This window comes from Emys orbicularis, chromosome 1 (assembly GCF_028017835.1).
Source record: "Emys orbicularis isolate rEmyOrb1 chromosome 1, rEmyOrb1.hap1, whole genome shotgun sequence".
In the NCBI taxonomy this organism is placed as follows: Eukaryota; Metazoa; Chordata; order Testudines; family Emydidae; genus Emys; species Emys orbicularis.
Window position 1 is genome coordinate 161361188 of NC_088683.1, and position 144179 is coordinate 161505366.

The window sequence follows — 144179 nt, forward strand, 5'->3', positions numbered from 1 at the left end:
AACCCTTTGAAACTTGATCCAGTTGTTTAGAAAAGTAGGCTACGGGACGTTTCCAGGCACCTAATAGCTGAGTAAGCACTCCCTTTCCTTTCATGCACATACAGTTGGAATGGCTTAGAGAGATCTGGCAGACCCAGGGCTGGGGCTTCCATCAGCTTCCTTTTCAAGATTTTAAATGCCCTGTCCGCTTCTGGGGACCAGTGAAAGGGGTCATGATCTGCTCCCTTAACACATTCATACAGAGGTTTAGCCCACAGTCCAAACTCTGGGATCCATATTCTACAAAAGCCTGCCATACCCAAAAATGCTCTAAGCCGTTTACGGTTGCTAGGGATAGGAACTTGGCAGCTAGCCTCCTTTCTGTCATTTGAGAGTCTTCTTTCTCCCTGCCTGATGTGAAATCCCAGAAACTGTACTTCAGAGAGTGCAATTTGAGCTTTGCTTCGAGCTACCCTGTATCCTCGGAGTCCAATAAAGTTCAGGAGACTCACAGTGGCTTTGAGACAAGGGACTAGACCCACAGCAGCAATTAGCAAATCATCTACATATTGCAGGAGCAGTACTCTGTCTTCATTGTCCCACTCCTCCAAGTCTCTGGCCAGAACCTGGCCGAACAGAGTGGGGGAATTTTTAAATCCCTGGGCCAATACTGTCCAGCAAAGCTGCTTTTTAACCCTTCTGTTGTCCTCATTATGTCTGGCAGTATTTTGCAGATCTCACAGTTGCTTGGGCACATTCAGGCCCCCCTTTCTCTTGGTTGTCAGCCAAGTCTTAGCTGTGAACAATGTCCTTGGATAGGGCCAGCATGACTGAGCTGCTAGCTATATTTTCCTGTTAACTCATTCTGTTCTTTTTCCTTCTCCCTTTCTTGGCTTCTTCTAACTTACAAAGGAACCTTCCACTCTTCACTCATACACCTTTTCCCCAACAATGAACACATACACATTGCCATTATACACCCTTTCAGTAACATAACTTCTATACAGAGCTTTGAAGCAACAAACCAGGACGAGCACACTCACTTTTGAGGATTCCACTCTGTACAACCTCTGGTGTCCAATAGCTTTCCTTTTTAAACCTTAAATGCCTTCTCTGTCTCCTCCCTAGCCTTAGCTATAACCTGATTCCGCTCCACCTCAGACAACAAGGTTCTCATAAGTATATTGCAATCATCCCAGTCAGGCTTATGACTTGCTAGACACCCCTCAAAGATTGAAATGAACTTGCTTGGATTCGTTGAGAATTCCCCTGCCTCTGCCTTAACAGCAGCTAGGTGCACTGGGTTAAAAGGAACATGAGAATACACTCGCACAATCTGGGCTGCACGTTCCTGTGTTCCTGGATGGGCTACCACATTCTCAGTAATCAACGGATACAATCCCACTAAGGGGGTACTCTCTGGAGCCTGTGGGGGTGCTGGAGCCGAAGGGGATACCGATTCTGCCATTACAACAGTGGGAGGGTTCTGGGGTTTAGCAGCAGGTACTACCGAGTCTGTCGGAGTCAAATGACACTTGTGCAAAATATCAGTCCTATTTCTTAACACCATAAACATATACGCATAGAGATGTTCATTCCATTTACCTGTTCTCTGACAAAACAAAAGTAACTGAAGGATCGTATTGTAATTAAGTGATCCTTCCGGTGGCCACCTTTCCTGGCACTCTAGCTGGTACTGAGGCCAGTCTACTGTACAGAATCTTTTTAATTTACTCCTAATCAACGGATCCGATCCAAACACTTTCCAGTTCACCAGAATGCATTCTAAGGGCGTACACCTTGCCCTGCCTAGAGTACTCTGTCCCTGCCCCATATTCTAGGGAGACACTGGGCATCCCCAGGTCAAAACAGGTAAAGTCCCCACTGGACTGTTCCTACCTTATCCAAGGGTCTGATTCTGCACCATCGCCCACAACTGCTTCTCCACTACTCGAGTGCGTTGCACCGTTGTGCCGTCCGGGGTCGAGCAAACCACGTCTCCGCCGAGGCCCCCGATGAAGTCACCGGTGAGCTCTGGGCGTCGGTCATCGTCGTAATCCGTCGGCCACCAGGAGGGATCCGGGCAAGGCTAAATTTCAGCCTCGAGCCCACCCAGGGACGCCAAAACTGTTGCCAGCCCAAAAGGGCCCGAGGAGGCAGCAGCGGGGTTCGTTGCCCGGTGTGCGCCGCATTAATAGACACACCAGGTGTGGAGAAGTAAACCAACTTTATTTGAGATCTCAAAGTGGTGCAGGGAGACAGGCACGTCTCAAATCAAGCACAGCACATACAAGCAAGTTTTCTCTTTTATATCCCAAGCTGTGTTCAGTAAGCCTTTTGTTCTGGTTTCTCCCTCATACCCCTCCCTACCCAATAGCAGTTACAGCAGGTACACATTGTGCATGTTAGAAACTTTCCCTTCACCTGCTTATCTTTTGGCCTTGCAAGGCCTGTGCAGCAGTCTTCCCCCGTCTTATCACTACGTTTCTGTTAGTGCGAGCAAAACAGCAGCTGTCTGCTAGAAAAAAGATGACCCTTACATTTCTGCTTCAGCCTGCTTCAGCATGTAAGCAGTTAGCATAGAAGTAGGTGAAAGTTCACAAGATGGAGTCACTGTGGTTCACTTAGACCCAGAGCGCAGGAGTTTCATCGGCACTTATGGCCTTCCACTCCCCCGAGTTACCTGGTAGCTATGCCTAGTGACACCAACAATCCTGCCTCAGATTTCAGAGGATCAAGGTACAACAGGCAAGAGGGCTGTGATACCATGAAATGCCAGAAGCAGTAGCAGTAAATCTTTTACCAGGTGCTCTTTCTTTCTAAGGAGGTGTGACCGAGAAGCATCTTCCCTAGACTTCCTGAGCTTTTCAAAACAATTCCCAAACTAAGTTCATATGGCACAGGATCAGTAAAGACCAGAAGAACTTATAATGACGTGCCTGCAGGGGCAGATATACTGTAGACCAGGGGTCGGCAACCTCTCAGAAGTGGTGTGCCGAGTCTTCATTTATTCACTCTAATTTAAGGTTTCGCGTGCCAGTAATACATTTTAACGTTTTTAGAAGGTCTCTTTCTCTAAGTCTATAATATACAACTAAACTATTGTTGTATGTAAAGTAAATAAGGTTTTTAAAATGTTTAAGAAACTTCATTTAAAATTAAATTAAAATGCAGAGCCCCCCGGACCGGTGGCCAGAACCAGGGCAGTGTGAGTGCCACTGAAAATCAGCTCGTGTGCCGCCTTTGGCACACGTGCCATAGGTTGCCTACCCCTGCTGTAGACACTAGAGACTGGCTTAAACAGCAGTTTGAAGCAGACCTTAATCAAAGGGGGGAGGTCTTAGATCTGAGGTTTTGTCTCAGGCTATTCTGTAGCAGACACCACGATCATGAGTCAGCCAAACATTTGCGGTGTCAAGAACAAAACTTGTATCCTTTTTCTCTCCAAATACACAAGCTACAGAGCAACTCCACTGGCTTAGTCAGTGCAGGCCTATAACTACATGACCAGGTCTGAGAACTATTAAGTAGAAGGCTGTACTGGATATGACAGTGACTGAGACTTCAAATACCTAAGATAGATCACAAGCATACTCTGAGCAATCAAGCCCAACACATCATCCTGTGTTTCTTCACTGAAACTCACCTCTCCACACTATTTACCAAATCTTGCTTGTGGCTTTACTTTCCCCATCCCCCATAGTTTTTACTTTTCCAAAGATGCATTATTCCCACTCTTGAATTGGTGTGTGCTCATTGACCATGTGACTCAGTATGGTCAGGAACCAGAATTTCAGTTCCACAGAAAATTCAATATTTCAGAAAATCATTCTGGATTGGAACAAACCCTCCAAATTTTGAAATTTCCCATAAAACAACAATTAAAAAAATGGATTCAGGACTGTTGAAACATTTTGTTTTGACTCTCATTCGGATTCATTTTGTTTAAACTTTTACATTATATTTAAATATTAAATATGATTTTGCACATAGATATTAACTATAATATGCATAAATATAATATCAACATTAATGTTTTAATATAAAAATGAATTGAAACAAAACGTTTCCACATTATCAAAACAAAACGTTTAGGCTTCTTTCCATTTAAAATGTCATTGAAATCAACTTGTTCCCGCACAGCATTACAATTCAAAGAAAAAGCTTTCATCTAAAATTTTCCAAGCAGGTCTACTGCCTGCAGTTGTGCCAGCTCTTCTGCTGAGCAGCACTGTGACCTCTGACCATGGGGAGGGATAGCTCACTGACCTGAGAGACAGCATGCTCTAATGGGAGCAAGGAGCAAGAGACTCCTGTATTTTAATCTAGGCTCTGGTGCTGCCTCTCTTTGCGGTCTTAGTCAACTTATTTAACCTTTCTCTGTGAGTCTCGCTGTCCGTAGACTGGAGATGGAAATTATGGCCTGTCTCACAAGAGGGGCTGTGAGGATCAATTAGATCATGTTTGCACAATGCTACATCTCTGCTAAAGTTCACCAGAATGTAGCATACAAATCCTTCCTGTGGCTGGGGTTTTCAGTGTTGGCAAATATGCATGGGCCACAGCACAGGCCGCTGGGTTCCATTGCGCCTGTCGCAGGAAGCTGATGCAGAGGAGGAAGAACTGATCCACTCTTTACCCACACAAACCCTCTTTATGCAAAGTGAGTGATTTCTCTTGGGGTACCATCCCTCAAACTCTCCGGCAGGCCCTGTGCACGCCAGTATGAACACAGTGGGAAATAGTTTGTCACATGTAGGGAAGGGGGCAAAAATAATTATGTATGGTCTTGGAAATAGACTGAAACTGGCTCTGATTAAGACCTTGCCGGGTTTTTTTTAGTAACACTTTATCCTAGTGTATTAATTCCATGCTGCCACAGATCTGCAGGACATAGCAGTTGATAGCATCACACCACTCTAGGCTGTAATTCTTTCTGTCAGATTCTCACAAGCTTGTGCCAGGCCAATACTTGCAGAGGAGACAGCCAAGCAACAGCCAAGTTGTTGCAAAAAGCGATGGTGGACTAGAGTAGTGGCTGCCCTTGCCTTTGAGTCGGAATTGAACCAAAGCCCTAGTGGGACCGCTCATGGGGTTGCTGTGCTGCTAATGGTGCAGGTGAGATCTAAAACAGATGGGAAATGAACTAGCAGTTATTACAAACCTGATAGGAATGTGCTTAATGTGTATACCTGAAAAATCTCTTCTCATCTACACTAGCAAAAAGGTGTTTTTAAAATGGGATAGCTAATGTGTGTTCAAGCCCAAGTGTATAGAGAACAAGATGTATTTTAACACATTTACTGGTTGAGAGTTAAGTCTCACCTGGGCCAGCTCGCGTGTAAAACTACAACTTGCCCTATCTGCACTAGGATGTTAACCATTGATACTGTACTAACAACCCCTTTTCCATTAGTGTGGACAAGCCCTGTGAGGAAGGCCTCTCAAAGACCCCTCAAAGCAGTTGTAAGTCGTCCTAGGCTCATAGCAATGCTAGAGTTTGAACCCCTTTTCTGAACAACTTTTCTGCAATCTAAATTCTCCAAATAATTGAACCCCTGTGATGCTTTCTGTGCTTTGTTCTTTCCTCTTACTGCTAAAGGGTGGAGCAGGAGAAGCTCTAGAATGTATTTATTGCCTAAGCCCAAATGCCATCTAGCCCTGCTTCATACAACACCAGCTATATGCAAAAGTAATCAGGGTCATTCTGGCTGGGGCTGACGTGAGTTACTGGGACAGGGGAAAGGGAGGCTGAGATGCTCTCTTTACTCGTACACTGGGATAAAAATGGAGTAACTCTATCTGCTAACTTCAATGGAGTAAATCTGGACCCCAATGATTTCTATGGAATTACTCTGGATTTATGCTGGCAAAAGAGGATTTTGGCCCCAGAAATGTAACCTGAGACAGTCACGTCTCCATTAAGAAATTATGCATTGTGCAGAATTAATGCATTACTAAAATTCCAAACTGCTCTTAGAAAAACTGAATTATTGAGGTTTGCCATTTAAGCTGTCGCCTGGCCAGACGTAACAGCTGGCCTTTTACATTGCATGATAAACCGCACGTTCTTAATAATCACTTGGAATTGAGTTCATGTAAATAACTAGTGCAGCTACAGTAATGAACTCGTGCGATGGTGCTGCTGGGTTGCCATGAGTTTCCCGGTAGCTGCGTTCTTCACCCTGAAGTTAAAGTGAAACAGCCTGCGTGATTCCACAGCACCTCAATTAATACCTTGTTTCACCTCCAAAGAGCTCTCTTTAGATATAACAAGGCAGTTATTATAGGTTAAATGTGTACCAATTGAATTTTATTATGCCATTATTATTATTGATGGAGTTTTCTCAACTCTGCAATGAGAGATGTATAAATTACATAGTGGTTAAACCTTAATAAATATGATTTTAGTAGTAAAGCAATTGGTATTTGATATCCCATTACAGGGGCCGGTCCAGTGATCTAGCAATTGTTAGTGCAATGTGTGATATGCTATTTTGTGAGGAGCTGAGTCCAAGCCTTAAGTGGCTAGGTGGGGTCTTTAAAGGAGTCTCCAAGGGAGTTAGGCACCCACTGGGATTTGGGCATCTAACGCCTTTAAGCTCTTTTGAAAATCCCAGCTGTAAGCGTGTCAGCCTATTCTCCCTATGAACAGCAGGTTTCTCCCACTCTACAAGGGATTCCTACTAGCCTTGAACCTGAGTCTTTTTCCCAGGAGAGGGTTTGTCTCTGTCCTTGGCCCACAGGAGCATAACAACGTTGCATGACTATGGTGGGGTCCCATGATATTTTTTCAGCTCCCCGGCTGGATGGACAAATGGTTAAAATCAGAATGTCAAACTGGGTAGTCCATGGAAGCTGCTGGATGCACAGCGCTTTTGACTATCTGGCGACTTATTTAGGTGCCTGAATATGGACTTGGGTTTCACTTTAGGCCCCCATTTATTAAAATGGGGGCCTTTTGACTCAGTTTTCTCTCCCTCTGAGTCCTGAACATTTGGTCTCATGGTAATTGAGGCTCCTGGCTTTACAGGTGGAAGGATACGAAAAAAAGAGCTCTAATGAAATAAAATCCACTTTCCAGAACATTTTTACCATAGTGTTTCTTTAACATGTGTGGCAAATCCAGAACACATGCTGGTGTAGAAGTGAGGGAAGAGGATTTGGTCTGACTTGCATAACTCGCTCATAGCTTTGCCACTCACAAGTAGTGGGGACATCCCAAATTCATGACAGCAAAAGCTTTGGAGCATGCTACATCTTCCTTAGTCTCTGTATTTACATACATTATAGAGATTTCACATGGCTAGCCAGGGCTTTTTCTGTAGCCTCTCTTTATGCCCCATTTTCAACTGAATAAGAATTGCTACCAACTCATGACATTGGCAGGGACAACCGGGGTCTCGGTGTAGCCCATAAAGGGTTAAAGAAATGTGAAATATAGTCTTGCTGTGGAAATCTGTGCCCCTCTGCTGTTGCTGAGTCCTATCCCCTTGTGTGGCTTGGCTGTGCTCAAGTGCCTTCTGGAGCTCACAGGTGTGGCTGTCTGGATACCCATTTGTCTGCCGTGTGACTATAATTATTATTTCCTTTCCAGCTCAGATAATTGCATTTGCTGCCCCCTCCCCCTTCTTCTCCTCCTCCTCTTCCTTGCCGGGGTGAAAATTCCCTCAAATGTTGTTCAACAAGAATGCACGTAACGAGAAACAAATTGTTTCTGGGGAGTGCTATTTACCTTTTTTATTTTCTGCTTTGTTAGCGACGCAGAGGTTTCATTAGCCGCGAACAAATGAATTCCAGGGACAGCAAATAGTACACGCACACATTAAAACAAATCTGGAATAAAAACAACAAAAGCATCTGCTAATGAGGGAGAGGACAAGAATGAGAACTGCCTCCAAGATGACAGGCACAAGGTGGAATTGCCCATTAAAACCTTGGGGATTGGTGGTGCTGCTACTGAAAACAATCTTAATGTTGTTAGACATGTGGAGACCTGAGTCCAAATGGGAGGCAGGTCAAAAGGGCAATAAACGTATCCCCCCTTGGGTATTTGTAGCCACCACAACAGCTATTACTCAGTTTGGCACAGCAGGTACATCTGCTCAAGACTGCACTAGATGGAGGTGCAGCATGTCAGGAGTGAAGGGTATTGCGAGAGTTGCAGGGGATCTTAGGACAGGAATACCGGGGGGGGGGGGTGGGTCTACAGGGCAGAAGTAAGGTGCCTTGGCAGAGCTGTGAGTGAAGCTCAGGATTGGAATAGCAAAGGGTGTTGTGGGTCAAGACTGAGAGGTGCATTGACAGAGCTGTGGGTGGGAGGGTTTCTAGGACCAAAATAGCAGCGGGTTAGGTTTGAGCTGCATTGGCAGAGTGTAGTGAGGTGGAGTAGCCTCCACCGGACCCGAAGGGGGAGGAACCCCTCACTGAGCCCTGGTGGGTGGAGCCAGGCCATGCTCACCCCTCCCGCCGGAAGTCAGTGGGTGGGACAGGAAGTATAAAATCGGGGCTGGAAGCTCAGTTGGGCTGCAGCCGCCAGAGGAGCCAGACGCCTCCTGCTTGCTCCTGAGCTGGGAGATTGCTGCCGGCCCCTGAGGAGCTGAGGACTGGCCAGAGCCGCCAGAGCCATATGCCGACCCGACCATGGAGGAGTTGCCCTCTACCGACCCAGGTACAACCCGAGGTGGAGTTAGGAAGTGGCTCGGCACAGTCTTCCCCTCTCGAGGCCAAGGAGCCAGTGTTTGTCGGCCATCTGCCGGAACCAGGATGTCTGAACCCCTTGCTGCTCGGCCCTGAACACAGGCCTAAGCCATAGACTCCTATTGCCCTGCCCTGACTGAGGGCCTGGGCTACCTCACTGCCTTTGTTGCTTGGCCCCGACCTCAGGCCCAAGTTATAGACTCTTGTTGCACTGCTAATTACCCTCGACAGGCGACGCCCAGAGACGTAGTGAGGTGGAGTGGCCTCGCACGGACCCGGAGGGGGAGGAACCCCGCTGCCAAACCACTACACAGAGCAATTGGGAAATCTTGCACAATGTCTCTACAGGGGCATAGACAGCTTTATTATTTGAGGGGGTTAGAGCTGAATAATAAAATACTAGCTGTTGAATATCACTTTAATGAGTAGTTTTATACCATGACTAAATTTGTTCACTTTTAATAAAGTGAGATAAATGAACTTCTGTTCCCCAAGCTCAGGGTTTAGTAAAGCAATCCCTAAATTTTTGAGGGGCTGAATCCCCTCCCACCGCCCCAGTTGTTTACCCATTGCTGCTAGTGTAACACCAACAGACCCCGGTCAGCGGTGGGCAGAATTGAACCTGGGACCTCTGGAGTTTAGTGCATGAGCCTCTACTGCATGAGCTAAAATCCAACTGGCTGTTAGCTGAGGCTGTAGAGCAGGGATCGGCAATCTTTGGCATGCGGCCCATCAGGGAAATCCACTGGTAGGCCAGGACGGTTTGTTTACCTGCCGCGTCCACAGGTTTGGCCGATTGTGGCTCCCACTGACCGCAGTTCGCTGTTCCACGCCAATGGGGGCTGCGGGAAGCAGCATGGGCCGAGGGATGTGCTGGCCACTGCTTCCCGCAGCCCCCATTGACCTGGAACGGCGAACCGCGGCCAGTGGGAGCTGCGATCGGCTGAACCTGCGGACGCTGCCGGTAAACAAACGGTCCGGCCCGCCAGCGGATTTCCCTGATGGGCCGCGTGCCAAAGGTTGCCAATCCCTGCTGCAGAGCAAACTCATTCTCTCTCTCTGTCTCTCTGTCTCTGTCTGTCTCTCTCTGTCTTGATGCCACTAGATGGGACAGAACACCACACCCAGAAGGTGTGTGGGTTACACTAGTCTCTCAATTTTTATCCCAGGTTTAAAACACAAAGTGTCGGCAGCTGCTGGAGAGCTGTGGAGTTTCTCCACCCGCCAGTGCATGATAGTGCCACACCGCTAGCTCTGCCTCCTTCCACAAAACGAGGGGCAAATGTGTGTGTGTGTGTCAATACTTGCAGCTCCACAGCTTGGCTGAACTGATTGGCTGCTGGTCTAAATGGGAGCTGAACTAAATCCAGCAGTCTGTTGCTGGGACAAACTCCCTGTTTGCAAGAGGCTCTTGTGGACAAGCTTTGAGTCTGTGCTGGGAAGAGGAGTAAATCAGCCACCCCCAGCCTGAGGGAATGGAGCATGTTAGAGCAGATAACTCGGTTACTGTTATGAAATGGATCAAGCCACCTCACCCTAGGGGAGGAGGTGTATGGTGTTGATAAGACTGTACCACACAGAGGGTATTTGGCAATTAGCACTATCTCTAATGTAATCACCCACTAAGAGGTTTAGCTGGGATGTGATTTACCCAAGGAGATGCACTAGAGGAAAGTACAGGTGAGGAGAGCAAGATGTGCCTAGTCCTTGCCCTGCTATAGCGTCTTCTGTCCAACGATTTCCAATAGTTTACACACATTAAAAACATCACCTTGTAACGTTTCTGTGAGCTAGATATTATCATCATCATCCCAGTTTTATGTAGGAGGAAACCAACATACAGAGAAGATAGCTGGCTTTCTCCAGACTGAGCTGGGAATCGAATCCAGGAGTCCTGACCACTTGTCTTTGACAATTACCAGCTTACCCTTCCTCCCTACCCTGGGTAAGTTATCAATGACACACCTTGCAATACACTGTAGGGCTTCTCTTGTCTTGACATGCGGTTTAACTTGAAGCCAGCTTAGCACATTTTGAAGTCTACACTGCCTTGTCTACACTAGACTTTACAACATGTTAGTTAGCACATGTTAGCTAGCAATTGTAACAACACCCTTTATAGCCTAGTCTAGAGAAACCCCGGGAGAAGGACTGACAGGCCAGTGCTTAAATATTTTATTAATCACTGAAATGTTCAATGATAAACATAACCAATGGCATAACAAAACACTTACATAAAGTTAATTCTGTCAATATTTAAGCATCTTTTAGGTGCCCATTGTAAATGGAACAGTATAAGCTGCTTTATAATGAACAAGATCAGAGATGCTCTTTTTCATTTCTGACTGTATCTCTGTGGTTCCTGGGTTCAGATGGAAGCACCAAAATACCACCAAAAACAGTGTTTCATGGTATTTCTGGCCTGCTCAGAAGCAGGAAGTGCTAGAAAGCCTGATCTTCAGAGAGTTTTAGCTTCATTTTGCAGACTGAAGAGTAGAGCTGCTCAAAAACATTTAGACAGAACAGTTCATTGCACAAATTTCAAAATGACAAAATTTCCCATGGAACAGCAATTCCATTTTCCAGCCAGCTCTCCTGAAGATCCTGAGATAAACATCCTAGGCCAAGTTCATCCCTGGTGTCACTCCACTGACTTCAGTGAAGTGAACACCACATGTCAATATGACCAATGATTTTAATGGAGTGACATCAGGGCTGAATTTGGCCCCAAAACTTGTGTGTGTGTGCTGCTTGTGTGTCTGACTCTGCACAAAATTAATAGAAGCTTTGACACTAAATGTATTTGGTTCTGGGCCAGTATGACTTGAACACTTGAAGTTTTTCCATCTTTAGTTATTACCCCCATGTAAGTGATCCCCATCAAGGAACCTTGGTTATCATTTCCTAACCTGGAAACTTCTCCATGCTCCAGTCCAGACTACCCATCCTCCAGCTCCAGTCCTGAGCTTTAAACCCCTTTATTATTCCTTCAATCTCATGCCCAGCATTCTCTTCAGGCATACATCTAGGCCTTCTGTTTACACATGATTACTGCAAAGGTAATTGTGGTTATTTGCCTTTGGTATCCATCTCTCTCTTGTCCCCCTGCCTTCAGCAGCACCTCCCCTTTCCAGACAAATAAATGCCTTAAGGAGAACGGACATCTCTGTTGTACTCTCGTTTGCATGGGAAGTTGTCAGGCCTGATCTGACCTGCTTTTCCATCAGGATTATAAAGGTGACGGATAGTCAATTTCGGGGATTCATGATCCATTTTAGCACAGCGCTTCACCTTGCAGCTAAGTAATACGGCTGTGATAAAATCAGCCATAATCACTGCATCTTACTCAGCACTGCCTCAGCTGTAAATATTGCCTTCATAAAAAAAAAAAAAAGAGCAAATGGAAGCAGAGACAGGGAGGCAAGTGAAAATATTGTTCACTATGACTGATGAGAGTGCTGTTGTCTTAACCCTGTATATTTTCTGGGGAGGGGAGGTGGTGATTGAGGCATCACTTCCTGGAGTTCACATGAAGTGGGCTGAAGGATGACAACTTCATGTCTGAGATGTTTCATTTTTGGGGTGAGTCCTGGCAGCTTCTGGACAGATTTAGGTTTTGCGAGGCACACAGCCATTGGACTGAGGAGCCCTGCTCCTGCATCAGTCTCACCAGTGTTCTTGATCTTGGAGCTACGCTTTTTTTGTTAGCCACAATCTTTGATTTCCTGAAGGAAATTTAGTGGGGATGTCTTTACTTCTCACTAGCTTCAGAGGGACCAAAATGGAAACTCTCCTGGCTCCCCAAATTCTTTCATTTTTCTTCCTTGACTTGGTGTTTCCCCCAGTAGCAGCTAATTTACTGTTGTCCAAATGTGGCTGATTTTTGAAGATCTTTATAGTCAGATGACACCTCTGCCTGTCATGATTCACTTCACCACATGACCAGCCTGTGTCTGGTGAGTCGCTACTAGAAAATAAATCCAAAATCTTCACCCATTGTAACCCTTTCCTTGCTATAATGGACACAACTGTGAAAAGATTAAGAGGGAAAAAAGCAAAATCAGGTGGTATTTGTTACTACCCTCTGCAATAACCCTGTCTAGTCTGAAGGCAAATATGGTCTTGTCGCTAAAGTACATTGGAGTCAGAACTCTTTGGCTGCATCCCCAGATCTGTCACTGACTAGATGTAACATTTGGCAAGTCATTTGAACTGATCTGTGCCTTAGTTTAAACATCTGCAAAATGAGGAGAGAGTTGAAAAGGAATATTCTGAGGCTAAATTATGCTTGTAAAGTACTTTGAGAGCATCACTGGAAGATGCTATGGAAGTGCTACATATTATTATATTGTAATTCTTTGCTATGCTCCTTTCCATCTCACCATTCCATTCAGTCAAGTTGCACCTCCCTCTGCTGTATTCCGTTTGTCATTTTCCCTCTTTTTTTATATGCTTCCTTTTTTTCAAAAAAGGGGGAGGGGCAGGGCAACTTTAGTCTTTGTGGGGTGCAGCACAGAAGGATAGTAATCATGAATCCACATAATATGAGGAAATTATCTGGACACTGAACTCCCAGACTGCTCCTTTGTTTTCTCATGGGCAGAATGTATTGTGGTGTTTTTTTAATTTAATATAGTTTAGTTTCTTGCATCGAACTGCCTCTGTATTGAACTTGAGCTGAACTGCATTGATCAACCGGGTTCACTCTATCTGGTTTAGATATTAGCAGAGAGAAAAGGAAAGCAAAGTCTAGCTTGAAGTGATCATGTCTCCAATAAGAATTTAATTTAGACTTTACATCATTATAGCATGTTGGATAAATCTCACACCATTATTGGGTGGGGGCGGGGGGAAGGACGGATTCAGGTTTAGTATTTATGTAACCTGTGGACAAACCTAACTGCCTGTTCAGTAGCTGCATTTCTACTGTGTCATGCCTCTAATAGCAAAATGGGCCAGTTCATCTGCTGAAGAGATAAAAAACAGGTTCTGTTGGATGCCCACATCCACTCTGAAGTGCCTGCACAGGCAGCAAGCACAACACAGGCTTACTACAATGTCCTATCAGGGTCTGTTTCATGCAGGTCATATTGCTGTATCCAATGAGCCAAACCCTCTGCCCTGCTCCATTCCATTTTTGCTGATGGAAAACTGGCTTAAACAGCCAACTGCATATTCCCTTTGCCTCGGGGAATCCTCAAGAGGTGCAAAGCCCATTCTGCACCATCCCTCCTGGTCCCACCAGTGGGAGGCAGGAGGGGGCAAGAGTGGGCATGACTAGATCGCTTTGTGTTCCAGCAATCCTGGACCAGCAGAACTGCTCTAAGGGCCATAACAATGCCATAGGGTAGAGCAGCCATGAGACTGTTCTAATGCTCCCCAAGAGTGGGGAAGCACAGTGGTAGTGTAATGCCACCTTTATCCCCCATCCCTCATCACACCTTGTCCCAAGCATGCCACGAACAGATCTGGGACCTGATCCACTGCCCACTGAAATAATTGGGAGTCTTTCTTTTGACTACTGTGGGTTTTGGATCAGGCCCTGGGCTCACCATGTATTAATAAGGAACCTAACAAGATGTGGGGGGGGGGGGGAAATAAGTTCCTAAGTAAGATGGAATGAAGCATATTTCCAATGAGATGTGAAGCACATAAGGGAATACGCCTGAAGCTGATGTCACTGTGTATACTGTTGGTTACTCTGAACAGAGTTGGACAACATCGTGGTTAAAATGCCAGCATCTTGTGTATGCTGCTGCACAGTGTTGCCAGCCTACTGGGTGCTGAAACATTAGTAAAAAATTAATAGTTTTGTGGGAATGGGTCGCTATGGGGTTTGATTTGAGGAGATAGAGCATTTAACCTTGACATCCTGGCTTCATATTGCTAGGTCGGTAGTCACCATACATCATCAGCCATTTGAAAATTCCTTTAGTGGCCTCTGTGAAATGAGTGTGCTGGATCTCAGTCCAGTTCCTAGTGGATAGGTGTCCACATCACTAAAATCATCACCACAACTGGCACCAAATTGCACCTTGATTGGGTACCCCCAGCAGTATGGCCAGGGATTGAAAGGACCAGGGAGGCTGAACTCCCATCCTGCCACTAGAAGTACCACTTCCAGTTCAGGGAGGTGCCACATAGGGAGAAGTTTGCCCTGTGATTGCCCATACCTGTAAGAGGAATTCTATCTTTAAGGCTATTGAGCTGAAAACCTTGCCTACTATTAAAATCATTTTCCCTTTTGCCCCAGAAACCCTAAATACAAATTTGTGAGTTATAAATCGATATGGGCAAAATAAGGGGTGGGGGGAAGGGAGTAACTGAGGTGCTCCAGCACTGTGTAGGTTAATTTGTATTAACTTGTTAGAGCCCGCCGGTGGTCATATAGATATCTACTAAGCATGCAGGCTGGAGAACACAAGAATTGTAGGGTGCTGGTAACCGTAGTCTCCCCTGCCCCCCCCAATATTTGCATTACCGTGGTTAGGACACTAGCCTAAGACTGAGGAGATCTGGGTTCAATTCCCTGCTTTACCATAGACTTTCTGTGTAATCCTGGGCAAGTCATTTAGTCTTAATTTGTTTCTCGGTTCCCTATCTGTAAAATGAGCAAAATAGGACTGTCCTACCTCACTGGGGTGTTGTGCGGGTAAATACATTAAAGATTGTGCAGTGCTCAAGATACAGTGGTGATGGGGGCCATACAGTGATGAGCTGCCAACATCTTAACAACCGGTTCCCTCCTCACCCCACAGGGGGGTCGTGGCCCGCCCCCCGGGACTCCTGCCCCATCCAACCCCCCACGTTCCTTGACGCCCCCCCCGGGACCCCTGCCCCATCCACCCCCCTTCCCTGTCCCCTGACTGCCCCCTGCCGCCCCATCCAACCCCTCCTTTCATTCCTGATGGCCCCCCGGACCCCTGTCCCATCCAACCACCCCTTCTCTCTGTCCCCTGACCGCCCCTGGAACCCCTGCCCCTGACTGCCTCCCACTGCCCCATCCAACCCCCCCTCCTTCCTGACTGCTTCCCCGGGACCCCTGTCCCCATTCAACTGCCCCTGTTCCCCGCCCTCTGATCACCCCGACCCCTATCCACCCCCTACCCCCCCAAACTCCCCTGCCCTCTATCCAACCTCCCCCCCGCTCCTTGCCCCCTTACCGCGCTGCCTGGAGGTGGCTGGTGGCGCTACAGCTGCGCCGCTTGGCTGGAGCCGGGCCACGCTGCTGCCACGCAGCGCCTGGAGCACCGGGTCAGGCCGAGCTCGCAGGCCCCCCGCTTCCCGCGAATCAGCTGTTCACGCGGGAAGCCTGGGAGGGCTGAGAAGCGGTGTGGCGGCTTTGCGCTCAGGCCCAGGGAGGCGGAGCGGAGATGAGCCGGGGCGGGGAGCGGTTCCCCTGCGCCCCCTACCCCCAGGTTACCTGCTGCAGCGCAGGCAGCCCCCCCGCCCCAGCTCACCTCCGCTCTGTCTCCGCCTCCCTGGGCCTGAGCGCCAAGCCACAGCACTGCTTGTCCGCCCTCCCAGGCTTCCCGCGCGAACAGCTGATTCATGGGAAGCGGGGGCGAGGGGGAGAAACGGGACGGAGCATTCAGGGGAGGAGGCAGAGCAGAGGTGAGCTGGGGGGCGGGGAGCTGGAGCACCCACGGGGTCGGTGCCTAAGGCGCCACTTTTAATTAATGTGCTCAGGGGGAGCGGCCGCTCCCCTGCTCTCCCCCTAGCTGTGCTCCTGGGTCACTTCAACTTACCGTCTGTTAAATTTAGAAGCCCTTTTAGAACCGGTTGTCCCGTGCAGGACAGCCGGTTCTAAAAGGGCTTCTAAATTTAACAACCGGTTCCTGTGAACTGGTGCGAACCGGCTCCAGCTCACCACTGGGGCCATATAATGAACAAAGACTGAGGGTTAAATGTAACTCAGTGTAACAGCTGCATTTCCATTGGCTTCAATGAAGCTGTGTCCACTTACACCACGTCTGATTTCCTTATTCATCTGATGGGAGGAAGTGGTCTCTGTAAGGTAAGGTTCAAGTCTATTGCTGCGGTAGTGAGGAGCTGCCCAGGTGAACACAGAGAAAGTGATTCCCCTCTCACAATTCTGACTCTGAGGAATGGGATGGGGGCCCCATGAAGGGAACATTACCAATATTAAATACTCTTAGATACAACCAAATTGGGGTGAGGCGATTGATGTTGCTTGAGGACCAAAGCTCTGTTCAACTTGGGTGGGAAATTATTCCCCATTGTTGCCTGCACATAGCAGGTTTAGATTTACAGTAGAAAGACCATGCCATGCTTAGGAGAACTGTCTCTCTGAGGGGACATTTTACAACCAGAAGATTTGTGCAGGAATGAGTCATTGTGTCAACACATTGCTTCAGCCATGATCTCACCATCTGTAGAACAGTATGTGTAGCTAAGGAATTGTGGGTAATAAATCTATGGAGCTGATAGCGCCATGCAACTCAAATGGCAGAATAGTCAGTGAGAGAGGCTGCCGATGTGGGTTCTTATCTCATTTCAGAGACTTCTCCCTGGAAATAAAGTGGTTAATGGTTGTATCTCACCCTCTCCCTTCTTTAAGTGGGTCATGTTACAGCGTTTCTGTGCTGTGCTGGCTCTACTGAAATAGAAACTCTGACTTGCTTCTTTATAATGTCTCCCTTCGGATTCTTCTCCCTTAGAAAGAAATCTCCTTCCTCACATCAGCAGTAACACATTGAAAATGAGGTCTGGATACTATACAATACAGCCACAATAGTTAACCTTGGACCTTCCTTCCCCCCTCCGTATCTAGATTAAGCCCCAGTTCATAAGACCCTCCCTATAACACTGTGGCTTGCTCATCTCCCTGTGCGTTGCTGCTTTTATTGTAGCTGGTGCTCCCACATAAGCTCCCAGAGCCACAGCATGTGGGTCTCGCTGTTCTGATGCTCTTGCTTTAGTAACTCCATAATCTTTATTATCCCAAGCCACTCAGAATCAAATCCAGCCATGGAGCAATGAGTAGGACCCTACCAAATTCACGGCCGTGAAAGACGCCTCACGAACTGTGAAATCTGGTCTCCTAACGTGAAATCTGGTCTTTGTGTGCTTTTACCCTATACTATACAGATTTCACGGGGGAGACCAGTATTTCTCAAATTGGGAGTCCTGATTGGAAAGGGGGTTGGAAGTTTTTTAGGGGGTCACAGTCTTGCCACCCTTACTTCTGCGCTGCCTTCAATTGGATACAGAGCCATTTATCTCTAGGGAACAGGCTCAGATACATCACAGATTAGGTGTGAGTGGAAGTCTTTCCCTGCTGATGGCTGCTGGGTGTGCCGTGGGCATTGAGTGAGTGGTCTCACCCCACGCCTGGTGAACTAATGTCAGCATTTCACAGAGCGTGTGATTAGCAGTTTCACTGTAGAGGCCAAGCACTGAATCTATCTGGAGATTGACCCCTTAGGGCTAGAAGTGCTCTGTCCAGCTCAGGGATGAAGAACATTGATTACCTAGTATGGCATGCTCACTTCCCAAAAGATGATACATTAGCAGTGGTTGTGGGTGCTGCTGTTATTAAAAGAGGGTTTGCACAAATGCGCCTCAAAACTGTGGCTATTCAGCGCCACCCCCTGAGCAATATAGCTGCTGGCTGGGAAGGAGTGGTTGCTCAAGTAGCAGTGGGTGGTGGTCTCTCATGCTAATTCCAGGATGTGGTCACCATGAATTTGCTCGCCAGTGACACGGTTTTTTAGCTGTTTGGCAAACCACGGAAGGGGGAAAGATGGTCCAGCAATTAGGGCATTAGCATAAGACTTGAGAGATGTGGGGTCAATTCCCTGTATTGCCACAAACTTTCTGCATGACCTGGGGCAAGTCACTTAGCTTTTCTGTGCCCCAGTTCCCCATCCGTGAAATGGCATAATAGTACTTCCCTACCTCACAGGGGTAGTTGTGAGTACAAATGTGCTGAAGGTTGGGAGGCGCTGTGAGACCTGCTGATGAAAAGCACTGTATGAGTCAGGTATTATTATTATTTCTGTTCCATTCAGCTGTGGGTGGGTACATTCAGGATGCCAAGGAGGAAGTTATTATTTAGCCTCCACTGCTGACCGCCAACGATATGAACATAAGTGGCACCTCCATGAGCACACAGAAGACAGTGATCACGGAGCCCTTTGATGACAGGCATGTCATGCAGCCTTGGGTCTTCAGGCAGGTGTTCCCAGTGAGCTGGCACTGATACCCTTTTTCATAATGGCATTCAATGCCCGCTCTGAAATAAAAAGTTGAACATACCTACTGCTTCCAGGAGCAAGAGAATCCAGTGACATTAGTTTGGGTTCTGCTGCTGATGCTTATCTTCAACAGTCCGGCAGAATGTGTACCCATGTCTGCCCTGCGCACGCCCTGCTTGTGCTCCAGGGCTCTTCTGCTTTGATAGTATCCCACTCCTGCTGCCGGAGCTCTGGGATTGGGCTCCTTGAGTGCACCGCTCTTCTGGGTCTGCCACTGCACATTGCAGCTGGTGGTTCAAAGTGCAGTGACATGATGGGGAGAGGGAAAAACCACTGGCATGGAGATTGACCATATATCTGGTCAATTGAGTTTTCAGAGTTTGCCAAAGGCTTGTCTTTATGGGGTAAGATTTCATGTGACCCATTAGGCCGGCCCCCTTATCAAGTATCCTGTATATCAAGGCTTCTCAAAGCATTTTACATGTGAACTGCTGCTGCTTTTCATTATTAGTTGAATACTGACTGTGCAAAGGACTGTACAACTCATGGAGGGGACCTGGCCTCTGCTCATTCTAGGAAGTCAGCAATTAGAGATGAAGAAATGAAATAATACACGTGTTTCTGTGTTGGGGGGTTTGTGTTAAAGGCCAGGTGTGCAACTCACGAGATCTTAGCTGCATCTTGAACTTTGCCACAGACTCACTGTGTGACATCGGGGTAATCCTGTTCACCTCTTTGTCCCTCAGTTTTCCCTTTTGTAAGAATCAGGGTGTGGACCGGGAGACTTATTTCACTGTAGGAACATAGATAATTGCCAATCCAGTAGTCCCTCTAGGTCTAGTTTAGTGATTCTATCTCTGACTGCAACTAGGACCAGATGCTTCAGAGGAAGGTGAGCCACCAGAGATAGGGAGAGAAGTATATCATGCCACCTTGAGTTGTGATCCGGTTGGATGGATTTATAAGATAAGCAGAGTCAGAACAGTTTGCTAAGTGGATGTGACACTTCTGGGAGATACTGTGCATCAACAAATGGTGTTGGGGATTCACTAGATGATATCTTCATAAGAACGTTAGAGCTTGCCATCTTGCCTACTATCCTGTCTCCAGCAGTGGCCCATACCAGAGCTTCAGGTGGAGTGTGCAGAACAGGGCAATTATAGAGTGAGCCATTCCTATCTTCAACTCCCGGCTTCTGGCAGTCAGAGGTTTAGGGTCACCCTGAGCATGGGGTTGTGTCCCTGACCATGTCGGGTAATAGCCATTGATGAACTTATTCATTTCTTTTTTGAACCCAGTTATACTTTTGACCATCACAACATCCCATCACAGTGAGTTCCACAGGTTAGTTGTGCACTGTTTGAAAAAGTACTTCCTCGTTTTTGTATTAAACCTGTTGCCTGCTAATTTCATCAGGTGACCACTGGTTTTAATATTGTGTGAAAGGGTAAATAACACTTCTATATTCACTTTTTCCGTGCCATTAATGGTTTTATAGACCTCTATCATATCCCCACTTTATTGTCTCTTTTCTAAGCTGAACAGTCCTAATCTTTCTAGTCTCTCCTCGTATGGAAGCCATTCCATACCATTGATCATATTTGTTGCCCTTCTCTGAACCTTTTCCAATTCCACTTTATCTTTTTGATATGGGGCGACCAGAACTGGACACAGTATTCAAGATTTGGGTACGCCATGGATTTATATAGAAGCATTGTGAAATTTTCTGGTTTATTTTCTGTCCCCTTCCTAATAGTTCCTAACACTCTGTTAGCCTGTTGGACCCCTGCGCACTGAGCAGAAGTTTTCAGAGAAATATCCATAGTGGCTCCAAGATCTCTTTCTTGGGGGATAACCTCTAACTTAGAGCCCATCACTGTATATGTCTAGTTGGGATTATTTTTCCAGTGTGCATTACTTTGCAGTTACCAACATTGAATGTCATCGGCCATTTTGTTGCCCTTTCATGCAATTTAGTGAGATCCCTTTGTAACTCTTTTCAGTCAGCTTTGGACTTTATCATCGCGAGTAATTTTGTATCACATCACTGTTCATCCCCTTTTCCATAGCATTTATGAATCTGTTGAACTGTACTCCCAATGCAGATCCTCGAGGGACCCTGCCATTTACCTCTCTCTATTATGAGAACTGACCATTTATTCCTACCTTTCGTTTCCTAACTTTCAACCCGGTACTGATCCATGACAGGACCTTCCCTCTCATCACTTGGCTACTTAGTTTCCTTAAGAGGCTTTGGTAAGGGAACTTCTCAAAGGATTTTCAAAAAACCTTTGACTACTGACTCCAGTATCACATCCCTAAGCTTGGAGTGGAGTGCAGCAATTATTTAAATGGGTTTGTGCTCACTTGCATTCTTTTTGTGTATAAAGGAGGCTGGGAGGCTGGTGTGCTTGTTAGTTTTTGTTTATGATGGCTTTTCTCATGCTTATTTTTTAGCTTAGCCATACCAGGAATATCAAGCCTGGTGTTCCCTAGTTTTACTGGGAACTTCTAAGGCTTTGTCTACACCACACAGCTTTTAGTGACACGGCTGTGCCGCTACAGCCGTGCCACTAACAGCCGCACAGTGTAGCTGCTGTTTGTCAGCAGGAGAAAGCTCTCCTGACCACAAAAAACGTCCACACACCCCCCCCACTAGTGGCAGCAGCTTTGTTGCAAGGAGAGTGCTCCTGCTGACAGAGCACTGCTCACACCAGCGCTTTTCATCGGTAACACTTCTGTCGTTCGGGGGGGGGGGGGGAGGAGGAGGAGGTATCACCCCTGAATGACAAAAGTTTTGTCAATGAAGTACCAGTGTATACAAAGCCTAAGAGGTGCTTCGAGGTGGATTCCAAACCATCTCACTGCTCAAGTGAAGGGGGTGGTGGTGAAGTTTTAACAAAGAACTCTTTTCTTCCAAGTGTTTCTCACATATTTGGGTTAAATAAAGTTTAAAAAACCCAAACAAAATAACTGCTTGCAAATCCCTTCCCCTCTCAATTGATCTGTGTTTAGGGGCAGATCCTAAATTGTCACGGCACTCTGACTGTTTATACCAGCAGAAGATGTGCCCCTCAGTCTCTTGAGATGCTGTAGTTTCACTAATTCTCCACTCATCCCAGGATAAACAAAACCTGAGTTTCAAATGTAAAAAAACAAGCAGGAAATTGACTGGCAGAATTACAGCAGTATAGTTATACCTCTCAATCTATGCTGGTATACGAAGTGGAGTGTTTGTACCAGAATAAAGTTACTTCTATTCCTAAATAGAGTGTTCACATGGGGAGTTATCCCTGAATAGCTGTAGCAGTATAATTATACTGCTTAAGTCCTGCCAGTCAATTTCCATGTGTGGACAAGCCTTTTGACAGTCATCAGGTCTTCATTCCTCATAAAAAGGCAAAAAAGGGCACAAACCCAATTACTTTTCCTTTGCAGGTCACCTTTAAAACACATGACTTAGGGTTAAGGTTGCCAGTTTTGGCTGGACGTATTCCTGGAGGTTTCATCACATGACATAAACTTTAATTAAAGATTAATCTTTAAGTCCTGGAGACTCCAGGACAATCCTAGAGGGTTGGCAACACTACTTAGGATATGCCTACACAGAAATGTAAGTCTAAGGTTAATGGGACTTGAGTCAGCTGACCCATGCCAGGGAACCCTGGGCTTGAGCATCTACACTGCATTTTAACCCTAAATTAAGGATTTTCTGACCCATGCTCAATCCTAGGGCTCTGGCTCCACACTGAAGTCAAAATAACCCTATCCCTGAGTGTCTAGTGCCAGCCCACCCAGTGTTGACACACTAGCCCTACAAATGTGTTGCACTGTGGGAAAACTCTACTGCCCACCCTGTTTCCTAACTGTGGTCAGCAGCTCTTCAGCGGCTCCCCCCAATCAGCTGTTGAGCCGGGCTGCGCTGCCCATCAGCTGTTCAGTGGGACTGCCCCACCCTTGATCTGTTGAGGTGGGAGCGGGGGCGGGGAGCAGTAGGTGCTCAGAGGAGGGGGTTTGGGGGCAGGGAGAGGAGCAGGGGTGGAAAGGAGTGGAGTGGGGGGGTGGGGCCTCAGGTGAGGGGGCAGAGCCAGTGTGGGGAACCCACTGGCAAAATGAAAAGTCAGTGCCTATGCTGAGCATGCTCAGTAACATCTACTGAAGTCGCTGCCCTCACTCTGCCCCCCCCCCCCACCATTACCGGCAAGTATGGGCCCTCTCTGACTGTGGCAGTGCTATTGATGGGACTTAGGTGCCCATAAGGAGCACACGAGTACATAACCTGCGTGTTCAGCTCCCTTGGTGGCTCTCAGTAGAACGACAGCAGTTTGAGAGGGCCTTATACTGAACTACCATCTAATCTTAGAATTGGGCTCCCCACCTCTAGGCTGAGTCCCATGGCACGACAATGCCCATGGGCACCTGCTCTGCGGATAATTAGCACATCAGTCTCCAGGGCTGTCAAAAAATTAGAAGGAAACTTTGCAATTCTTAATTTTTTAAACTGGACTGATGCAGGTGTTTTTGTTTGGTTGTTTTTTTATTTATCTTTGTCTGTTGAAGTTTGACATAAAATGTAAATTGGCAGAGGGTTAGACTAGATGACCCTTGTAGTCCCTTCTAACCCTATGATTCTATGAAAACAAACACACACATGAAGGCTGGCTGGTGCCGGCTGCAGAGCGGTGAAATGCATCACCCAGGGCTTGGGGTGCAGTGTGTTTCAGCACCCCCAGGGATCCCTTATTCCTGCCCCTGCTGCACCTCGGGAGGCAGGGACAAGAGATCCCTGGGAAGTTGTGGGGAAGTTTTGGGGTTGGCTCACACTCACCACGCTGCAGTACACACTGCCTGAGTGCCCCTGCAAACACAGCCCCAGGGAGTCCGGGGGCAGGAACCCTGAGTGGAGTGGGATCAAGTGGCTGCCCTATAGGGAGGGGGAGCGGCTGGGCTGTCGGGGGGTTAACCTCCCTGGCTGCGCTGAGCTGGGAGCTCTGCTGCTCCCCCTCCCTGCAGGGTATCTGCATAGTTCCTGCTCTGCTATCTGGCCCTTGCTCCTGGACTCCCCAGCCCACCCTGGGGTGGTGTGTGCACAGGCACCCGTGCAGCATGCACCAAAATCTGGCTGTGCTTTTGTGACCAGGAAGCAACTCTCTTTGCAAAAAGCTTCTTCTGATCAGTCTCCACTGAAAACCCTGCAGGGCTCTCTGATAGTGTGCTCACATACCGGTGTTCAGCAGACAATGGGCTAATGCGGAGCCCAGCGGCAGCTCTTTGCAAAGAGGTGTGGCTTCCGGTTGCAATAGAGTGCAATAGACTGCACCACAGATTGTCAGCATACAGAGGACTAAGGAAGTTGTCCCAAGGAACTCTGGGATACATCTGGAAGACTTCCAGGACCTAAGTCAAGCTGGGGCCATGTGCACAGAAGAAAGCAATAAGGGTCGGACCCTCCAGCCCTGCATGGTCCTGGGACCCTAGGTTCAAAACCTGGGTTAACACAATTGGTGTGTGGATGCAAGGGGGTTAGGCTTGAACCCATGCTCAATCCTGGATTTACATTGCTGCATAGGCATACCCTAAGAATCTAGATCAGTGGTTTTCTATCTTCTTTTATTTGTGGACCCCTAAAAAATTTCAAATGGATGTGCAGACTCCTTTGGAAATCTTAGACGTAGTCTGCAGACCCTGAGGGTTGAAAACCACTGGTTTAGAGAGATGGGTTCTATTGTCATACTATTCCCATTCCCCTGAGTTCATACTTACTGTGTGACCTTAGGCAAGTCACTTCGTCTCTCTGTGCAAAAATAATATCACTAACCATGCAGGGGTATCAGGAGGCTTGACTGTTTCTAAAAGCTTGTAAAGCACTTTGAGATCTTAAAGTGGAAGGAGACAGGGAAGTATAAAGTACAACTATTATATTATTAATCATATTTATCATATGGGTTGGATACAAACACTCCAGTGATCTGATATCAGTCTTATCCATTTTTAAACGTGAAAGCCAAACTGGGATGTAAATTCTGTAGGCTTTATTGATTGCTTTGAGACTACAGATGATATTGTACATTTCCCATCCTCCCTTTAAAACAAATGTATGGCCCATCTCTATTCTACTTCCCTAGTGGCCAGTCACCAGTAGAGGAAACGAGAGGAAGGCTGATGTGACAGAAACCGACAAGATCAAGCATTGTTAGGTCACTGATGCCTGCACTGAGGGTTTTAATTAGTATTATCTCCTTGATCCCTCTGTGGCCCAATTGTGGCTGTGGATCATGGATGTTCTTGAAACGTTTGGTTGTGATCTTTGCAGGGTAACACTTATGATGTCTTATCTTAGCCACCAAAGAGAACTGATCCTTTGGTACAAAGATCAGACTGGTACAAAGAGTGACTCTGTACTGGGAATCTTTCTAGTACCTGTAACCTTTGTCTGGTTTCTATCTTTCATACCATTAATTGTTTGATGGTTTTTTTTGTTTCCCCAAGCAAACACGATCAAGATATATTTCTCTACCAGCAGAGTTTGTGTCAGGTGACAGTCTCATGCTGCTAGCATGTCTGAAACAGGAAAATAAAGACTATAAGGCTGAGAAGACACTAAAGAAATCCCTGCAGTGCTTTCACCCCAGGCTGTGATTTTGTCAGGTCTTGGAAGCCAAGCATTGCCAACCCTGGACAGTACTTGAATGGGAGACACCAAAAAAATCCCAGGGTCTGGCAAGAAGTAGTGCTGGTGATTCAGTAAATCAGCTGTGCTGCAGTGAGGTGTAAAAGGGAGCTGTCTTCTGAATGAGGTGTAAAACCAAATAGTTGAGACCACTTGTAATGTGCTCATTAAAGATCCCATGGCAGGATTCACAAGGGACAGGGTAACTGCTGTATCCTGGTCAAATTCCAGGTTAGGTAATTGCAGTCTGCCTCCCTAAACTCCCCCTGCAGTTTTAATTAGATATGGATCACCCAGATAGTTATGTTGCACGGCGGAGCCCTGTTTCTATCCCTGTGCAGCAAATACATCAGATGGCATCTCCTAGGCAGTGAAGGTCACTTCAGGGCATGAAGCTCAAACTCTGTTCTGTCGTTACTATCCAAACTGCACAGGGGATGCAGTCATCTCCTCTCCCCTGCCCCAGGGCAAGAGGTGTTTGGGTCCCCTTGCCTGCCTGTGTCTTACTTTATTCTGGTCTGTATTCCTGCCTAAGTACAGTACTTCTTGCATTGTGATCAATGGAAGGGTGGCTGTTCAATGTTGGGGGATGTCGTCTGTGTTGTTTGGCTCTCCCACGTTGAAGATGAGAGTAACTTTATTATAAAGAGAAGGAAAAGGGAGGAGTTGAATGGTTGTGTTATGATATTGAGTAAGGTTTATAACAGCAATAATCCCCCATGAAAACAGTTGTTATCATAGTTAATGTTCGCTTTGTCAGTACGTTAACCTTCCTTGGCTTCGCCTCAGGCCATTAAATGGCCAACCATTCGTTAAACACCTGGGAGCAACCAATTTCAGGGGGAATATTACTGATCTCATTTGCTAAGGGAAGTGCTTGGAATAACTGGAGCCAGCTACACCCGCATGCCCGAGCCCACACATATGGACACTGTTGCTCATGTGTTCTCAGGTGCATGTGCACACCTGTGCTCCAACTGAAACTCTCACATTCACATTGATTCATGCACTCTCACGTATGGGGCCAAACTTCTGATCACAGGAATGGGGTTGTAAGTTTAGGTAATGCACGGGAGTGTAAATTGATGTAACTCACACACCTTAGGGCTATCTGGCAGGAATAGCAACTAGCAGGCGAGTAATGTAAAATATCCCCCCACACCCTGCTTTCTTTTACCTTCACATAGCCTCTTGTTAGTAGCTTTTTAGTAAGCAGTGGACATTGCCACCCTGCTCTTAACTCAGCACAATCTGCATAATCCCCATTTAAATTAATGGGTGTCGTTTGGCTAAATCCCCTAGGTCATCTTTGAAAATCTCACCCATAGGCTGCTTCAGGTCTAAACTTACTACCTTTGCTGGGGTTTGTCTTCACTGGAAACTTAAACAACAGTCAAACTAAACCTATAAGAGCTTGGCCGTTGCTAGGGTTTGCACCTACAGGGCGCCTCTGACTCTGTCCATCATTCCCTCTACCTTGGAGGGAGACTTATACTCTTTTATGTGCTTGTGCTAGGGTCAATGGGAGCCACCTAGTCTGGCTGCCAGGGTGAGGAACAGAAAGAACTAGAGCTGGTTGAAAAAACTTTTCCCACTGACCTATTCAAATTTTTGCCAGAACTTGAAAACGGGAGTTGTAGTGCTGCTTGGGAGTGGTGGGTGACTTCTCATGTCCTCATTCTCCTCTCTGGTTGAGGATCTCCAACTGGACTACATTACAGACCAGTCAGCTTAGCGTCAGTACCCCGAAAAATAATGGAACAAATAATTAAGCAATCAGTTTGCAAACACCTAAAATAATATGATGATAAGTAACAGCATAGATCTGTCAGGAACAAATCGTGTCAAACCAACCGGATAGCTTTCTTTGACAGGGTAACAAGCCTTGTGGATGGGGAGAAGTGGTAGATGTGGAATATCTTGACTTTAGTAAGGCTTTTGATACTGTCTAGCATGGCCTTCTCATAAATAAATGAGGGAAATACAGCTTGGATGGAGCTACAATAAGGTGGGTGTAAAACTGGTTGGAAAATCATTCCCAGAGAGTAGTTATCAGCAGTTCACAGTCAAGCTGGAAGGGTATATTGAGTGGGGTCCCACAGGGATCAGTCCTCGGTCCAGTTCTGTTCAAAATCTTCATTAATGATTTAGATAATGGCATAGAGAGTACACTTATCAAGTTTGCGGATGATACCAAGCTGGGGGAGGCGGGGTTGCAAGTGCTTTAGAGGATAGGATTAAAATTCAAAATGATCTGGACAAACTGGAGAAATAGTTTGAAGTAAATAGGATGAAATTCAATAAGGATAAATGCAAAGTCCTCCATTTAGGAAGGAACAATCAGTTGCACACATACAAAATGGAAAATGACTGCCTAGGAAGGAGTACTGTGGAAAGGGATCACGGGGGCCCCGCGAGCCTGCACGATTGACCAGCGCAGTTGGTCCTGGAAGTGATGGATTCATCACTTCCGCCCCGGGCCCCGCATCTCCCTAGGGACAGCCCTGGCCCTGGGGCCCAGAATTGCTGTTGGCGGGCCTGCCCATGATGCATCACAGCCAGGGACTCCATGTTGCACAGCTTCCCCTCCCAAGGAGGGGAAGGCTGATGCATTGTGGGAGATTTCGTTCAACTGGGGAGCCCAGCCCATAGAGGAGACTAAATAAATAATTAGACTGTCTTTTTTCATTTTTGCCTGTCAAATGCCATGCACAGATAGGGTAACCAGGTGTCCGTATTTTGACCGGAACTGCGGTTAATGGGAGCTGGGTGGGGCGGTGCCTGAGCCCCCTGCCCTTCCCGAGCCTAGGAGCTGGACCTGCTGACCGCTTGCAGGGCGGTGTTAACCCTGTTCCCCAAGCCCCAGCCCTCAGTCCCGCCCAAATCTGGAGCCCCCTCCTGCACCCCAAAGCCCTCATCCCCAGTCTCAGACCAGAGCCCTCATCCCCCCTGCACCCCAACCCCCTGTCTCAACCTGCAGCCCCCTCCCGCACTCCAAATCTCTTGGCCCCTGCCTGGAACCCCCTCCTGCACCTGAAACCCCTCATTCTCAGCCCCATCCCAGAGCCTTCACCCCCTCCTGCACCCTGACTCCCTGCCTGAGTCCGGAGCCCTCTCCTGCACCCCGAACCCCTCATTTCTGGCCCCAGCCCAGAGGCCACACCTCCAGTTAGAGTCCACACCCCGAACCCCCTGCCCCAGCCCTGTGAAAGTGAGTGAGGGTGGGGGAGAGCAAGCCACGGAGAAAGGGGAAATGTATTGGGCGGGGGGCGGGGCCTCAGGGAAGGGGCGTGGCTAGGGTGTTCTGTTTTGTGTGATTAGAAAGTTGGCAACCCTATGCACAGATACGGCACTATATAAATAATACCATGGGTGCTCTGTGGATGTGGATCCACTTCTGCTGTGCTGTTTACAGTGAATCAAGCTGATTTGTATATAAATTGCCTGTTTTCCCCTACTGCTAACTGTTGTCTACTTGTTGCTCCTTAGAATGTAAATCTTCTTGGATCAGGGACTCTCCCGTCTTGAATATTTGGAAAGCCATAGGCCCACATCCTCAAGATATTTAGGTGCCTAACTCCCACTGATTCCATCCATATTGGTTGGGTGCTATCATAAATAAATAAGAATTATGTCAAATACGTAACAGTGCAAAGTTTTGAAATAGCTAGTATTGAAATCTATTTGAAAATATAGTATTTAAAACCCATTTATATTATACAGCACACTACACCGGTCGCAGCAAGAGAACATGCCAGCATCTTCGTCACTCTTTTGTTCCAAAAGAGATTGTACTATGTGCTGCAGAAATGCAAATGAAGGGTGCGCTTTATATCACTTCTGCATTTCAAAAATTAAAATAGGAAACATTCTCCTTCAGTGCCAAGCCAGCCACTCTTAATTGCAACTCTCTGTCTGTGTGTCTCACTACTTTATAAGGGCTCCCCTGCCTTTCTCAATCTCTGTCTTAAATTATAAAGTGCTCTCGCTTGCTGCTTGGACACTACCAAGTACCGCTCACTGCTGCAGGTATCACTCCAACAGCTCAGGAGAGCACTTTGTAATTCCACAGAGAGAGAGGCAAGGGAGCACTTCTCACTATGTAGAAAAAAGACTTTACCTGGTGCTGTATGCTCTTCACATGCAAATTAGGGAGGCTGCTTGTGCTGTGTTGGCACTTCCAGGCATAAAGAAGTGCAAACATTTTCAGACAGAGCCTGTAGCTGGTAAGCAAACATCTTTAACTTTCCACAAGTGTGTCTTCCGCCTCCTCCTGTAAGAGGCTGGAAAGTTTGTTAAATAACTAGAGCAGTAAAATCTCCTTCCGTGAGAGTGCAAAAACAGCAGAAAAGGCACTGAAAAGAGCCGCAGTGGTCAAATCAGTATGTGTACAGTATTGAGAACCCCAAGTATTCAAAAATCGTGAGTCAGACCCCCCAAAAATCATGAGTGGCTTAACAATCATGAGATTTAAAAATCTAACAAATATCGAGGTTTTTAATAAAAAAAAATATTTTGTAAAGGTATATGTACACTGCAATTGGAGGTGTGATTGCAGCTAGTTTTGATCTAGCTAGCTCAGATACCATGAAACCATGGCAGCACACACATCAGCATGGGCTAGTCACCTGAATAAGTGCCCCGGGTTCCTGGTGGGCTTCTACAGCCTGCACTGAAGCCCATGCTGCTGTGGCTTTGCTGCTATTGGTCCGTGTGCTAGCTAGCTCGGGTAGGTCCACTCATGCTGCAGTCACACTTCTGATTGCAGTGTAGACGTACCCTTAATTTCTTTAGAATGCGCTTGGTTCACATTTTCAGGCTTTTCTTGGGTCCTATGAGGAATAAAAATGAATTTGTTTGAAAAGGAAGCCGAGATTCTCAGCTCTAGGAGCTGGGGCCTTAAGAAAAAAACATTGTATATCGTGAGACTTGTGATGAAAATCATGATAGCTGGCAACACTCCACTCAGGACATTTCCTTACATCACAAACTGCTGGAAGGAACACATTTAATTAGCTCTTCCTTCTTGCCTGTTCAACAGAACTAAATTTACATTTAAAGTAATAATTCAGTACTTAATACAGGCAAACATCTGTGGCATAAAATACTTGTTTATCTGAAGTGAGGTCATGCCCCCCCAGTGTGTATAAAATACATTGAAAAGTTTCCTACTTCATCATAACCTTTTTACTCCAAATTACTTTTGTGACTTCCTGACCCACTCAGATAAATGACGAAAAATAAATTCATATTGGTCAGGGCTTCCCTGCATTTTGTTGGAGTTATAAAGTGCTGTTGCTGGCTTTGGGGGCAATATAGAGGGCCTCTCACAGCCATTCACAGAACATTGTATTGTCCAAACATGGAGCAAGAGTACTTTATACAAGCAGAAGGAGACAGTAGGGGAGTCCTTAAAAATACATAGAGCCTGATTTCTCCTCTCTCTGATATTGGTGTAGAAAAAAGTAGATCCATTTAGAGCCAATGGAGTTAAACTGGTGTAAAAGCAGTGTGAGAGGAGAATCAGGCCATTGGTGAGCATGTGTTTTATAATGCAGGCTTGGGTTGAATTCACAGATCAGGTATGAACTGGGCTTCTGTGCATAATATGTTTCCACAGTTCTTGCCTCTAGCTAGCATCACTTTTAATGAGGCTGTTACTGTTCATGCTTATAGGCATATAACAGGCAAATTACCAACATATACTGCAGAAAGACACCAGGCAGCATACCCACAACAAGCACCGGGCAGGGCTTTGGAGAGACATGTTTAAAACAAAGTTTAGAGACTGGCTGGGTTAGGGGTTGGGAAGATGGGATTCAGAGCCTTTCGCTGCTGTCTCACATGTTTCAGTGCGGACCAGCACGGCAGTGAATTAGCATCATTGTCAACTGTCAGGTGGTGTATCAGGATGTTTGATAGGTCCCCTACCAGTTTCTTGGGTCTGATCCAAAGCCCACTGAAGTAAATGGAAATCTTTGGGTCAGGCCTAAGAAACTGGTGGCCACTGCACAAAAGCTACTATTTTATTTGCCCTGGTTGGCCCTCTTGTTGGCAGTGCAACAAGGAGTCCAACACTGAACGCTGATCTCTGCCACGGAGATGGTCCAACTGTGTCAGGGATGAGACGTGTTGGGGAGATGGGGTGTGGAAGCATGTGCTGTCCCTGTCCTGTGGATTGACAGAGGACTCCATTTTCTGGGGTTGTCAATCCAGCACCTTTAAATTATATATCTATAATATTATCTGGATGAGTTCTGCCTGTTCGGATAGTAGTTCAGGGAAAACTGTGAATTAAGAAAGGGACATTCACTTAATTCTAGTTTTTCTATTATGTGCGACTAGGTATATTTCCATGACTGTCCCCTACAACACTTAGCATTGATATAACACCTTCCATCTAAGGATCTCAGTGTCATTCTGAATCAGTAACGAATTAAGCTGCCCAATACCCCTGTCATGTAGGTAAACATCATTCCTGTTTTTGTGGATATGGGAAATGAGGCACAGAGAGGTTAAATGACTCACCCAAGGTCATGCTGTAATGATTCTTTGTCCTTCTATTGCAAATGTACCCCCACTGAGGGAGCACTTCAGGACTTTTTGATTGTAAGTGTCCCAGATAAATCACATGGGCACATAGCGGGAGCTGGGAGTAGACTCTGGTCTTTCAGCTCCAAAAAAGCAGACTTCGGCCACTCGAGCTAAAGGAGGTGTCCCTTAGCTGTCAGTAGTAGTAAGTCCCTTATCCCTCTCTGTGGGCCCATCCACTACAGGGCAACATGATCACACATATTACAACCAAGTGGCAGAGACCAGACTAGAATTGAGGTCTCATGATTCCCAGTCCTATGCTCCCAGCACAAGGCCCAGTACCGACTTGAAGCCAACCCATTAATTTATATTTTAGGAGGATGGGGTTCCACGTAGATGATATTCTGTTTTCCTTTCTCCACTCACGAACCCCTGAACAATGTCATCTTCCCCCATTCCTAACACCCATACAGCTTTGGGAAGCCACTCTCATAGTCATCTCACGGATGGGAGTGCATCACTGAGGTTACAGCAGACATAATTCTGTCTGCAAACAAGATTAAAAAAAAAAAAAAAAAACCCAAACACGACCCAGAATATCAAATGGAGAAAACTGTCATCAGATCAAGACTTGGTGGTAAAAAGATTCCTCTTCTGATATTTTATTTTATTTTATTGTATTAAAGGGGGGAGGGATGGCTCAGTGGTTTGAGCATTGGCCTGCTAAACCCAGGGTTGTGAGTTCAATCCTTGAGGGGGGCCACTTCAGGAGCTAGGGCAAAATCAGTACTTGGTCCTGCTAGTGAAGGCAGGGGGCTGGACTCGATGACCTTTCAAGGTCCCTTCCAGTTCTAAAGGATAGGATATCTCCATTTATGTTCAGGCAGAGATAGGAAATGATGAGGACTAGAAATAGCACTGGTTTCAGGATCCTACGTCCATGATTCCCAATGGCCAGGCAGTTTTTTCCCCCCCTCTCTTTTCCACTAATGCACATGGGACACGTGCGAATGATCAAACTGTCTTCTGCTCCCAAGTGGCTTTAACTCTGCTCTCCGGCTGCTGATCACAGACTGCATGAAATCACACAGTCCCTTAATGTGACAGCTCCAGGGGATATGCCTGAGCTTATGAGAGACAGTGAGAGTTTGTCAATCAGATGCCTCTTAAAGATTTTGTTTTTCTTGAAGGATGTAGCTGCTTCTGAAGACATGCTTGCTGAGAGCTTTTTTCCCCCTCTTTCATTCTTTTTTCTCTCCTCCTCCTGCTCTCCAGTGGTGAGTTATTGCTGAGCTGCATTTCCCACAACCTTTTCCACTGCAGCTCCTTCTTTCTGCTACCTCCACTTTGGAGTTACCTTGTGAGGCTATGATGGGACAAGGGGCACAAGTCCAGTCCCAAACTGATTAGCAACAGTTTCAATGTCCCTGTGGAGTTGGGAGAGAATGAAATGCATGGAGACGGCTCTGAGGACATTCTTCATGTGGGTAGAAAAGAAAAAGGCCAAATTAGTGAATGGATGAACCAATTTGGAGATCCTCTCCATGCACACACCACTCTGCATGTTCTCCCAAAACTCAGATGGAACCTGGAACTTATTATGAGGTTTGATAACTTTGGGTTAACTTTTCTCCCCATTCTTTTTCATTCTGGATGAGCCTCTGCCCTTCCAGGTTCCTCTGTGAGAGCAGGAGTGCTGGAGTAGTGTGAGAGGCCTCTTCCCTGCCCACCCCAAGAGTGGAAAGGACTGGAGATCTTATGACCGAGCTTGTTCCAACAGCATTTATAGGCTGTTTTTGCAGAGCAATTCAGATAGTTCAGGAGAAACATCCTGACTTCTGAGTGCTGTTTATCCTAACCTTTTGAGGTTCATCTCCCTCTGTTGTCCAGGCCAATAAGATGAGGCAGAGTAAACCAAATGCCCTTTCAGAATTTGGAGGTCATCAAAGATCACTTATTAGCCAACCTAAGCCAGGGCTCTGCAAAAGTTAATCTCTATAATTAAATGCCACCTCCAGGCAGACACATTAAATACCTCTGGGAAAAGTCCTACAGCTCCGTAGATCACAATCTTTTGCTTTCCTGGTCTTCTAGACAAGGAGTCTTGTGGTCCTCATGAAACAGGTTCTGTGATCTTTGAGGTCTCTGAAAAATTGGAGGTGCTGGACTGACGAAGGTTTGTACTCTGAATTGCTGATCCTCAAGGGCACTTGTTGTCTATATATACTCCATGGTATCTGATCCCAGTGCTCTCTGGCGCTTTGAATGTAGGGTCCTGAATTTTAGCTAGTGAACCTGGAGTGGCCCTGAGTTCCCACATTAAGTCTATCCCACCACCATCATTTCTTTGCTGGTAGGAAGTATCAACATTTAAACAATAATTAGCCTGTTGATATACAGGTGTTATAATTAGAGGGTACATAAAGTGGTGCATGGAAGGTTCCAAAAGTCTTGTAATTTTCTAGAAAGGCAGAGCAGTCTAATGTATAGGGCACCGGACTAGGAGTCAGGAGACCGGAGTTCTCTATTTCCAGCTTGGCCACTCACACCCTGTATGCCCTGTGTTTCCCTTCCTCTGTCTTGTCTGTTTAGATGTAAGCTTTGCAGGGCAGGGACTCTTAGTTTGTGTTTATACAGGGCCTAGTACAATAGGGCCCTGATTTTTAATGGGTCCTCTAGGCACCACTATGATACAAATAGTAATAACCTTGAGGCTTAAACGGTGACCTACTCTGCAGGAAGGAAGTCTCTTTTTCACAGGAACTCTGTTATTCAGTTGCTTTTGCCCAACAGATTAGTGGTGAGTTAAAAGGATACAGCAGTAGAGCCACTTCCCCCTTAAGAGCAGCTTGTGAAGTCTTTTCCTTTCCTCCCCCCTCCCAGTTTATTAGAGAGAATTAGAGGCTAGGCTTAAATTCTCAAAGTATTTCCTGGAGCCCCCCGTGGGAGGCACAGGAGCTTGGGGCTTCAGCCCCAGTGATTTAAAAATATTTACCAGAGCTCTGCTTGGGACAGCTGCAGCAGAATTTAAACCCTGATTGGAGGAATCAGTAACAATTATGCACATTATAAATAGTCACAGACTGGACTCTTCAAGGGCGGACCCAGCCCCCTCTGTGACTGATTAACTGTCTCCCAGCTGAGTGTGTAGCATCTAATGAAGAACACCTGACCCTTATAGAAGCCAGCCAAGAACACAGTTACAGGGAGAAGTGTGAGGAGATTCCTTCAGGAATATCTGAGTTAGGTGGGGGAGAGGGAGAGCAGCGGTGACTGTCTGCTCTATGAAAGAGTGGGAATGGCTGGACTGAGACTACAAAGAAGGGTAGACTCTGAGGAAAGAAGGGCTGTGCCCAGTGTCAGACGGATGGAAGACCCGATTTTCTGTTTGTTTAGACTCTGAGACCCAAGAAAGGGGGGCCTTTTCTGTTACGACTTATCTGGAGGGCCAAGTTGTTGCCTCAGACAAACTGTTTGAGAAGGCCAAAAAACCTCAACCTGAATGAACAGAAAACGAAGCAGCAGCAGCAGCTTTCTTAGGTAGGTGCTGCTGCTACGTACATTCATGTGTTTATGAATCACTGGCCTAACAGCAGTGAAAGGACTATGCAGGTAACAGAGTTTGTGGTTGGGCCCTAGGCCTGAAAAGGTATTTGGGTACTGAACTCCAATTGAAACTGATGGGAATTAGGTACCTAAATACTTTTGAGGATCTTGGCCTTAGTGCCTTGAGTTGGTGCAGAAAGAAGAGTTTTTGGAGTGTGGAGAGGGAGCTTATTGGAGAACTCACTGCTATTAACTAGAGTAATTTTCACAAGCCCATGTGAGATCAGCACCTATTTTCCTGTTGTACAGAAGGGCAAACTGATGCACAGAGAGAGAACATAAACTCAAGGTAATGAAGTCAATCAGTGTCTGGAATAGAATCTATATTCCCTGTTCACTGTTTCCTTCACAATGACTAGTGAGTCTCAGTGTTCAGAGGTTTTGTCCCTCTTGAATAGATAGGCAGCACCAGAAATTCACCTGCTTACTCAAGCCTCTTGAGTTTTCAAAATTGTGCTGGAAGTCTTTTAATTTAACAGCTCTATTTAGGCTATTAGTGGAGAGAGATAAACATTATTGATTAATCAAAAGGGTAAAAATGCTCATCACATGCTGTCTTGAAACTCACAAAAGATTCAGAGTTTAGTTGGTGCTTTGGGCCAGTGTCTCTCAACCTTTCCAGACTACGCCATGGCCCACCCATTTAGCATCCAGGCCCACCCAAATCGGGGCTGGAGCCCCCGAATCCACAGGCTGCGACTCCCGCCCCTGGCTTGGTGTCCGTCAGCCTGGCTGCATCACCCTCCTGCCGAGGCCTCACGCTCCTGCCCCGGTCTCTGGCCCCAGTGTTAACCCCACAGGGAGTGTGCCTTGTGGGGGCAGGCCTGGGCGGGGCTAGCGCTGGGGCCGGAGATGGGGACAGCAGCGTGCGGCGCTGGTAGGTGGGGACATGGCTGGGCTGACACACACCGAGCCGGAGTCAGAAGGGGTGGGCGAAGCTTGAACCGTGGCGGGGCCCCCCTTTCCCCACGGGCACTCCCTGCAGCCTGTGTACCTGGGTGCCTGCTGAGTGGTGAAGGGGGATGGGGCGAGCTAAGAAGTTCCGATTTTGAAGGGGTAGGTGGGAACCAGAATGAATTTTTCATGAAAATTGCATCCCGTTTTTCAACCCGCTCTCCGGGAAAAGTTACTTCACCTCTGTAAAATTTGCTTCCATAAAAAGCCAGAAACCTCAGCATCCTCAGATGCACCCTGAACACTCACCCCTCTCCTAACCTCAACTATCGCTGCCTGGTTTTGTGCAGCTTCCTGCCCTGCTCCCATGACTGCTTGGGGCTGAGTGGGTTCACCATAAGCTGAAATTCATGGAGATAGGCAAATCTGAAAATATTTCACATAACATTTCCATAAAAGGTCATTTATAGAGTGGCAATAAACTTGGCAGCTATAAGCATGTCCCTTACCCTGAAGAGTCACAATCCCTCTCCTCCCGCCCCCATAACAGGGCAGAAGAAAGAGGTCCAATGTGTATGTAGAGTTGCCATATTTTGCTATTACATGTTTCTTATTAGATATAGGCTTAATTTAACGTATTTTCCAATAAACATTTGTGAAGCATTTTGAGATTCTTGAATGGGAAGCGCTAGACAGGCAAAGGGTTGTCAGAAACAGCAGAGTCAAAGGGTATGTCCAGACTACCCGCCACACGGGTAGCGATCGATTTGTCGGGAATCGATATATCGCATCTCGTTAAGCTGCGATATATCGATCCCCGAACGCGCTCCCCATCGACTCCGAAACTCCATTGGAGTGAGCGGCGGTAGCGGAGTCGACGGGGGAGCCGCGGCCGTTGATCCCGTGCCGTGAGGATGGGAGGTAAGTTGGAATAAGATATGTCGACTTCAGCTACGGTATTCCCGTAGCTGAAGTTGCATATCTTACATCGACACCCCCCCTAGTGTAGACCAGGCCTTAGTCCTGATTTTTCCATATTTCCTTTTTTGTGGAGGATGCTAGGCTAAGGGGTCTTGCAAGACTGTGCAGCCTTTTAACCCCTGATGCCCCTCCCTAGATCCTTGCTCCTAGCAGCATGTAGTAGGGGAGAAGCAGTCGGTCTTAAACATTTGATGGGCATCCAGCCAAGTGGCACCACATTATCAGGGGAGGGGTCAGATGATACTGAACAGCTATTTATGTGTTAGCCAGTAGCCAAACAGTCAGGTCATGGGTATTCCTAATATCTTCTCTATCCTATGATGTTTAAACCCATGCTACACAAGGTTTGTATGCCTGTGACATACAAAGCAACACCCATATAAAACTCAACCGTAGAAGTGACAGAGTATGGCATTCTGGATGTGTATTCTGCATCTCGACTCTCCATTAAGTTAACATAGGAACTGGGCCATGAGTTAGCAGAGTGAGCCTGGTATCCCAACACGGATTGTTAGGGTCCAGATTGACAAAGGTATTTAGGCTCCTAACTTGCACTAATTTCAATAGAAGTTAGGAGCCTAAATTCCTTTGTGGATCTGCCCCCAGCTCCTTACCACTTTTGCCACCTGACTTCTGTATGAAGCTTGAATGGGCACCTGACTAAACATCATCAGTACAACAGCTTGCAGGTCTCCTCTAAAATGTGACTCTGGAAAAATGGGGTGTAGCACTCCATATTGCTGGCTTTCAATGACACCATGTCCAACTTACTCAGTTAGCAAGTAAAATGATGGGTCCCCCACCCAACAGTTGGCATCACAAACACCCCCTTGGGATCTGAGAATCAAGCTGGGCTTTTTCCTGGTTGTACAGCTCCAGCAACCATAAAGATTTCGCAAGCCAGATTCTGCCCTCGCTTAAACTGTAACCTCACGGTTGTCAAATACAGCCTCCAGTGATAGCAGGACAACCTGTCACTGCCTTCAAACAAGCGACAGGAGTAATAGAGGAAAAAATTGGGCTCTGCAGTTGGAACTTAGGGGGAGATTTTTTTAGGGCACAAATAGAAATCAGGAGCTGCAGTGGGGGTTAGGTGCCAAGCTGTTGCTTGTGCCTTTGAAAGTCTTCCCCCCTTAGATACACAACTCAGAATGGACTCCATCTCTACCCAACTGGTACTGGCTTTGCAGGGCTGAAAGGAGAAAAGAGCAGTAGCAACTCTGGGGGGTCAGTAAATTGAGCATATCTGACTGAATCCACATGGAGGGCAGGTCTATGAAATAAGAAGAGGTCACTTTTCAGATCTTTATCAGGCTTTAAAAAGTTTGGCTGATCTTCCTTTGCCCTCCCATACCAACAAGAATCGTCCCTGGATACTGATCATTTCTGGTTAGGGCAATAGCAGAAGGTCAGGGGTGAAAGTAAAATTTATCTCTTACCGGTATGGGGGGGCAGCTTCCCCCCCCAGAAGGGGAGGGGCCTCGGGCGGAAGGGGCAGGGCTAGGGATCAGCATCCCCCCGTCCCCGCCTGCCTGCGCCGCCCAGGGCTCCAGCGGCGAGTTAAAGGGCCCGGGGCTCAGTGGCCAGAGCCCGGGCCGTTTTAAATTGCCGGCCCCGGGGTAGCTGCTCCTTTTGCCCCCCTCCCCACCCCACTCCGTCAGCAGCCCGGGGTGGGCAAAAGTGGCAGGGACGTTAAAGCGCTGCCGCGTAAGTGCTTTAACGTTGCTGCCCCTTTTGCCCCCCCCGCCCCGAGTCAGCGGTATGGGCCGGTACAGGCGGCCACTTTTTACCGGTATGCCGTACCGCCTTACTTTCACCCCTGCAGAAGGTGCAGAGCAAAGATCAGCTAAATTGTTATCTGCCTGTTTGGGGCCTTCTGAGAAAAACAATTAACTTTCCAGTAGTGATGCAAGCAAAAATTTCGGAATGTCCTTAACACTGCACCAGCTCCTACACTCACTCATCTGGTTGCTCCTTATGCTGCTAACTCTTGCTTGCTTTGTATAGCCATTTTTCTGTCCGCCTGTCTCTCTCTCTGTCTCGGTCTTTATCTCTCTCACACACATTCTTTATTTCTTTCATCCTTCTTGTGCTTCATCTTCTTCTTAGCTCTGGCTCTATTCTGCTTCTCTCATTTTTTCCCTTTGTTGACTTGTTTTTCTTTACTCTCCCTTCCTCTTTGTCTCTCTCTCTCTCTCTCTCTCTCTCTCCTTCCTTCTCTACACATCCTTTATCTCTATCCCACTCTTTCTTTTTTCCAATTCCATTAGTGAAAGTAGATAATAACTTGTGAATTCAAGTGGAACTTCATTTCTGAAACAGCACACTCGTGCTGGAACCCATTAAGCTCGATAGCGAGAAATGAGAGAAATCATAATTATCAGGCCAGTAAAATACATGAAACATAAAATTTGTCAGGGAAAGTAATTGAAATTATTGGAGCAGTTGGGTCCTGGTGCTGTGCAGACCCTCAGTGATAATGGAAAGGTTACGGGCAATGTTTAGCAATGCTGATGAGGCCCAAGGTGACTCAACGCCACCACAGTCAGCAACTTTATGCTCTGCTTACATTAATTTGCTAATCCATCTTTGGAAATGGCCAGGCTGAGTAGAGCATCAGGTTCGTAGAACCCCGGCCAATGAGCTGGTGAAGCCAATGTTGCAAAACTTTTGCCTTCACTTTCGTAGTGCTTCCCCCTCCCTTTCTTCCATTCCTCCTCACATGTCTGTTCTTTTCCTTTCCTATTTTCCTGTCTTTCCTTTCTTTTCCTCTGGAACCATTTTAGGGTCTGCCTGTAAATTGACAATCTATTGATATCATAAATGTATTGGCCCTATCTTGCAGGGGGGAAGCAAAATTGCAGAAAGGTGGAGTAAGTTTCCCAAAGTCAGTGTCAGAGCTGAACACAGAATACATAACTGCTTGGTGATTCTTTTCTTAACCACAAGCCCATCCTTCCTCCCCTTCTTGACCTAAGAGACTGTAACTGCTTTCTCAGAGCCAGTATAGCCTCAGTACAACTAGCAGGGATTTGTGCTGATGCTGATTCAGCGCATGCGAAATATCCCTTTGGATTCTGCGGTGTTGTATAATAAACTATTGCATCTGCTCAGCAAGGCAGTCTTGAAAAATTGGATTGAACATTGACCAGTTAAAGGTACAACATCTATTTGCCCACTCTTATAAAAATGGTAAAGACAGAAACTAATGAATTTAAGAGACCCTTCAAAATGAATTATTCATTCTGGGTGGAGACGGTGATTTGGGTTTTTTTTGTAAGTCTCTTTTGGCAACAAAAATCATGAGGAGGGGAGGGAGGATACCTTATCTGTTTTTCCTTTGCATCAGATTGTGAGTTATTAAATCACCCCCAAAAAAACCAAAAAAACAACCCACTCTTCTCTCTCCAACCCTCTCCCCTTGTTTTGTGCAGGGTTACTGTGTCCTAGGGAGGATTACTTAAATGTCTGAGCATCACATTTGAAATCCTCAGCCTCCATGGGGTTGCTGACTGTGTATTAAGCTATGAGCACTGCCCACAGCAATTTGGCCTCTTCCTTGGGTCAGATACATCATCGTCACCTTCTACCAGCCCCTGTCCTGTACAGAGTCCCAGAAGCTTGTGCGTGGCTGGGCACAAGATACTAATTGTTCTCTGCCAAACAAAAATGCAGGCTATTTAGCAGAGAGGCTGGGATGCTCTCAGCATGGCAAGCACTCCGGACTAGTCCACCCCTGGCCTTGTATTCAAATCTCAGCAGGGTCCATGCAGCCCTTTGTCTCTCTGAGGCAGATGAACTTAATTCTGTGCAGTTCTGGGTGGGTCTTTCAGAGAACATCCGAAAAGCTAAGGGCCTGTCTGTCCAGCATGAGTATTAAATGACCCATATTGTGGCATTCCATGTGAGAAGAGGGGTTTATCCTATAACACTGTCCAAATCTTCCCTCTCCACTTCCCTCTGCAGTTGTCCAGTGCTTCCTGTGACATTTGGTTGCCTCATCAGAAGGGGCTGCACTTCACCAATGCTATACGTGCAGAATTTTGTGGATTGCTTTGGCATGAAAAGTGCTAAAGAAATGCAAACTACTAAAAAGGGACAAACCATTAAAAAAAAAAAAACCTTTAACTCACATAATTTGCTCTGAGCTGCAGTTCTGAGCCTGTCAATTTCACAGCAGAACACGTTTTGTACAGCTAGATTTCAAACCCCAGAAAATAATGGCGTATAATGAACTGGCCAAAAGACCTCTTAACAGCAGCGGTGGTAGCAGCATAGCCATCATGCTGATGCCTTCCTGTTCAAAGTGGAGCTCCGTGTTACAGAGAATACATTATATGTGGCTTGACTGAAGGGGCCAATTGTAGGTATCTCTCCAGCAGCCTCTTCTGTCACCATTAATACCTTTCTGGAGGCAGTTACACAACCATCAGAGTGGGTCTTTGCAGGCACAATTTAAAAATAATCTGTGATCACTTTTCTAGCATTTCCCCCTAATCTCTTGTTGGCTGCTGGACTCTCAAGGTGTCTGTTCAATCCCATCAGAGGAAACAAAAAAGCAACAGTGAAAAATAGGGAAATAATGGAGCACTGGAACAAAATGAGGCATTATTTCAAATGGGGCTGGAAGCAAAAATTACCACCAACTCTCTAAATAGGTGGTATATTCTCTCTCCCTGTCATGTGGGAAGATGGTCTCTGAGTTGCAGGCACTGAATATTAACTCAATGTTTCGATCACTGTGAGGCTGGCTTTCCTGTGGCAGCCCTGAGAAACCACAAGCAAGCCCAGGAGAAAATGAAAGAGAGATGATTGTCTTTTTCTTCCTTCCTTTGGTTCTTTGCGTTGGGCAAAATCTGAACCTGCTGTTCTTTACCAACTTTTCCATCAATCATTCTGTGTTGGCTCAGGCTTCAGTGGAATCCTGACCCACCAAGACAGACAAATGAAGAGCTGACCTTGTTCACATGTGATATGCAGCCTCCAGTGCTAAGTCATCTCCCCAAAGTATCCCCAATATACTGATTACAGTTCTCCACCTTTTTCTGGAAGCCACCTCCATTTTAGTCCAGTGTTGCCAATTTACAATTTTATTGTGAGCCTTCTGATATTTGGTGTGTGTGTGTGTTGTTGGTTTTTTTTTTTTTTGTAAGGCCCCATACCAACTGCTAGAATCAGGCAATTGCCTGAGATTTTATTTTCTTTAAAGGCGATGAAGGGTTTCCTCGAAAGGTAATATGAATAGAACAGTTTTCATGAACTTTAATTTTAGAGAACCTGATTCTGAGGTTCTTGTTCAGTTATAACGCCTATGGCCAGGTTAAACCCAATGACAAGGTGTGTAAACCCAAACACAGCAACCTGTGCCCCTGCATGCTAATGGGAAAGTGAAACAGATCAGAAACCTAGAGTGAAACTGACCAGGAATGAGGTGGTGTCAGTAAAACATGAGGGAATGTTGACAGGTTTCAGAGTGGTAGCCGAGTTAGTCTGTATCAGCAGAAACAAGGAGGAGTCCTTGTGGCACCGTAGAGACTTGACAATGTCCCTTTGAATCTACATACTACATGACTTTGGAGCACCGGCCCTCCAAGCAGAATTCCTGCTTCCGTTGCTCAGTAACCATATCAATTACTCAGAAAATAAATATCTGTGTATGTATATGTATGTGTGTCAGTCTTTTGAGCACTAGAAATTATTCTTGGTGTGTGGGTGCTGCTGGCAACCCATTCATAGACACCAGCACATCAAAGTGTCTAAGTAACAGGAAGAGGGATGTAGATGGGAGTCTAAGAGAATGAATTGCAAAGAAGGCTGCTGCTTACTGCATAATAAAACAACTCACAGGCAGGCAAAAGTGTGCAAAGCAAGAGAATAAATGAGTCAGTCATGTTCTGCTTCTGCTTCTTCTAGGTGGGGGTGGATTAGAGGAATATATCTCAAACCTCAAGAACAGTCACCCAAGCTAAAAGTGCGGCTGGGTTTGAAATGTACTGAGAAATATTAGGCCACTGGATTTTTTACTTGCTTCCATTGATACCTATTGCTGAGGCATTGGGCTCTCTGCCATTTTTCTAGGGAGTCAACATTGTCTAGCGGGGAAAGCAAGGGATTTAGTAGTTTAGGAAACACTCGGGTTGTGTTCTGGACCCTGCCACTATCTTGTCTGACATTGGTCACGTCACTTAATCTCTTTCTGCTTCAGTTCCCTGGATGTAAAGTGGGAAATGCACCGCTTTCCTACCTCCCTGGGTTGTGTGTGGGTAAATCCACGAATACACGGTAGATCCTCAGTTACAACAGTGTTGGAGGCCATATAAATACCTATATGGTGGTTCCAGGTGTGGCTAATTACACATGTGCTCAGTACCTGGATGGTGTTCCAGGTGTGGCTAGCTACGCATGTGCTTAAGACTCACTGTAAGGGAACCTTGAAAGTGACCCTCCCTCATCCTGCTGTGGTGACTGGCTCTACAGCACAGACAGAACAGGAGGTCCGATTAGGGCAGCAAATAGTTCAGCATTGGTGTGGGTAACTGCAAGCTAGGAAAGACTTTCCTTGAGCAACTTAGTTATTGGTCCAATACTGGTGTCCTCCTGTAGTCCTACTGCTGGAGAGTGTCTCAGTGGTGTGGTGCGATACACCATTTGGCCCTGGGGCATTGGCACAGCTTTATCTAGCTGTCTCCTCTACATACAGTACAGGCACTGTATGGAGGTACTGTGCTGATAAACTCTCAGCTGAGAACAGTGCACAGTATTGGGATGGGACTAGATTTATCTTATTGTGATTTAACTGTGGGCTAGGTGGGACACTGTCCCTGGGGCTCCATGAATGCTGCTGGGATTATTTTGATACTAGTGCAGTGCCATTACTTATACATCAGTACTAGCAGTCCCCTGACCTCACATCTCCCTTCCACTGCTCCAAACACCTGTGAAAGAAAATACCGGTCTGTTGCAAGTGCACTGCTCATTTAGCTGTTAGTCACATGTCATAGCTGTAAGGCCCAAATCCTGGAACCATTCAAGTTAATAATAAAACTCCCTGCCTTCAGTGGACCAGGCTATAGACCCTACATACCATTTTGTTGCCATTGTTTTGTTTAGGAGGCTTGAAAGGCCTTGACAGAAGCTACGTTACTGAGAGGTTGAATAAAAGAAATACAAGTACAAACATCCTCTCCTTTCCTGTTCTTCCATTCAAGAACTTCTTATTGGCTGTTTGCTAGAGTTAAGTGAGTGATTGGCAGCGGACAGTTGATTTGACAAATTTTTGCCTCTTTCTCTTCACAAACTGTGTGTAAACAGTTTAAGATTTTCTCAGAATTATTTGCCAGATAATCTCTGTGAATAATTCTTGGCCTGTAGCTCATTCATCACAATGATGATTCATGCTGTGAGCATTTAGAAATCAAGCTACACGGGCAAGTTTTGACTAGACTAAAAGGTGACATATGCAGTGTAGTGGTAGCCATGTCAGTCCCAGGATAGTAGAGACACAAGGTAGGTGAGGTAAAGTATTTTATAAAAGAGATTATCTCACCCACCTTGTCTCTCTAATAAGTAACATGATGTTTATTTTACCTCATTGGACACGTGGAACTCTTCCAGTCAGATTTTTGGAGCTGATGCTTTTGAGATCAGAATTTCTTATATTTTGTAATATTATCTTAAAATTCACTGTTTCTGAGAGCAATTCCTGCTTGTCACCTCACTTTCTGGACTATTCAGAGTGAACACACAAGTGACATTAATTAATATAACAATTCAAACAAACACGTGGATTTTTTTCTCCTTTCAGTAGTCATCCAGCTACGTTGCTTGTCTTGCATATTTATGGCACTGTTGTGTAAGAATAATGGCTACCTGTTCCTAATAGATTGTAATTAACCGGCTCAGTGTGGTGTGTGTTTAAATACAACCTGTATTGCTCAGCTGTGTGCCATAGCGTCCATTAGCAGCAGATTGGCTGTTTTTTTAGAGCAGGAAGATCTCAGTTCTGTCCTTGCTGTTACAATGAAGCTCAATGGGCTGAATGCTCAAAAGGAGTTAGGTGCCTAAGTCTCAGTTTTGGGACCATGGTGATGCACAGATCTCCCACTGAAACCCTGTAGGATCCTAAACTTGCTCAGCGCCCAAGTTTTTGCATTAAAAATCCCATGGGAACCTATGTTTGTGCCTCTGAGCGTGCACGCTGCTGCTTTCCTGTGGACACCTGATTCCTGGATGATTCACAAACTAGGGCAGGGTAGGCATTCAGCTGCCTAACTCACCTGAGGGGCCCAATCCAGTAGGTATTCTCAGTGGCAGCCTACTGGATCAAGTCCCCATAGGCAAGCTTAGGGAACAGCCCTGGAGGGAGGAGACCGCCCTCACAACTTTAGCCTGGTATTTGAACAGAGATCTGCCACCTCTGAGGTGAGTGCTCTGATGATTGGGCTGTGGGATATTCTGATGTAGGGAGTCCCTCATTCTCTCCTGTTTCACTATGGATAAATAGTTAGTCATTGGAGCAGGGGAACTGGATCGTGGTCTCCCCCATCCTGGGTGAATGCTCTAACCACCAAGCTACCGAGTCATTCTCAGGCTTGTTCATGCTCTCTTAAAGAGTCATTTGGGCCAGAGAGCGAGTGAGAGTACAAGAGAATGACTGGTAGTTAGAGCACTCACCCAGGATCCAGTCCACCTGTGTCAACGATTCCTTATTTATCCAACACATAGGCCTGCAGTCATGCCAATGGGAGCGTTATACTTCAAATACACCCTTCAGACCAATGTGTGCAACACCCTTCTTCAATTTCAGTTCTGAATTTGAAGAAGTCCACTTAGTGGTTTATATAGCCCAGCTTAATATTTGCATTACGATAGCACCTAGAGGCTCCCAATGAAGTTGGAACTCTGTCATGATACACACTATACATACACACAATAAGGCCTTGTCTACACTACGAGAGTACTTCGATTTTAGTTAATTCGACTATGTGGAATCGATATTACTAAGTCGAACGTGTGTGTCCACACTAAGGACAGTAATTCGACTTTGTGAGACTTTGTGAGTCCACACTAACGGGGCAAGCGTCGACATTGGAAGCGGTGCACTGTGGGCAGCTATCCCACAGTTCCCGCAGTCCCCCCCTGCCCATTGGAATTCTGGGTCGAGCCCCAAATGCCTTCTGGGTAAAAAAATGTGTCGAGGGTGCTTTTGGGCGCCTGTCGTCATCCGTCCGTCACTCAAGCCCTCCCTCCCTCACTCCCTGAAAGCGCCGGCGGGAAATCAGTTCGCGCGCTTTTCTGATTACTGACAGCGCGGACGCCACAGCAGTGCGAGCATGGATCCCGCTGCGACCATCGCTGCAGTTGTGGCAGTTCTCAACGCCTCGCAGCTTCTCCTCCACCTGTACCAGAGGCAGCTGCAGATCAATCATGAGAGGAGGCTACGGCACTACCGTGACGGCATGAAGTCGGACACTAGCTCCGACCTCTCTGAGAACATGAGACCCAGCGCCCAGGACATCTCGCTGTCACTGGGTCTTGTTGATACTGTTGAACGGCGATTCTGGGCCCGTGAAACCAGCACGGAATGGTGGGACCGCATAGTGCTGCAGGTCTGGGATGAATCCCAGTGGCTGCGCAACTTTCGCATGCGGAAGGGGACTTTCCTCGAACTGTGTGAGTTGCTGTCCCCTGCCCTGAAGCGAAAGGACACCCGGATGCGGGCAGCCCTGACTGTCCAGAAGCGAGTGGCCATAGCCCTCTGGAAGCTCGCAACGCCAGACAGCTACCGGTCCGTCGCTAACCAGTTTGGCGTGGGCAAGTCTACCGTGGGGGTTGCTGTTATGCAAGTAGCCAGGGCAATCGTCAAGCTACTGCTATCTAAGGTGGTGACCCTGGGAAACGTGGAGCTCATCAGAGATGGCTTTGCCGAGATGGGATTCCCAAACTGCGGTGGGGCTATAGATGGGACTCACATCCCTATCCTGGCACCGGACCACCAGGCTAGCCAGTACATCAACCGGAAGGGCTACTTTTCCATGGTGCTGCAAGCACTGGTGGACCATCGGGGACGTTTTACCAATATCTACGTTGGATGGCCTGGCAAGGTTCATGACGCTAGGGTGTTCAGGAACTCTGGTCTGTGTAGACGGCTGCAGGAAGGTATTTACTTCCCGGACCACAAAGTAACTGTTGGGGATGTGGAGATGCCTACAGTCATCCTCGGGGACCCTGCATACCCGCTAATGCCCTGGCTCATGAAGCCCTACACTGGCGCACTGGACTCAGGGAAAGAACTATTCAACTACCGGCTCAGCAAGTGCAGAATGGTGGTGGAGTGTGCTTTTGGCCGTCTCAAGGGCAGATGGAGAAGCCTACTCACTCGCTGTGATCTCAGCGAGACCAATATCCCCATTGTGATAGCTGCTTGCTGTGTGCTCCACAATTTGTGTGAGAGCAAGGGGGAGACCTATATGTCGGGGTGGGAGGTTGAGGCAAATAGCCTGGCTTCTGATTACGTCCAGCCAGACAGCAGGGCGATTAGAAGATCACAGCGGGACGCACTGTGCATCAGGGAGGCTTTGAAAGCCAGGTTCCTGACTGAACAGGGTCTCCAGTGACTTTTTACTTTGTGGACAGAGATGCTGAACCTGCCCCCGTTTCTTTACCCAGTTACCGTTGACTATCCTTCCAAGTTACATACCCCCTTCCCCACCTTCCCAACAAATAAAATCTGTTCTGTTCTGTTAATGAAGAAGGTTCTCTTTTTTACTGTTTTCGCGGGAATGTTTTAAACCGGGGACGCAGACTGTGGCGGGGGGCGGGCTTACTGTTTTGATGCAAATGATGCTTCTAAAGTCCGGGAATGACAGGCTCCGCAGTGCTGCATTGGTTGTTTCAACGCAGCCTGCCAGCAGTCCTGGGCGGGACTGGATGTATGTGTCGGCCAAGTGACTTTCTGGCAGGGGGCGGAGGGTAACAGATCCCCTGCTGCGTGGCTCTGTGATCCAGGATAAGGACCGCGGCATAGGATCTCTAACTGCCCTCCCCCGACACAAAGTCACAGATCAATCCCCCTCGCACCCCAGAACAAGAAAACCGCCTCCCAGACTGACCAGGGTAACTGGTGACTGTGCTGTGTATGTGTCCTGATGCTGGACCTGCCCCCGCCTCTGTAGCCTGCTACAGGTGACTGTCCTGTCCAAGTAACAAACCCCTTCCCCCCCTTCAGACAGAATCCCCTCCAAAAGACACTCTCGGAAACAGTACTTAACAGAAACCGATGTTTTATTACGAACCGCACATGAAAAGGGGGGGGGGGGAAGGAAACTTGGACATGGGCTAGTGTGAGATGGGTAGGAAAGGACTTTTCAAACTTTGTGGAACGAGAGCCTTCCAGTGCTGCAGCAGTGTGCAGGGGCCGACTGAAAGTTTTAACGGCCCTTGCCGCCCCTCCTTCTTTGTACTTTTGGTGAGGGGGGTGTGGGACTTGGTGGCGGGGGAGGGCGGTTAGAGATAGACAGCAGCAGTGCTCTGTCCTCCTGCCTCCGGTCTTGCAGAACATCCACTAGGCGCCGGAGCGTCTCCGTTTGCTCCCTCATTAGTCCAAGCAGGGTTTGAGTAGCCTGCTGGTCCTCCTGGCGCCACCTCTCCTCCCGTTCCATGACTGCTCTGTGCATTTGTGACAAGTTCTCCCTCCACTGTGTCGTCTGGGCTGCCTGCTCTCGTGAGCACTCCATAAGTTCATAAAACATGTCTTCACGAGTTTTTCTCTTCCTTCTTCTAATCTGCGCTAGCCTCTGGGAGTGTGATGCCAGGCTGGGTTGGGAGACAGTCGCAGATGTGTCTGTTGGAATGGGAAAAAGGGAGTAAATTCCTGAGACAGATAAATGAAGTTGCTAACAAAGAGCATAGTCTTTCTCTGTGAACAACACCATGCACTGCACCTTTCACATGCGCACTCAGGACAAGGTCGAATTTTCGGCCCTCGCCTTATGTGTCTGGGGTCCTGCAGTTGCGATCAGAGAAGCGTTGCAGGACACCTCTACTTCTGCTGTGGGAAAACATGGTAAGCCGTAGACTTGTGGCAGCTTAAACATGTAATAGTAGCACTGGGCTCCTTTCGCACTGAATGCAAGGCCACTCTCTGCTGGCAGCAATCAGGGAAGCATGAGCTCTGCCCCTGTCCCACCACCGCGCGGCTGTCCCCGGGAAAGATCCCTGTATGCTGCCCCTCTGCCGCCTCCACCGCGTGGCTGTAAAGCAGTCCAAATACTAACATTCCCCTCCCTAATTTAAAGCAGGGCGTCATGTGTGACATAACCCTCATGAGGATCTCGGAGACCGAGAGGGGAAGGATGCTGCGTGAATGCATGCAGAGGCCTGGGCCATATGCCGCCATGCTGTGCCGCGCACTGATCCCCGACTACCTCATGGACTCATGGCGTGGGAACGTGTGCTACCACGGGGGACCAAACAAGATTGCCCTGCCGTTGAACCTCGTGCGCATGCTGGAGCGGTACCTCCAGGAGAGCTATGCGGAGCTATCACAGGAGGACTGTCTGTCCATTCCCGGGCACATTGACCGCCTTTTCCTTTAAATTGAGCATAACGGACTACAGAGTGAAGGGGCCGTGTTGTGGACTAATCATGAATATCCGGACAGTACTTGATTTTCTATACATAGTTAGTAGAAAAAAGTTTACTAAGCCAACTAAATCATGAACAACAAATTACTGATATAGTTATTATTCCTGTTTTGTTATTAATAAAAGTTTCTATGTTTAACTGAGTGACTGAAAAGCCCATTCTTAACAATATAAATATTCCACTTATGTTAAAATGAAATGTTTAGATGTTTAAAGCACTCACTGCTTGATCCTTCCCCTGATTCGGTGTCCGGGGTAAGGGCTGTGGACGGTTGGTAGGGGATCTCGGTAAGGGTGATGAAGAGCTCCTGGCTGTCGTTGAAATCAGCGGTGCAAGCGCTGTCGACTGCCTCGTCCTCCTCATCTCCTTCCTCATCTTCCCCGTCACCTAACATTTCCGAGGAGGAACCGGCCGTGGACAATATCCCATCCTCGGAGTCCACGGTCAGTGGTGGGGTAGTGGTGGCGGCCGCACCTAGGATGGAATGCAGTGCCTCGTAGAAACGTGATGTGTGGGGCTGGGATCCGGAGCGTCGGTTTGCCTCTTTGGTTTTTTGGTAGCCTTGTCTCAGCTCCTTGATTTTCACGCGGCACTGCGTTGCATCCCGGCTGTATCCTCTCTGTGCCATGGCTTTAGAGATCTTCTCATAGATCTTTGCATTCCTTCTTTTGGAGCGCAGCTCTGAAAGCACGGACTCATCGCCCCACACAGCGATGAGATCCAAGACCTCCCGATCAGTCCATGCTGGGGCCCTCTTTCTATTAGATTGCACGGCCAACTCTGCTGGAGAGCTCTGCATCGTTGCTAGTGCTGCTGAGCTCTCCACGCTGTCCAAACAGAAAATGAGATTCAAAGTGGCCAGACAGGAAAAGGAATTCAAATTTTCCCGGGGCTTTTCCTGTGTGGCTGGTCAGAGCATCCGAGCTCAGACTGCTGTCCAGAGCGTCAACAGAGTGGTGCACTGTGGGATAGCTCCCGGAGCTATTACCGTCGATTTCCATCCACACCTAGCCTAATTCGATATTGCCATTTCGAATTTAGCGCTACTCCTCTCGTTTTCGAGGATTACAGAAGTCGAATTTAAAAGAGCTCTATTTCGAACTAAGTAGCTTCCTGGTGTGGACGGGTGCAGGGTTAATTCGATGTAACGGCGCTAAATTCGATATAAGCTCCTAGTGTAGACCAGGCCTAAGAGTCAGTCCCTGCCCCAAAGAACTTAGAGTCTACGTAAGCAAAAGGAATGTTGTTAAACCCTCGGGAATCCAGCCACTGTAAATAATATACTAAAGGATTTTAATGGCTGTAAAAGTCTCATGCCTAAGGTAAAGGCAGGAGGCTGGAGAATTGATAGAACTGTTATGCATATGAAGAGTAATGGGTGGGGGGTGATATGTCATGGGAGGATGAGTTGGCAGAGACCCAACCTGTGAAGGAGACAGATGTAGTGGTGGGTGGGTCTTGCATATGTGTATATGTTGAGTGTGGGGCTACAATTTAGTGAAAATAACTGTCAGAGGAAGGCATTAGGCTTCAGGAGTTCTGGGTTCAGTTCCTGCCTCTGTCGCATACTTCCTGTGCGACCTTGGGCAAGGCACTTAATAACCTCTGTGTGCATTGGCTACACACTTGTAAAGTGGGGAAGATAACACTGCTTCTCTCCCACTCTTTCCCTGGCTGTTTTCCTTAAACTCTGTACTCTCGGAGACAGCAAGTGATAACAATCCCTGTGTGTTTATGCAGCATGTAGCACAATGGAGTCCCTGTCTTGGCTGGGGCCTCATGGTGCTTCTGAAGTGCCCTTAAGACTTTCTCATGGAATTGGGTGCAACGTTGGTGGGGAATCCTCATCTTTGGGATGTGGGAGAGTCTACTGTGTCCCAAAGAGAGGAGCCACTAAACCACTTCACCTTCCAGCCTTCCCTAGGCTCCTCCTTTCATGGCCCCAAAGGGCTCAATCAAGAAATAAACAGAAAACCACTATCTTCAGCTTCAACTCTTTCAACAATCTTCCCAGTGAAACTTCATGACAGCCCTTCCCACCCACTACATGGGATATCTCACTGACATGTGAGTGGTGAACAGCTGCTCCCCTTGTGCTGTGCCACGTGGAGAATGTTGAATTCTACTTTAAGCAAACTCATCTTAAAGCAAACTCATCAGTGCCGGACCTGCCCTGTAGCACCCCATCCCTGCTATCCCAGTCCTGGGCTCCCCACTCAGCTCTGCTAGTGCCCCTCACTCCTGTCCTGCAGCCCCTGCTATTCCAATCCTGGGCTCCCCACCCAGCTCTGCCAGTGTCCCTCACTCCTGTCCTGCAGCCCCTGCTATCCCAGTCCTGGGCTCCCCACTCAGCTCTGCTAGTGCCCCTCACTCCTGTCCTGCAGCCCCTGCTATCCCAGTCCTGGGCTCCCCACTCAGCTCTGCTAGTGCCCCTCACTCCTGTCCTGCAGCCCCTGCTATCCCAGTCCTGGGCTCCCCGCTCAGCTCTGCTAGTGCCCCTCACTCCTGTCCTGCAGCCCCTGCTATCCCAGTCCTGGGCTCCCCACTCAGCTCTGCTAGTGCCCCTCACTCCTGTCCTGCAGCCCCTGCTATTCCAATCCTGGGCTCCCCACCCAGCTCTGCCAGTGTCCCTCACTCCTGACCAGCAGCCCCCTCTGCAATTCCTGTCCTAACTCTGTAGCAGGAACACTCTCATATTTTGCCCCTCAACACAGCTGTGCCAGTCTTTTTCAACCCTGATCCATAAGACACTCAGCCATCCAAATGTTATACATGCCTGTGAACAGAGACTGTCAGTCATGATGAAAAGCATGGGTAGTTTTATGTGATGTTGAATCTCACCAAAATTATTTTACTTGTGACCAATGCACCATTCACATTTTGGAATCCAAAGGTTAAAGGTCAGTGCCCTGACTGCAATGTGCCACAAGCCCCTTTGAATGCCTGTAAGATTTCAGAAGTGTTTTGTGGTAAGTAACCTTTAGCAAGAAGACAGCAGACATTCTCTGCTAAGCTGTTCTGAGCTCCTGCTATCAGTCTCTTTGACATTCCTAACTTGTTTCAAATTTCAAACTTTATGTCTAGCAGAAAACACTACAGGGGGAAAAATCTCTTCACCAGTCATTTTCCCCATCACAAGAGGCTCTCATCTCTAGTTTCCATGGTGATCACGCGGCTCTGTGATTTGTTCCAGTTCACACCTCCCCCTTAGCTGCAAAAGGAGTGATGTTATGGGAGAGGCCATTGTAATTTGGTAACCTCCCAGCTAACCATCATCCTCAGGAGCTCCTCTGCTGCCAGCAAAAGAGGGCTGTGCTGGGGGTATAAGGACCCTAGAGATGGGGGCTCTCCTATTAGAACACACCAAGCAAGAGGTATATCTGGGACATTTTGTACAGTAGGTAGTGATGTAACAGCCTGATTCTGCTCTCGCGCACTAGAGTAAGTGTGGAATAACTCCACTGAAGTCAGTAGAGTTATAGCCAGGTAAAACAAGGCTCAGACCTTCTGCCTTGGTAGTTTGCTGCAAATTCTACCGCCATGTTTACTTGGTCTTTACAGCAAGTAAATGAGTCATGGGAGAACTAGGAAAGTAGCCTCCTATGGTGGTCCACTCATCTGAACCGGAGCACAATCCAAGCCCCAAGTGCACATGGTCAAGAATCACTTCAAGCCATGGAGAATGAAAGGCTGGGTGTAACATGCAGCAGGAACATCGGACAATTGTCGAACATGCATTGGGCCAGGTGCTAGGGTGATAGTACATCCTAGGGGGTGGTGGGAGCCCAGTATTAATTTGGGGCAACAAAATGATGCGCTTTGCACCACTACAGCATTCAATGAGTGTGCAAAATAAAGTGGAACTGTACTGGCTGTGTATTCTGTGGGGACCAAATTCAGCCTTAGAACAAAGGGCCACAGCATTTATTGAAGTCACGCGCGCCAAACTGGCAGCAGGGATCATGCGGGTATAATAATAGAGGGAGCGAATGAGGGCGGGGGTGCGTGTGTTATCCTGTCCCATTAGCTACTTCCCCTCCCCTTCCCCTTCCTATTGTGTGTCTTTAAAAGAACAAGTTAGGGAAAAGATGTCTATGAATCCTATGAGGGGCACGAAGAAGGTCGAGAAGGGCCTCATGGCAACCTTTCCCCAAGCGCCACAGAAGCCATGATGCATCACAAATCCTCACAGAGGTTAAAGGTCCTGTCTGGAGCCGTTTCCGTCCCTTCTTCCTGTGATGTGGGGGAATTCTGAATGACTACAAGATCTAAGCCTCTTAATGATATTTACATTCTGTGATGGTTTGGGGTTCAAGCCAGACCAGTAAGGGGTTGTCACCACCTGCCCTGCAATACTGGTGCCTGAAATGCTATGCTGCTGTGGCACAAAGCCCTGACCCCAACAGCTAGCCTACAAGCATGCAGGTCACACCCCGGCTTCCACACCCCAGTTACTTTTTGCAGGGTAACGCCCAAACCTTTCCAGTCCTGAATTTCCCCAAAGCTGTCTGCCCTGTAGTGTCAAGCCCTCTCCTGGAACACTCTGAGAAGTTATTAAGTTTGCTGGTACTCCAAAGGGACCATGAACAGCCGCTCATTAATTTAAGTGTGGTTTGACAAACTCTCTCAAAGCACTGAATTGGTTTATAGTAAAAGTAAAACAAGTTGATGAAACAAACAAGTCCATAGGTTTAAGTGGTATCAAGTAGAAGGAATAAGGAGAGAAATGGTTACAAACAAAAGTAAAAATAAGCTTCTGAGACTAAAACTTAACTTAAGATACTATCTTTCCCAAATCAGGTTTCTCACTTATACTCAATTCCCAGACATTTCAGCCCCCTTTGGTAAAGGTTACAATGTTCTGTGATTTCTGTTTGATCTGACTCCTTTAGTCCCTCAAGTGATGGATGCCCTCACACTAGTATGGCTTTGTTTACCTTTTATGTAAACACCTTCATTGTCTCTGATTACCAGGTTGGTCAGACAGGCAAATACACATTCTTCTGTCTAAGGCAGACTGTGGTTATGCATTGCTCGCCAAACTCATTTTAAGAACATAATTCTAGTACATATTTATAAGGATGTAAACACCCTGTGCGTACACCACACAATGATTTTCGGGACCAGAGTGTTACTAGTTTCCATATGATACCTTACACAACAACTTTTAGATACAGATTATGACAACAGTGAGGTTAAGTACACTGAGTCTCTCTGGCCTAACAAGAGTTGTTGACACAGAGTATTGAACCATCAATGGTTCTCAGTGTCACACTTTCCTTCTTTTGTCCCCGCGAGCTGCCCAAAGTGGGCGTTTTGGTTCGGGTGTGCTTGCTGTCCATGCTGCTGCTGCTATGCTGCTACTTTTAGCGAGCTAGCTTGATCAAAGTTAGCTTGGGTGTGCCTACACATGCTGCCATAGGCGCCGACATCCTCTCTACCCCGGGGGTGCTTGACTCTCCCTCTGTCCCAGGCCCGCCCCCACTCCACCCCGTCCTCCAAGCCCTCACCCCCACCCCACCTATTCCCACCCCCAGTCTGCCCCCAGCCCCACCCTCACTCCACCCCTCCCCCAAGTCCCCACACCACCTCACCTGTTCCTGCCCCTGCCCCCACCCTGCCTCTTCCCACACCCTCCCTCGAGTGTGCCCTTTCCCGCTCCTTCCCCTCCCTCCCAGCGCCTCCTGCATGCCACGAAATAGCTGTTCCACGGTGTGCAGGAGGCACTGGGAGGGAGGGAGAGGAGTTGATCCTTGGGGCTACCAGTGGGCAGGAGGTGTCGGGGCGTGGGGGGGGGAGCGAGCTTGGCTGCTGGGGGGTGTGTGTGCTAATCGCCTGCTAAATTTTTCCCGTGGGCTATCCAACCCTGGAGCACTTACTGAGTCAGAGTTTATGCCTGCTGCAGTCAGGCCTTCCGATTGCTGTGCAGAAAAACCCTTATTCTGAATTGTCTGCAGGCTACCCAAGCTTGCTGGTAAGAGAAATGCCCATAGCAGGAATGACCCATCATTGCATAATAATATTATTTAGCTCTCCCAATAACTAAGCTACACCTTACTAACTCCTCCCTGCTCTCTCCTCCCAACTGTTCTCTAATTCTGGACAATGAGATAGCAGCAGGTCCGCTCCTGGCTCTTGCTTGTGTCGTCCAAGTAACTAATTACAAAGGTTACTTAAAAAGCACCAGCTCCTAACTTCCTAGCATAAGCACACAATACAGCCTGTGTGCTTGGTGGAAACACATGCAGGCTTTAAGAGCAACTGCACAGTTACTGTGACTGCACCCCAAAAATCACAGCACTAGTCGTGCGATCACAACAGTAATTGGTGATGCAGTTTTCCTCCAGGTGCTGTGAAACCAGTAGGTGCTGCAGAGAAAACAGTGTAGTGTCCCGCAGGCCTGAGAGCTCTCAAAAGCCTTGTCTATACTGGGGAAATGTGTAAACAATTACTACCAGTTTAGCTGAACTGTGTTAATGCTGATAAGAAATCCAGGGTAGACAAGGCCATGGTGACCAGACTTGTGTTTACCACCATTTCATATAGACCTGCTGAAGCTAAAATGATGGTAAAATCCCACTCAGATGCTGGAGCCTTGTCTATACTATGGCTTCCATTGGTTTTAATATCACTTCATCTGAACCAGTGTTGGAGAGAGAGGTAGGTTTGTGAGTAATTTCATTCTCCACCCTTCCCTCATCCTCCTCACCTTCACCTCCCAGCCCAGTAGAGTTTAGCTTGGATTCAGCATCTGGTTTAGCTGCAGGGTTCCAGCTTTGCAGCCAGTTTGTCACCTCAGATAAAAGGAGAGAAAGGCCCAAGTGACTCTCATGTGCAGTGGAAATGGGGTGAGACCAAAGGGGCAGAGAAAAACAGATGCTCGCTCTGTGTGTGTGTGTGTGTGTGTGTGTGTGTGTGTGTGTGTGTGTGTGTGTGTGTGTGTGTGTGTAAGGCAGAACTCAGGCCTAGGGATTTGATGGAGCTGAGAGTCAGCATACCAGGAATGTCTAGTGTGTGATGGGATTTTACATCAGAGTCACTGGAGTTTGTCAGGAGTTGGGAAGGGGGCTAGAGCTGGCTGAGAGATACCTGATGAAAATGTTATCTGATGAATGTAGCCCTTTTTCTGTCTGTGAATGAGTTGCCATCAGATGGAGTGTAGTTTGTGGCATGTGTTTGGTCACCTTGGCCACATGGCATCGCTCCTGCTGCCTGATTGGGTGGCTGGAAAATTGTACTTGGGAGCATAAACAAATCTTCTTGATCACATGTGAATCTGTATATTTGAACACCGAACGCTCTGTGTCAGGGTCCAGGGATCCATAGGCATTAGCTGTTCCCCAGGGAAGCAATGGTCAACTTCAACTCTGCATCTCTCCGCCTTGAGGCACAACCAGAATTTTCCTCAGGAGGGGGCCCACAGAAAGGACTCCTCTCCAGTAGAGTGCTTGTCCTGGGGCAGAAAAGACAGTGGGGCTCAGGCTGCCCCATAGGTAGGACTCCTTGTGGTGCATGACTCACAGAGGGCAGAGCCAGCCACAGGCAGATTTGTGTGGCTGCAGCCAGGAGAAGAAATGAAGGGATGTGCCGAGTGCAAGGGGAGGTAGCGTGCAGCGGTGCAGGCCACCAGCACCCCCACTCCCCATGGAAAGTCCCTGCATCTGGGCTGCAGCTGCCCCCCACCCCCACATACTGCTGCCCTTCCTGGGGCAGGGGCTTGGGGGAAGTGCCAGAGCCTTCCAACCCAGGCTGCAGTACCAGGTTTCTGACAGGGGCTGCCCTGTTGGGTCTCTCGCATCCCAACCCAGCCCATTACCTCCTGTGCTGGTGGCGGGTCCTCGGCCACAGGGTCCCCTGTGCCGCAGTCTCTGGCATGGCCTGGAGGGCAGACAGGGCTGCTGTGTTTCTGCTCAGAGTCAGCCAAAAGTGGGGGGCCTGAGCCCCTGTAACACTATGCCTGTGCTTCCTACACTTGTACAAGTGCTGCAGGGAAGGACTTAGAAGAGCTGCTGTTTGGGAGACAGAGAGGGAGGATGCCTTTTGGCATGCTGTGCCATCAACCCATCTCCATCCTTGTTCACGAAGAGCACACGAAAGCAGGTGCAGGCAGGTCGAAGTGAACTGAGTCCAATGTCCAAATAAATCTTTGCCAGCTGTATTGTCCAGTGTCTGCACATCATTGGAATCTGTGTTGGGGGAGTGTTGAGGATTTAGGGGAAGAAAGATAGCCTCTTTGTTTAGGGGTGCAATGCAGGGGGGAGGGGAGGATTCATACTTTTCAGAAGGCCCAGCAATGTGTGGGTAGTTCAGGGCTCTATTTAGTTTTGGGAATGTCGACTTGCCCTGTTTGCAAAAAGATAGGAGCTGTGCTTTCCGGTTGCCATAGGAGTCAAATGCTGCATTGTCAAAGAAAAATAACAAGTTTTTAAAAAGTCTGGCACAAACTTCACCAGAGCTGACATGCTGGCGATTGGCTCTTCAGAGGAGCAGTTGCTCGCATGCTGGTGTGACAAGACTGTCAAGCAGCTGCTTCAATATGTCTGGAGGCTCATGTGTGAGCACTTAAATCTGTGAAAGAAATTGTGAAGGTGCATGTGACTTGTAATCTTTCCTTCTCCATAATTTAACCTTCTTTCTTCCGTAGCTCTGAGCTTTCTCTATTTTGTTCATTTCGTGTGAGGGGGGAAAAGATGTGGGGGCATCTGTAAAGTAACCCTTTATTCTTTTTTAATTTTGATCACAGCCTCTCATTTGCTATCAAGCTATTCTGTACATAAATCTAATTTGTCTCCAGATGTTCTGATGGGTACCTTTTTAAGTGGCAAAGCGATGGTTTGCATGAGTTCTTAAGTGATGTTCTTTCCACACAGCATCATGGGGATTAATTATTCTCAAAAGGTGAAGTGAGAAAAGAGAGCATGGAAAACACTTTGTTTTACGAGAGAAACAGAGGTAATGAAATATGTGGCGGCAAAGCAGAGTGAGAGACTAACAAAACAGGCCACAGAATTCATGGACTAGTTACAATTGCATTCATATATGCTGGCCAGAAAATAAGAATTCCAGTTTGCAGAAAATTGAAGTTTTGGAACTTGGTTTTGTCTACATTGGAATGAAATCAAGACCTTTCAAAACAAAAAACACAAGAGAGAGACCATGGGTTGTGGGCAGGGGTGAAAGTAAGTCCAGTGATTTACCGGTATGCTGGGGCCAGCTCTGGCCCCTGGAAGGGGCGGGGCCTAGGGCAGAAGGGGCGTGGCTGAGGGAGTCAGAGCCAGAGCCAGCCCCAGCCCACCCTGTAAGGTAAGTGCCCCCCCCACCGGGGTAGCAGCAGCAGCCCGGGGCTCCGGGGGCTATTTAAAGGGCCCGGGGCTCCCCTGCTTCTACCATCCCAGCCCTATAAATAGCCACGGTAGCCCTGGGGAAGTGGCGGGGCTCCACCGGCTATTTAAAGGACCAGGGTGGCAGAGGCAGCTGGAGTTCCCGGGCCCTTTAAATAGCCCCTGGAGCCCCCCACTTTGGGGCTATTTAAAGGGCCCGGGGCTCCCCTGCTTCTACCGCCCCACCCCTTTAAATAGCCACCGGAGCCCCACCGCCACTACTCCAGGGCTCCGGCGGCTATTTAAAGGGCCGGGGCGGTAGAAGCAGCGGGAGCCCCGGACTTTTTAAATAGCCCCCAGAGCCCTGCAGCCCTACCCCAGGGCTCCAGCAGTGGGGCTCTGGTGGCAATTTAAAGGGCCTGGGGCTCCAGCCCCTGCTGGGAGCCCCAGGCCCTTTAAATTGCCCCCTGGGGAAGCCGGGCCGCCCTGGTAGGGCAAACCGTCTCTTACCGGTATGCCGTACCGGGGCGTACCGGCTTACTTTCATCTCTGGTTGTGGGTGAACCAGGTTCAAGTCCTGATGCAGAGCAGGCTGAGTGCCTTAAGAACCAGATTACTGGCTATCCTAGGGGGGTCTCATGTTGGCCAGAAATTCAATCCTGGATTGGCAAAACATTTTGCAGAATTGTATCGGTTTTGGTTTTGATGAATTGGCATTTTTCAGCTAAAACACATTTTGTCAAAAAATTCCTGACCAGCTGTAGTTAGGTAAAATTGACCTGGATCTTTGCCCAAACCTGATTTGAGAAGTCTTTTTAGATGTTCAAAAAAAAAAAAAGGATGTTTATTATTCTCTTTTTCTCACTTCTTTGCTGCCTGATTCACAGTGAGACTAGAGGCACAAAGTACTGAACATCTCATGAAGGACCCTGTTCTGGTGCAATTTCCGGCATGATTTTTGTGGTGCTGAATGAGTCTGTACAAGTTTGCATCAGTAGGGCACAAAGATACTTACCATGTGGGGACTGTGATCTTGTTAGATCTTGCATGCTAAGTAGGGCTGGTTGAAAAATGTTGAACAAATCACTTTCCTGTCAGAAAATGCGGTTTCATCAAAATCATTTTTTTCGGTTTGAAAAGATTGATTTAGGGGGAATTTCATGTTGGGAAAATCAGATCTAAATACTTTGTTTCAGATTGTCAGTTTGAAATTAAATGTTTTTCTTTGGGTTGGGATGACACTAAATCTCTGAGTCCATCTCATCTGCTGTGGTACCTTGTGGGAGCTGAAATTCTGGGTCCCTCAGTCCCCATTCTTTCTTTTGGGACCTGCTCTCTGGCTGGTCTACACCTCCCATAATGCTCTGCAGTATCTCCCTCTGTCACAGAAATTCAGTTTTTCTTTTTGATTGTCTCTAATGCTAAGCAGAGTCAAGTCTAGTTAGAACTCAGATGGAGATATTCTCCCCCCATTCCCCAAAAAAGAGAACCCCCATGGTGGAGGAAGTGATGTTAGGTAGGTAGTGCTCCGCCCTCTCCTGGCACAGTGTTAGGATGTGCTGCGCTGTTAGAGGTGCCATCTTACAGATGAGATGGCAAAGTCTTAATCACCTCGAGTTAGTTATTCCATATTGTGTGGACTATTAGCAGGAGCTAGGGTTGTTAACCCACATCCTGGGCAAATTCTTATATTGATATTTACATTCTGCTTTTCTGAAGACCTCCTCCTGTTATTCCCCTCTTCAAAACCTGTTGTGTTACTGGTGCAGAATAGCATCAAAGTTCCACCCAAGAGGTGGGTGCATTTTAGTGGTGAATGAACCATATTTTGTTAATTGCTCTGTTGGAGGAATTGATGACCTTGTGGCTAAGGTACAGGATTAGAAGTCAAGAGAAGTGAATAATCATCATGCCCCTGCCCAAACAAGTCACTAAAGCCAAATGGTTACTGATTTTGACTGACTCAGTCTCGGGGTCCCAACTTGAAACCCTTGGGGCCTAGTTTTCCGAGGTGCTGACGCCATTAACTCCAACTGAAGTCAATGGCAGCTGGGTGTGCTCGGCACCTCTGTAGGCCTCAGGATCTTTGTTTCATTTTCCCTATTTGTAAAATGAAGAGAATGAGGCTGACTTTGTTTGTTTGTTTGTAGGGATGTTTTGAGCACAGTTGGGTGAATAATTCAGTGAATATATTGAACAAATGTCACCCCTTTTCCTGCTTGTGAATTGTCCATGAACAGTGCAAGATCTTTCTGAATTATTCATCATTCAGAATTACTTGCCAAATTTCTATGAATAATTTTTGACTTGCAGCTTGTTCAGGAGCTGCCTATTGCGAATATTTGAAATCAGATCTGCATTGATTAGTTCTGATTGCACGCAGAGGTGACCCAGGGCGGTTCTGGTTCTTGATAGGATGAGTTACAGACCTGAGATTGAAGGTTCCAGTGTGACCACTCAGGATGAATTATTTAGAATTCATTCTTCAGAAATATCCAATGGTAGGTAGAATTTGCTGTTTCTCTGAACATTTGAGCCACTAAATTCTGTTTGTTGGAACAATGTCAGAAAATGAACACAAAGGCACAAATGACCATAGACAAATTGTTCTCAGATCAGAATGACTGTTTGTTTAAAAGGTTTTGCAGTATTCCCCCAGATCTAGCTATGAGGCTAAATTAATATAAAAAAGTGTTTTATGAGATCCCTGATAGGATTCTGCATTCCTAAAACCTCGCCTCTCTTGCAAGAAGGATCTTTTATGGGGATTCAGTGGAATTTTCCCTACTGGACAGGAAATCTCCCACTGAACAGGTGAAAAGTGAAAGCTCCAGGACTGTTCAGTGTTAGGTATTATCTGTCTACACATTGAAACACAAGAGGCTAAATCTGGGCTAAATGTGCTATTCTTGTTCTCTGTTGGTGGGCAGCTGGTTTGTTCTAGGGTTCCAACATGTGTTCAGGATCTTGAAGAGCCGCTGTGTTCCCACTCTCTGCACCTCATTCAAAACCAGGAGTCTGTTTGGTGCTTGGAACTAGCAAGATTGGGCATCATCTCTCCATAGATACTGGTTATAAAGTTTCCATCCTTCCATGTGCTTCAGATCCCTGCCTTTCCTGCTTTTCTCTCTCTCCCCCCACTCACTGAAGAAATAAACTTTAACGATCAGATTTCATGCTCAGTCAAGTTTTCAAAAGCCACTTACGAATCTTCAATCAGATTATATACTTTGCCCTGGCTGGGCGGCTGCTATACTGTCTCTACAAGGGGTTGATGGCCAAAGATAAATAATGTGCTAGCACTGGCAGCATCTCTCACTTCCATCTTCCTAAACCTCTGCAAGCAATGACTTAGTCAGTTGCTGTGGAAATCATTAGTGTTGTGACTGCTCTAGGTAGTGCAACTGTAATGCTGACAGACCCCGGTCATCGGCGGGCAGGATTGAACCTGGGCCTCTGGAGTGCATGAACCTCTACTGCATGAGCTAAAAGCCAACTGGCTGTTAGCTAAGGCTGTAGAGCAGACTCATTTTATCTCTCTCTGTAAGTGGTCTCAGTGCCACTAGATGGGACAGAACACCACACCCAGGAGGTGTGTGGGTTACACAACCACACTTCCTTCACCTCACCATGTATCCTCAGACAACCACACTCTCTTTTCATCCAGTACAGGAATCTCTAGACTATCTCTCAGCATTTGTCTGTTTTCCATTCTTCCTCCATTCACTTAACATTGGCCTTCTCTCTGTCCCTTCAAACAATCTTGTCACTCCTAGAGCAAGTGTCTTCTCCTCTGCAGCTGTGGAGAGCAGCCTTCCTGGGTGGCCTTAACTACTCTAGAGAAATGTTGGGAAAAATTCCTGCAAGTGCCACAATCAATTCAGTTGCACCAGTAGTAGCTCTAGTATACACAAGGCTCCATCAGCTTCTGGTGTTTTCATCACTGTGTCAGTTGAATATACTGCTGAGAGAGACAGTGGTAAAAATGCCAGAAGCAGCCAAAGCTTTGTCTGCACTAGGGCTGTGACCAGTGCTTTCACTAATTTGCAGTGTGACCAATGGCAAATCACTGAATCACTCTGTGCCTCACTTTCCCCTGCTGCAAGATAGGTATAATACTTACCTACATCATTAGCTCACAGGGAAAAAAATTCTGAGGTACTCAAACAGCAATAAATACTATAGAAACACTTATAAATAAGTTTTGTAAAGAACACAAGTGTGTCTTATACACCTTTGATTAAGGAACCTTGCCTTTTCTCAGTAATAGCCTACTGGTTCTCTTCCCTTTCTCTGAATACCCTACCACAAAGAACCAATTACATGCTCCCATGAAACCCACAAGGAGACTTGTAAATTGCAGTCTTTGGTCCAACTTCAGTCTGCCACAGAAAGGTTTAAGACTTTGCCACTTCACCCTCCTTTTCCGAGATGCAGAATTCAGGGGAAATGCTTTGCAGTTTCCCTTAATGTCATCCTGTTGCTGAGTCACTTGGCAATCCTGTATTTCTGCACACCAGGAGATAATTATTCTTGCAGCCATACAACTCAGGGTGCAGTGTCTTCAAATCCTGCAAACTCAGGAGGGTTGGGCTAGATCACGGGTTGAATGGGAGACCCCTAAGGAAAACTCAGGCTGCTGCAGGGAGTGGTGACGGTGAATCAGCAGGATGTGCTCTATGCTCTGAGTCTTTGCAGAAGTAGTAATGCACTATCATGGTGTTAGTGGGGGTTTGCTCAGCTGTTAGACTCAGTCATTAAAGATTGCATGACACTTTGCAAGCGTTGGGGTGTTAGCCGTGGTGTCCTGGCCATATTCCAAGCTGGGTAATTTGATATTTTTCACCTTAAGCGTCCCCTGCAAATTGAATTGGATACAATCTTCTTCTTCACTTCCAGTCCTAAACTGTTGTGTAGTGTTGCTGTGCGCTATTAAACAGCTGCTGCATTGAGAGTTCGATGATGGGACTTATTCTGTCGAATGTCTGTAAAGCCGTTCAGATGTCAGGCACTATGTAAAGAAGTGGAAGATATTTTTCTCTTAGTTTTCCATTTAGGAAGGCCATTTAAACAGCAGCTGGGTGGGCAAGATCTGAAAAATAACTCTGCTGAGCTGGAAACTGGGTGGGCAGCAAAGCAGGACCTGATGCCACCAAACTGAGATTGCCTCATGACATCATAGCTGTAAATGGGAGCCAGCTTGGTGCAGTGGATAGTGCTCTGAATTGGGATTCAGGAGACCAGTAACTGTTTATGGCTCTGACTCTGAGGCCTGGTCTACACTACGAGTTTAGGTCGACTTTAGCAGCGTTAAATCGAATTAAGCCTGGACACGTTCACACGACGAAGCCCTTTCTTTCGACTTAAAGGGCCCTTTAAACCGGTTTCTTTACTCCACCTCCGACGAGGGTATTAGCGATAAAATCGGCCGTAGCGGGTCGGAATTGGGGTAGTGTGGATGGAATTCGACGTTATTGGCCTCCGGGAGCTATCCCACAGTGCTTCATTGTGACCGCTCTGGACAGCACTCTCAACTCAGATGCACTGGCCAGGTAGACAGGAAAAGCCCCGCGAACGTTTGAATTTCATTTCCTGTTTGCTCAGCGTGGAGAGCACAGGTGACCACGCAGAGCTCATCAGCACAGGTAACCGTGATGGAGTCCCAGGATCGCAAAAGAGCTCCAGCATGGACAGAACGGGAGGTACGGGATCTGCTCGCCATATGGGGAGATGAATCAGTGCTAGCTGAACTCCGAAGCAGTAAACGAAATGGCAAAATATTAGAAAAGGTCTCCAAGGCCATGAAGGACAGTCTTAACCTGGTTTGGTTGATATGGCTGGATATTGATTAGGTTAAGTATAGTCCAATTAACACCTGATTATTGAGCTCCATTCACTGGTGTAATGTGTTTGAACAGTCTCTTTGCCCTGCGGGTTTGCTTTGGAAGAGAGTAAGCTTTGTTTCATTTGGATCTCCTCTTGTATTCTTTAGTGGCGCTAACCTGTGTAAATACGACGTCTGTTCTAAATGAACAGCTGGTATGTCAAGTAATCTGCGGTTCTGGTTCACTTCTCTAACCAAGAGCAGGGTAGAATTATTATTACAAGGGATATCAGTGGCTTTCTGAGGTCCCTTCTACAGAGAAGAGTTAACTGTGCTGCAGGATGAAGCAGGAAGGCTCCTTGGTTTTGCTCTACACTTGAAACTTGATTGCTTGATTGGCTCACACCTGGGCCAGTAACAATCCCCCGGCTTTTGCTCTGCTATGAGAGCCACTACCCAGTAAGCCAGTTACAGTGGGCTAAATCCTAGCCTGTGGCATGTCTGCGGCCTGGAGACCCCACGGGGTTCTGAGGCTTGCACGGTTCTGCAACTGTGCCTGTTTGCATTAATTAAGCCACAGGTGATCCACAATCCATGAGGGGGCTTCATCACACCAGCACGGTTGTGCACCTTTGCCACATCCCTAGTAACAGAGTCCGTGCTTCCCCACTCATAGACACATGCACGTATCCAGCATCTATCATCCCAGCAGCTATACAAATACCTTTTACTTCCTATGCCACATGCTCAAGAGAGAGCTCTGGCCTGGTTTAACATGCAGCCTGTACACGATTTCCTATAGCAAGCATTGACTTGCCCCTGCCTTATGCCCTGGAGTATCAAAGTGTTTTATGTATCACAAGCTCCATTCTCATTCACAGTTAAGCCCAGCCCTCCCTCTCTACCACCAGCTCCCCTCTGCCATCCCCCGTTTTGCTGCCTAATAGCCTTCTGTCGGTGTAATGAGTTAATGAGCTGTTTTCAGAGATCAAACACTCTCTTTAATACACAAGTGCCTTCATCTACCAAAACAAATTCCACCAGCTTTGAGGGAAGAAGGGATGGCAGCAAAGAAAGAAGACCGATGTAGGGAAAGCATCACTACTTGCTGAGCATTCGGATTAGGGAGGTGAGAAGGGCTAGCATTTTATTCCTTCAGTGTCCTGAGTATCCATCACTCAGACAGAATCCCCATTAACAGGAATCTAATTCCTCAGTCACTGGGCAAAGTTAATTAATTTGTAAATATATTTCATCTTCTAAGTGGCAGCCCTTTCTGCTCCAGACAGAGCACAGCTGGGAGATGGAATGTGTGAAGGGCTGCGTTGTCACGTGATGCCACTTTCACCCCGGGGGATCAAGGTGACACCAACTCATTCCATCTCCTCCAAGCGAGCCCCTGGTAGAATGGAAATATTTTGATTAGGGTGATGAGGGAGGGCACTCACATCACTCTTGATGTGCAGTTCCTAATTGCTCAGCTTCTCACAAGGAAAGGGGTTTGTATAAAGCAGCGCTTGTCCACTTCTGTCATTCCGTTCATGAAAGAGACCTCTCCCCCTTATAGCACCAACCTCCTTTTCCCTCACCCTGCTCCCTCGCAAGATACCTCATGCTGCAGGTCACCAGGAAGGGCTCAGCCAACCACAGTTAGAGAACCCCAGCCTTAAAAGCACTGGGGCACGTCTGTGTGTGGTCCTGAAATGCTGCCTCCAGGATGATGGTGCTGATGGAAAAGTCCCACTGGCTGTGGCAGTCCATTGCTGTTCTTTTTTGCTTCTAGCTTTCCTTCCCTCCAGGACTAAAGGGTTGGGAGCACGAGTCATTTAAATCCCTTTGTTTAATGAAGGATTAAGCCCCAATAGCCCACGTGCCACAATATTGACTCATAGACTTTAGGGCAGGAAGGGACCATCATGATCATCTAGTCTGACCTCCTGCACGTCGCAGGCCACAGAACCTCACCCACTCCTGTAATAGACCCCTAACCTCTGGCTGAGTTACTGAAGTCCTCAAATCATGGTTTAAAGACTTCAAGTTCCAGAGAATTCACCATTTACACTAGTTTAAACCTGCAAGTGACCCTGTGCCCCATGCTGCCCTGGTTCTAATTCAGTCCTGGCATTAACTGTTATAATCCTTGATGATGAGTGACCCCCATACTTGTATAGTAACTAGTAGCGCAGTTAACGATCAGCTTACAATGCCCCTCATAGGAGAAAGGAGAGAGTATTGGTCTGTAATCTGTATAATGGGGATTCTTCATTGAGGCTCCTAGACACGGACAGTTACTGTAGTTCTCCCTGGCTGCCAGACTAACGCAGCCTGTGCTGCCTAGTGCAGGTTTCCCTAAATCCTGGCTTGGACTCTGCAGTTGTAAATATATAGAACTAGTAGACTGGAGTCCAACCAGTTAGTAGCACCACAACCCGTAAGAAAAGGACATTACTTTCCGTATTCCAAGACAAGCTGTTTCCCAAATGCTGCAGCAATTTCCTTGGATGCTGTAGGACCTGGATTCAGGGTGGAAATTCTGCAGCCGCTTTATTGAAATTAGGAAACAAAGGTTTTATTAATTTAAGATGGGCTATACAGTCAGTACAGCTGCCCTAAGTTGATTGTTTTGGCATACAATTCCGCACTGGATGGTTTGAGGTATGTGACATTATCACATTAGCTGGCTGGTTTTGCTGAAACAATCTACAGTGAAAAGCAACAGAGGGTCCTGTGGCACCTTTAAGACTAACAGAAGTATTGGGAGCATAAGCTTTCGTGGGTAAGAACCTCACTTCTTCAGATGCAAGTGACTTGCATCTGAAGAAGTGAGGTTCTTACCCACGAAAGCTTATGCTCCCAATACTTCTGTTAGTCTTAAAGGTGCCACAGGACCCTCTGTTGCTTTTTACAGATTCAGACTAACACGGCTACCCCTCTGATACAATCTACAGTGAAATAGTGAAGAATCTTGACATTCTAATGGGGATTATGACATTATGTTTCAGAGTTAACACATCATTTAGATGAGTAGAGCAGCTCACGCTACCAGCTAATGCTGCAGGCTAGCTGCAGGCTCAGGAAGACCTAATAGCATTGTGTTGAACTTGGTTCACACTTTCTTCTCAACTGCAAGGGCTAAAAACACCACTTTTTAAAAAAAAATCCTAAAGTTTTGATTCTGTTGTACATTTCTGTGGCAAGGGTTGTATTCTGTGACCTTAGAAATGTGGCATACACAGGGCCCTGAATACATCACTCTGTATTTTTTGTGGGGTGATGGAGGAGGATAGAGAAAATCCATCCATCTGGGAACTGGAACGTCAGTTAATTTATTTTAATGAAGCTTTAAAGAAGTAACTGTTCGGAACTGGGTTGGCATCTCCTCTTGTCTTAAGAGGAGGCATCTGTATGAGACAGAGCATCTAATTGGAATGTAGTGCTGGGAATCGGGACTTGGTTAGAGGGAGGTAGTTCTTCCTTTCATAATGGAGAGGCATGGCTCTGTTATTCCCCCAAGAACGTTTGGTGCTGCTCCAGCTTTCTGTCTGTCTGCACTCCTCGCTGCATCTACACCTTGGCTCCGCTCTGTAATCCCGTTTCAAAAGAGAAACGCTGGCAGTGTTTTATAGGATTTGAGTCCCAGAAAGCAGCTGAAGATGAGACAAAGTTTATTCAGTAGAATCAGGCTGGCTCACTCCATAGTTCTGCTTGTGGAAGAACCATGTTAGCTGAAGCTGCCGTAGGCCGTGTAAGATACCAGGCATCTTTGTGTACAAGTCAGCATTCCAAAGCAGGCTTCAACGAAGGCTGAAGGAATGGTTTCAAACAAAATCTAGGTCTGTCTGAACCAGCCCTTATCTGAATCTGAACATAGTCTGGTCACAGAGTCCAATAGGCCAGATTGCAACTTGATATCATAAAGTTGGTTTCCTAATACCAGTTCTGTAAGCGCCTGACCAATGTGTCATTAATATCTACCAGTTCAGTCTGTATGCTTCTCTTTCAGAAAGACTGTGCTGTATTTGTATTTTGATATTCCTTTACGAAAGAATAGCATTTATTTAGGGCAATAGCTAAATTTGGTATGCAGTGATGCAATATGCATATTTGTTCATGATATTAATACTGTGCTTATTCTGTGGACCGGATAAGTTTTACGATACCTTTAACTATTTGTTTTTTTATTCTAAGAGCTTGAGTTTTGTAAACCATGTAATAGGTAAATATTTTTTTGTCGCTTAGCAACTTTAACTAGATTTTGGAGAGAAGACTTTTATTATAGCCCAGGGTTTTTTAGTTTCACTTTTTTCTCTTGTGTTGGTAAATGAAGACATAATGTGTTAAAGTCTTAGTAACCGGGACTGAAGGGTCACCAGATTGCTAAATTAAAGAAGTGAGTACTGTTGGCAAAATTAGTAAAAGCTGAAAAACAATATCCTTACTCTACCAGCAGCTTTGAAATTGTTGTACAAAAATATCTGGCAGCAAAAATGCACTGTGTACAATACATCACCCAGTATCTTTGATTTGGAGGGTGAAATAATTCACCAACAATATATGCCATCATAAAATGTATTATCCTTCAACTTTTTATTCTCTCAATCAGCTACAATGATGGTGAATCATGTCTAGTTTTCAAATGCCAATTTTTAAAGGTTTTACTATTCCTGCCCTTGAAAACTGCCTGTTTCATGAGCCAATGTCAAAATCTATCTATATTCCTTTATAAAGCACTTATCACTGTGGTATTTAAGCGTTCTACATGGATTGAAAAACAACAGAGAGGTGGCCTGGGGCTAGTCAGCAAAATCTACTTAAGTTTTGGATTTTGTGATACAATGTGAGTTCATTGAGCTGACAGAGGAACACACAAACATCAGACACTTCACAATTTTTTTTCTAAAAAGGAGCCATTTATAAGTTGTTGTTGTTTTTAACTTCAGAAAGAGATTAAAGTATTCCAAATTTCAGAGCAAATTCTAGTTGTCAATGAGACTTAACTCTAAGCATGTGAAAGCATGAAAGTTTTGACTGATTTACGAGGAGATTGGAGATGGGATCAGCTTTCTATTGAGACCCTGGTTGCAACCTTAACAATATTGGGTCCATACCCTTTCTCCATAATATACCATTTTTCTTAATGTGTATATTGATAGAGTACTTCCAAAACGATAATAAGTTAGGTGTCAGATCCAAGACCTGAACATAAGTGTTTTTTTGGTTCTGTAGCCAATATCTGCCTCTGAAAGTCATAATGCCTCCCAGCCAAGCCACTGTATGCTTTAGCTAATCTTTCTGAAAAAAGTGGCTGCTAATAATGCTTTGCATTTAGACAGTGCTTTTCCCTCTGTAGATCTCAAAACACTTTACAAACCATTAGTAGCCTGATACTATAATTGATATAACAAAGTACAGATACTTGAAATATTGGAGGTGCTGTGGTGGAATTTAAGCTCAGGTCCTATTCTGTGAGAGATCGCGATTTTGTTCCCACCTCTGTTACCAGCTTTTCTATAATGTTTAGAAAATCACTTAAACTCTCCATGCCTTGGTCACTCCGTTCGCAAAATGGAGGCAGTAATATTGATACCCTCACCCCAAGACAGTGATGTAAATTTTCACTAGGAGTCTGACCCTGCAAGGAGAGGTGTGCTGCCAGATCTCTGTATGTGTAGAGAGCCCTTTTTATTTCACTGGGGTTCCATGAGATCACAGAGCACTTAGATGAAAAGACCTTAAAACTGATTCCTCGTTCAAATGTTTGCAAAGTGCCTGATGACCCTGGGTGTTCTGGTGTCTACCCAGTGAAATCACATTACACCACAAAAGTTGAAGCTCATGTAGAGTTCGTTGTGGGATCTGTGCCTAACTACATCTCTGCACTTCACAAAGCTTAGTAAGGCTTTTCAATGGAAGAGATGGCCCTTCTGCACATTTCTCTAGCTCAGGAGGCTATTTTAGGGTGGAATGCAGGAGGAGGCATCATTTTACCAGATCTTAGAATTCCCCTTAATTTTTGAAATGTGGAGTAGAACCTGAGAATTACGAAGACCAGAATTATGAACTGACTGGTCAACCACACACCTCATTTGTTACTGGAAGTATGCAATCAGGCAGCAACAGAGACGAGAAAAAAAAAAGGCAAATGCAGTACTGTGTTTAAACACAAACTATTAACAAAATAAAGGGAAACTGAAAAAAAAAAAGATTTGACAAGGTAAGGAAACTTTTTCTATGCTTGTTTCATTTAAATTAAGATAATTAAAAGCAGCATTTTTCTTCTGCATAGTAAGGTTTCAGAGCTATAAACATTTGGAAGAATAACCATAATGTTTTGTTACAAACATTTCAGAGTTACAAACAATCTCTGTGCCCAAGGTGTTTGTTACTTTGAGGTTCTACTGTAGTCAGAGGTTAATAACCAACATTCTCCATCACAGTTTTTTGTTGTTGTTTTTTCTCTGTTCATTGGGTTAATTGATGGGGAGTTATGTTTCATTTTCAAATATCGGCAATTTCTTAAATACATTTCTACCATTAGAAACTGGTTGTTGCGGGAGCAATGTCAAAACTACGTGAGTTTCAACTTTAGTGGCGTAATGTGATTTCATTGGGCAGATACAGGAATATACAGGAGCATCAGACACTTGGCAAACATTTGAAAGAGACAGTTTTAAGTCTTTTAATCCCCAAGTACATACTCGATTTATTTAAAGTCTTCAGAAAGCTGTCAGCGAATCTCCACGGTCTACAATCTCACCACCATTGGTGCAAGTCTTCTCCTTTGCGACATGTACCATCTAAATTAGTCTCCTTGTATCTCTCCCACTCATCGACTCTGTCTGATTTAAAGTCTCATCTGAAGTGATCCCTCTAGTTCTTCCCTAGCCGTGCCACTTAATCTGTCCCCCTCTGCAGTCATTTATTATTTAACACTATAACTCTATTATTCAACTCTCGAAAGCATTTCAGGATGGCTTGTATGAAAGAGTTTATACAATGCATCTTTCTTTTGTATTGCTTCACCCAGGTCAGTGGGTCTCATGCACAGACTACGTCATCCAAAGATATTAGTTACCTACACATAAAAGTGACACAGTCATGCACCAACCATAGCAGCCATGCTGTAGAATGGCAAAGACTTCTGTAGCTGCAAATGACTAGCAGAAACTTGGTAACACATTTCTTCTGACCCTGTAGCTTATTACTTGGTGTGGAGTAGAAATCACATCAATTCAGGCTTTCAGTGCTAGGAAAGAGTGGCTACTTCGTCACTTATTATTTTGGACTTTGTATGGCAGATGCCAATTGAATCTGTGCAGAAAGCCTTCGTGTTTCATTATTTCAGTCCAGTCTGTATGCCCAATGTGGCATACGGTATAGTGCATGTAACTTGTTTCATTCTGTGCTCAAATTACATCAATCATGTGGTGGTAGTATGAATTTCGGGGGAGGGGAATAACTCGAGAAGTTAAGGTTTAAATCATATATCAGTATTATGTGGGTAAATATTCTTACAATATTCTTATATTCTGTCACCAGAAAATAAATGTAAAAGCTTGTAAATTCAGCGTAAAGATTAAACATACTAGAAACCCAACCGTTGAAACTGTAACAATTCATGGTTAATATACCAGCTGACCTTAACTCTGTCCCCTTAGTGATCCCAAAGTCCCATCTTCTGTCCTTTTGTTCCTTTTATAACTCCTTTGTAAATTATTTTACTTGTGGACCAAGGAGCCCCTGACCACCTCTAGCACCACCCCAGCGGCCTTTGGAGGGGACTATGAACATCCTTTTTCTAAGGCCTCTAAAAATCTGTGGCCTATGGTTCAAATTTTGACAGCTGCTGTATTTGTATAGCTTGCAGGTGGAGTATTGAAAATGTGCGCCACAGGGGATTGATTTATAGGAGGTTTCATGTCTCCATTGCACTTGTGCTAGCAGTGTCTAATGACCCTTGGATCATTGTTTTGCACCTGGAATTATGGAGCTCAATCATAGAATCATAGAATATCAGGGCTGGAAGGGACCTTAGGAGGTCATCTAGTCCAACCCCCTGCTCAAAGCAGGACCAATCCCCAACTAAAATAATAATAAATAATCCTACTGAGCCATAAGCACATCTTGTAAGGTGTTGAATGGGCTGCAGGATCAGGCCCAAAATGAGAAGTGGGGAATGTTGTTTGTCTAATCAGTAGCTCGTAAAGTTTTCCCCCCCTTCCTAGCCTTGTGGTCTGTGTTTGACAGCAAAGAAGGGTGGAAGTGGCCCAACTACTGCATAATGACACACAAAGCATTTGAGTATGCGAGGTTGAGATGAAACGGTTTGTTAGTGACGGATAAGATACTCTAAGCCAGACCCCCGTAACTTGCTTTTTGGGAAATGATGCATGGCAGTAATGATTTCAGTAACGCTTTTGATTTAAAACAAAAATGAAACATTTTGCTATTTTTTTTAATTATAAAAGGGCATTTGTATCACTTTTAATCACATTTTTCTAGAAAATGTTGAATCAGCCCTTGGTCTGTGAAAGAAGACATGCTCTCTGTTCTGCTTTTCTCACATACATTGCCTGTACCCTCCTCCATTTTCTCCCACAACTGCATGCTGTTGGCACTCTCCCCTTCCCACACCCACCTCCTGTAGCTCTCCTAAGGTTTGCTGGCTAGAATGCACCTGACACAGTAGTTGGGTATTCAAGCCAGCTGGTAGGTCTTTGAGGAGAGGGTAGCAAAGCAGGGGAGGCATCTTGAAGCCAATATCATTGTCTGAATTGCTTCAAAATAGAGCCTGTTGGGAATTTGTCATTGGAATGGTTTTCCAATGGAAAATGGAGTTCCCACATGTGACGGGTTGGACCCACCCACCCCCGTCCGGGATGCCACCTGATGTGCTGGGGTCTTAATGAGCCTGCCCACCAGCCTGGGGTTCCTCACCCTGTTCTGCTGTGACAGGCCCTCAGACCTTCTCCAGCACACACACACACACACAGGTAGGGACACACCCAGCTGCAAATGGACACAGAGACACTGAGATCAGCTCTGTGTGGGAGGAATCATCTCGGGGATTGCCCAGCACTCATGTGCACACCTCCTTTGGGGTATAAACCCAAAATAATATTGTCTTGTGCTGTATAAAAAGATCTGCACAGCGCAAGCTCATAAAAATTTTCCCTCTCCCTCAATGTGGCGAGAGAGGTATGCATAGCTTTTTGCCTCCCTCCTCCCCCCACCCCCGCATATGAATAGCACAAACTGGGTTTTGAAATAAACAAGAAATAAATTTATTAACTACAAAAGGTAAATTTTAAGTGATTATAAGGGATAGCAAACCGAACAAAGCAGATTACTGAGCAAATAAAACAAAACATGCAAACTAAGCTTAATACACTCAAGAAACAGGTTACAAAATTTAATTTCTGACCCTAAATGTTCTGTAGCTTAGAGTTCCGGTTATTTCTCGTTACAGGCTAGACCCCTGTTCTCAGCCTGGATTCAGCCCTTGCCTTTCCCTAGCTTAGTTCCTTGGTTTCTTCAGGACCTTTCAGCAGTCTTCCTTCTCGGGTGGGGAGACAAAAGGAGAGCCCAGATTGCCTTGCTTCCCAGCTTTAAATAGAATTTACAAAAGGCAGGAAGCCTTTGTTTCCAGTGGAAAAGTACCAGCAGTGTCCAAGTTGGTATTTTGTATCAGGTGACACTATCACATGATCTTGCAGTGTCAGGGCAACCATGAGACAAGGTTTATTTGCAAGATCCACAGGAAGGAGCTCCTGGGAAGAAGGGGAATCCACATCTTTGAAGACGCATTGTCTTTTCCTAATAGCCCATTAAGGCTGATTGCTTACTGTCTGGTGGGCATTTCCCAAGCACATACCCACACAGTTGTAATGGTTACATAGACAATATTCCTCATTTCAGAGACAGAAATGATACATGCATACAAATTGGATAAACACATTCAGTAAATCCTAACTTTTCCAATGATACCTCACTTGACCCATTTTGCACAAAGCATATCTTAGTTATGTCATATTCATATCATAACAATATCTCTATGAAGAATATGGATATGGATAAGAATAACATCACACTACAAACTTGAAATCTTCTTTTGGGAAAACAGAAATGACCCAAATGATCTGTTGACCCAAACAGAATATTCTGTTCTATTGAACTGTCCTGAAATGCTTTGTTTCAAATCACTTCAATGAAACATTAAAAGGCATTTCCTTATCAGCATGTCGCTTGATAGAAGTTGTAGTTCAGGCCCTCAATCTCTCCTATGGTCCGAGCTCCCCGGATGACTATATCTATCATAATGCAACAGAATTTCCCTCTGACAGAGTGCTGTGTAGTGCATCATGGGAGTTGCATGATTCTGGGTATATCCTGGGATCTGTAGTCCAGCCAGGGAGCCTGTCCCATAAGGAAAACTGCGGGCATTAGGGTCCTGAACTACAACTCCCATGAGGCAATGTACTGCATTGGGAGAATTAAGTTTAATGTTGAAATGACCCAAAATGAAGCATTTGGGGTCATTTCAACTAAGTGACATGAAACATTTCTATGTTGGGAACATCAAAATGTTACATTGCAATTGAAAATGTCAAAATGAATGTCACATTTCCAATTTTTTTTTGGAGGGGGTGGGGGAATTTCCTTCAGTGAAAAATTTTGAAATTTCAACTTTTCATTTTGATCTGGACAAAAACAAATATTGTCATGTTGGAATTTCTCGGAGGACAAATTCAAAATTTCACTCAGCTCTACTTGTAATTTAGTAGCAAAATTCTTCCTCTGGCAAAGACCTAAACTACTAACATGGAGGCTAATATTCCTTTTTTGAGTGTGTTTCGGTTGGTAGGAAAAGGAACAAATCAGACTTATCATGGCAACTCAATAGCAACATCAACCTTCTAGGATTTATTGGGGTTGCTCTTGTGATACCATGCCCAGGATGGGTTGTCATCAGTGAGGGATTAAAACTGACCTTTGCATGTTAAAGTATGAGACTCTATTGCCTGAGCTGAGAGACCCAACTCTGCCCAGCCAATGGAGTAACAGGCTGTTCAACCTCAATATGTTGTCCAGCCAGTGCTCAACCATGTGGGTTACTAGCACACACTGTCTTTTTGCCAGAAATTCCCCACCATTGCTTCCAGTGGTTCAGCTCCACTGATGGTAGCAGTTAGGGTGATCAGATGGCAAGTGTGAAAAATCAGGATGGGGGTGGAGGATAATAGGCACCTATATAAGACAAAGCCCGGAATATCAGGACTGTCCCTATCAAATCGGGTCATCTGGTCACCTTATAGCAGTAGTTGGGATTGCCAGTGTGGGCAGGATAGCAGGTGGCCGCTCGTCATTTTAAGCACTGTGCTGTCTAACCCAACTCAGGTCTGTGTAACACAGTGGGGAAAACACTGGTAGTCGCCAGTGTCTTATCTACACTAGAGCTACCACCAGCAGAGCTGAAAATGGTGTGGTAGCTTAGGGTAGACAATGCCATAGAGTATCTCTTCCTCCAAGCACACAGGTGGACATGCCACATAGTTTTATAAATGGTATAACTGACTGCACAGAAGAGTGAAGCATCTTGCCCACAGTCACACACCCAGTGAGCTTCAGAGTAGGAAATAGAACTCAGCTCCCCAGTCCTGCACTCTATCCATCAGACCACAGTGCATCTCTTCTTGGCGTATGCAGGCCTTCTTCTGCTCTATGAAAAAGGCTTCCTTATTAAGGACACTTTGAAGCCCTGCCCCCTTATTTCTTTCATGGGAGGAGGTTGCATTGGCAAGGTCTTTGGGCCCTTCTCCTGTTCCATTTCACCCACAAAGCCAGGAGTTGCATTAGTTCAGTGTGCAGGTCCCTTTCTTTGATGGGGGTGAGGGGAAAACAGAAGCAGCTTAATCCCCTTGGCCTGTTCCTCTAGATCAGTGGTTCCCAAACTGGGGTTCGTGAACCCCTGGGGGTTCACAAAATGTTACCGGGGGTTTTCGGGGAAAAAATCCCTAATGGCAGACAGAGCTGTGCCTAGGGACCCAGCCATGGGGCCAGTAGCCCAGAGCCCCTGGACTTCGAAGAGCTAAGCAGATCAAAGCAAGCATATCTATCACACTGAGGAGATTTAAACTTCAAGATTCCTTATAAGAAATGGAAACGGAGGTGGATATTTTTTGCTGTTTTTAAAATGAAATAGGCAGCTAGTATTGTTTTTAAAATTATTATGAAGAACAAGTTTAAGCTTTGTTGTAATGCGCATTGTTTGCCTGGACTGCTCAAGACCCGAATGCTTGTGTAGGAGGAACCCTTTGAGTTGGCTTCTTAAATACCTTCATGCTGTTTCACATCTGATACTCCTTGATGAAACATAGGAGCCTTGTCTTATAACAGGCTTATTCAAAGTGATACAAGCTATGAGAGTGAGATCTTGGAAGAGTGTTGCCGTTTTCATAATGTAATAAAAATACTGTAATGATAAATAATAATTAATAATAAATAGTGTGTAATAAGCATGTCATAAAAACAAATTTTATATTTCCAAGATCAATGCTTTTATAATTTATATGCAGGTAAAGGAGAAAATCCCTGGAAATATTAATTTTTAGGAGTGGGTTCACGAGACTTGACATTTTAGTGAAAGGGGTTCACAGGTTGTTAAAGTTTGGGAACCACTTCTCTAGATATTACTGACTCATTAAAAACATCTAGCATTTGCTAATGCAATGCAGGCAGCATCCGAGCAGCAGCTCTTATGGGAACAGCTGGAAAAACGAAGGCTCACATGTTTGAACAGAGAGCAACTTGCAGGAGGGGAAAATACCCTCTGCCTTTAATGTTGTCTTAAAACATGATATTCAAGGTGTTCTTATTAGGCAAGTGCATGTGTTTCAATAGATGTCAAGGGTGTCTGTCTCTCTTCTCCTGTGTTATTGTCCTGAAAACAGCTATTTGATCAAGATCATATACTTTCTCGAGAGACCCTCTCTCAAGCCCCCCTCTCTCTACCAATGAAAGCCCCTTTAATCAGTTAGTAGAGTGCTGTTCCAACTGCCTCCGTACAGCGTGAACTTTTCATCTCTTAATGGTATTTTGGAATCCAATCACCCTAACAACGACAGGGGTATATACACGTCACAGTTCCAATTCTGTCTTTTTTTTTCTCCTGTTGGCACCGAATAAGACCTAATATATTCATGACCTAATTAGAGTAATTTTTGCATAATAATGACCTCCCTTAGGGAGATGGGGTTTTGGGGGGTGTGGTGTGTGTGCATGCACATGCTTTTCAGACACATTAACTAGAACACACGTTTCTTAATTTTTAAATGTTTCTCTGGTTATTTAGAAGTATTTTTGTTATTTAAAATGGAAATGATGTAACAGGAGGTCCTGGAGGAGATAAAATGCTTGTTTTATTTTCCTAGCTCTCGGTTTCTCTCTAATGCAGAAAACCCTGTTCCCTCCTCTTTTCTGGGTGTCCAAGACAGATAACCATAGAGACACCTCTGGCTCATCATTCTTCGATCTCACTCCTTTCAAAGGCTCTTCCTCTCATCTTGGCTGGTTTCATTTTTCCCCTCTGTCACTGGCCTCTTCTCCCTAATGACCTTATGTGACCTTCTGCACCACAGTGACTCCTTCACTTGCTGTCTTGGTCATTCATTTGACCTTATCTCCGTGGAGGAGCATTATTCTCTCTGACATCTCAGTCGGAATCCATTTGGTTTGCTCTACCACGACCCCCTCCCCATACACCTGCAGCAACACCTCAAACTTCTCTGCCCCTTCTCTGCCCTCTGGACTCCCATTATTTCCACCTTCAGCTCCACCCTCTCCTCCTCCCCACCTCCTATGACTCTTCCTTACGTCCCAACCCCCAGCCCAGGCTCTCTCCTCTCAGCAATCTCCTTTGCTCCTGCTCCCATGCCACCATGTGCTTTTGGATGAAAACCAGGGACCTTGCTAACTTTCCCCACTATAAAGTCATCCTGTCCTCATTCAGCTTCTATCCAGGGATGGTATACCCAGAGACACTGACGGTACAATTACAGCTCCCTACTGCTGTGATGTTTTCCACCTTTGATTCTCTCCTGTGCCCATCTCCAGTTTCTGCCCTTCTCACTCTTGAATAATCTCAAAATTATTCTTCAAAGAGAAAATTTGACACCATCCAGCTACAATCCCCCCTCCACTCTTTCCCAACCATTGTCTTTGTTACATTTCATTTTACCTTAAAATGTAAATCCAACTTTGTCTGAACAGGGAATATAAGACAACATTTTCTCCCAGTTATGCTGGTGAAAATAAAGTGTACAGCAAATCTGCTGACATCAACGGCGTTACTCCAGATTTACACAAATGCAACTGTAGCCCTCCTCTGAGGTGTGGCTCAAGTTTCCTTCCTGGTGCTTGCTACTTGGAGAGGCTTCTCCTTGCCTGGGTTGGGTCTTTTTGTGACACTTGGTGCCTCCACCCAAGGTGACTCCTCACCATGTCTGAGACAAGGGGTGCTATCCTTTGGGAAAATGAATGATGCTACCATTGCTGGCAAGGAGCATAAATCACAGTACACAAGAAACGATAAAGGACACTAATAGGAACCCCAGCAAAGAAATGACACACCCAAAAACAACAATGTTAAAAGGGGGGACTTCGTTGGGAGCAGGAAAATAGGATCTGGGGAGGAAAGGGTTCAGGTTGAGTAAGTACTAAACACTAACAAGTCAACCACTTTCCCACCTCCCAACACGTCTGAACCCCCAGTTCCATCCTGGGCACATGGAGGATGAGTCTGGCAATGAGTGCGGTGGTGTTGAGAACATTGGCTGCTTAAACAAACAGAGTCTTCTGCCAGTGTCTTCACCTTGGGTAAGACAGGGTCATCTCCTGACTCAGCTGGCTCTCAGTAGCCAGCACCAGGTTGGGTCTCTGCCTCTCTGGAGGCTGGTCTCTGCAGGGCTGGAACTGTCTGATTGAGGCACTAAATCCAACAGCAGACTCCCTTTGTGGGGAGAGCAGTTAATCAGCTCTGAGCTGTTCTGCTTCTCAGCTCCAACTTCAAACAGCCCAAATTGAAACTAAACCGAGTCACTTTTTCTCTGAGTCAGGCTGTCTGCTACCACTGTCGGACTCAGCAGCCCTGGTTCAGCATTGACCCAGCAAACCGCTTGAGACCATATCACCCTATGCAGAAGCCTGTTGGCCTCAGGAGGCATTTCTAGTCCCTTCTATCCCCACCCCTGACTCTAAGCATGCTGGGAAATGGTGTCAGAGGGCTCTGGTAGCCATTATTGTGGTCCATAGGGTAAAGGCTCAGTCCAGAGTTCTAGAAGCTGGCAAACTTCAAATATTGGTTATGCAGCTGAAGGCAAAATCAGGCCCTGTGCATTTTCATTGGCTCACAAATTGTCATGCAAAGCATAGGGTATTAAGTTCAGAGTAATAAGGGGTAGCATCCAGGCCTCTTATATTCTCTATATGGTGCTATGGAATAGGTTAGCTGAGCTTGATTTTTTCCTTTTGTTTTTAAATTTTAATGTTTTTTTAGTTCTCCTGGGTGCGTATGTGTCTGGATTTTCAACATTTGCAGTAAAGGGCAAAAGGCCAAGGAGAGTGCTCATGTATTTAATTTTTGATCTGTATAAAACATCTCACCGTAGCTGGCCAAGCCTTACTTTGTCAAATGCTTTCTAGCTTTGTCAATGCCCCTCAGTCCAAGCATGCAGCACCCCAGTTAGCCAGTCCTGGGCTTCTCACACAGCTCTGCCAGTGCCCCACACTTCTGATCTGCAAGTGCCCTGCTCTTCCAAATGAAGAAATTGCTGAAGATGACTGCAGTATAATGAGGCAACCAAACTCAAATAATTTCTTGCCAAAAATTGAATCTAAGCCCTGGTATCTGGAATGTACCAAATTACTGCATTCGCAGGCAAGCCCCCATGAAATGTTCCTCAGTGTTGTTGTCACTAACCCAGAGGCATTTTGGTAGCAGGGAGATATAACTTTCATGCTGAATCGGGACACCTGTTTCACATACTCACTACATCTCTCTTGGTACTGCTCTGGATTTTATTATATTTTTTATTGTATGAGCAAATGCCTGGGTACAAGTGATTGTGCATATGCCAAAGGAGAGGGGCCATGGTATATTTATGATGCAGTCAGCAAATTATCATCTCTTTAGAGGCACAGTTAAAATGCACTTTAAATTTCAACATTGTAATGTGCCGTTTAGAACAATGCACATGAACAGTGCATTAATATATAAGAGATCATGGGCTAATGGATTTGAGCGTGAGCAAGAAGACGCAGATGTCTAGGCTCAGCAAGCTGTTTCATTAGCACAACAAATGAAGGTGCTGCCAGAAACAGGTGGGACCCAGCAAGGAGATGGAATAGGAAAAAAGGGGTGTGGATTGATGTGAGGTAACTTGAATATTTTCACAACCGCCTCTTTCTAACGCTCCATCTGTGCCTATTGGGAGCATAAGGGGAGGGGTGGCATCTCCATTGCAGATTGTTGGAGGAAGAGTCAGTTGGAGGAGCATTATAATCTGGAAGCAAACAATTCACAACCAGAATGGCCGAGGGTGAAAAAGGCTCCTGGGTCAGTGCTGAACTCAGCTGGCACCTTTGCAATCCAGCTGTTCCTCATCTCCTGACCCTATGTTCCTCCTTCAACTGGGGCAAAATTCATATGTCATGTCCCTTTCTCATCCCTGGGATGCCCATTACAAGATCCTTCCTCCTCCAGTGACAGGAAGGCAGAAGGGATAAAGGAGAAGAAGTATATACTGATTGCAAAATGGGTGTCATAACTGCAAGGCACTTTAAGATCCTCAGATGGAAAGCGCTTTGGAAATGGAAAGCATTTATTTAACGATGGTTCCATATCCGCAGCCTCTCAAATGTTTAATTTCGAGTTGTGTTTGGGATAAGCACACACAAATGTGGCTGCTTTGATTCTGAACCTTTATGTGACCTCTCGGATCTGTGCATTTGTGCTCTCAGGGACAAGCTTTCTCGGGAGATTTCCAGTGTGTGTTGCTTCTACTCCTGCTTCTCTCAGAGTAGCTTGGTGTTTTTTACCTCTGATCTGGACCAGAACCCAGAAGTGCTGTGACAACACAACAATAAAACGTAAAGAAAAGAAGCATAAATGGAATATACTTGAATTGCAAGAAATTTTGGGGTGTCAGGTTTGGTTTCAGTTTGGTGAGAAAATTCAGGGGGGTTCCCATTTGATTCAAACTAATTTGACTGTCTTCTGTTTTTGCTCTTGTGCCCAAGCTCCTCCATCTGACACCATGAGATAATAGGGGATAATGTTACTTATTCATCTTATAAAAGTGCTTTAAAATCTATGAATGAAAAGGGCTGCTTAAGTACTAGCAATTATAGCCAATTCCATACTTGGGAGGGGGTAAATTTTGCAATATCATTTTCCTATTACTCCTTAGAATCATAGAATCATAGAATATCAGCGTTGGAAGGGACCTCAGGAGGTCATCTAGTCCAACCCCCTGCTCAAAGCAGGACCAATTCCCAACTAAATCATCCCAGCCAGGGCTTTGTCAAGCCGGGCCTTAAAAACCTCCAAAGAAGGAGACTCCACCACCTCCCTAGGTAACGCATTCCAGTGCTTCACCACCCTCCTAGTGAAAAAGTGTTTCCTAATATCCAACCTAGACCTCCCCCACTGCAACTTGAGACCATTGCTCCTTGTTCTGTCATCTGCCACCACTGAGAACAGCCGAGCTCCATCCTCTTTGGAACCCCCCCTCAGGTAGTTGAAAGCAGCTATCAAATCCCCCCTCATTCTTCTCTTCTGGAGACTAAACAATCCCAGTTCCCTCAGCCTCTCCTCATAAGTCATGTGCTCCAGACCCCTAATCATTTTTGTTGCCCTCCGCTGGACTCTTTACAATTTTTCCACCTCCTTCTTGTAGTGTGGGGCCCAAAACTGGACACAGTATTCCAGATGAGGCCTCACCAATGTCGAATAAAGGGGAACGATTACATTCCTCGATCTGCTGGCAATGCCCCTACTTATACGGCCCAAAATGCCGTTAGCCTTCTTGGCAACAAGAGCACACTGTTGACTCATATCCAGCTTCTCGTCCACTGTGACCCCTAGGTCCTTTTCTGCAGAACTGCTACCCAGCCATTCGGTCCCTAGTCTGTAGCAGTGCATGGGATTCTTCCGTCCTAAGTGCAGGACTCTGCACTTATCCTTGTTGAACCTCATCAGGTTTTTTTTGGCCCAATCCTCTAATTTGTCTAGGTCCCTCTGTATCCGATCCCTACCCTCTAGAGTATCTACCACGCCTCCCAGTTTAGTGTCATCTGCAAACTTGCTGAGAGTGCAGTCCACACCATCCTCCAGATCATTAATAAAGATATTAAACAAAACCGGCCCCAGGACCAACCCTTGGGGCACTCCGCTTGAAACCGGCTGCCAACTAGACATGGAGCCATTGATCACTACCCGTTGAGCCCGACGATCTAGCCAGCTTTCTATCCACCTTACAGTCCATTCATCCAGCCCATACTTCTTTAACTTGGCGGCAAGAATACTGTGGGAGACCGTATCAAAAGCTTTGCTAAAGTCAAGGAATAACACATCCACCGCTTTCCCCTCATCCACAGAGCCAGTTATCTCCTCATAGAAGGCAATTAGGTTAGTCAGGCACGACTTCCCCTTGGTGAATCCATGCTGACTGTTCCTGATCACTTTCCTCTCCTCTAAGTGTTTCATAATTGATTCCTTGAGGACCTGCTCCATGATTTTTCCAGGGACTGAGGTGAGGCTGACTGGCCTGTAGTTCCCCGGATCCTCCTTCTTCCCTTTTTTAAAGATGGGCACTACATTACATTTTTTGTTTACATTTGTTGGAATAAGGGCTCTTAGTATTCAAATATTGAGTCATCATTGTTAATATTAGTACTAATAAAGATGGGCCTGGCCATAAAGGTAGATCTGGATAAGAATTCCCCCAAAGTTTAGGGTATTCTTACCCAGGGTTTTGGTTCAGGCCCATCTGCAACTTTTGTATAAGGTAACAGCAGCAGCAATTCAGGAGGAACAAAATAGATTTGCCTAACTCGCTTGGAAAATTTGGGTTTTAAATGGTCAGCAATCTCTAACTTTATAGGGTTCCTCATCCACCAGGAATCACCACCCATTTTTTTCACCCCTTTCTGGTGGATGCTCTATCTAGTAGATACAATGCACATTTGGGATTATGAGAGGGAGGTGCCAGGGCCAATAGGGAGTGGTTACATTGTGTGAGGTTGCCTGGAGAAAGAATCCAGTTTAACTTCTCCTAACAGCTCTTTGATGCGGGCCACAATATGACAGTGGGATGGTGTGAAAATTCTTACCTACTGTGAGCAGATGGTGCTATGAGGGTGGAAAGCTTCCTGCCTTCCTCTTATGCCTCCATATGCAGTATTGTTGTAGCCATGTTGGTCCCGGAATATTAGAAAGACAAGGAGGGTGAGGTACTATCTTTTATTGGATCAACTTCTGTTGGTGAGAAAGACAAGCTTTCGAGCTACACAGAGCTCTTCTTCAGATCTGGGAAGGATACTCAGTGTAGGGTTGCCAGATGTCCAGTTTTTGACCAGAACGCCCAGTCGAAAAGGGATCCTGGCGTCTCCAGTCAGCACCCCTGACTGGGCTGTTAAAAGTCCAGTCAGCGATGCTGCAGGGCTAAGCACAGGTCTGTGCTGTGCCCCCGGAAGCAGCCAGCAGGTCCGACTCGTAAGTGAGGGGGGCACGGGGCTCCGTATGCTGCCCCCACCGCGAGCACCGGCTCTGCACTCCCATTGGCCGGGAACCGCGGCCAATGGGAGCTGGTGAGGCGGTGCCTGCGGGTGAGAGCAGTGCGCTGAGCACTCTGCCCCTCCCCTCTCCTAGGAGCTGGACCTGCTGGTCGCTTCCAGGGCACAACGGGGAGCCAGGACAGGCAGGAAGCCTGCCTTAGCCCCCCTGCACCGCTGACCGGGAGCCGCCTGAGGTAAGCCCGTGCCCCAACCCTGAGCCCCAATCCCCTGACCCGGTCCTGAGCCCCCCCCAACCCAGATCCCCCTCCTGCATCCAAAACCCCTCATCCCCGGCCCTACCCCAGAGCCCGCACCCCCAGCCCAGAGCCCTCACTCCCTCCTACACCCAACCTCAACCCGCAGCCCCCTCCCACATTCAGAATCCATTGGCCCTACCCCAGCCTGGAGCCCCCTCCTGCACCCAACCCCCTCATCCCCAGCCTCACCCCAGAACCCGCAGCCAGAGCCCTCACTTCCTCCCACACCCCAACCCCCTGTCACAGCACAGTGAAAGTGAGTGAGGGTGGGGAGAGTGAGCCACTGAGGGAGGGGGAAATGTAGTGAGCTGGGGCATGGGGGGACTCAGAAGAGGCAGGGAAGGGACGGGGCCTTGGGGAAGGGGCGGGGCTAGGGTGTTCAGTTTTGTGCGATTAGAAAGTTGGCAACCCTAACTCAGTGTCACAAACCTGAAGAATTGCTGTGGGGAGCTTGAAAGCTTGTCTCTCTTACCAAAAGAAGTAGGTCCAGTAAAAGATATCATCTCACCCACTGTGTCTCTCTTATTCCTTGAGCTTCCCACAGATGCACAATTCTCCCCTAAATCAATGTCTATTTTTTTCTTATATCCTCGCCCATGCTCTGGCTGTATAATTTGAGCTCTAAATATTCCACACTCTGGAGGATTTCTATGGGACCTTGTAAATCCTGGTCTTTATTCTTTTGTGTCCTTTCACAGCTTTTCCTGGTTAACCAGAGCAAGTATCTCTTGGAGGTAGGAGGCTGTGGCTGCTGGGTAATCCTGGCTCAGAGGGGACTCTGTAGCAATTGGGTCAATAAGTGCCTTTTCTAGCTGCCTGTTTCCTTGATTGATTTGGCTGACTTTTTCCCTTTTCATCTTCACTTTTCTTGACGCTTCATTTTAATTCATCTAAGAATGAACTTCCCCTGCTCCCCCCGGACTCCTGTCAGAATTTAACTTTCCTGTCTATTCAGTGAGCTGGACATGTTCCTAGCACTGGGTCCTAAGTAAGAACTACTTGTTAAATGGCCTTCTCAGGCAAGGCAGCAGATGATTCCATCTTGCCTCCCTGCTCTGTCTCAGATGTGTGTAGGAAGCATCTTTTATGGGTGCTGCTTTAAGGGTAAAAGGCACCTTTTGGTGTTGCTACAGATCCTTATTATTACTCCTGTTTTAAGTCCTGTCACCTGAACATGCCCTGTTTGGCAGTAAATATAGAGCTCTCAATGATGACCCATCTTACCGTGGAGTTACACTGCTCATATGTTCTGATTAGTCTTTAATACTGTGCACCATGAGAGGGATCCAAACGGTCCGTCCAATAAACCGACTTGTGAGATGTTCTCCCTTCAGTGAGCAACTCATGCACATCGGCAAAAGTCATTACATGCCTCACTCAACAGTTGTGCTTAAAGTGATTTACAGGATTAGAACCCAGGTCGCTATTCAGTCCCAGGCACAATGCTCTGTAGCCTTGTCTATGTTGGGACTTCTCTGGAAGTCTCTCACCAGCACAGCTAGCTCTGCCAGCAGTGGAAATGGTAGCACAATGGCAGACAAGATGCCAGTGGCCATCAGCATTTCTATCACTTAGTCCTTAAACTTGCTGTGACCAGGGTAATTAAAACACTAGTGGCCATTCCACACTAGCACTGCACCATTGCTACCAGCATAGGAGCTGCCCCAGTGATAGGGCAAAGGTGATGGATTTTCAGAAAAAGTTCTGGTAAGTCAGAAAAGTGCAAGAATTGTGTGTTAGTTGTATCCAGTAGCAATCCTTTAATATAAACACTTAGCTGCTTGTGGCAAAATGCCATTTTCTCCCTTGCCTGAACTTCACCGCTCAAGATTAGAACAGCCCCTCTCAAGGTCTCTTCAGACCTCTGGTCTCTCACACTGCCTGAGACCTCTCCATACACATTCTGCAGCCTTGATTAAAACCAGGCTGTGATCATTCCCTCACTCACCTCCCCCGCCCCATCCTGAAAGAATTCCAACCCAGAAAGGATACTGAGGGGAAATTGCCTCTGAATTTTCACACTCAGGAGTCTTCAAGGGGCACCTTTTTCAGAGAAACTTAATTAAGCAAGTCATTCTATTAATCAGTTCTAATTACTCATGCAAATCACAAGTGCTCAGGCCTATGGTTAAGTGAAACCTGATTTGATCCCAAGTGCACCCAGGCGCTGCAAGTCCAATGGGTATTTGCCAAAACATGCCTGCAGTGATTTTGCTACTTCTCTCCAGGTACAATACACTTTTGAAGACTGTAGTGTGAATTGATTTTTTGTCAGGGGCATGGTGCTATTGTTCTAACGAGTGGGTGGAGGCAGAGAGCTGCATGGAACACATGAGCTACATATTTTTACACTATTGGACACATGAAACTCTAAGGATATGTACACGGAAGCTATAGTGCTATTTATATAAAAGGGACATCTGACCTAAAAGGGCTACTTAAATATTGCGCAACTAAGCTCTACACTGGCTACTTTCTAGGCACCTGAAAATTGGATCCCTTATTAGTGTGAGTAAAATGGAGCAGTCAGCAGAGATCCCTCCTCCTCAAAGCAAGGGTGTGACACCATGGAGATTACAGGTCCCAGCATGTAGTTCTCCACCTCTATCCCAGAAGACAAGACAGCTGTGAATAACTCAATATTAGGCTGGCAGAAAATTGTGACAGCAGAGGTAAATGGGTGAATAATTGCAGAGTTCACCTTGATTCACTTGCATATTAGAGTCTATTGGTTAAAAGGCCGTGTGCATTGTTCTCTTCTTTCTCTTGCTTTTAAATTGGTGGCAGCATAAATATTCATTAGCACAAAAGTATTTGTTAGCACTTCAAAAAAGCTCCTGTTTCACAGTATCCCACTTGTCAGACCTAGCCCTCTGATTACATCAGAGTTGTGAGACTCCCTTTTCCCCAACATGTGCATGGGATTTCCCTGTATCTAACAGAATCTGTGCTATAGGAAGGCAGAGAGAGGGCTAGAATTGCCCTGGAGTACTCCAATAAACAGCATTCCCTAATGGAGTATGCACTAGTGTCTGAAGAGCAGTGGGCTACCTCAATGTATGATTGTCTTAATGCCTTCTCTGGTGAACTGTTCTGTAATGGTGTTTGCACTAGTGTCAGATGGTGAAGCTTCCCTAGACTGGCTCACTTAAACTCATTCATTAAGCAACACACTCCTTGCAGGAAAGTCTTGGCCTGTTTTTACTTATATATAAACTCTCTCTCTTTCACACACACAGGCGTGCACCCACACATGCACATTATCTCTCGCATGCTTGATTGGCAAAATGAGCTACAAGCAGATAAAAAACAGAACAGAGCGAATTTGTACATGTTCAGTTATCTTTTTTGTAAATCATTCTTCATTGTACTGCACAGTTTGTAATATTCTCTTAGAAGCCCGAGAAGGACATTTTTTTCCCTTTGGCTGTAGGGAAGTCAACAAGCTAGGATTTAAGGTGAACCTGTGAGATGACACTAGGCAATTCAGGCTGTATTAGTCAGTCTGGGAACTAGAGAACCAGACAGAAAATAAGTATTCAGGCTGCTGGACAGAGACTCAAAAAACAGATATCTCTCCATTAATTACAGATGTTTTTTTACCCTGCTACATAGCAATATTACCATTGGTAATATTATTTTCCTCCTTTATTACTGGGGTGCATGAGCCAATGTGACTTCGTTTTGTTTACTTCATTCCTCTTGTATCCTGCTTTGACATCGCCAATAATCTCAATGTAGGTCTGGGAATAGAATTTGCTAATTTACTGGCTCCCTCTACTGGTTGACTCTGCTGCAACCGAGCAAAATATTTACATCAAGCTTTACAGTGGCTAACTACACTTTTGCATTGTTTCCCGCTTCCAGAGTGGTTAATTTCCTATTTCTTTATATATAAATGTTAGTATTCGTTCCATATTGACAGCACTGGAAATTGAAGTTTCTACCTATTCACAGAACAGCTATAGCAGGGCAAGCTTCCCTCCAACTGGCCAGCCAATAAGCTTCAATGCCAACATATAGGGACCACCTCTTGGGATGAGAGGAGATTTCATTCTCTGTTTAGCTCTTGGCCTCTCTGCTGAGAGACTGTCAGCAAATGTAGTTTCAGCTGTGGTGGTGGTTTTTAGTAATGCGGACACCTGTTCATTGTGAACTGGATTGGGATCAAGGCATTTCAGAAAGTCCTTGGATCATCTGGGAATGACTTTTGGTTATGCCAACAAGGGTTGGCTTAGAAGAGCATTTGCAAAATAAACACAACACATTTCTCATTTAAATTGGGAAGATGAGGTTCCACGTAATGAAACTTTTTTGAATGTGGGTTGTATTTTAAAACTGACATTCCCAGATCAAATTAGAGTTTGGTAAAGACGGCTTGATTAAACCCAAATCTGAATAGAAGCATTTCTGTGTTTTTGTTTTTACTAAAGTGCACACAGATGTGTTTTATTTTTGTATGAGAGTGGCATCTAGAGGTGCCAGCAGAGATCAGGGCCCCATAGTGGTTGGCTTGCTACAAACACCTAAGCTCAAATTCACTACACGAGAGAGCTAACAGCAGTGCAGCTGTGCCACTGTAAGCTCTCTCGTGTAGCCACTCTAAGCTGATGGGAGAGAGCTCTCTCGTCAACTTAATTAATCCACCCCGAATGAGCAGCGGTAGCTACATCAGTGGAAGAGGCTCTCCCACTGACATAGTGTTGTCCACACCGGCGCTTTTGTCAGTATAACTTATGTCGCTCGGGGATGGCTTTGTTCACACCCCTGAGGGCCAGAAGTTATACCGACATAAGTGGTAGTGTAGACATAGCCCCAGTAAGAGACAGTCTGTATCCTAAACAGCTTGCAATTTAAATAGACAAGATAACAAGTATTATCACCCCTATTTTACAGATGGGGAGCTGAGCCTCAGAGAAACAAAGGAGTTGTCTACACAGGGAAATTAGTTCATATTGAGGTAGGGTGTGTATTTAAAGCAGAATAGCTATTCCTAGTTAACTCTCTGTGTGGACACTCTTGTTCCAGAACAAGACAGTCTTATTCTGAATTAGCTTAATCTTCTTTGGAAACAGAGTAAACTAATTCAGAATAAGGCACTCTTATTCCAGAATAAGGGCACGTCTTCACTACCCGCCGGATCGGCGGGTAGCAATCGGTCTATCGGGGATCGACTTATCGCGTCTAGTGAAGACGCGATAAAATCGATCCCTGATGGCTCTGCCGTCGACTCTGGAAATCCACCGCGGCAAGAGGCGGTAGCGGAGTCGACGGCGGCGCGGCAGCGGTCGACTTGCCGCCATCCTCACAGCCAGGTAAGTCGACCTAAAATACGCCACTTCAGCTACGCTATTCACGTAGCTGAAGTTGCATATCTTAGGTCGACCCCCCCGCTGTAGTGTAGACCTAGCCTAAAGCTAGGTCTACACTACCCGCCTGAATCGGCGGGTAGAAATCGATCTCTTGGGGATCGACTTATCGCGTCTCGTCAGGATGCGACAATCGATCCCCGAATCGACGCGCTTACTCCACCAGCGGAGGTGGGAGTAAGCGCCGTCGACTGGGAGCCGCGGCAGTCGATTTTGCCGCCGTCCTCACAACAGGGTAAGTCGGATCTGATACGTCGAATTCAGCTACGCTATTCGCGTAGCTGAATTTGCGTATCTTAAATCGACCCCCCCCCCCCCCCCCTGTAGTGTAGATGTAGCCTAAGAGAATTCACACAGGGAGTTATTCCAGAATAGCTATAACAGGTTAATTCCCTGTGGAGATAAGCCTCAAGTAACCAGGGCCGCCGGGGGGGGGGGGGGCAAGTGGGGCAATTTGCCCCAGGCCCCTGGCCCCGCAGGGGCCCCCACAGGAATATAGTAATCTATAGTATTGCAACTTCTTTTTATGGAAGGGGCCCCCAAAATTGCTTTGCCCCAGGCCCCCTGAATCCTCTGGGTGGCCCTGCAAGTAACTTGCCAAAAGTCACACATACAATCTGTTGCATGGCTAAGAATTTGACCTAGGTCTTCCAAATGCCATCCCAGAGCCTTTTACCCCATCCCATATTTTCTGTCAAAAAGTTGCTATTGAGAAGAATGGGAATCAAACCCACACCTTGAGGGGAAACTTGAATGCACTATCTTGAGCCTCTGAAACATCCTGACAGACATCAATGAACAGACTTTTTTTGTAATGGATGTAAGCATTCTTCCTGGAAACCCAAATACACGATCATTGCGCTAATACATAAGAACCAGAGAGAAAGACTGGCCAGAAACTAATCCTAATACTTAGCATTTTGCAAATATTAACGTACTAATCCTCAAAACCATGATAGGTTGGGAAGTACCTCGTTGTTATCCCCAGTTTACAGATGGGGAAACTGAGACACAGATTAATTGACTTCATGAGGTGCACACAGTGAGCAAGGGCAACCGCTAACTATAAACAGAAAGTGAAAACTGACCAACATAGTTTTCTCGTCCAAGCTAATCAAAAAGGAGACAAAGATAGTTAAAAGTAAATTAGGGTTGAGATTTTCCAAAGTGATTATGGTTTTTGGGACCTCATTTTTTGGGTAGCCAACTTGAGGCAGCTTGAAGTGATCTGAATTTCAGAGGTTGGCTGCTCAGCACTTTCTGAAAATCAAGCTTTTTAAGGTGTCTCAAGCTGAACCCTCAACAATTGAGGCACCCAAAACCACTAGTCACTTTTGCAGATGTAGGCCGAGATGTTTAAAATTCACTTCTAATAATCTAAAGTGTGGTCCTATAGAAGTCGTTTGCAGTGTTGTTGTAGCCATGTTGATCCCAGCCAGACCTGAAGAAGAGCTGTTATATAAGCTCAAAAAACTGGTCTCTTTCACCAGCAGAAGTTGGTCCAGTACAAGATATTACCTCACCCACCTTATCACCCAGGGGAGTAATATTTGGATTTAAATAAATGGGGGTCCAGTGAATCCCTAGTGTAAATCCATTTCAATGAGTAATTACATCAGGAATGAATCTGGCCTGTGATTTTTATCTTGACAGTAACCCTGTAAAAGGGAAGGAAGCTGCTGAGTTGGAACACACACTGTTTCTCTTCTGTTTGTCTTTGGTAAACATGGCAATTTATTTAAAGAACATGGAGGAAAAAAATATGGTGAAGTTAAATCCTAACAAATTGTTTTATATTTACAAATGAATTAGATTATTTGCATTTGTTGTGTTTGGGAGGCGGGGTTGAAACTGCAAATTAATAAGAGGAAAAATATTTCTGAATCTTATTTTACTTAAAGGCAAGTTTAGTAGAGGCAATTTGCATGTAAATCAACATTTACCTGATGCATGCAATTTCCACAGTTAGATAAACCATCACATGAAACAGATGAAAGACATGGGAACTGTATAAAAATTCTTTGAAAGATAATAGGCAGCAGTTTGCAATAAATATTCATTAAGTAAGAGGATGCCCTGTTCTCTCTTTGTGGCACTAGCTTTATAGCATTCACTTCTCTCTTACGGCTTCCTTGTTTCATGCCATAGCCCACCAATTTCTTCTGTATTTAGTCTACTTTCTATTTTATGAAATGGCATATGTTACTTTCGTTATAATGCTCTGTGATTTCCACTATCACTCAGTTCTGGTGAGGTTTAGAACTCAGCTCGGGGCAAGTGGGGGGAGAAATCAACTGAGGTATGGAACTTTAATTATAAGGACACAAGAAGTTTGAAAGAAGTTGTGCAAACCGCAGGAATATATTAGTTGGCTGCCTTATGAAAAACACCCTGCATATCTGGAAAATAGCAGTACAGGAATGTACATGGCTGGTCTCATGGGCAAAAATGCACAAAGATCACATGGATATCACTCAGGACCAAGAAGTAGGGTGAAATCCTGGTCAAGTTGAAGTCCGTGGGAGTCATTCAGTTGGCTTCAGTGAGGCCAGAATTTCACCCAAAGTATCTAATGCTTGAGCGAAAGTAGATTAGTTCATTGCTATGATAGTATTAGGACTTACACCCTCTGTAGCCTTGCTGTGATGCACCTACTCTCTGTTTTGTTCAGCTTCTTATACCATCCATATCACCATAGTATTTGAGCTCCTATCTAGTGGATAGACACCAAAGGCCATGTTAGTACACCAGATTCTGGACACACATTTTGCTGTGCACTTGTAATATTAGGTGTATTTAAACATGTCTGTGAGGCCTGTATAACCACACCACAAATCCCTTTCATGTATCCATGAGCCTAACATAGTACATCTGAGTATAATAAGTTGCTCAGATGCTGTGCATATGCTTTTGCTAGCAAAGACCCACTTATGCTGGGGGACCCCACAGACCATACCCAGTCTATGGGCAGGTCTTCACTACGGGGGGGGGGGTCGATTTAAGATACGCAAATTCAGCTACGCGAATAGCGTAACGGAATTCGACGTATTGCAGCCGACTTACCCCGCTGTAAGGACGGTGGCAAAATCGACCTCCGCGGCTTCCCATCGACGGCGCTTACTCCCACCTCCGCTGGTGGAGTAAGAGCGTTGATTCGGGGATCGATTGTCGCGTCCCGACGAGACGCGATAATTCGATCCCCGAGAGGTTGATTTCTACCCGCCGATTCAGGCGGGTAGTGTAGACCTAGCCTATGATAAAACTCTGCTCACCTCTTGCCAGTCCTTGACACCCTCTCCTGAGGATCACTGGCAGGTAGGGTTTTCTGCCATTCTTTCTGGAAGGTAAAATTGGGTCCCAGTACTTGCTGAGTGAAAGTGCCACCTTCACTCCCATGTTTCCCTTGTTCCTATAAACAGCTAAGGGGGACATCAACCAGAATCTGGGCCTGGGTTTGGTTTGTCCCTGTGCTGGTTTAATTCATGCAACGCTCTTCTCTCGCTTCCCTATTGCAACCACCTATTGCCCCCATATTGCAGAGTTCTGAAACTGCTTACAGACACACAGCCAACTTCAGTCACTTGCTTTCTCTATTTACATTTAATATCCCTTATAATGATTAAAGCAAACATTCCTAATTAAATGTTAACGTACTGCAAGCATCTGCAGCAGGTGGACCAGTTGCCTCTCTAATCTTGAATGTACGGACGGACAGAGCACCTGGACTTAAGAGGAAATTACTTTTTTAAAGTTTGATGTGGAGGAAGGAATAACCTATCACATTTTTTCCTAGGTCAGTCTCTTGCCCTTGGAAGTTAGCGAGTCAGAGCTGGGGCTTGCCAAGTGCTGAGCACCCTCAGCTCCACTGAACACAGTGGGCACAAAGCCCCTTGCAGGGCTGCTTAGTAACTTGCAGGACTGATTCCCCGGCGGAGAATGCAAATTCTATATCTAAACCTGAAAATAGGGCGAGATCAGGGAATTAGATGTGGATTCAAGTAATTATTTCAAAATAGGCATTACTATTTGAAGAGACACTTGAATATATTCCCCTCCCCCTGCCCCCCCTTAGATAGGTTAGGCTATTTGCAATCTCCATTAATTTTTCCTTACTTTTAAAGGCCTGAGGATGATTTTTCCCCCCAACAAAGTGATTTTTCCTTGGTAGACTTTTCCCCCCACCCCTTCCTCTTTTTTTTTTTAAACACAAGTTTCTTTTCCTTCTCTATTTACTGCTATCAGCACCATGGTTGTTGGCATTAGAGTTGGGTGAAATTTTCCATCCAAAATTTTTGGGGGCAAAAAAAGCAAACTCAGCAGCACTGAAATGTTTGTGAATTTGTCTCAGTTTCACCAAGTTGTGTCAAAAATCAAATCCAAAAATCTAAATATTTTGTTTGGATGCTTTTCAAAACAGAACATTTTAGGTTTTTTTCTGATGACTTTTGTTTTTTAAATAATCTTCGCTTTTCTTTTAAAAAAAAAGTTTAAAAATGCACTAGAAATTGAAACAAAATATTTAGTTTGACTGCAAATGGTTTTGAGGCTTTTTGAGTTTGGTTTGCTGGCTGGTCTGTAATTCCCTGTAATTCCCTGGTTTGTCAATTTTTGTTTTTATTATTTCTTTTCAGAACTGCCAGCAAACTGAAATATCAGTTATTTGCCCAGCTGTAGCTATCAATGCCATTCAAATGGATGGTGTCTATTAGGGCACTTGCCCTCTCTCTGTCGGCTGGTTCTTCAGCAGCAGCACTAGCAGAGCACAAAATGGTATAGAGCCAATGTGTGGTGTCGGTAGCTATGAAACTGTTACCTTTGTTCTAGATTCATAGAACTGGAAGGGACATCAAGAGGTCATCTAGTCCAGTCCCCTGCACTCGTGGCAGGACTAAGTATTATCTAGACCAGGGATAGGCAACCTATGGCACGCGTGCCAAAGGCAGCACGTGAGCTGATTTTCAGTGGCACTCACACTGCTCGGGTCCTGGCCACCGGTCGGGGGGCTCTGCATTTTAATTTAATTTTAAATTAAGCTTCTTAAACATTTTAAAAATCCTTATTTACTTTACATACAACAATAGTTTAGTTATATATTATAGACTCATAGAAAGAGATCTTCTGAAAACATTAAAATGTATTACTGGAACGCGAAACCTTAAATTAGAGTGAATAAATGAAGACTCGGCACACCACTTCTGAAAGGTTGCCAACCCCTGATCTAGACCATTCTTGACAGGTGTTTGTCTTACCTGCTCTTAAAAGTCTCCAATGGTGGAGATCCCAGAACCTCCCTAGGCAATTTATTCCAGTGCTTAACCACTCTGACAGTTAAGAAGTTTTTCCTAATGTCCACCCTAAACCTCCCTATCGTCAGAGGTTAAGAAAAACAATTTTTCTTCCTCCTCCTTGTAACAACCTTTTACATACTTGAAAACTGTTATCATGTCCCTTCTCAGTTTCTCTTTTCCAGACTAAACAAACTCAATTTTTTCAATCTAGAAAACATGACCTATGAGGGAATACCTTTAATAATTTTTGTTGCTCTTCTGTGCACTCTCTCCAATTTGCCCACATCCTTCCTGAAATGCGGTACCCAGAACTGGACACAATACTCCAGATGAGGCCTAATCGGAGCAGAGTAGAGCGGAAGAATTACTTCTCGTGTCTTGCTTACAACACTCCTGCTAATATATACCAGAATGATGTTTGCTTTTTTTGCAACAGCGTTACACTGTTGACTCATATTTAGCTTGTGGTCCACTATGACCCCCAGTTCCCTTTCCGCAGTATTCCTTGCTAGGCAGTCATTTCTCATTTTGTATGTGTGCAACTGCTTCTTCCTTCCTAAGTGGAGTACTTTGCATTTGTCCTTATTGAATTTCATCGTATTTACTTCAGACCATTTCTCCAGTTTGTCCAGATCATTTTGAATTATAATCTTATCCTCCAAAGCACTTGCAACCCCTCCCAGCTTGGTATCGTCCACAAACTTTATAAGTGTACTCTCTATGCCATTATCTAAATCACTGATAAGGATATTGAACAGAACCAGAACTGATTCCTGCGGGACCCCAGTTGTTATGCCCTTCCAGCTTGACTGCGAACCACTGATAACTACTCTCTGGGAACAATTTTCCAACCAGTTTTGCACCCACCTTATAGTAGCTCCATCTAGGTTGCATTTCCCTAGTTTATTTATGAGAAGATCATGCGGGACAGCATCAAAAGCTTTACTAAAGTCAAGATCTATCACGTCTACCACTTCCCCCCCATCCACAAGGTTTGTTACCCTGTCAAAGAAAGCTAACAGGCTGGTTTGACACGATTTGTTTTTGACCAATCCATGCTGATTCTTATCACCTTATTATATTCTAGATGTTTGCAAATTGATTGATTAATTATTTGCTCCATTATATTTCCGGGTTCAGAAGCTAAGCTGACTGGTCTGTAATTCCCTGGGTTGTCCTTATTTCCCTTTTGATAGATTGGCACTATATTTTCCCTTTTCCACTCTTCTGGAATCTCTCCCGTCTCCCATGACTTCTCAGAGATAATCACTAATGGCTCAGATATCTCCTCAGTCAGCTCCTTGAGTATTCTAGGATGCATTTCATCAGGCTCTGGGGACTTGAAGATATCTAATTTGTCCAAGTAATTTTTTATTTGTTCTTTCCCTATTTTAGCCTCTTCTGATCCTACCTCATTTTCACTGGCATTCACTACGTGAGACGTCCAATCACCACCAACCTTCTTGGTGAAAACTGAAACAAAGAAGTCATTAAGCACCTCTGCCATTTCCAAATTTTCTGTTGTTATTTCCCCCCACATACCCCATTGAGTAATGGGCCTACCCTGTCCTTTGTTGTCTTCTTGCTTCTAATGTATTTGTAGATTGTTTTCTTGTTACCCTTTATGTTTCTAGCTAGTTTGATCTCATTTTCTGCCTTGGCCTTTCTAATTTTGTCTCTACATACTCGTGTTATTTGTTTATATTCATCCTTTGTAATTTGACCTAGTTTCCATTTTTCGTAGGACTCTTTTTTTTTTTTTTTTAAGATCATTGAAGATCTCCTGCTTAAGCCAGGGTGGTCTCTTGCCGTACTTCCTATCTTTCCTACGCAGTAGGATAGTTTGCTCTTGTGCCCTTAATAATGTTTCTTTGAAAAACTGCCAACTGTCTTCTAATATTTTTCCCCTTAGACTTGCTTCCCATGGGATCTTACCTACCAACTCCCTGAGTTTGCTAAAGTCTGCCTTCTTGAAATCATTGTCTTTATTTTGCTGTTCTCCCTCCTACCATTCCTTAGAATCGTGAACTCTATCATTTCATGATCACTTTTACCCAAGCTGCCTTCCACTTTCAAATTCTCAACTAGTTCCTCCTTATTTGTCAAAATCAAATCTAGAACAGTTTCTCCCCTGGTAGCTGTCTCCACCTTCTAAAATAGAAAATGGTCTCCAATACATTCCAAGAGCTTGTTGGATAATCTGTGCCCTGCTGGGTTATTTTCCCAACAGATGTCTGGGTAATTGAAGTCCCCCATCACCAGCAAGTCTTGTGCTTTGGATGATTTTGTTAGCTGTTTAAAAAAAAGCCTCATCCACCTCTTCCTCTGGGTTAGGTGGTATGTAGTAGACCCCTACCATGACATCACCCTTGTTTTTTACCTCTTTTATCCTTACCCAGAGACTTTCAACAAGTCCGTCTCCTATTTCCATCTCAATCTCAGTCCAAGTGTATACATTTTTAATATATAAGGCAGCACCTCCTCCCTTTTTTCCCTGCTGGTTCTTCCTGAACAAGTTGTACCCTTCTACATCAACATTTCAGTTATGCGTATTATCCCACCAGGTCTCTGTGATGCCAACTATGTCATATGTCTCCGTCCCCCTCAGAAGCGAGTCATCACCCACCACTACCCTTCATTTCCTCCTGGGAGTGGTGGCTGTGATCCTCCCAGCCTTGGGGGTACATGTCCTCTCCTCCTCCTCTGGGGGTGATTCCTCATCGCTCATTACCAGGGCAGCATATCGGTTTTCCATCGCCATGGTGGGTGGGTTGGGAGTAGGGGTGGAGCACTGCCTGTTGCCAGAAGAAACCAGCTGCCAGTGTACTCCCTGTGACAGAGTCATATCCTCCTCCCCCGGTAGTGTGACAGCAGTCCTCTGTAGCTGGATAGCTTCCTTAGCCTTGGATGTCTCCATGTGAATACTCTCAAGGAATTCCTCATGGACACGGATGCTCCTCAGCCTAGCCACCTCCTACTGTAGCTCTCCCACCTGTTTCCTGAGAGATTCCACCACCAGGTACCTTTCACACTGGATGGTCCCCTCAGGCTGGCTTTCTGAGAGTGAGAAATGCAGGCCACAGTCTCTGCAAATCCACACCAGGATCTGGGTAAAGGCATCCATGGTTAGGTTGTCTGTCGATCACACCTTGACATTTCAAAGCTCACTACTTGCATGCAGAGCTCTGCAGCAATTGTGGTCTCAGAGTTCAGTCTTGACTTTGAGACATACATTTCCTTCTCATTCGTAGTGACTTGTCTTCGGTTCTTTCTTGTTTGCTGTTGCCTCTGTCTAAATGAAAGGTAGTTCTCCCTGAAAGTATCCCTTTGCTCTGTATGGAAAAATGTGTGTATAAATAGTTGCCATTGTATTGTGTTAATAGATGCTTCTGTCTCACTCATGTACAATGTATGTATAGCACTCTTCCATTGTTTTCAGCACACTCCTCTCCTCAAACATGGGACAGTATGATTTAAGTGGAGTAGATTGTAGTGGTTTAATTTTGGAGTGGGTTAGTGGCCCTTATACAGTACACCTTTGTATGGTGTTTGTACTTGATAGCCATTTGGTAAGACAGAACCAATTTGGTATACTACTTATGAATTTTAATGAGAAAATAAATCACATTATATTTAAACAAAAATGAGCACATGTTAGAAAACTCTTAATAATTAACTTTAATGTGCAGTTACTTGAAATCTAGAAACTGTGGACTAGTCCCTTAGATGGTATAAATCAACATAGCTCCATTGAAATCACTTATACTTGCTGAGAATCTGGCCCATATTTGTAAAGGTACCAAACAATCTCTATGGAATACAAATGTACATAGTACCAGTCCAAAAATAAAGAGACTGGTTCTTGCAAAAAAGGAACAATTGGAGGATATGTTTAAGCTGCAAGCTCTTCAAGCTCCCATCCTTGAAGTGTCCGAACACTCATAAGGTTCTCTCCATTCATCAGGTTTTCTTTAAAAAGCTGTGAGTACTTAGGTAAAATGTGAGAAGGGGGGTGTCACTAGCACATCTAGAGAAAGGGAATGTCGCATGAAGCCATCTGCATAATGGTGAGAAAAGCAGGCCCAACATTTACTTCAGCAGCAAGCATGCAACTACTGAAATTCCTGGCTCTGGGTACTGTGTGTGCTGTTCATCTGTATGTTCAATGGCTGTGCCGGTAAGATGAGCCATACTGATCTCTTTGTGTCTGATGGACATTAGAGATGAGCCCAAGCTGCAAAGTTGGGAGCCAAATTATGATTTAAACCTACATGTTGAATGACTGAAAACCAATATTATAAATGTAGACACACACACATGCACACACACATATTTAATCTTGACATGGTCTCCAGCAATAGATATCAATATCCTGAGTCTCCATTGCTTTGCCCCTTGCACCATCATTTACACCCGTAGAAAGCGGGTGTAAAACTCTGATGTTCAAGTTTTCCACTTTGCACAGTGCAGGTGCAAGGTAGGGGAGGGTCAGGCCCTTGGAATCTGGAGGATGTTGTGATAGGATTGTTTTGACAGTTCTTTTAGCATTATCTCTTTGATATTTACAGTTTAAAGTGCAATTGTGACCTTAACCAGACCCTAACCAATAACCTCAAAATAATAGGTGAAGCCTTGGCTGCATTTAAACTCCTATTGACTTCAGTGGGACTGGGAATTTATCCGGTATCTTGTTACTTATGAACACCATCCCACTGTGGAGTTTCACCAACACATGTGGTTCATTTATGGACAAATACTGTTTGCTGCTGGCAGCTGTGCTGCCTCAAGTCAACTTAGTTGTGGAATAGCAAAGTAGGTTGAAAGTTACACTTGGCTAACAAGAAAAGCATTGTGTGTGGTCGTACTCTTTGGTATACAAGATAGTTTGGATGGATGCTGGATATTGCCAAAAATATTTGTGATTCCCACACATTTCATTAATTTTAACTCAGTTATATTCTTCCAAAAATCTGTACCAGAAAGTGGGTATTAACTGTGTCAAAGTTGAAAAACATATCATCCAGGGAGAGAGCAGAAACAATGCCATATGAGTGGAAGAGGACCAATCATACATTATGAATAGAAAATATTGACTGTCAAGCTGAACAGGTTGGGAACAACCTCTAACGGCTGAAAATGGTTTGTCCAACTTTTTGGCAAGTGATTCTGAATAACAAACACATTTGTAGACATCAGGATTATTTTGAATATTCCTTAGCAGAAGAAGGGGCTGAATTAGCAATTTAATATGATCTACAACAAATAATTCTAATTCTATAGTGTTCCATGTATTATCAGCAAAATGGTCATGTCAGTTGGCATCCTGGATTTTTATTGTTGTTGATGATGTAGGAAGAGGGTTTTTTTTGTTGTTGTTGTTTTTGTTTTTTGCCTTTTCCAGACATCTTGAGCTCACAGTGCTGGATGGCAGCTCAGACCTCTCTGAAACCATCTCAGCCCTTTTGCTACATCCCAGCAGCTGAGATCAGCAGAAGACGGTAGAGTTAACAGTCCCTAGATTGGTACACTGGCAGCTGTCGGAGGGTATTTTCAGTGCAGGACCTTTGATTCTGGAATTTGCTTTCCTCATTGCTCCAACAGAATTCTTTTGACCTATGCAGCATATTCTGAGTCCTGTCATTCTACCAAGGTTTTTGCCTGAATGGCCGTGGAGGTGGGGTGGGTGGGATGTAGACAGGGTCAAACTGGAAAAGAAATATAGGTGACGATGGTACTCCCATAAGCTCCGGCCACAACTTGAGGTCTGGCCACCCATGATGCCAGTTCTGTCACACAGTGTAGACTATGGATCTGTCATAAAATGACACTTCCTCTCCTTTTGTGTGTGCTGTGAAGCTTAGTGAAGCAGTTCACAGCACTGACATTTAAACTGTCTTTGTTAGGACTACGTCAATATCCCATTCTCATAAATAGGGCTGTTCACACCGGCCGGAGCTATTGTTTTGGGCAGTCTCCAGTCTCCACAGCCTCACTTTACCTTTGGGCTGTTATCACAACCATGAGGGCTAGAGACTTTTTTAAAATGAAAGCTCCGATTCTGGTACACAGGATGGCAGCCACCAGGAACAATGGTATCGGTTTGCTGAGCTCCCGTGGGCCAGCCCAATTAGAGCACCTGTGAGATGTTGCTTTTTCTGTTGCCTGGGAGATCTTTTTTGAGTGCTTCTTAAATTGATATTGTCACATGAACAATCTTTGAATACTGGTGGTCATTCATAGGTGGTGATTGTTATTTATTTATTTTTATTTCAGTAGCACCTAAGGGTATGTCTATACTGCAGTTAAAAACCATGCCAGCTGACTCTATCTCCAGAGGTTCAGACTAAGGAGTTGTTTAACTGCAGTGTATATATCCTGGGACCCTCCCACTTCACAGGCTCCCGCCCAAGCCCAAACACCCTGGGGCAGCCCCCCAGTGCTAGGCAGAAAACAAAGACTAGTCTCTGTCCCAAAGAGCTTACAACAGGTGTATTTTATAAATGAAGAAACTCCCCCTTTTGCCTTTTAAATTGGTCAGATTGGAAGGGAAATCTGTGCGGAATCCCTCTGGAGCAGTGAAAGATGATAACTTTATCGGCGTGCTTTTCTGACCACAACACTCAGAATTTCATGTCTTGTTTAAGAAGCAGGATTTGTCGTTGCTTTCCCCTCCCTTGCCAGGCTGCCTGGGAGTGTAAGGGTGGTGCCATGTTCTCTTATGCCGAGACAGATCCACACTGGAGTGGGACAGTCCATTGTCTGCAGGGAGCATGGTTGCTCTCTGGGCTTCACTTTGCAAAAATGAAGAAGAAAAATAATCAAAATACACCTAAAATTAAATGTTCAATGATCTTTTGGGATTATTTTTGAAGTGACTTTTCACAACAGCAGCATAAAGGCAGCAGCTACCGCTTTTCTCACTTGCAAATAAATGCTCTGTGAAGCTGCGCTAGTGCAGACATTGGTTTCCCCACCTTTCTCATCCTCAGCAGCTGGCGCAGTCATAAACTCCATCCCTGCTGTAGCCAGGAAGTGCTGGCATATACTAGCTTTGTATGTGAGCAAGTGATGTCACCCTCTAGTGGCCAAGATCACAGGAAAAACAACTGAACATACTGCAACTAAAGGAGTTTTCCTTTAGCTCAGGGGTTCTCAGACTTTTGTACTGGTGACCCCTTTCACATTCTGAGTGCGACCTCTCTTATATATTAAAAACACTTTTTTATATATTTAACACCATGCTGATGGCAAAGGAGGGTTTGACAGTTCATGACCCCCCATGTAATAGCCTCACGACCCCCTGAGGGGTCCCGACCCCCAGTTTGAGAACCCCTGCTTTAGCTCATGTGGTAGAGGCCTATGGTTTTGAAGCCGAGGGTTCTAATCCCAGCTTCCCAAATGTGTTTGATTTATATAGTCAATCCTAGGAATCAGTTACTACACCACAGACCAGTCGGCGTATTTTCTTATTATGGGTGTGAGGCATGGGACAAACAGCTTTATTCCCTGTATTTCGCCTTGCCTCAAAAAGTAGTGAGTAAATAACTGATGTTTATACAATATTATAACACAGAAAGCACTGAGCAGCTCTGAAGGGAGAGTCTCTGCCAGGCCAAATGGCAGCAAGCCCGCTGAAGAATAAAACAAGAGCTTCTTGGGCCACAACTAGCCTGCTGCGTTTGCTCAGCGTCTATGTGATAACAGATCTGGGCTATTAGAAACACTCTGATTGCTTATATCGTAAGGGCCTTCTCAGCAATGTGTTTAGCTATATTTCAACAAGGATGAGCTTGACCTCTGGTGTGATACAGGGATTTGGTTTAGAATCCTTACAAGGCAGACTCTTGAATCACCTGCACTCCCGTATGGTTCGCATCGGAGAAAGCCAGCATGAACTACTGGCTGCAGTTATAGTTTTTGTTTACGAAGATGCTGTCAAGTCCTTTAAGGACAAATACCAAACGTGTCTTCCAAGTTATGAATTCTCCTGGGGAATACGCTCTTTATTCCACTGCAGGAATTTTATTTTTAAAACCATCCACCCCTCCCGTGTTTACTAATCCGAGTGAAATACAAGAATCGTTTTGATAATGTTAAATAACCTGTTTGTATCTAGCAAAAGAAAAGATGGTCCAGGGAGTAGTCTAGGACTTGAGAGCTATGGGTTTAAATTCCTGCTCTGTCACAGACTTATTGCGTGACCTTGGGTAAGTAACTTAATCTCTCTGTGTCTCAGTTTCCCATCTACAAAATGGGGAGCATAGCACTACTCTACCTCACAAGGGTGTTGTAAGGAGAAATACCTTAAAAACGGTGAGGTGCTCAGATGCTATAGCAGTGGGGGCCACTACAGTATCTAAGATGGATAGCTGAATTAGAGACTATGGGTTTGATACAGCTTCTTCCTGCCCCGTTGATATTTGCAGTTAATGCAATCAGAGTTACAAATATTCAGAGCCAGGTTTTGTTTAATCAAGAAACAAAATTCCTTTCTTCCTTCATGAGTCATGTACTGGGTAATAACATGAGAGGACTCCATGCTTGTAACTCTAATGTGGCTTTTTATGAAGCGAACTAGATGCTAAAACTGCAGCAGGCATCCTGCCCATGTGCAAACAGACTGATGCATCCTCCAAACTCTTCCTTCCTGCAACCTGTGCTCCTCCCTCCAAGTTCTATGCAGGTTTCTACATGAGGAAATGAAATTTGGAAGAGGAAGAATTTTATATAAAGCTTAGCTCATCCAGTCAGGGAATGGAAGCAATGCCATGTGACTTAGGTGAACAAACATAAGCCATTCTGAATATTGAATAATTGACTTGAATACTTGTTACAGATCGGCCTGTAAAGGCAATGGTATTGAGAAAATATGTCTTGAGTCTGCAAGATTAGAGTTTGAAGTTATACTTCCAACTCTGTCTGAAGTGGCCTTGTATAGCTTCTCCATTTAAGGCATCTACTAGATACCAAGCCTTATACGTTTCCATTTAAGGCACCAGATACAAGTGATGGGTGTGGTCTAAGAACCTGAATTAAAAATAGAACATCTCATAAACAATTCACAGGCAGGGCTGCCCAGAGGGGGGGGGGGGGGGGGCAAGTGGGGCAATTTGCCGCAGGCCCCGGGTCCCACAGGGGCCCCCACGAGAATATAGTATTCTATAGTATTGGAACTTTTTTTTATGGAAGGGGCCCCCGAAATTGCTTTGCCCCTGGCCCCCTGAATCACAGGCTCTCAAATCTTGGTAAAAACTCTTCAGACAAATTTGGGAGAGATAATCATGGGACACGTATTAATACATGTTTGAGTCTTGTGAAACTACTGAGAAATGTGACACAGATAACATTCAATAGCAACCAAAATATAGAAACTTTGATGTAATCCAGTCAACCCAGCATTCTGATGATCATGCCCCTTCCCTTCTCCCACTGCAATTCCAAAGTGACTTTAGAAGCCAATTTTACATTAGGTTCATAAGGACCCAATTTTCTGCTGCATTATACCTTGTCTTATCATTTACATCTGTGCCAAGTGTTACTCTCTCCCCAGTTTGCCTGCACATGCTTCCTTGCTGATTGTGCCATATCGCTTCCTCTTTCCTGCCACTCAGTTACCTTCTCCCTTGGACATTCTTCTCCTGCCACCTGATCTTCTTCTGTCTCTGTTCCCAGGGGTATGCTGCACAGCTGCCCTGTTCCCTTCTCCTCGGGACCAGGGCCGGCTCCAGGCACTAGCAAACCAAGCACTTGCTTGGGGCAGCACATTTTCAGGGGTGGCATTCCGGCCATCTTTTTTTTTTTTTTTGCTTTGGGCGGCAAAAGTCTAGAGCTGGCCCTGGCAGCAGCAGCGTGTCATGCGTGGGAGGTGCCCTGGGGCCGCTGCGGTTCATGCTGTGGGGGAGCAGCACCCGCACCTTGTGGCTGAGCCGGGCAGGCTCCGAGCGGGGGACACTCAGGCTGGGGGCTACCCCGGGGGGCACATGGAGCTGCCTGCAGGTGCCGCAGGGTGGCCACCCCCCAGCGCCGCAGCTGGGGCTGGGCAAAGTGGCCTGAGCCGCCCAGGGACTGCCACAGGGTGGCCAGAAGCAGCAGCAGCAGTGGGGCCATAGGGGGCGGGGCGCTGCCATGCGGGGCCCGCGTCCCGTTCCCGCTGGGGCTACCCTGCCCCGGCTCCTCAGCCCCCTGCTGGGGAAGTCCTCCAGCTCTGCCCTCCTGGGTCCCGGCCAGTCCTGGAGGTGGGAGCCCTGGCTGGAGGGACCCTGGGCTGAGGCGCGGCCCGGGAGCCCCGCTGCTTACCCCGACCCTGCCAGCACAGGACCAGCTGGAGGTGAGGGGGGAGCAGGTGGAGTCAGCACTGATGGGGGGGAGCCCAGGGCTGGGGCAGCAGGGGGTGCGAGTGGGGGAGGGCACTGGTGGGGGGGTGAGATCCCAGGGCTGGGGTGGGGGGCAGCCAAAATTTTTTTTGCTTGGGGTGGCAAAAAACCTAGAGCCGGCCCTGCTCGGAACATTCCTCTCCTACTGTTGACTGAGAGACTCAGTCCCACTGCTGACTCCAGTCGCTCTTCTCTTTTGTAGCTGCAGCCCCTGTTAGGTGCAGCTAGGCTGGCTCCTCTTTCTTGTTTCTAGCACTGTAGGTTTCCAGTGTAATGGAAGAGCATGAACACCAGCTAGAGCAGCATGAACCAATGCTTGGAAACCATGGTGCATGGCAATTGTTTCTTGCCGTGGTGGTCCATGAGATTCCAGTGGCCACTGGCTCCTTGGATCAAGCAAAACTACAGACCATTTCACTCTATATGCATCCGAAGAAGTGGGTTGTAGCCCACGAAAGCTTATGCTCTAATAAATTTGTTAGTCTCTAAGGTGCCACAAGTACTCCTGTTCTTTTTGCGGATACAGACTAACACGGCTGCTACTCTGAATACAGACCATTTGTCAGAGGGGCAAAGATGCTTTTAACATCCTTGGCTGGTCCCTTATCTTTCATGGTAGTTTTGCTAGTGCAGACTACCCTTGGTAATACTACATTATCTGACGTCGCAGAGGATTTTTAAACTAGTTGAGTATTTTTTTATCTTCATATTTCATTTTTGAAAGAACCCTATGGATTGAATTCCACAGTATGTTCTGTGACAAAAGTTTTGACAGCATAAATCTTATTTTTGAATTTTCTTCAATCATTAAACTATTCTACTCTATGCTAATGCTTAGATAAAGCAGGTTATCAGCAGCCAGGGTGAACCTTAAAAGAGTTGTAGGCTTGATTCATCCATGAAGCGCTGACAAATTTGGATTAATTATTCAAATCTAATCCAAATCTCTTGAGTCTGCAAAATTGGGCTGGAAATTTCATGAGAACAGGTTAGCTGGTGGGATTTCCTGTGCTGCCTGCTTAGGTTGATGAAGATCCACAAAACCAGTCACGTTGATTTAAACCCACTACCTTTTATAAATCCTATATGTGTCTGAGGTTCTGCATTCTCCAGATGCACTTTGTGTTTTCTGCCTGTACAGAGTGGGTGTAAAATGTTACAATATTAGAATCTTCCATTCACAGTAATGGTGACACTTTACATCTATGTTGCACAGGTGTAAATAGCTGCATATGGTAGAGAATAGACAATTAAGCTCACTACCTACACAGAGTTGTTGGCAGCTGTGTGTGCCTTGTATGAGAAGTGGTGTAAATTGCCATTATATATTTTGTGCTATTTTTCAGTTTTGAAGTGATTCTGCTGAACAGTTTAGTGGTTAGTGACACTGACGAATGGGGTTGAGTTTCTTAAAGCTTGAAGAAACTGTGTATCTATGTAATACTTGATCCTAAGTCTTTCTGCAGTTATAAATCCCTTGATTAGTCATTCTAGGACAGTAAGAAATAGTCATATGGTTGGGCTGAAATATTTAATCTGTCGAGATAAAAAATTATTCTCTGAGGAGCAGGGCTTATGTCTACCTCTGTTGGTAGAGCAGCTAGCACAACAGGGGCCCTATTCTGATTGAGATCTCTAGGCATTACCATAATATAAATATTAAATTATAACTCATGCCATTCTGTGGGATGCCTAAAGATACAGGAGGAACACCATGGAGTTTCCTCTCCATATCATGGACAGGAACGATGGCTCTCCATGTTCAGTGACAGGACATCAAGACCATGGGTCTGACGTGTTATGGAAATTCCTGCATCCCACCAGTTCCACGGATACCATGAGATTTGCAGGGTTATTCCCTCTGATCTCAGAGCAGTTGAATGGAGGCTCTCCAGTAATCCTAGGTGCCCTTGTCAGAAATGGATGTAGGACGTGACACCTGTTAGAAATCCACTTGGATAAATATCACCGCTCAAGGCTTTGCACGTAAGGAGCAATTATAGCCTGACTGACCTCCTTTGATATTAAATGTCTATTATTATTTATAACTAAGGCCAAATCCTGACATTCGTATCCAGTTTATGCCCATTGACTTGAGTGAGATCTGCTGGATGCTCAGCATGTTTGAAAATCAAATCACTCATCTAGGTGCTGTGGTGATAACTGGGCCTACACATTTACCCTACCTGTGAGCTCAGCTATGAAAAGTGAGTGAAAGTTCATAAGATGTCACAACTACCTATAACAAGTGTTGATGGGGAAAGGTGCAAAAAAGAGACATAGTGAATTAGTCCCAGCAAAAAGGCTTGCTGATATAACTCAAGGGCTGGGTTAAGATCCTGCCTGGTAAACAAGGAGTGTGGAACTGGAAATCAGTGAACCAAAATTGGTGTGTTGGAAATTAGGCTTATTGGTGGACAAAATAAAGAGGGGAGGGGCTATTTCACCCATCAATCCCTTTTGTGATTCTTAAAAAGAAAAGACTTTGGGGAGAAAAATTGGCTACTGGAGCAAGCTTCACCATCCTGGCTGCCACCCCCATCATCTCCTGGGAACCCAGGTCTGCTTCAGCCTAATCCTGAGAGATTTCCTGACTAGACCAAGCCAGATGACATCGTGGGCTCCAGCTAAATCCCAGATACCACCTGGAATGTGACACTTTCTTTCCCCCTTCTCCCAACTTGTGTATCCTTTTCCTTCCCCACCTTATTTCTTTTCTTTCCTATCCCTCTTCTTTTTCTTTTTCTCTAATAAGAGTCTAACTTTGCCAGCCACTGTATAATTTGCAACACTGGTGTAAACCTGTTACTAGAAAGAGGCAGCTATAAGCAATGCCCTAAATAGCCCGACACTGGTACAAGCTTGCCAGGTCTCAGAGTGGCTGGTAAAACTGTGGGCCGGGCCTGTGTTCTTCCACCAGTGAGGTTGCATGTGACAGTCAACACCAGAGAGAGAAGCTGCATTTTCTATCTTTCCTGTTCTTTACTCTTCCCTTTTGTCTGTGTTTGTCTTGTTTTGTCTTCTGGGGAAATGAGATTGGACTGTAACAACAGCTCCAGCCCATCTCAACTAACTTCTCTTCTCCTCAAAAGGAAGTTATTACCATCTTTAATTCAATCTCAGAGCCTGTCAAACAAGGGGGGCATCAGGGTTCCTTCTACAGCTAAAGGGACAGGGAGCAAGGGATGTTAAAATGAAAGCCTTTGGGCAGGTCTACACTATGGCGGGGATCGACGCTCTGAGATTGCTCCACCGGCGGTTGATTTAGTGGGTCTGGTAAAGACCCGCCAAATCGACTTCAGATCGCTCTCCAGTCGACCCCTGTACTCTACCCCCGATGAGAAGAGTAAGGTAAATTGACAGGAGATTTTCTCCTGTCGACCCCCCGCGGTGTAGACCCCGTGGTAACTTGACCTAAGGTATATCGACTCCAGCTACATTATTCACGTAGCTGGAGTTGCGTGGCGTAGGTCGACTTACCATGTTAGTGTAGACATAGCCTTACTTTAACACTTTCCATTTCAGATGCTTTATCCTTCCCCTCCTCCTCCTCCTTTTCTGTATCTTTAATAAAAGGCTAAGATGTTTAATGGTCTGTTTGCCATGGCACTACTCAGTCTGAGGTCTCTGTATACCGAACCCCACACCTTTTTTAACACTGTTTAATGTTGGACAGTGCCTGGGATATGTTAGTATATTTGACTCTTTTGACCCATATATTCCATCTAAATTAATACCACAGTGCCTAGATGAGCTAGGAAGCATAACTATAGGGATCTACTTATTTTTTTTTTTTTAATCTTGGCCTTTGCTTCTCTGTCCATGTGTGATTTGGGAAATTTCCTGTTTTGCAGCGTTGGATGCAGCAATCACATGAAAATAAGGCCCAAAATGTTCAAATATATGCAGACGTGCTGAGGGGCCACAGCTGAAATCTCCTGGAGCTGTGAGTGCTCAGCACCTCTGAAAATCAGTTCTTTTATGTTTCCCATGGAAGGTGGTCCCCTTAGAAAACTCCTCCAGGAACACTCAGTGAAGTTACATTTGGAAAGCCAGTACTCAAAAGGACCATGATTGTCCCTGGCATTCTGGGGAAGGATGGTCCAACTCCCTTACCTGATCCAAAAAAAGGGCACAATAGCCCTTTAAAATGATGGGTGATGGGGGTGGGCCACAGCACCTCCAAACAATGTCATGGAAGGGTGAAACATGTAAACATGTACAATTTAAGGGAAAGAGAGGGGGAGTTTGCCATCTGTGGCATGCAGCTGCCCAAGTTCCAGATAATGAAATACCTCAGTTCCAGATAATGAAAGATTCAAAGTGTAATAGAATAGGATCTAGAAGCCAGGCCCCCTAAGTTAGTCAAATTGTTAGTCCACCTCGTCTCCTGCATTGTTTACTATCTGGTGTGTTTGTGTGAGGTAGGGAATTTCTTTTTCTCATTCTGTCCATGGAGGAAGTGGATACTCTTCACTGACCTCCTCACTCAATTATTTTATGATCTCCTGAAGCCTGAGGTTTGAAGTTCAGAGCTACCAACATCACTAATGGTCATACAATTATCCAGCCCTTTAAAAACTTCAGCCACACTCTCTTCCAGTTGTCCAGCTAATAACCCAAATTTAAGGTCAGTGTAAGTCCTACTCCCCTTTTCCCCTGTCCTCCTCCAGGCCTGGGTTGTCCAGAGCCGTCCATCTTGGTCAGGTTCTGTTGGTTATCTCCTTTCAGGCTTCCCCCCGCTGCTCCTGCTGTGCCTTCTGGCTCTTTATAACCTCTGGCTGGCTGGCAGGCAAAGGCTACAGTGCTCCCAGCTTGCGGATTTTGCATTCCTCTAGTGGATGTGGTCTTGTTTTTGTTTTTCCAGCTTACATGTTCCCAAGCAATCGTGATGGCCCCACTAACAGCTGTCAGCCCCCTGAACAGGGAGACAATCACAGCAAGCAGCAAACAAATACTATACGAAAGGAATTTTAAAGTGTATGCAGAGAAACATTATACTTCAAAGGCAGGAATGGAGGTCCCCCTGGAGCTCATTACTGGAGTCAGACAGGGAGAGGGAGATACAGTGGCTCCCGAGAGACTCAGAAAACATAGCTTAGCCCCCCCCCCCCTTTCCCTGTGACTTGCAGTAACCATCACAGTCTGAGAATAGCTCTCTGTGCCATTCCTTGGATCCCTAGTAGTCCCTTTCATTTCCAGCTAACACGTCAGTCTCCTCAGACACTGGTTAGGCAGGTGTGCTTGTGAAAGGTGCCAGCTGACATCCCTTGAAGCCCTCTATCCACGGAGCAGGTACCACACAGGCAAGCTTCCTTCACATTGATGTTCATGGCTAAGGATATGCCCCAGCCCTGCCCTGGAGACCCCTATCTCTGGCGGTGAAAGGCAAGGTCAGCCTCCCTGGCCCACTCAGTCCTTGGTCTCTCTGGTGGGACTGCCCACCACGAGGCCAGTTAACGCCCACTGTGAGGGTAGATGTTGTGACATGGATGCTTGGTCTCTGGGAACTGCTCTGAGGCCCATCAAACTCCTTTCACATGGGCCACTAAGCCTGGGAATGGGAAAATTCACTGGAAACTTATTAGCCAGAAAATAAAACCTGTACTGGCTTTTGGCCAGTAGAAGATTAATAAAATGCAGGAGCAGTGCCTTTGTGGGGCTTCCTTCTTCTCCTTCACCCTCCTGCCCCCAGCTATTGGGAAGGAAGAGAGTGCTGGGATTTCTACCCTTATGCTATCTTTAAACCTCCGGAGGGCTCCATCTTTTCTTTTGCCTAGTTGATAAGGCAGTGGTGTCCTAAGCTAGGGATTTTGAGCTCGGGTCCCATGTGAGGATGGTCCAGTGGAACTGAAGAGATCTCTTAGCCTTTTTCTGCTCAGTTCCCCATCTGTAAAATGGGGGTGATAAGGCTTCCTTCCCACCCAGGGGTGTTATGAGGATAAATACATTTAGATTGTGAGGTGGTCAGATACTATGGTGATGGGGGGTTATATAAGTACCTGCAACCATGAGTGCTCAACACTTTGTTTTCAAGTGAAAGCTGAGATTCTCAGATAAGAGCTGGGGCTTTCAGCACAACACCAAATATCATGAGACTTGCAATCTCACCCAAAACCACTGATGATGAGTAGGGACATCTCCTTTCCACGTGTTCTTTTCAGGCTCTGTCAGCTTGTGTCTGGGATATAAAATTTGAGGTGGGTGGGTTAGATGGTGACTGACTGACTTATTAGACTCTGGCTGCGTGAAACATTTGCCATTTAGTGCAGGGCTGTAAAAATCCACTGGACAAACTTTCCCTGCTGAGGTGGGAGTTTAAGCCACCAATTTCTGCAGAATGTTAGCATTTTTTTGTTTGTTTTCTTTGCCCCTGTGTTTTCAAAGAAAATCATCCAAACGTGAACCAATGCATTGCTGTCTGCCTGAGTCTGCAGCACCTCTGCTGCTGTTCATTTCTCTTTGATAGGCATAGATATGTTTCAGGTTATTTCTTTATTTACAAACTCCTGAACCATCTTCTAACTGATCCCACTAGTAGCCATGTTCTGTTTCTTTTACAAATAGCTTTTTAATGACATTGCTTTGCTTCCTAGTTTGTTTACCTGCATTCCCTGTCCAGGGTGGCCCCCCTTTCTTATGAATCAAAAGAGAGGTCCTGGCCACAGTGAAATGGGTGCAAATTCCCATTGATATCAGTGCAGCCAGGATTTCACCTTAAGTCTCTACAATGCTGAAGACTTTGCAGTCGTAGGTAGCTGCCGTCGCATGAACTCCCTTTGTCAATGATCTTATTCCCAAAATAAGAGGTTGATCGGGCATGACCTATATTTTTGTAAAAACTATGTTGGTTCCCATTTCATAAGCTGTCTGTTTAGTCATTTTATCTTTTATGACCCTCACCAGGGAAAGAAAGAGTAAGAATAACAGATAATAAATTTTCTTGATCCTGCTATCCTTACTGAGGCAAAAATCTCATTGAAGGCCATGGGAATTGAGCTTGAATAAGGAATACATATTGTGTGTGTGTGAGAAAGAGAGAGAAATAACATGGAGAAGGACTGAGATATTGTGCACAGATTGTCTGTAATGTACTTTCTGCCTCTTATATTTATTGTATAAGCTACTGTACACAAATATCTGTATTGGTGAGAATGAAATGCTGTAACATGACACCACAGAGAAATGGGCAATAGAGGAACGGCGGCACTGTACACAGGTTGTTTACTGAGTGAGCGTTAATGGAGAGCGTCTGAGTTACTGCACACGGGCTGTGTGAGCTTGCAAGCCCGCGATAACAGAGGAGGAGCCTGTAGCCCTGTGCACAGATCACGCTGCTCTGAGCGAGAGGATGATAGCAGGGAGAGGCCGTGAGACTGCACGCAGATTGTGTGGCTCAGAGAGACAGCGATAACAGGGACAGTATGTGATAATGTACACAGCGCCAGCGGGGAGATAGTGTGTCTGATACTGCATGCAGTGTGTGAGTGTATCGCATCGCCGTGATAATAGAGGGAGTGTCTGATGCTGCATCCAGTGCTCAGAGAGAGCCAGAGCACACAAACTGAGCAAGAGCATGACTGGGTTTGCGGGTCCGTCAGAGCTTCAGTGGACACTGTCTTCCCCATGATGCTTTTTGGCCAAGTTTTTCCATGAAAAGGGACAGCCTATCAAGGTTTTGGGCAGCAATGTAGGGTCAATTTTAGGCTTCCAGAAGAGGACTGAGAAGCTACTGCCAAGGCAACTGTAGGAATAAGGGCTACATTTCTGAACCTCAGCTCCTGAGGGATGGGCTTTCTCCCATCACTCTGGGAAGCTGAAGGAAAGCAACTGGGTTTCTTGCGGAACCTGCATTAATCTGGCCAGGTGAGACCTAGCCACTCATCAAGAGATCAAAAGAAAAGGGCTGGTGTGATCTTAGGCCAGAGACAGAAAAGAAGGAGTGGAACACTGATAACTCAATATTCATTTGGAATTTGGGCTTTGGCTTGTGCTAAGCATTTCCTGTCCATTCAAGATAGAGGCTGGCCAGAATGGCTCCAGACAAATCTTGAGCTGAGTTGTAACAATAAACGTTTCCCACTCCCAGAGACCATCCCTCCTTTCTGGGGAGACGGTTTCCCCTGGTGGATCGTGGCCCTGCACCACAGAGACCAGATAATTATGGGGAAGAGTGTGTGCAATGCTGTTTGTGGACTCTGTGAGCAGAAGAGAAGAGGGAGAGAGCTTGAACTGCTTCACACAGGTCCATTGTATGAGAGCAGAACTGCAGGGGAGAATGCCAGATACTGCTACAGACACAGACTAGCTCTGTATAGCAGGTGCAACTCCTCCGGTGCTGTGAGCTAAGGAGCGGATGGATTTTTTTACTTTTCTCCTCTAGTCTGACAGGCATTTCACATCTTACATTTAAACATTTGATTTTGGGGGCCTGGGGAATTGTGGCGAGTCAAACGGAATGGCTGGATCTTGATTAAAAGACCCTGCACAGCACACTGCTGAGCTGTGATGTAACCCAAGCTTTTCTGGGGGCCTAAAAGCCTTCCAGCCATGGACTGTCTGATCATGAATCACAGTGCATGAACATTCCTTTCCAGATAGGAAATGCCACTGTAGGCCTGATAATTACCCAGCCTCCCTGAGTCTATTCGAACACCCCCACCCCCTTGATTGACACTGTGTGCCTGAAGAGCTGCTCTGCACTTACAACTTCCAGGTCTCCCATCTCTGCCCCCTGCTGTAGGAAGGGAAACAGGACCCCGCAGTGCAAGTTTACAGAGTCCAAGTAGAAATCTGTTCCCTTATGGTTAACATGAATTATACATTTGACCTGAAGCTGGGATAGTCCAGAGGAGCAGGTCACCTTGTGATTTGAACAGCGATTCATAAGCCTTAGAATGCTTGCAGGTCCACTTCTGCAGGCTTATCTGAAATACAGTGGCTGGGCCCCTAGAGTCTGCCAGGCCTGTGTTCTCAATTTCAAGAGAACAGGCTTCCTTGAGAAACTTCTGTCCACAGGCTGATAATATGGCCGTCAGCCTCATTGTTTTCACCTCCACTCTTGAGCAGAACCAGGCAGACCAGCTAAAAATGGGAAAGGATTTTAGTCCTTGCCCAATGTGTTTTTTTCCCTCTGGGACTTGGAAATTTTGTTCTCATGGCATTTCTAGCCCAGTAGGAAGCACTAGAAGTGTCAGAAGGAAGTAGAATTGCTAGCCTAGTTTTGCAGCCCCAACAGGTTTGGGTAATTCTGATCCAAATTCCAGGTTCTCATCAGAACCAGTGTTCTTTCAGTTCACCCATCCCTCGCACCCATGGCCTATCCAAGGAGTGATCTAAAGATGGGATCAGGATCTGAACAATTGCAAACTCAGTGCTTAAAATCTAAACATGGATCTGAATTTTGGAAGTAGCCCCATTCTCTAATGGGCTGAACCCAAAACCCAGATGAGGACAGGTCTCAACTTTGAGGCGCTCGAAATCTGGATCCAAACTCTGTGGCTTGAGCTGATCTTTAGTCAAATCCTGAGTAATAATCCATCTACACTGAAATTTGCAGGAGTTGAAGATATTCAGTGGAGCTGGTTGAATTATTAATTGTAAGTAACAAACCAGATCGGTAGCAAAGGCAATAAAGCTACACTGTTTTTTACCAGCTGAGGATATGGCTCAATACTTATTACAAATTTGGCCCACTTTTCTGTTTAAAGCAGCCTGTTTGTGAATTGATCTTGATTTCCTATGAACTCATTCACCAAATAGCTGGGATGGACACTTTTCAGCCTGTGGGTTGTTTGGGAACCGTTCATTTTGACTATCTGTGGTTTGCTCTTAGTGTTTTGTGGTCGATCACTTTAGTGTTGTGTGACTCATTGCTGAAGTAATGTTGTATAGTTTCTGCTGAGTGGGTGACTGAAACTTCTTTTTTTAAAATGCAAATTACACATTTTTCAGATCTAATCTTTAGACACTTGGTCTGTGCTAAAATTCATGAGACTTTGGAGTACTGTGAACATTTTCTTGAATATCCAGGGGTTGTATGAATAATAAGACTCCACAAATAATAGCAAACTGAGCTCTGTGATCTTATTCTCAAATCTTTATATATATTTGATATAGAAATAGATATGATCAGTGGTATTTTAAAGGGATAGTTTGGCAGCAGGTCACTTTTTCTGATCAACAAAGAATGGGGTATGTGGGAAAGGAAAATGAACCACTTTATTTTCAGGGCTCCCATATCAATGCATATTCTTTGACTTTTATAGATTTCCAGTAAATTAGCATAACTATATTATCCAAAAGTCCTTGCAATTGTTTTTCCTTCCAAAGCTGGTGTGGCTGAGAGGGAAAGCAAATGTAACAGCTTAAAGAGGAGAGGGGAAGAAATTATCATATTTAATATTGTTTGTATAGAAACTTACATACTTTATGGAGCATAATCTGATTTACTCAACTCCAACCCTGTGGCAGGTGGGGGTGGGGGCGGGGGTGAATGAGAGAGAGGCCATGATTTTTCATGGCATGAGGAGCTGTTGCTGCAATTCTTGGGTAGCTGGCAGCATGAGGCATAATGTAACCTAGAAGAAAACCTAAGTATAGGGATTCATTTCTCACCATCTGCGTCCTGTCTGTACTGGAAATGTGTGAGGATCTGGAACAGCCTTCCAGTAGGAGTAGTGGGGGCAAACAACCTCACTCGTTTTAAAATAGAGCTTGATACATTTATGAATGAGATTATATAACAGGGTTGCCTGTGATAGCAGGGTACTGGATTTGATGACCCAAGTCCCTTCCAGTTCTATAAACAATATTTCTATGAATTCTAGTTCCAGCGAGGAGAGCAGGGACCCAGGTCTGGGAATCTGGCAAAGAAGTTAGGGCAAGTGAGCAGTGGTTTCATGGACCTTTTCTGGGTATTTGGTGGCTCGGTGGGTGCGGGTGCCAGCACATGACAGCAGCATGTGTGTGGGAGGAATGCATAGCCAGAAAACTCACAAAGAAACTGAACAAGATGGTATCTTCGAAGGGGAGAATTTGCCAAGTGGACAGTGGTGGGTGGCAGGAAATGTCATCATGACAACACTAGGTACTGGGGCAGGATATTGTGAAGGTAATGGATCAGAGTGCAGAAAGCTAGAAGGAATAGGGGGAAGAACAGAAGGGAGACAGGTAAGACCGGTATCTGAATCCTTTCTCGACTGCTACCTATCTCAGCAGCGATCTATGGACTTGCATCTTCTGAAGAGAGGGATGTGAGCCATGGAATATTCAAACCTGGGGTAGGCTGACTGTCTAGCACAGAGTCCGGAAATAAGAAACCAACCTGAGCCCTGACGCATGGCCGCCCTCCTTTGGGCTGGATGGCTGTGAATCTTCCCCGGTTAATGTGCGAGTGCTATGTGATCCTCAGGGGGAAGGTGCTGTAGAAGAGCCGGATGTTAGTGTTATACATACCAGTGTGGGTTCTTCCTCCTGTAACATGCTTTTTCTTTGTTCTTGTTTTTTCTCTTCTAGGTAAGTAGAAAAAATACTTGAAAATTATTCTAGGTGCTGGGCTGGCATCTCTGACATTTCACCAGGGAGAAGGAAGAGTCAAGCTCTCTGAAATGGTAACATTGTCTTTGTCCTATTAACATAGTGAGGCTATAGGAATCTTCCCACACCTCCGTCTGCGGACTTGTTTCTTTACAGTTCAAAATAACTTTTAGGGCCAGATCCTCAAAACGTATAATTGACCTACCCCCACTGGTTTATGCCGGCTGAGGATCTGGTCACCAATGCACTGATCTTCACTATCAGGAGAAGAAGCTGTAGATCAGTAGTGTCTGAGCTGTGGCCCTCGACGGTGACAGTGTTCAGAAGAAAATGTGTGTTGGATTAGGAATTGAAAATGTGGTCCCTGAGCCAGGCCCTGCCTGTGGTATTAAACTGAGATGGTGCTATGAGGGGGAAAGGGGACATCTCTTCCCCTGCTGCCCCAAGAGTAGCTCTGATGAGAGCTGGTTGCTCTGAGACGCTGCTGTCCCTCCTCTGCTGCAGTCCCTCAGCAGCTCCCCTGCTGGCCTCTGGCTGCATCGCAGGGGAAGGAGGCAAGAGCAGGTCTGGCTGTCCCATGGCCTGATTCCCAGTGGGGCTGTGGGAGCCCCAGGAGAGCAGCACTGGAGGCTGAATGGCTCTGCCTAAGCCTAGGGAAGCACTAACAAAGGGTGTCTCCCCTCCCGCACAGCCAGCCTAGGAGACAAGGAAAGGAAGATGCTGAGAACCAGCAGTCACTACCCCATATTCTCTACCCAGCCTGGGGGCTGCTCTAACCTGCACCAGCTGGCAGTGGTTCCCACGGCCCCATACTGTACCTGGGGAGAGCTGGAGTGCGGTCTGCACCAGGCACTCTTGTCTCCCCTTCACTCTCCCTGAAACATCCCTTGTGCCAGGGGCTGCAGAGAGGGAGATGAGGAAGCCAGCTACACCTGATGGGGACTCCCCCGTGCCAGAGGGTAGGCGGATAGTATTTTTTTCTGAACAGGTCCTAAAGTATTTATGGGACTCTTTGTCCCTCCTGAAATAATGTGTTTGGCCCCCAGGTTGGGAAAGTTGGGCACCACTCTTGAATATGTTAGCACAGCCACGTTTCATAGCTCACCACATCAAGCTCTGAAAGGTCCCTGGATGAGGGTTTTCTAAATTCCTCTTTCTCTGACTGACTTATCTTTCCTCCAGTGCGGAGGAGGTGGGAAGACATGTGGTGACAACAGAACAATGGAAAATTTAGGCTGACACTTGGGGTGAAGTTTCCTGGCAGTGAGATGTATAGGATGTGGAATGATTTCTCTGGGGAACTCTATTGCCTGAGACATTTAAAACTCTACAGGCCAGAAATTGCAAGGAACAGTCCTGCACTCGCCAAGGGATACAGTAGTGGAGATGATCTAATGGGCCTCTTTTCTCTCTGCCGTCTAGCGTATGGCACCTTCTATTTTTTATTATTATTATTGTTATTACTTTAAAATAGCTTGCTTTCCCTCTCATTCAGTCTTGCCAGATCGATTGTGCAGTCCATTCGAAGCAAAGTACTAGATGATATTCTTTTGTGCTGATGTGGTGCCTGTGTCTGTTTCCCACTGGAATAAGAACATATATTAATTACATTTATGACAAATTTCACAGCTATTGCTCGTATGTGCATTGTTTTGAGATAGAGAACATTCTGCTGGAAAACATATCTTTTTAAAGTCAATGAGCAAATTATAAATATATTGACTTTAGGTATTTTCATCCTCACTCCTCCTTTATACAGACAGTCTCAGCTTTTAAGGATAAAATGTTCACCCTGTTTGGTTTTTTTTATTCAGTATAATAGGTCCTGACTTACCTTTCTTTGCTAGAGGGAGGACTTTCTTTAGAATTGGAGCAGTGACATCATACTAAGATGAAAACATTAGCTGAGTCTGTCTCTTGCAGTCCTGAATTGAGCTGTGGGGCGGGGGAGTTTTGAGTCTTAGATATTGAAGACTCAGGGTATGTCTACACTGCAAGTAAACACCCGCAGCTGGCCCATGTCAGCTGACTTGGGCTCGCAAGGCTTGGGCTTTGGGGCTGTCAAACTGCGGTGTAGATATTTGGGCTTGGGCTGGAGCCCGGGCTCTGGGACCTTATGAGTGGGGAGGGTCCCAAAGTGCTTGAACAGCTACACTGCAATTAAACAGCTTTGTTGCCCAAGTCCCGCGAGCCCGAGTCAGCTCACGCAGGCCAGCTGTGGGTGTTCAGTTGCAGTGTAGACATCGGTGGCCCCATTGTCAGCAAACCATCCCTATTCAGCCAAGCTCTTAAGTACAAGCTTAAGTCCCTTTGACTTTAATGGGGTTTAAGCATGTGCTTTGCTAAACTTGGGGCTAGTGTTCCCTGCTCCCACAGGGAGCTTTCAGCATACCAGTGCTGTAGAAGAGGAGTTGCTCACCCAGTGCAGGGAGAGGAGGGAATGGTGAGCTGTGCTCCCTACTGCTTCCCCTTATTTTAACCCCTGGAGCGCTGGGAGAACTGCAGCTCAGGTTTCGGTCTATTTGTGTATCAGTTCGACAAAGAGCCCTTAGTCCTGCAAGGAGAGGGACATCAGGGTGGGTTATCTGTGATATTTGGAGTGTTTTTTAAAAAAAAATAAAAAAATATTTTTTGTGTGTGTTGGGGGGGGAACAAACTTTCAGGTCACTTTCCTACATTGTAAAGGGCACAGACACTTTGCCCCTTGCATTTCACCTTAAAACTGGCTGTGGTAAATCACAAGATCCCACGCTGTAGGATGGCATGTTTATGAAACACTTTAGGAAGAGAAAGACACTTAATTTGGATGAGAGGGGATTCCACAGGCTCTCCTTAGAGTCTGATTACCTCTCTCCACCCCCTGATTGTCCTGCTCTTTCTAATTCATTCCGGTTAATTTTTCAGCTGCTGACTGGACCTTCCCTCGTATCTGTAGTTTCAAAAGGATCAGTGGTACCTTGAGAGTTGTCTTTACTAGGAAACATGGTTGAGTTTCAGACAGACTTAGCTAAAATGGTGGATAAAGATGGAAAAGTAGCCAAGATTAGGCCTAGGGTAGATGCAGTATAGCCCACCTTTAGCTTCTCCATAGGCTACAACATGACCAGCCATCATCCACCTAAAGGCATTACCTGCATCAGTGCTAGGGAAAAAAAGACCCATTTAGGTTGGGTTTAGCAAGCACGTGTTATCTGAGCCCAGTTGAAAATCAATCTCTAGTCAAAACAAAATACTGGTGTAATCTTTAGGGATACGTTCTTCCCTCAGATGAAGGTGGGTAATTCCCATTGAATGAATCCCCATTATAGATATTTCCTCAATGTCCTCTTTCAGCTCTCCTCCTTGGGCCCTGTTCACGCAGGGTGTGTCAGGCCGGGAGGTCTGACTGCAGCATGCTAAAAATGGCAGTGTAGGTGCAGCAGCACTGGCAGTAGCACGGGCTTAGCTGCCCAAGTCCAGTTCCACTAGGGACCCGATACACGCTCTGGCAGCGAGTCCATGCCGTTCCAGCTACACTGCTATGTTTAGAGAGCTAAAGCTTGCTTGGGTATGCTTACATGTGCTGTCCCGATTGTAGTGTAGACACACCCACTATGGCTTGAACCATGGTAGCAAGAGCCGTGTTCAGAAACAGTTCTCAGTCATCCTTCTGCAAGGAATCTAGTCAACAGACACTTCCCTACACTGCTGTAGCACCTTTTCTCTGGTTTCTGTTTCCTTTTTTTGTCTTCAAGCATACAAGCTAAACCCATATTAGAGAGTACGCCCCCTGCTAATCTGTAGTGCACAGTTGCCATGAGTCTGTAATTGTGAGAAGCCAAAACATTACAATTGTACTGAGGACTTGTCTACACAGCAACTTTTATCCAATTTTGTAAGCGGTTAGTGGTTGATGTGGTTGGCTCTGTGGTTTGTGTCCACACAGCACATGCTTAGTAAAAACGGCAGCTAACAGTGTGTCACTGTGATGTAGACCAGTAAGGGGTTCTTTCACTGCTTGCCTTGAACCTTTGGGTGCCTTAATGCTATGTTGCTGTGGCTCAGATCCCTGACGCCAGTAGCCAGTGCACAAACATAAAGATCTCACCCTGGCTTCCACCAGCCTAGTTACTCCTTGCAGGGTGACACCACCAGCCCTTCCAGTCCCAAGTCTCCCCAAGTTCTTAACTACCAGACACTCAGACTTTTCCCCCTGGTTCATCATCTCCAAAGGTGTGAAAACAGCCCCAGTTATCAGCTCACTTTGGCACACATATTCTGTGCAGTTTGCACACCAGAGCCCCGTTGGAGGTAAAAACAAATAAAAAGTTAATTTAATAGAAAAATCAGATTCCAAGATAAAATAATAAGGAAAAGCAAACACATACAGGTTACACAGGAAATAAACATAGACGCAACGCAACTCCAGGCTGTATGCCTCTATATTAGATAACTTATATTAGAAAAGGGAATTCATCTATTGCTTGTCATGCCCCCTGTCACAGAGGGATTCAGTGTTTCACAGACAGCTTCCCATGTAGGGCTGGTCTACACCGGGAATTTACATTGGTATAGCTAGGTCTCTCAGGGGTGTGAAAAATCCGCATCACTGAGGAAATGTAGCTATGGCCTGGTCTACACCAGAAAATTAAGTCAGCTTAACTACATTGCTCAGAGGTGCGAAAAATCCACACTCCCGAGCAGTGTAGTTAAGCCAACCTAACTCCCAGTGCAGACAATGGCTGATTGGTGGAAGAATTCTTTTGTCTACCTAGCTACTGCCTCATGGGGAGGTGGATTTCCTAGGCTGATGGAAGAACCCCTCCCATTGGCGTAGATAGTGTTGACATTGTACTGGTTAATGTGTAAACATACTCATATAGGCAGCCCCTCAGTTTCTGGATGCCAAATCTCAGACACAAGCCTGCTTTTAAAAAAGGTTTTTTTCTCTTTTTCTTTTTCCTCTTTCTCCTGGCATGATGACTCAGGGTTATTCAGGATGGGGGAACTCCCTCATATCTTAGGACTTGTCTATGCTTAAAATGCTGCAGTGGTACAGCTGTTGTGCTTCAGTGAAGACAAGACCCACACCGATGGGGAGGGGTTCTCAAATTGGTGTAGTTAATCCACCTCCCAGAGAGGTGGTAGCTAGGTTGACGGGAGAATTCTCCCATTGACCCAGCACTGTCTACACTGAGTAGAAGATTGGTTTAACTTGGGCGCTTAGGGTGTAGATTTTTCACATCCCTGAGAGATGTAGTTATTCAGAACTAATTTTCTAGGGTAGAGGTTAGTTTCCAGAGGTTAGTTTTCCAAGACTGGGGTTTTCTTTTTAGTTTCAGTGTCTTTCCATTAACTTTAATGGTCCGCCATTGTCTCTTCCCTGCTTAACGATGGATCATTCCTTGGAGCTGATTTCATGCTTACACCTAGCCTGGAAGGAGCCCCTCCCTGGTGTGTGGCATATTTGAAATTGTAATACAGGTCATGAGCATAGTATTCTATAGCAGGGGTAGGCAACCTGCGGCACGCATGCCAAAGGTGGCACGCGGTCTGATTTTTAGTGGCACGCTGCTGCCAGCCGGGGTCCCAGCCGCCAGCCCCGCTCAGCCCGCTGCCGGCCTGGATTACAGAACGACAGACCAGCAACAGGATGAGTTGCTCATCCCGCTGCCGGTCTGCGGTTCCGTCTGCCAGCCCCTTGCCAGCGGGGGTCCCGGCCTCCGGCCTCCAGCCCCGCTCAGCCCACTGCCGGCCTGGATGGACGGAACCCGGGCCGGCAGCAGGCTGAGCGGGGCCAGCGGCCGGGACCCTGGCTGACAGGGGCCGGCGGACAGAACCCCAGACTGGCAATGGGATGAGCTGCTCAGCCCACTGCCAGTCTGGGGTTCCGTCTGCCACCTGTGCTGCTGGTCTGGCACGCGAAACCTTTTACTGGCACGCAAAACCTTAAATTAATGAAGACTTGGCACGCCAGGTTGCCGACCCCTGTTCTAGGGAGATAAATTCATACCCACAGGCTGAACACTCAAGTTTAGAACATTACAAGCTTTTATAAAAGACCATATTCACATATTTTTATATACAGTAACATTGTATACAATTCAATTGCTTATTCTTTGGGGTTCAACCTCCCTGTTCTCCCCTGGAGATGTCTGTACCCTGACTGTCACGCTCACTCTGACCAGTGGTTTCAGTTGGCACATACTTGTCTTCCTGTAACTGGTTGGGCTCAGTGGGGGTTGATTTCATTGTGTTTTTCATAACATATCTAGAATTCATAGTGGTGTCTGTAACCCACTCCTCCTTCCTCTCTGTGCTATGCGCTAGAATATCCAGGACTGCCCCATCTTCTGCTGGTGTTGTTCTGAGTTCATGTCCTCTGGGTTGTCTAACTTTCTACTGAGGCACTATGGAAGAACTTCCCAGATGTTCCCAATACACTGATGTAAACACCATAAGGTTGCATGGTGGGTCGTGATGCTTACAACTGACACTGGCGCATCCTGAAAACACCATTGGCATATAGTTGTTTGGGAAAGCAGTGTCTGCTTGTAAACATCTTAATCACAATTGCTATAACCAAATCAGAGAAGAGTATCATGAACTGGCTTACAAAACGTTGTTGGACATGTAGTGCAGACAGAGCCTAAGGCTGCAGCCATGTTTGAAAAGGCTTTCAAAATTTGATTACAAGAAGACCAAGAGCAAACAGGCCACTGAGCCATCCCTCTTCTATTGTTTCTTTCCCATTCCCTGCTCCAATTTGTTTGCTATTTTCCTCTTCTCCATTCCTTCTTCCTTTCTTGTTCTCCTTGTTCTCTTGTGTTAAACAATTCTTGTATGCTCTGCACACTTTTGTGTTTGCATTTTTTTTTCTTAATTTATAGTAAAGCTGTTGCCTGATTGTCTTTGAAAGTGGATTCTAGCTGGGTTATTTATCAACTATGTATATTTCATTTCCTTAATCTAGTTAGCTATTCAATATATAAAGATATATTGCATGCAGTCAGTGGATAATGCAGTTATAAACTATTCTGCTTAGAATTTCCATTTCTTCTCTGTGGTTCTGGGAACTGATGAGAAGAATTTCATCTTGATCCAGTGACTGCTGCTGCTGCTCTCACTTGAGAGTGCCAGACACTCCCCTTCTTGTGTGGCTCTCTGGGGCCCAGCACTCTTCTCCTGTGGATCACTCTATGTGAATCCACTCCTGCATGGAAATGTCTGCATAGTTCCCCATAAGCCAAGCAGAGGCCACTGAACTGAGTGTGATGCTCATGAGACTGAGGGACTAATTATGCCGATGGCTCACTTTCAACCCTCTCCCCACCCCCTGCATCTGCACACAGCTCTGCCAACTCCATCCTGACCTGCCTTTCGACTCTGTTCCAGTCCTGAGCAAATGCTGTCAGTTCTACCAAACTCTGTAATTTGGGCAAGGACCAACGAGGGCTCTCTTGAAAACCCACCAAACTCAGCTTCACTTGTGGGTGCAATCAGACTGGAACCCCACGGGCTGCTGCGTGAAGCCACCTAATAGTCATGTGGATGAAGGCTTTATCCACCAAGTCACCGAGCCCCATGGCATAGAGGGTCTCTCTCTAGAAACAAAACAGAAAAAAAAATTAACCCCTTACCCCATTTCAGTCATTTCCCCAGTGCGGTGACATTACTGAAATAACAAGCTTGAGGAATTAAACAACATGGGTCAAAAGGAATCAATAATGATATATGATGTAGGAGCTTTTCTCTGGTTCCTGGAGACGGGACGTTTCTTAAATGCTGGTGAGCCTCGTCGGACAGCAACACACTGACTTCAAAATGTCCATCTGTGATGTTGTGTATCACTTGGTAGAATAGATCCAGCCAGCAAGTCTCCTTTGATTCTGTCTTTTCATCTGAACAATAAAACAACTGTTGAAGTCTCAGGATGCCCCTTTGACTCTGTTCAAGAAAAGGGAAGAAAAAGGAATCAGAGGACAAGGAGACATTTGATAACGAAATGCTTAGTTGAGTAAAGAGGAGTCATTCACATGCACTTGGCTTAGATCCAGGTGAGCACACTTAGGTGGAGCAGAATGTAAATGAGCCTGTGCAGGCAGGTCAGTGATGCGGATCTAAGATGATTTGGAGGAGGTGTGCAGTAGCGGTTGAACACAGGACCTTTATTTGCTGGGAACTGACTTTGAACTTAGCACAGGACTTCTCTGTGAAATGAGTTCTAGTAGGTCTTGGTCTTTCGCCAGCTTGGTGGCTTCTCTGTGTGGCACCCTTGTGTGAGATGAATGCGGCTGGATTTCAGCCTGTTTGCAGGTGGGTAGATGTCACCTTGGGTCCCCTATGTGAGATGAATTTTGCTGGGTTTCAGACTCTTCACAGCCAAGCTAGGTGTAAAATAGGGTAAAACTTAGGTAGCTCCCTAGTCCCTCACTTTAAATCCATTTGATTAGTTTGCAAACACTAGTTTATCTGGATAGTTATTTGCTGTAGTGTGCTTTCTTGCACTGATTACTGCAACAGCAAGAGGACTTCCCATCCCAAAGAAAACCCTACATCTCCAACATCTTGTAACTCCTGACACACGCAAACCTTTCCACAAGCAGAATATGTGCCAAAGCTAAGTGTTTAGAGAGAAACTTCAGTCTCTGAAGAATGTTTATATCTTTGAGGTTTTCTAGATCGTTCTGTTTTGTATAGCTATGAACAAGAAGTGCAACTTATGGCCCATGAGGTGCATTACATTCAGAGGGGATGAGCATGAGACTGGATGGAAATCTGTCCAGTCATTAATTTAAATTGATTCTCGGCTCGCCTCCCCCCCCCCCCGCCCCCCCGGCTTAACACACATTCCTGTTGATCATCTGTCTCTGTCCCCCTGACCATTAAACACCTTTTAACAACAAGCCACAAAATACAGGTCATATTTGTCCATTGGAGTCCGTTCCTTCCCCCTCCATTTAACTGAATGAGACAGATGTGCTCAAGAACATCCTCTGGATTATTAGCTCCTCAGTACTTGGAGGCTGGACCATAAGAACATCCAAGCACTCATTCCTCCCTAGCCTAAGACCCTGAAAATCTCTGTGCCCACCCGCAAGTGTCCGCTTCAAGGTCATTCTGTGCTTGCACAGTCCTCCAGGGAGATTCACGCACCAGCACAGTTAATTACACTAACAGCCGTGGAAATTATATTGGCCCGCCACTGGCCGAGTGAGATGAATATCTCCATTTCTTAGTCACAGGGGGACATTAATGGTATTTTTATTAACTGGTGACCTGTTGACTGCTATTAGAATATAGATTGTAGGCTGAAACCAGGTCAGGGTACTGAAGATATGATTATGGAGCAATTACTGTGTCAGCCAGTGTGGCTTCAAATCAGGCTTGGCAAAGAGACTTTGGAAGCCTGAAAACTGTTGTTTGGAGTCCCACAAGAAGAAATGGCTTTGGATCAAAGTCTGTATTGTGCCTTCACATCTTTCTGGAATTAAATGTCTTGATTTCTATGATTAGGATGAGCAGCAAAATCAGCCAGTGAAGAAGCATTAAGAAGGGTTTCTTTGATTGGAACCCCAGCCAATTAGGGGAGTTCAAAGTTAGAAAAGGGTGTTTTGTTTTTCAAATGATTTTTATTTTTACTGAGCTGGCCAGGGATGCTAATTTTGCTATTACCCATAAAAGCTAACTGCACGGTCACATGACTGTTTGTGGTGTCAGAAAAAGAGTTACACACAAGCAGGGCATTAGAGATGGGCTTGAGCTCCTGAACTCTGAGCTGAATCCAGATTTAGAACAACTCAAAGCTTTCCAGACCACCCAGAAAAACAAGTTTGGGGATGTTTTAGATGTGGAGTCTGGTACTGAGTCTCGTGTGTGTGTATAATATTCATTTGGGGCTAGATTTGGATACCCTTATTCACAATGAGTTATCTCTTTCTCCACGGGTAGTCCTGTTGATTTCAGTGGAACCACTGATGGATTAAAGCTCAACTCACCATGAGTAAAGGTATTAAAACGTAACTGGGGGGGGGAGAACACACACACACAATCACGTTCATCTTTATTTTTATGCCATTGGGATTGCTAAAATGTCTGCTTAATGGAAATTTCAAGTCCACAAACTATTAATTATTCTTGTTTCTCTGTACTGGATGCTCTCTTCAACCCAGCTAAGACCACAAAGTCAGTTTAGGTGGTGTTTTGCTTGTTTGTTTTTTATGTGAACCATTCTCTTGTCCTTACGCATCGAGGAAGTTCAGATCTGGATTTGAACTGTGTGGCATGAATCTATCTGTACAGTAGTGGCCAGATTTTCAAGTGCTCAGCACCCAGCAGTTCCCATTGTTTTCAGTGGGTATTGAGCACTTAAAAAAATTTGGCCGTTGAGCTTTTGCGGTTTTCCCATACCCTCTCCATAAACTTTGGAATGCCCAGGTTGCTACCACCATCTGGGAGGGTGGGGGGAAGAGAGGTACTGTTGTCCTCCTTGAACTGAACGCCCCATGATTCTCACTGGTGACAGTTTTCTTTCCCAACAGATATATGCTTCATTCATGCCACATGCAGTATTGCCAGCACTCACAAGCCTCATGGTATTTGGTGTTTTTCTTAAAGCCTGGGCTCCTGGTGTCATTTGATTACAGGAGAATTACAACTTTCATTTCAAGCAAAACAAAATCAAATACCTCTTGAGTCTCCATTGGGGAGAAAAGCTTAAATCCACAAACCCATAAAAGCTCAAAAAACAGAAGGCAAATAAAAAGACCCCAAATTTATTATCTTAAAAAACTGTGATTTTTAAGACAAATCTCATGACTCTTTGGGGCCTTACTCAGGATGTTTGAATGCTAGGGGACAAGTCATTAGACAGTGAACCAGAGTGCAGCCTTCTCTCTCTCTCTCTCTCTCTCTCTCTCTCTCTCTCTGCAACATTGTTGCTGCTAAGGTGAATTTGACTCTTAAATACTCTTACCAGTCGCCCACCGCACCCACATGGCATCTATCTCATACTCCATGTGTCAGAAATTCCCATTTCAAAGCTGCAGCCATGCTCCACAATTCTGTGTAGTAACAACCTGCTGGTATAATTGGGTCTGCCCAGCTCATTAAAAATAAAATATTGATGTTTTCTTAGGGGGGAATCTAATTATCTTGCCTCAAGGGGAACAGGCAGTGTAAGAAGGGAAGGTGTGGTGCAACACACATACTGCCATGCACCTGCTCATTGCTCCATGGTGGAGGAAGGTTGGGGGACTTAGGAGCCGATGTCCGATTTCAGGAGTGATTTAGGCAGGTGAGAGCTTATGTCAATAGGACTGAGGCTCTTAAATCACTTAGCTGCTTTTGAAATTTTTTCACCCAGTTCCCGTATTGCTCTGAACAAAATATATCCATATTGCATTCTTTGTATAGTGCAAAATCCCCGTCTTTGTGGGGGTTTGGGCTTTACTAGTAACTGAACCACATGCAAACCCAAATCTCAGCCTAAACTCTTTGCTTGCCATTGTCCGTAAGAGTTTTCTCTGGAGAATCTCTCTCTTCGGGATCCTAGTTCCTTCTGCCCATAGAAGTATTCCAACCCCTCTGTTTCCTGGTTGGATCAGAGCAGATCTCTGTATTTAATATGATACCGCAATAATTGCATTACATTTTCATCCAGGGTTCAAGCGCCTGATGACAGGATGTCTATGGAGGATGTCTATGTTTTGAATTGCTGTTCCTGAGTCTCCTGCTGATATGTGCAATAGGCCCAATCCTGAAGTCTTTACTTGGTAACTTTAGGTAACCCAGAGTAAAACCTAAGTATTGCTGCATCCATCTCGGTATCTTCACAGAAACAGAGTCCTTACCATGACAATGTTGTTGGTAGTGATTTGGCTAGCAAGTAACATCAGTTTGTAACACTGGCTGCATGAGAGCTTTCCTTCTCAAACACTGCAAAATCTTTCACTCCTCAGCTGAGCTAACAGTGGTTTAGCAACCAGGAAAAAACTTGATGTTCTCTTTCTTCCGTTAAAAATGCTCCTAATGGGAATTTATTCTCTCTCTCAGATTGAATTTCTACGCTTTTGGTGCCGCAAGGATGTACTATATGTTCCTTGGCAAAACAGCTGCGAGCAGCATTATAACTTTCCAAGAACTTTGTTTCTGCAGTGATACTGAGTCAAATTCTGGAGTTCTTTGTCATGGAGTCAATGGGACATTTTGCCTAAGGATAAAATAAAGATTGCAGGATTTCTTCTACTTGTGCCTGTAGAGTATTGGATGTTCAATTTGGCCAACTGCATTTGGAACCTTTGGCCCTCCCAGCACAAAGGAGTTCAAGCCAACGTGCTTAGACATCCTCAAGGAAAGGATCAAATGCTCAGCTCTTTATGGGTCAAATTTTCAAGAGCTCAGCTCTCTTAGGTACCAAAGTAAGCAGCCCCATTTACAAAAGACCTCAGCGTGTTGTGGCCAAAACTATCATAAGGGGAGCTGCTGGACACTGAGTACTTTTGAAAATCTGGCCCCTCTTTAGATGTCCATCTGGGAGCTGAGCTGTTTGAAAAATCTGGCCCTAATTGTCCATGCCAAGCACTTGAAAATCTAGCCAGGAGCTCGACTTTCAGTCACTGTTGTGTGTGGCATAAAGTACCTCTTATTTTCAGTGATGCTGTTCTCCTGTGAAGTTTCTAATTTATTTTAATTGCTTTAAAAACTTTTAAAATGAGGCCATTTTGGCTTGTGGGTCAAAGCTTCAGTGCACTTTGCATTAGATTATGCATATTTAGTTATGACTAAATTCTGTTGCTTTGGTTGCCGGCTGTGTTGTTTTTGTCTCTTGGTTTTTATGTAGAGGTGTTTCTATGGCTCTCGTCTCTGTAGTTCCTTTGCACTTCTTCGCTACTTTTTCTGACATAGGGAAGCAGCTCATCAGTTTCAAGTGTAGCTGGAAAATATGTGCCTTCTATGGATTTATATCTAGATATGAGATTAGAACTAAAACGACTCTTTGAGCTATTACATTCTGGGGAGAGGTTCCTCTCTTTATGGCTGGCCTCCTTCAGAGCTTTTCATGAGCTGTCTTAATGGAGAACTTCTTGAGCAGGCCACAGCCAAGCAAGGTTCCTTCTGGGCACCAACCCTGAGATGGCCACTTTGGAGCAGCTCAGGCCAGATGAGCCCAAGAACAAAGTTTTTGCCGTCTTTCAAGTAGTCCATGGCAACCTGCTGATTAGAGCCAAAGGGATGAATCAAAGGTTTAGTAAATAGGCCCTCCCTTCCTGTGCTTTCTAATGGATGCCATTTCACATGGAGCCTTGCCTTGCTGTTGTCAATTGTTTTGCAGGGTTGCTGTTCACTGGTGTCACTGGCTAGTTAACAAAAACATGACAAGGCAACTTCTGACAGCAAAGGGAAGGATTCCTTTGTGACTCTATCCGTTTGAAAGTGGGGGGTGGGAGGGAAATGAGGGAGGTAGAATGTAATAAACGATGTTGCAATTGGGCCAGGACACCGGCGTTAACACCTCTAATCTTTGAGAAAATGTCCAGGACTCTTTAATGGTCAGAGGTAGTCAGGACTTTGCTTTTGGATGTCATCAGAAAGACAGCACTTCCAGCAGCACAACCACCCCTACTGCCCTATGGGGCGGGGTGGAGATGGTTAGCGGTTAGGGTGCTGGCATGGGATTTAATCCCCTGCTCTGTCACAGACTTCTTATATGATTTTGGGCAAGTCACTTACCCTCTTTGCACCTCAGTTCCCCATCTGTAAAATAGGGACAACAGTGCTACTCTACCTACGGGGGTGCTGTGAGGCTACATTAAAGATTGTGAGGTGCTCAGATACTACAATAGCGGGGAACATATAATATAGATAGACCCGCTGAAGCCTACGCTCAGTACTAGCTCAGCAAGAGGAGTGTCATGCAATGGGTCTTAAGCACCACTTCCTGCAATATGTCAATACTCTCTGGAGAGCTCTCATTGAAATACTGACCCAGCCTTACCCAAATCAACTTTTGTGACCAGTGGGATCCCAGTACAAGGTGTTGGGGCTGAAGACATTAACATAAGGGATGAATTCATGGCAAAACTCCCGTTGATTTCACTGAAAATGTCTTGAGGGTACTGCAGTGAGTTAATGTGCTTGTATTTGCTTTCTGGACACCATGCTCCAAATGATGTCTAGTCCCCTAATCAAATGTTTGTTTGCATATGAATGGTTGCTAATGGATGTTTTTTCCAAAGGAAAGCACACTACCACTGTCACAGAAGTGGCGGCAGAGAGGAGGCTCAGTAGGGATTGAAATAACATGGATGTTATGGGCCAGGACTGATGTGCAATGACAGAGCTGCAGAAGGACTCAGGAAAGTGGATGCTATAAGTCTGGAGTGAGGTGTGCTGCTAGAGCTATGGGTGATGGGGAAAGTGAAGTTTGCACCTCATCTTCACTCACTGTGCCTGCCTCTAGTTACTGAGACCCATCCTTAATTTTAACTGCATTCAGCCCCTGCTTCCCTGAAACACTGAAGAAGCATGAGGAGAATAAAATCTGGTGATATTTGTGTGCCTTTAATCAGGACCTTGGAAGCTTCCTTAGGAAAGCAGGTCAGTGTTCAGGGCACTAAGTGAAATTCAAACAGATGGGTTTTTAGTAGCCTTTGCAGACACGGTCACCTCATTCTATTGCTTTTATTATTTTAAAAGAGTCCCCTTTCCCCTGGCCCTTTAAAATACAAAATGGTAATTAAGAGTGTTTTAGGATGTTCCAGATGGATTCAGAATGTCTCCCAAGAGGTCGGCTGACATTTCCACTTTCCGAGAGTCCCTGCTCAGCTGCTGCTCCAACCAGGAAACCTTGATTCCAGCGGCCATCTGATTAAATAACAGATCAACAGCAAATTGTAAAAGTCATTTCTCCTGGGCTGGGCTGTACTGACAGTGAGGACAAGAACGTAACATGATAAAAGGAGGAGAGGGCATCATCTGGTATAAAATATGTTGGTGAGTGTGATGTGGAGAGCTAAAGGATGAAATGGCTTTCACTGAATGTTCCTAGCAAAGCTGCTTTTAGATGCATCTCCACAGCCTGGCCTCTTGGTTGTCAACAGAAAATAATTTGATGTACATTCTCCACTCTGTTTTGTGAAGTCAAGAGATTTTAGCAATGTGACCTGATGTGGATATGCTAATGTCAGTGCTCAATTTGTGCCAGGGCTTGCTGGGGCTGAGTCCCGGCACCATTAAGCTTTTGGCAGTTCATAGCCCCGACACCTCTGGGCTTGCTGCAGCAGGTATGAAAGTTAAAAAAATATTGCTTGAGCCCCAGCACCTCTTTGATTACAAATTAAGCACTGGCTAACGTTACTCCACCTAGAGTGATTGGATGCCCAGCCTTCATTCTCATGCTTAACAATTCTCCCACGGATCTCAATCATGACCTGCAGCATCCACAACCCCTTTTTCCTGGTTCTAGCTCCCTCTGCTAATGCACCTCATTCTTGAGCTGTAGATGACCTTGCTGTTCAAGTCCTGTGCTCCCCACACAGCTCTGCCAGTGACCCTCAATCCTACCCTGCAACCCCCCATGCTATTCCCCTCACAGATAGTTATGTTACTAATACTTGTGATTTTTCTCAGGAGGCTCACAGTAGTTGGTGCTTTTCTTAAAGCCCATGCTGCCAGAGACCTAGTATTACATGAGAATCTCTGCTGTCTTTTTATATTTGATTTGAGTTTTTTAAAGGAATTTTCTAGCCCTTGTGGATGAAAAACTCAAAAATATAACCCTTAAAGGCCCCAAAACCCCAAGGCAAATAAAAAATGCAAATTATGTCTTATTTTTAACAAGCTCATACTTTGGGGGGAGGGGCTGACCCATTCTTTTTTGAACATCAGACATTAACAAGTTTATCTCCTTACTTGAGCATAGCTGAGGCTGGTCCAGCCTTCTGAGCCATTGGATCTCCATCCTCTGAATCTTTAAAGCCTCCTCCCTCCTAAGAGGCAGGAGATAATTCTCAAGCAACTCCTGAACCCCCGTTGACTGTGATTTTTCTGTGTCGGTGGCAAGGAGTTGTAGAGTGTACGAGAGGGCCATCACTCAGCAGGCTGAGCGTACGTGGCTGCCGTGCATGCTCTCTAGCGCTCGGCTTTTAATTTTTACATCTGAATTATGAAACGTCACGTCCCCTAGCTGCTGCTGCGAGCAGGGAGCATTAATGTTGATGTCAGAAGGACCTGCGGCATGGCAGCAGGATGATTCAAGGGTGAGAATTATCAGGGAGAACGTCGGAGTAAATAAACTCAGAGTCCAATTTATTCTCTCTTTCATCTAACTTTTTTTTCTGAATGCAGAAATAAATAAAATAAAAAAGCAAATAGACAAATCCTCTAAGCTGCTGACTCAGTTACTTTGTAACAGTTCGTGCCTCGCCGGCTGCTTTCCTGTTCCTCCTGTTGCCTCTCGGTATCAAAGGAAAGGCAACTGAATGCCACATAAATGGAATCGTGCCACATTGATGGCATTGAACCGTGACCCATCTCCACACCCAGGTGAAGCGGGACTGGATGGCTGATACCTCCCTAGGTAACGCATTCCAGTGCTTCACCACCCTCCTAGTGAAATAGTGTTTCCTAATATCCAACCTAGACCTCCCCCACTGCAACTTGAGACCATTGCTCCTTGTTCTGTCATCTGCCACCATTGAGAACAGCCGAGTTCTTAGTGGTGAAGGGCACTTAGAAAAGTCTAGCAACGCCTATCAAACCAGCACTAATTTCATAAGAAAGAACGCAGAAAGGGTTGTTGAGTCCCGGAGAACATTGTAAGTGAGTAATGGATTCTCTCAGCGATTTCATGGATACAGGAAGGATGATGCGGGAAGCGATGGATAACTTCCTCTAGGAGTTGGAGGGCAGCACCAACAAAAGAGTGGGTGGTTGGCGGTGGGGAAGGATCTTCCTTCACTATCCATGTACAGCTTCCCTGGCTGGGGTTGCTGTCAGACAGCCAATACATCTGGCATCCTTCCCTGGAGACTTTGCATGAGTCATCCTATTTCCACTAAATAGAAGAGTGAGCTTCCTTCAGGACCCATTGCCACTTTCTGTCTGCATCTCCGTTTACAGGCGGGACAACTTAATGACATTTAATTTTATTAAATTAGGGGCTTCGTTCCTGGCAACAACAAAAAAGCCAGCTTGGGAGCCCTGAAAACTGAAGCCCTTTGTTTCCATTTAAAGAAGTTTGGGCAGAGATGGCAGTGCAAGCTTCATCACCACTGGGCCTCAGCTGTGATCTAGAGGGTCTCCTTGTAGGCAGAAAAGAATCATGTCATGACCCTTGAGAACTTGGTGTCTCTCTACAGGGGCTGTCCAGAAGGGGGGCAACAATTAAAGCCTATTGTTTTGGCCATTTGAGAAGTAGGTGCTTGTCCCTTAGGAACTGGCCATCAAACACTAATATGTGTTCTGGTCACTACTGACCCGGAATGGGTTGAATAGGAAACCTTCAGTAGAAGGGAAAGCCTTGGACTCCCCACCGCCCCATTCCATTACTGTTCAGGCTGCCACAAGGCTGTTTTTTGATGAAGCATTGCTTATATCCCCTCCTGCTATGAATGTCCTCCCTTCCCCAAAATCAACACGCTCCGGTGTCCTTCACTGTGCTCACTGTTGGCAGCAGTTAGGGCACTTCCATCTCGGAGGCTGCTATGGATGGGGGAAAAAAATGTTCCCTTACCCATGTTTCTTTCTTCTGACCTCAATTCTGTTTCCATAATGAGGCCATGCTAATTCGTGCTGGGAGCTTATGAGTTTTCTTTAAGCATGGGGAGAGGTCACTGAAAAGTGGCTCAGGGTGTTTCTTTCTTCCTGTGGCGACTGCTCAGAAGGTCTGATCACTCTCCTTTTCTATCGCCATCAAACAGTTTCTCAGATAAATTAACAGCGGTGTCGTGTGCAGGGCTCGAGAGGGGAAACAAGTAGAATTGATGGAGAAGATGGCAGGGGGGAGAGGGAGTGGAAGGCTGGGTGAGGAGGAGGGAGTGGATCAGCAAAGGTCTGCCCACGCAAATGCCAACTGTTTTGTCACTGTGTGGCAGAGGCCAACAATTTGCACGGTGTGATTGGTAAGGGGAAAACTAATTAAACAGTTATTAGAGAGAGGCAATCAATTGGTACCTTGCAGTGGGCTATGAGCAGATCTGTCAGTTTCCTTTATTAATTGAAGACATGCCTTCAGGGGAGCCCCTTTTTAAGCATGTTTACTTAGTTACACAGAAGGCCCTGTCCCTTAGCAAGAGCTCTATCATCATTATTAGTGGTAATACAATAATAATAATGCTAACAAATATTATTTCCTCTTGGATGATAGCTCTTGGAGATTTTATTATTATTATTATTGTGAAAAATGCAGCCTCCTCATGTTGGGCTCTAATTACCATTTTTATGAGGACTACATATTCTCCTATTCATGCAAAAAGATTTGTTTATCAAGGGTTTCTCTTCCTGTGCTGCGTTTGCTTAGTTGCTCTGTGTTATCAACTATAGTCATCGCGAGAGATATGCTGAAGGGACGGTATCGTGTGTGTGTGTGCGCACGTGTGCATGTATGAAAGTGCAAGGAGAGGGTCAGAGCCACAGCGGGTGTAAATTGGCATAGCTTCACTAAAGTTAGTGGATCTATGCCAATTTATATCACCCGAGGGGCTGGGGCTCAGAGAAAGAAATGGGCTGTGTGTCTGGCTGATCCCACATGTTCATGTGCCAGATAGCACCTAAGCCTGGGGTAGTATGGAAAATCTCTAGGTTAAGAGAGATGGCACCGCTGGCAGGACAGGACCCCTTAATTCCAAGATATGGGGTTAGGAGATTAAGCATGTTTGAGATAGTCAATGGGCCACACAGGACTTTCTAGAACCGTGCTGAGGTCTTATCCTAGGGAACATGTCCAGGTTTGAAGGACACTAGCAGCATAGCGCTCCCAAACATCATGCAGATCAGGACTTGGAGGGATAAGGAGCTGGTGCTGCTTATAAAAGAGAGCTGCACCTCTAATAATGCAGCACCCTCTCATGCCTTGGTGGGATGTTGGGAGGTGGAGCAAGTTCAGGATATGAAGGACATACCCTCCTGCAGCATGGCATCTCATCAGACCCAGGTGGCTGATTATGACGGGAGAGAAAGCATGTCCAGATTATGCAGGAGCAGGTTTGTCATTGTTTATATGAACAACAAGGAAGAAAAAGCATGTTTGTGTCTTCTAGCTGCTCAGCTTTCATTCAGTCTTCTAACTATCTTCTGGTTTAAAAAATGGTATGAGCTTGTGTGGTCATTTAAGCAACCCAACAACACTAAAAAATAAGTGTTCAATTTAGCCATGGGCTCAAACCCAAAACCAGCATCCATTTTGGAGGAGATTGTATCTGGATCCTGACTTAGGGTACATCTACACTGGGGTGGGGGGGAACCACCCTACGGCAGTGAGTCTCAGAGCCTGCGTGAACTGACTTTCAGGGCTCATGCTATCGGGCTAAATATAGTATAATAGACAGTCTGGCTCAGGCTGGAACCTGGGCTCTGAAATGCTATCAGGGGGCTAGGTCGGGCTCTGAGACTTGCTGCCATGGTCTTTTTTTGCAGTGTGATCATATACTTTATGGCTCAGCCCACATCTAATTTGATCGCATGATTGTGGAGTCAACAGGGCGGAAAGAAATATTTGTCTCTGCTGCTCCAATAATGAGTGGGTGGAATTGTCTCCTGGTGAATAATACGTCCTGTACGGATTATAGCTATTGTGATGGAGAAGGTGCAGGAGCCCTCGGGAGGTGAGCAGGTGAGATCAATCCAGACTGCAGTAGCCTTGGCACGGTCGCTTACTCTCCTCCCATACTAAATGAGAACAAACAAGGCGCCCCCCAAGATTATTGCTCAGTAAAGATTATACAAGATGGAGCCTGCTCGTGTCTGAGCTTATTTGTATTCATTGGTGTCCTTGACGCCCACCTCAATTCCAGCAATCTACAAAATAATGGTTATGTTAAAGCTTTCCAGCAAATGCCCACAACACAAATCATTATTGTATGAGTGACAGGAGGGAGAGAGATGAGGGGGAGAACGACAGGTGGAGGGTAGGTGAGTTGGCGTCACGCTGCTGCTGGCTGGATTTGCATCATGCAGTACCCAGGTGGATGGGAGAACGTTTTGCCCGTCCACATACCTTCACCTGCACAGTGAAAGGTGTGCACACATGCAAACACTCTGGTGTGCATATGTCAACAAACATGCAGTCATGTACAGAAGCAAATCCAGTCCTTGCACACAAACACATACATAAATATAGGTGCATGCGTCTGCATATATGCATGCACCAAATTCCGACACAGACACTCCTGTATGCACACATGGACATAATCATGCAGATGCACCTGGGCAAAAACAAGTATTATATGCACATGCACGTGTCATTCTGCTTACACACAATACATATGGCATCTTCCTTCTTTGATCCCTTGCTTTCTGACTCTATTTTGCACCAAGATAACTTTCATGATAGTAATGCTCTCTCCTCTTCCAGATTAATAAATGGTTGTTGAAGGCTTCTCAGCAGCAGACAGGTGGACCATAGGGCTTGCACACCACACAAGGTTAGGAACTTTGAGTGGCTCATGAAGATAATGGGGAACTGGCATAGCAGCTTTGCATTGGGTCTCAACAAAGCCTGGTGGCTCAGCAAAGAAAACACACTACGCAGGGTTAATAGCTGACATCTCTGCTCGCAGAAAGACAAACCTGTAGCAGCAATAAAAGCTCACTGAGGCATGGGAATCAAATTCAAAGGCTAACTATCTAAATGCAATTTTCTCTCTTCCCTTTTATTTTTATTCTCTTCCCTTTTTAACAGCAGAGAGAGGAGATGAGTATGTGGCTATGCTTTTGGCCAGGTTTTGTCCCTCCCCATTTTGAGCATGTTGCTGCTGTCTAGCCACGCTATTTTATTGTCTTGAGTGCAATTCTGTTTTTTTTGCTTTTATCTCTTGGTACCGGGGTGCTAGAACAATTTGTACAGTGGGGGTGCTGAGAGTCATTGAACCAAACTGTAAACCCTGTAAATAATGGAAACACTTCAACCCAGTACCCCTAGTTCCAGCACTTATGGTTGGTATTTGTTTTGGCCTGCGAGAAACTGGTTAGTTGAGAGGATTCGTGATGGGCTAGGGAACTTGCCACCTCTAGGTTACAGGTTCCAAGTTGCTGTGGACTCAGTTATGATAGAAGGTCCATTACTATCTGCTGGTCGCTTTGTGGCCTGTGTGTAATGAGTAGGTTGGTTTCAATTCAGTTTTTAGTATATTACGGATCTGTTATGTTTACGGCATACACAAAGAGAAGTTAAATAAACATAAATACGCTTGCTGGAAGGTTGTAATGTAACATGACTTTATTTCTTAGAATTCAGAACTCTACCATAGAAGAATCCCAAAACACGGACAAAACAGGCGGCCTCCTAAAACCCAGGGGCACAACTCACCCCACCTGAATCTAGACGGGCTCTCTGCAGAATGACTGCTGCTAGACCCAGGTTGCACACTTCCCTGCAGAGCCCCTAAGTAAGACCACTGAAAACCCTGAAATTTAAAGTGATAGTTTATAAATGTAACCGTTTTCAGTGCACCACAGGAGACACATTTAGAAACAAACACTACCCTACGGGACTGATCCCCTTTGTTGGCATTTTTAGAAAGGAGAAGTCAAGGACCAAGTGCACAGTACAGACTAACTTCCCCGTCAGTGCTAGAGGTGGTCCCTCCAGGAGCATATTTGCCAGAGACCAAGTATCTCCACCAGACCTACAAGGAGGGGAGAGCATGTTTCCTGGGTTATGGTGGGATTCACAAGAGATGAGATCATTGTGCAGCATTTATCTTGGAAATGTTGCAAATTGAAGGTTCAATCCCAGATGTGTCAGCTAAGATGGTGACTGTCAGGTCAGAAGCCCCTCTTCACAAACAGGTCAAGATGGTACTACACGAGGACTTGTAGTACCTCACTGGACTGGGACACTTAGAGAGATTTCTGAAGTTTGTGCACACCCAAGACATGACTGAGGGAGTTCAGTGTAGTCACTCAGGAACTCTGTATGTATTTAACAAAGAAAAACCAGTAAACCAAAGAAATGTTTAGGACCATCTCTGTGAGGCCCCCCATGTGGGCCCTAGAGAATTTCTGGCATTGGGATCAACGCTAAGGCAATAAAAATAGGACAGGAGCAAGGTTAATTGGGCAGTTTTGGGGCAGGGGTCACAAATTTAAACCAGGCCTGTGAGATCTATTGTAATGGACTCTAAATGCTTGTCTACGCTTACTGGGGGTTTGACGCACAGCAATCAATGCATCGGTGGTCAATTTAGCAACTCTAGTGAAGACCCGCTAAATTGACTGCTGATCGTTCTCCCATCGACTCCTGTACTCCACCTGAATGAGAAGCGCCAGGGGATCGATGAGAGAGCGTCTCCTGTCAACATCGCGTAGTGTGGTCCCCGCGGTAAGTAGATCTAAGTACGTCGACTTCAGCTACGTTAGTCACATAGCTGAAGTTGCGTAACTTAGATCGATCTCCCCCGTAGTGTAGACAAGGCCTAAGCGCTTACAGTGCTGCAGCGACACAGCAGCATTGGTGCAGCTCTGTGGTTGTAGCACTTCGTGAAGATGCTACCTATACTGATGGGAGAGCTTCTCTCATCGGAGTAGTTACTCTATCTCCCCGAGAGGCGGTAGCTCTGTCAACAGGAGAAGCCCACCCGTCAACATAGCACTGTCTGTACTGGGAGTTAGGTCTGCATCTCTCAGGGATGTGGGTTTTCCACACCCCTGAGCGACATTGTTAGACTGAAATAAGTGTGTAGTGTAGGTCGGGTCTAAGTTACCAAGCACCATCAGTGCCTCCCCTGGCCTGCAATGGAATTTTGGTGAGGTGAAAAACTTGTTCTGATTCATACTCAGGACTTTGCAGGAAACAGATGTCTTTGCAATGATTCACGTTCGTGGCTTTGAAGTGAGCAGCCCCTTTATTCATCAGCATGATAATTCAAGAAAAAAAGGAAAATTTATCTGTGCCACTGAGAGTCTGTCTTGAATATGAGTTTGCAGCCCCAAGAGGCAGAGAGAGGGGAAATAAACAGAAGATGGTGACTTCTAGTGGTATGCAGCAGGTGTCATTTTGGCTAACTGACAGTGAGAAAGGGGAGGGAGGGAAGACAGGGGTGCAGGGTTAGATGGGAGAAAGGGAAGCAGCAGACTTCCTTTGCCAAAGATGAGTCTGATGCTGCTGCTTACTCAGCCCTTCTTTCTGTCCTCCTCTCTCCACCCACCTTCCCAGACTCACAATAGACAAATTAATGATACTGGATAAATGGGACTTGGCACAAATCCTGTGATATTAGATCCAGTTGATTGACTTCAGTTAAGGGCAACCACAGACTTGATGGAACTGCTATTTTACTTCAAAGAGGGAGTGTGTGTGTGTGTGTGTGTGTGTGTGTGTGTGTGTGTGTGTGTGTGTGTGTGTGTGTGAGAGAGAGAGAGAGAGATAGAGTGTGCGCACAGTGGTGGGTGGTGAATGAGGAAGGAGAGATGGTAGATGAAGTGACCTTTTCAGATGGCAAAGGTTAAAACCTCTCGCTCTTTCTCTCCTTGTTTCACGTTGCCCTTTTTAACGTCAGGAATGCCATTTCCAATGAAATAAGATTGGGGGTGGGGGAGGGATGGGGGAGTGGTGCATCCATGCTGCCAATGTCTGCAGTGGGGTTTGTCCTCATGGGAACATATTTATCATTCCTGATGATTTGTTAAGACATGGATGAAATTGGAGTGCCTCCGTTTGATGGAATGTTTCTACATGGCAATTCTTCTGATTTCTGTTCATCTATACAGATAGAGATTAAAGTGGTAAGGTGGTCCCTATTACCTTGGTATCTGAGCACTGTGGTGTATTTATCCTCACAATACCCCTGTGAGTTAGGGCAGTGCTATTATTCCCAGGTTACAGATGGGGGACTGGGGTACAAAGAGACACTAAGTGACTAGCCCAAGGTCACACTGAAAGCTTGTGGCAGAGCAGAGAAGTGAATTCATGTCTCCCAGGCTAGTGCCCGAACCATGAGAATCATGATTCATTTTGGAAGTCCCATTGGAATTTATACTGAAATTGGTGGGAGAAAGGTGGCTTTCTGAAAGGGATGATTCTCCAGGAATGTTCAAGTTCCTCCCCCACCAGCCATACCAAATAAATGGCTGCTTTGATAGCTTTATGAACTTCAACAGAGATTTTCAGTGAAAATGACCACATTTCTTTGATATCGGGGAAGCAATTGTATCTGGAAATGATCATCCAGCTCACTATTCTATAGGTCATGATGGTTTCCTATATGTGTACCCATCAATTAGGAAAGGAGTCTGAATGTAAATCCTAGGTGTAAACTCTGGATCAAAACTTTGTATATCTAATAGGCATACCAGAGCCCTGGATCTGAACACTCATAAACCTAGGGGCTGGAACTCAGGATTAAATTGGAACTTTCCCAAATTTTGGAGCGATTGCATTTGGTGTTCAGATTCAGCTAATTATATAGAGATATCTTGAGGCTATAGTTCAGGACCATGTGCACTGGGATCTCACTTCATCCACTTTCTGAAGCTAAGAAGTGTTGTGTCTTCTCATGGTTTGGATGGAAGACCACCAAAGAAAGGCTATAGTGCTGTAGGCGGTGACAGATGTGGTTCAGTAGGTAATGCTTTTTCCTCTGTCAGTAACATAAAGTGCCTTAGTGTGATCATAGGGGGCACTATGTTGTTTATGATGACATCTGGTTGTGCTGCCTGCCATTTTTCATATAAAACCGAGTTTTGACCATGTGTGGTCATGAAAATTCTCATAGCGCTTTTCACAAAAAGTAAGGTTGTTAGCCTTAGTGTCCTTGTCAAATTCCAGCTTAGGCAATTACACTCTTTCTCCTTAAACTCTCCTTCCAGACTCAAGTGGATACATGATTCGTCTTCCCTTCCTGTGCTAAGCTATTGGATAATGTGACTTTATACTCCTAACACGCTTCAACATTCCACTCCAGAGGTGGCTGCATTTCTGTGGCAGGTGGAACGATGCAGGGGATTAGTAAATCTTTCAAATCCTTTGAAATAAAAAGGTGCACTATAAATAGCAGATGATACTATGGTTTGGAAACAGTGTCCTTGCTCTATACCATGTGGCTGGTTGAATGACTTAGTGAATAATTATCTGATAGGAGGCAGCAGTAGCTTACCCCGAGGCCATGCATTCACAATGTTGATAAAAAGGCAGTGATACTGAGTGTGCCTTATCATGATGTGTGGAATGTGGGACTCCATTTGAAATAATGGCACCTTCTAACATAACCCTGCAGAAAGGTAGGGGATTTTACAAGGGGTGCAAGATTTACTCCTTTCAGCCCTGTCCCCACCAATTCTACCTAGCAGTCTGTAGCCACCACGAGACGCAGCGTGCTATGGGCCCAGAGTGGGAGAGGGAACTCTCTCTCATTGCTTTCTGGCAACACCTCCCCCTGGCTAGCACTAATTGTGGCTTTGACAGGCTCCAGTGGAAGCTGCGTTATACCCTCCCTGGCCAAAAGAAGAGTGTTACACAGGGCCCAAAAACGGTGCCTGTGGGGCCTGAAGACAGATGTTCTAGGCCCCATCGATCTCCCCCTACATGTGACTGTCACCCCAACTGTGCTGGGTACTTCTGTTAGTGAAACTAATGAGCAGATAGGGTGTGTAGTCTTGAAGCGCCTGGATGTATATGCTGATGTGTCCGCAACTGTGACTGGAGAATGAAAATACTGATGCTTGCTGGGGAAGAGAAGAAGGGGCCTTTTGTGATCCCCAAAGTAAACCAGCTGAAAACCCTGCTCCTTTCCTCTAGCAATGGTCTTGTTGCACTTTTAACAGTAGGCAAAATGGAACCAAAAGGTTGAGATGCTTTTCCGAACTTTCTCCAGGCTTCTCAAAGGAAAGTGGGCATGCACCAGGCTTCGTAATCTGAGCATATTCCCCAAGAACTTTAGACAAACTCCCTGGTAAAGATAAAACATTAAAATGTGTTTATTAACTACAGAAGGATAGATTTTAAGTGATTAT